The sequence below is a fragment of the Pinus tabuliformis genome, chromosome Q (assembly GCF_031772625.1).
Source record: "Pinus tabuliformis cultivar Carrire ecotype Pingquan chromosome Q, CPIR1, whole genome shotgun sequence".
Classification (NCBI taxonomy): domain Eukaryota; kingdom Viridiplantae; phylum Streptophyta; class Pinopsida; order Pinales; family Pinaceae; genus Pinus; species Pinus tabuliformis.
In genome coordinates this window covers 36,341,886-36,486,064 of record NC_142296.1, presented here as the reverse complement: position 1 = coordinate 36,486,064, position 144,179 = coordinate 36,341,886, and the positions used below count along the sequence as shown (strand labels likewise).

General features: G+C 38.8%; 2 protein-coding genes across 3 annotated transcripts; both read left to right on the top strand.

The window, feature by feature from the left end:
- Window positions 1-57,882: 57,882 nt before the first annotated feature.
- On the top strand, window positions 57,883-142,109 carry LOC149218157 (DNA repair metallo-beta-lactamase family protein). Of its 2 annotated transcripts, none has more exons than XM_089383830.1 (5): window positions 57,883-58,218; window positions 58,322-58,427; window positions 86,064-86,275; window positions 138,940-139,146; window positions 139,457-142,109. In XM_089383830.1, the coding sequence occupies exons 1-5, from the start codon at window positions 58,027-58,029 to the stop codon at window positions 140,651-140,653; spliced, it is 1,914 nt and encodes a 637-aa protein (XP_089239956.1). In that variant the 5' UTR covers window positions 57,883-58,026; the 3' UTR covers window positions 140,654-142,109. The 2 variants fall into 2 exon arrangements, with proteins under 2 accessions (XP_089239956.1, XP_089239957.1); XM_089383831.1 differs by having other exon boundaries at window positions 58,091-58,218; window positions 58,300-58,427.
- Window positions 81,104-83,733, top strand: LOC149218158 (uncharacterized). The gene is made up of 3 exons (XM_089383829.1): window positions 81,104-82,658; window positions 82,773-82,914; window positions 83,039-83,733. Exons 1-3 carry the CDS (start codon window positions 81,176-81,178, stop codon window positions 83,541-83,543), a joined length of 2,130 nt encoding a protein of 709 aa, XP_089239955.1. The 5' UTR covers window positions 81,104-81,175; the 3' UTR covers window positions 83,544-83,733.
- Window positions 142,110-144,179: the final 2,070 nt, after the last annotated feature.

The following is a 144,179-nucleotide window of genomic DNA, read 5'->3' as shown; positions in this document are numbered from 1 at the left end:
TGTGGATGTGTACTCGGAAAACATCATCAAGGTAGTTTTGAAAAATGTGCCTCTTAGCACACCTCAGCCCCTTTACAGCTTGTGCATAGTGATTTATGTGGTCCACTTCCAGTTGTTTCATTCTCTGGCTACAAGTATTTCTTAACTTCCATTGATGATTTCTCCAAACGCACTTGGGTATACTTCTTAAAGCTCAAGAGTGAAGTATTTAACATGTTCTTGGCCTTTAAGGCCTTTGTTGAGAAACAATCTGGACATCAAATTCTTTAACTAAGATCTGATAATGACAGAGAATATGCTAACAACAAATTCATCAACTTTTGCACTGAGCATGGAATTCAAATGCAACATATTGTTCCATATACTCCACAACAAAATGGTGTAGCTGAAAGGAAGAATCGCACCTTAAAGGAAATGGCTAATTGTATGCTTCAATATAAAGGACTTAGTCTTAATTTTTGGGCAGAAGCAATTAACTGTGCAAATTACATAGTAAATCGCACTCCTACTAAGGTTTTAAATAATATGACTCCAGAAGAAGTGTGGAGCTCAATTAAACTAGATGCAAGTCACTTTCGCATTTTTGGAAGTGAAGCATGGGCCCATATTCCAGATGAGAAACATAAAGCTTTAGAACCTAAGAATGAAAAATGTATTTTTGTTGGATATTCTGAAGATGTCAAAGGATATAGACTTATTCCACTTAAGTCCAAAAATGTTATCATTAGAAGAGATGTAAAGTTTGCTGAAAATATAATGGCCTACGAGCCTAGTTCGGTGGATGTGCCACCTCTCCCTATCCCTTCTACTTCTGAAAATATTTCTTCTTCAGATGATGACAATCCTCCCCCACCTTCTCAGGATCCTCCTTCAGCTCCTCAGCTTCCAAAATGGGTCTGTGCTACTCAGGATGCAGCGGGTGCTCTTGTAGGTGATCCTACATATCAGCGACATACACATTCTCAGTTGGATAGAGCCTCTTCTTTACTGTCTCAAGCCTCAGTGAATTATGATCCTAACACCTTTGCAGAAGCTTCAGGCCATCCACATTGGGACGCAGCTATGAATGAAGAATATCATTCATTATTGGAAAATGATACATGGGATCTTGTTCATCTTAAAAAGGGAAGAAAACTTGTTAGATGTAAATGGGTTTACATAACCAAGTTTGGACCAGATGGAAAAGTTAATAAACATAAAGATCGTCTTGTTGCTAAGGACTTTTCACAAATTGAAGGCGTTGACTATACTAAAACCTTCTCCCCTGTTGCAAAAATGAACTCTATCCACCTTGTTCTTTCCCTTGTTACCTCTTTCAAATGGGAAGTCCATCAGATTGATGTTAAATCTGCCTTCTAGCATGGGGAATTGCATGAAGAAATCTATATGGAACAACCTACTGGATTTATACAAACAGACTCCATCCTTGTATGTCAGCTTAAGAAATCCCTTTATGGTCTCAAGCAAGCCCCTCGGGCTTGGTATGCCAAAATGGATAGCTTTCTTTTAGATACTGGTTTTTCTAGGTGTCATTCTGACAATATTGTCTACACCAAAAAAGTGGGTGAGTCTCTTATCATTCTTGTTCTTTATGTTGATGATCTTATCCTTACTGGTAGTGATCTTAACCTTATAAACCATGTGAAGTCCAACCTTAAAAATAAGTTTGAAATGACAGACTTAGGACACTTGCATTATTTCTTAGTCTTCAAGTCTTGCAATCCAAGGAAGGTATTTCTCTTTCCCAGTCCAAGTATGCCTGTGATCTTCTACGCCACTTTCACATGGAAGATTGTAAGCCAGCCCCTTCTCCCTTTCAGTCTAGAGTCAAACTTCCAGTCACCTGTACTTCCCCTGAAGTTGATGCTACCTTATGTCATCAACTTGTAGGAAAAATTTTGTATCTAACCCATACCCATCCTGACCTTTCCTTTTTTGTTGGCCTTATTGCTTGGTTTATGCAAAACCCACATGAAAGTCATTGGAAAGCAGCTAAAAGAATACTTCGTTATGTTCGAGGTACAGTTCAGTTTGGGATTCATCACATTGCAGAAGCATCTCCTCTATTGGTTGGTTTCACTGATTCCGATTGGGCTGGTGACCCTGATGATCGGAGGTCTACTGCAGGTTATGTCTTCACTCTTGGTTTTGGACCTATTACATGGGCTTGCAAGAAACAAAGTGCCATTTCTCTTTCTTCAACAGAAGAAGAGTATCGTGGTGTCGTAGAAGCTAGTAAGGAAGCCCTATGGCTTTGTCAGATCCTGTCAGAGTTTGGCTTTCAGCAGCAACATCTGACTACACTTTGGTGTGATAATCAAAGTTCCATTCAACTATGAAAAGATCCAGACCAACATCAGCGCATAAAACACATTGAACTACACATGCACTTCATCAGAAATCTCATTCGTGACCATGTTCTTGAAGTGCAATATTGTTCAACCGATGATCAAGTTGCAGACATCTTTACAAAGTCACTCACAGAGGCGAAGTTTACAAAACTTAGATTTATGGTTGGAATTCAGGAAGTTGTCACTAAGGGGGGATAGGCTCTAATGCCTCATTCCTTCTCCTATTGTGTCATATTTGTACATCCTTCAATCCTATTCCAAGTTTTTCTTAAGGGGGAGATGTTAGGAAATAGTTAAGTATAACCTGGTCTAGTGTAGAGTTAGGTAAAGTGTGTTTCTTTACTATGTACATTTGTAACTTACAATCCGACGGTCACAATATGTTCTAGACATGAAGTGATATGACGATTCATTCTCTCCTCAGTATTACTGACACTTGATCCATGGCTTAACACCCAATTGGTCCATGATCTCTATTTAAAGAGCATGGAGGGTCATTTGTAGGGTGATCATTCATGAGAGAAGCTTATGTAAATTTTCTTTCTTTTATTAATAAATTGCCTGAAGTGGCCGCGTTGGCTTAGGCCGTGGACTGTTTCCCTCTTTGAGGGTTTTAACCACGTCAAGAATACTAGTGTATTGATCTGTGATATGTTTGTGAGCGGTGTCCTTTGGTGTTCTATCTGAGGAACTTACCCTGTAAAATCCTACAGATATTAGAGATGGACAGTTATTGAAGGTTGCCAGAAGGATCGCAATGATGCAAAATTTCTTTAAGAAGATAATGCTGAAAATATTATAGAGGATGGAGTGAGACAACATAATCCCATGAGTAATGAATTATATTTGAATCCTGTTGAAAAATACATGGGAGGTGTTAATGATTTTGTAGCAGCGCTAAGATTTTTAGAGGATTGGTTGAACAATCTAAAGTGAGATGGTGGAGCAAATGCAAGCGTGGTGAGTTCCAATATGATGAATTGCAAGAGTTCGAAAGAAGATGAATATTAGAGTAAATATATTGAAGGTATAAATCAATTTTCCATGAAATAAATAAAATAGCTAGTGGACAACAAGTTTCAACAAGGATGTGCAGCCCAAGATGATGTCTTTGAAAACAATGAAAGGACGCAAGAGATGGTCAGAAAAACTTAAAACACTAGTGTACTAGCAAGGACAACAAACTATTATTATGCTAAAGGTGAAAATGGTGAGTTGTTAAATGTTTTAAATGAGGATGGACAGTAAGATCTAAAATTTAATTATTGTAATGAGGATTTGAATAGTGAGTCTTCCATGGAGGGAGGAGAAGGATGGAGAAGGAAATCGAGGGGAGATACCATATATCATCTAAAGAAAGAGATAGATCTTGCAATTGATGAAATGTGGGAGTTGATGATGAGGAAGTCTACCTTGGGAGACTCTTGGGAGAAAATCAGTCAAAATTTGTAGTTTACTAGAAGAAAGAAGTTGAGACAGCAGACAACATAAGAACAACAAAAAGATTGTAAATCATTTGGAAAACTACAAAACAAGGTTTACGATCCTGGAGGATTCAGAAATTAATGACACATGACCAGGAGGTCATGAATTTTTTCTACCTTGGGACTTTGATGCAGGAGCATTAGAGTTTACAAGTCATCAAGTTTTTTGGAGATAAAGCTCCAAACTAAGTTTCAATATGAAAAATTAATTCTAATTCCTTATTATAAATAATTTTAGTTTCTTTATTTCTAAAATAACTATGGATAGAGATAAAATTGAGTAGATAAGATTTGTAAGAATAAAATATTCCTTTTAAGGCATGAAATATTTAGGAAATAAATCATGAGAGATTATAGGAGAAAAAAAGCTTGACATAATCATAAGACTAATTAGTATGTTGAGGAAAAGCTTAGATATCTTAGGAATTATTGGAGTACTTTTAGGATGTAGGAAAATCTAATTTTTTATAATACTATTTGTTGTAAGCCTATGAGAAATTAGAACAAATGGCCAAATTGAATGTGGAATCAGGACATAGAGAGAATGAATGCTTCTGAGCACATGTATGTACAAAGTTAGTTTAATGACAGAGAGTTCATGCACTTCCTATATTATTCAATTCTCACTATATGTATATGTGAATAAAGAATTTCAGCATCAGCGTGTAGTCTGGAATTAAGCGTGGTTTCAGTCAATGCATGTGAATATGAAATTAAGGATAGACTTAGTCAAATATTCTCATTGTGAATTGTGTTTTATGAATTTTAAATTGACCTGAGAATTGCCATTGGACTTTATTCAAAATTATGATGCTCTTTTCGAGGTGAAAGGCGAGATAAACCATGCACATGCACATGAGTTTTGGATATGTATCTGGTATTTAATTTGGAGTTGTAAGTTGCTTTCATGTGGGTTGCAGGTCTAGATTATAGCTAGGCTTCAGCTTCTTCAGTCTTGAAATGGTGCTACGAAGCTGATAAATATTGCACTGGGCTGACGATGTAATAAATATCTCACGAGTGGTAGATAATTTGTGGGGTTAATTCATGATAGAAATGGATGAGCATGTCATTTGATAGGACCATAGTGTTGTAGCTGCTACAACCACCCTCCAAAATTTTGCCTATGCTTTAATTTTGGAGCCTTCCCTTATGTCTACACGAGCTTATCTTTTACTGTCGTTGTGTATTCATGATTTGATCAAGACTTATCCTTTTATTATTTGTGTCTGTTTTTTTGGTTTGATATTGATCTGATCTTTTGAGTCACAAGCTAACCTTCTGACTTGACCTTGTAGTAGTCCTCAGCTTGCCTCCACAATCTATGCAATCTTGGAAGGAAAACCATCCTTGATGATGGAAACTACGCAATCTAGAATGGCAGCTCAGCCTTGAGCTTGAGAATTGCACATTCATGGATGGCAGCCTAGCACTAATCTTAGAAACTACACAATCCATCCCTTGTGCTCAAAAATTGTGAAATGCACTAAGCCGGTAAGTTTCCCAGTTCCCTGGAATTGCGCAATCTTTCTTGGCAGTATGCATGGAAATTTTGCTGAAAAAGAAAAAGGAAAAATCAGAAAGCAAACAAAAAAAACCCTAGAAAATAGGGATTCATCATTAGTTTCCCAAATGTGGCACAGTGGCTATTTTTAGAAATTTATGCCTTGTCACTTTTTCCTTGATTTTAGGTATGCACATCATAAACCTTAATTCGCCCAACTCTATTTAATTGACACCTGTAAATCTCATTTGTACATTCATCTTGAAGCCCTAGCATTCTTAAGGAGATCAAGGAGCCTTCGATGGAGTTTGAGTTGCTTTTCTAAGTGAGTGAGTGTTCTTTTACTTGTTTATCTTCATGGTTGTTGGTGTTTTAACTCATATTAGCTTGTAGAAGTGTTGATTAAGTTTTTCATTCGCCTTTCACAACTGTCGCCTCATTTTTCTTGTTTTTGCACACAAGTGATCATCGTTTTGGTGACTATCCTCACATATTTGTTTCTCCTTTTGTTTGTTGATTTTTTTCACTTGATTCACATTGATATATCCATACTTGATCATATTTTCACTTTAACTTGCATTATCACTTAGATCTGCTTGTTTCCTCACTTTCACAGGGAAGATCTGCACTTCACTTGGTCATGCACTGCCTTGCCCCAGCTGGGCATTGTGCAAGTCCAAGGATAAAGCTGAGAGATTGGCCTCTAAGACTGCATAATGTGCAAGACAAGCTGGCCCAACTACGCATTATGCATTCCTAGGGCTCAATCCTTCCACCTTGGCCACTGAGACTGCGCAATGCGCAGTCTCTCCATGTCACTACCCAAGATGAGCTGCGCATTGCACAGTCTCAAGCCTCAGGTTGCATCACTGGTTACCGAGAGTCTAAAATGCACAATTCCCTCAACCAGTATCCCTCCCTTACTCATGAAAATTGTGCAATCTCTGTCAGTAGTTCACTCGTTTGCTACCTGATGTTGCTTTAAAAGTGGATTTTCAAAAGCTAATTTATTATTGCCATGAGTGAGTTTTTTGTATCACAAGTATCAAAGTCGTTGAGCACTTTTATCCAGAAGTCACTGTTATCATGGCACTCGAAAGAGTTGCTTCAAAAGATACCACAGAAATTAGTATCAGGGAAGCAGTTGAGAGCACATCAATAAACTTGCCAGTATATTTAGACACCCAACTATTTATGGAAAAGGAGTCAGATCTTACATGGAAGAAAGTGAACGAAGCTTTTTCAGCAAAGAGCTTCCATGCAAATCTAGAGGACCAATTGGTATACAATAATGTCCATAAAGTAGGGCTACATAGGGTTGCATGCATATGTCCAGCCTTCCCATGTGCAGATTTTATCAACTGGATTGCTTCACAGATGTGAATACTATGACTTTGAACAATGTCAATGGACAGAAGCTTGCTACTTTTCTAGCAGCATATTACCATCTTATGTACCATTTTCCTAAGCCATAAACACTCATGGATTCATATTTCTATGCCACCAATGGCTATGTGGCCACGAAAGACGTTTTTAAAGGCTAGGTGAAAAAGTCATCAAAGTTTCGACAGATACCCACCAAAACGTACAAGACAAAATCTCGTAGGAGGGCCTATCAGTTGTTGATCATCATAGCTTGCAGAATCTACGGTCAGCAAAGAATGGAGACCTTTCCTAAAGGGTGGAAAATCTTATTGAGCCAAGTTGTGAATGAGAAGTCGTTCAACCGGTCAGACTTGTTGGCTCGATAGCTAGGTATCCATGTAGCGAACGCCCAAAATCCTCCCAAGGAAGGGCAAGCAAGATTCTACATGTATGCATATGTATTGGATGAAATCTATGCACATAATGCATTCCCTGACATGAAATGGACTTGGAAACCTTGAGATCTTGCCACGCACATCCACTGCAGATTTCTCTCATATTGCAGCCATCCAGGAGTAATGTATAAGCTAACTGGTCACTTCCTCATTTCGCTATACAATATGATATTTGAGGAGAACCACCTTGCATGTCACGTGGGGAAATGGAAGCAGTATCAGAGGTCGCATATTGGTTTGCCTCACTGGATGGCACTTTCCTTAGAGTGTTCGACAATCAGAAGTCACTGCATATTTTCCCAAGGTGTGCCACTGACAAGCTTGTCATAAAATAAGTTTCATATCATCTCTCCACAGGGTTGTCAACATCTTTGCACAGGAACAAAAAAGCACCTTGGCCAACTCTTCATATGCAAATTGGGTTGTACGAGATCAAGAACCTCAAATTCACAGAGACCGAAGGAAAGGCAATAGAGAAGCTAGCATTTGGTACTCTAGACTTTAATCTGTATGATCCCCATGGTATTTTAAAAGACCATTCTGCAAGAATTCACTTCCAGTGGTTCATCAGGACATTTCACTAGTCGAAGGTGGATCCATGGAAGAATTGCTATAATGCCTCCAAGTCCCGCAAGTCGGCCAGTTTTGCATGAACTTCACAGATGACTCCACAGAAGGAAGCCACTCTAGAAGTAGTGTCAGTAGAAGGGAGAAAACCCCCGCAGGATAAGGGAAAGATAAAGGTTGCTTCTAGTCCACGAGGAGAACTAAGTCGCAAGATGAAAGACAATCCAACTATTATGAAAGAATATTTAGCAGCAAAGGCAAAGAGGAAACAGAGGATGCAGAGAGAAGAACGGAGGAAGAGGGAAGAGTAGAGGAGATTCGAGGAAGAAAAGAAGAAGCGAGAACAAGAAGAGAAGCAGAAGTAGGAAGAAGAAGAAAGGTGAAGTGAAATAGTAGAAGAAACAGTACGGAAACAAGTTGAAGAGAAAGAAACAAACCAGTAACCAGCAGAGGAGGAGAGAAAACAAGTGGAAAACAATGATTTTTCTCAACAGATTGAAGAGTTTATAGAGATCGATGACATGGAAGTGAAACTGAAGCCCCAAAACCAAGATGTCAACATGATGCCTACCTAGCACACAGCAGGTCACTATCCAATCTCCACCAACTTCAGCAGCATAGTCAGATCCGGGCGAGGAAGGGGAAGTTGTTCCTCTTGATGATGATCTGGTTATGGACACATACAATCTGTCGTACAATGAACTATAAAAGAAGATTGTACAAGTGCGTAAGAAGAATTTTCTAAATGACCTCACATATCCTACATTTATTAAAGAAAGGGTGATCATGGGGAACACCAGGAAGAATCCCAATGCCATTGTTGTAGGTAACTTGGCCTTCACCAGTGCAGCAAAGTCAAACACTAGGTATCTGATGGCCAAGAACAAGCAATTAGAAAAGAACTGGTAGGCTGCCAGGAAAGAGGTTGAATAGCTTCGAGCAGCAACTCAGAACACAGCTTCCACATAGGTCCATCAAGAGGAAATGAAGGCAGCGATACTTAGTGAAGTATCGACACTTGGAGAGACCAACTTACTATTTTTGGCAGTTTTTTGGGTCCTAAACTTCCGAGCCGTTTTTAGGGACTAAAAGACGTTTTTAGGGAAAACGGAGAGAACAAATAAGTCCTAAATTGATTGGTCATCTTGTTTTTGGCCTCCTCTTCAAAATCTTCGAAACGAGGTATTATGATAGTCAAAAGGAGATCGTATGCCAAAGTTACGACCCCGAGAAGTTGATGTAACAATTTACCCAAATGGGGTCCACAGTTTTGGTGCTTCATCTCCTAGGGTTAGGTGTTTGGATGTTTAGGGTTTTCCATTGTTTCTCAATAATAAATAGGCCTTTGAGCCTCATTGTAACACAGTTCAGAGGCATGTATCCGCCACATCTCTTCTCAGAGATAAGCTAACATCGCCTGAGCTAGTTTATTTTTATTTCTTTATGTAAGCATATTTCAGTTCTTTGATATTAATGAAATGAAGTTTTATTTTCGTTGCATCTCTGTGTATATGGGTATTTATGTATTTTGTTGCGTTCCTGCATAAGTCTAGATCAGTGGTATCAGAGTGGTCTACGCTTTCTCTAATTTTCTTTGCATGTCCCCAACGAGGTCAGGATATAAGGAGTTACGGCTCGATCTAGTTGAACCTTTGCAAGACTGGCCTCGCGAAACCCGACGGCCTCCCATGGCGTAAGAAAAGAAAGATAATGGGGCAAGAGATCCTTTCAAAATACTGCTCAAGGAAGCCCTTGAGTGACATCGGAATGGATGATGGAAAACTTTGCATAGATCCTTCGACGAATACCCACAGACGACGCATCTTCATCCAACAGCCACTATGGAGGCGCAACTCCTTTTAAGGTACAAGTAAAATTTGATATTCCCATATTTGAGGGTCAGATAGATGCAGATGCCGTAGATAAATGGTTAAATCTGTTGGAAGGATATTTTTCAGTTCATGACTTTTCCAATCGGGAAAATATTACTTTTACACTTCTCAAAGCCGCCCCACACGTCAAGGACTGGTGGGAAACCTATTGTGAACAAAAGAACGAGAGGGAATCCTCACTATTTTCAGTTGCACCCACTTGGAATTATTTCCGAGACGCCATCAAGGAACAATATTACCCTTTCGGGAGCTATGAAGATAAATACATAAAGTGGACCACGCTACGGCAAGGAAGGGACCAATTTTACAAATGTTTTCCATACCCTTTGCACGAAGCTAGGTATCAAGGATTCTAAGCGGCATTTGGTACTCAAGTACCGCGGTTGTCTACACAAGTACATCTAGGATGAGATGGAGTTCCTGGACATCTCCTCGCTCGGCACGACGTACCAATACGATGTCAAGATTGAGCATAAGTTTAAACAGAAGAAGCGAGACTTTGGATCTGCGAATCTAAAGAAAGGAAAAGGCACCCCCAAACCACAAAGAAAAAGACAAATCCAAGGGTGGGACGACCTAGGGCAACCCGTCGAAGTTGCAAGCAAAGAAAAACATCACAAGGACAAAGAAGGACACAGGAAAATGGTGTGAGTTCCATAAGAGCTCCACTGACAACATAAGTGAGTGTCAGGACAAGCAGTCACTAGTGCTCGAACTGAAGGCTTTCGAATCAGATGCATGTTCTGACTCTGAGTCAAAAATCGACAAGGGGAATGACAAAGGGAAGTAGATCATTCACGCAGAGCCCAGTGCCACCATGGCCACCACTAAGATCCAAAAGAATGAGCATGAAGATCCAGAGGAAGGGGAATGCCTCTTCTACTCACAAATGTGGGTGAAGGGTTCTCTGTTGCAGTTCATTGTTGACAGCAAGAGCCAAAAGAACCTCATTTCAGCAGAGGTCGTGAAGCGGCTGGGCCTATTGACTACAACACATCCGTAGTCGTACACTATTGGGTGGCTTCACCAAGGACAAGATATTTGCGTCAGTCAACAGTGTCGCCTTCCCTATAGCATCAAGCCCTTCACATATGAGGTATTATGTGATGTTTCTCCTCTTGAAGTTTGTGATGTATTATTAGGAAAACCATACTTGTGGAAGTGACATGTTGTATATGAGTCTAGACCTCGCTCTAAGATTATTACTTTGGCCGATAAGTTGTACAGGATACCGGAGGTAGCCTCGCCTATCGCCATCTCTTTTATCACTGCAAAGCAATGCAGTAAGATCATTTCCCAGACCAGGAAATTTGTTTTCATTATTATTCGCCTTCAGGGCAAGAAGAAGGTTATGGCCACGGCTTCCAAACATGGCTCCTCTATACAGCAACAACATATGGACAAGGTCGTGGAGGAATACAGGGACATTTTTGCCTCACCTACAGGGATACCTCTGCACTATCAGGTCAAGCACTCCATCGATCTGACCCCAGGCGTGTCGATACCCAATGGACCAATCTATCAACGCTTTGTTTTGGAGAACGATGAGATCAAGAGCCAGATTCAGGAGCTGTTGCAGAAAGGGAACATCAGGCCAAGATTGTCACCATGTGGGAGCCTGATTGTATTGGTACAGAAGGAGGATGGGACCTGGAGACTTTGCATTGACTATCGGGTGCTGAACAAGATCATTGTCCAGAATAGGTACCCAATCTCGTGGATTGATGACCTTCTGGACCAGCTCAAGGGGGGGAATATTTTAGAAAGATTGACATGAAGTCCGGTTATCACTAGGTTCCTATCGAACCCTCTGGTGTGTGGAAGACTGCCTTCAAATACAAGGAGGGCCTTTTCGAATGGTTGGTCATGCCTTTCAGGTTGATGAATGCCCCCGCAACCATGAGAATGATGGATGACATTTTGCGACCCTTCACCAATGCATTCGTAGTGGTGTATTTAGATGACATCTTGATCTTCAACCAAAGTTGGGAAGTGCACCTCTACCATATTCGACAAGTCCTTCAAACCCTATGACAACACAAGTTGTGTGCAAATTTGAAGAAATGCACTTTTGGCATGACCCAGGTTCAATATCTAGGGTACATCATTAATGAGAATGGTGTGCATGTGGACCCAGCCAAGATACAAGTCATTTGGGATTAGCCAGCCCCAACCACTCTAACAGAGCTTCGCAGCTTTCTGGTTCTTGCCAATTTCTGTCGCAGGTTCATGTTGGGGTTCTCTCATATCACTTGGCCTTTAAGTCAAGTCACTAAGGGCCGAGTGAAAGCAAAGTTCTTTTGGTTTGAATCCCAACATAAGGCATTTGCCGAGTTGAAGCAACGCCTCTACTCTGCACCAGTGCTCACATTACCAGACCTGCAACAACCATTTGAGAATGAGATAGATGCCTCCGACTATGCTATTGGTGCAGTTCTTACTCAGTAGGGGCATCAAGTGGCATATCATAGTGAGACACTTTAAGACACTGTCTGAAAGTATCCCACCTATGACAAAGAGATGTGTTCCATTGTGTAGGCCTGCCAACAATAGAAGCATTACATTCTGGGGAAGGAAACGATAATCCACACAAACCACCGACCCTTGAAGTTCATACAGACACAAGGGAAGTTGCAGAATGATCGCCATAAGGAATGGTCCACATACCTGCAACAATTCCATTTGAACACTAAGTACAAGAAGGGCAACACCAACAATGTTGCAGACTGCCTCAATCGACCACTGTCATGGCGTTGACTACTGTGCTCGACGCTTGTGGGCACGAGACTGCGGGTTGGCCACATCTTTACAAGAGCGATCTAGAATTCGACAACACATACCAGACACTTCTGGAAGGTGAGCAAGTTCCAAATTTTCACCTACATGATGCATTGTTATGCCACCTGGGACACATCTGTGTTCCTTCAAGCGAGTGTGCCAAGATTATTTGGAAGGTGCACTATAATCAGGTCGCTAGACATTTCGAGGTAGAGAACATAGTGGCAGTGTTGCAAAAGTATTTTTATTGGTCGAACCTTCAACAGGATGTTGGAAAGTACATCAGATCCTACAATTCCTGCACCATTTCCAAACCGACCATCAAGAAGCAAGGCCTATAGACTCCTCTTCCTACTCCTAGTTGACCTTAGGAATCCATCTCCATGGATTACATGTCGGGCCTTCCTTCTACTAAGCATGGCAACGATTGTGTTTTCGTGGTCGTCAAAAAATTCTTTAAGATGGCAATTATGGCGGTCTGCAAGAAGAGTATCACAATATAAGCCACTGCTAAGTTCTTCTTTGAACAAGTGTGGGTACATTTTTGGATCCCATAGTCCATTATCTCAGATTGGGATAGCAAGTTCCTAAGTACATTTTGGTCAAGCCTATGGTCGATGTTGGATACCAAGCTCACTAAGTCTACGACTTTCCACCCCCACACTGATGGCCAAACAGAGGTCGTCAACAAGATGATCATAGACATTCTGCGTATGTACAAGTCAAAGCATCCACGCACATGGGATGAAAGCCTCCCCTATGTCCAGCACAGCTACAATAGAGCTATCCATAGCTCAACTGGCCACAACCACTTTCACATGGGGTTGGGATTCCAGCCACTATGTCCCATTGATGTGGCCATACCATTTGCAACTGTTCAGGCAGATTCGGCTCATGTCCAGTCTGAAGCTGATAGGGCTAACAGCTTCATTGAGCGCATTCAACACATCCGCTAGCAAATCCATGACATATTGGACAGAGCTAATGCTAAGTACAAGCAGCGTCATGATCAACATCGAGTGCCACACAAGTTCCAAGTGGGAGATAAAGTTTGGTTACATTTGCAGAACGAGCGCCTCGTTGGGCCCCACCGCAAACTTCACCCACTTTGATATGTTCCTTACACCATCACTAAGGCTATAGGGGACAATTCTTTCGAGCTCAAAATTCCACCATTCCTTGGTTTGCATCCAATGTTAAATGTGTATTGCATTCGACCATACTTTCCACCATTACTGGACACATCGGACATTGCAGAACAGTTCACACCAACAGAGTTAAACCTAGACTGCATGAACATGCCACAACTAATCAGATCAGGGACACACGGATCAAGAACACTTGCCAGTAGAAGATCCAACTGTATTAGGTTGTTAAAGTTGGCCAACTCCTGCACCAAGGCAAGTGGCACACCAGGGACCAAGTTAAGCGGAAGTTTCCACATCTCATGGAGGCACTCAACGCAATGTGAACCATTGTTTCCTAAGGGGGGAGGACTGATCTAGGTGGATATTGGGGGCCACCCGCCTATTCCATTTGGACCCCCACCATTATTTCTTTTCAGTTTCCTTAATTGTAGCCCAAATTACTATTTTTAGCAGTTTTTTCGGGTCTTGAACTTCTGAAGTTGTTTTGAGGGACGAAAAGACGTGTTTAGGGAAAACGGAGAGACTTGAGATGTTTGAAACTAGTTTGCTAGTTTTTTTCGGCATTCTCTTCAAGATCTTTGAAACGAGGTATTATGATAGCCAAACAGATATCGTATGCCAAAGTTATGACCCCGGGAAGTTGATCTACCAATTTACCCAAACGAGGCCCACAATTTTAGCGCTTCATCTCCTAGGGTTAGGTTTTTGGATGTTTAGGGTTTTCCATTATTTCTCAATAATAAATAGGCCTTTGAACCTAATTATAACACAGTTCAAAGGCATGTAGCTGCCACATCGCTTCTCAGAGATAAGCTACCATTGTCCGAGCTAAATTATTTTTATTTCTGTATGTAAGCATATTTGAGTTCTTTGATATTAATGAAATGAAGTTTTATTTATGCTGCACCTCTATGAATATGGGTATTTATGTATTTTGTTGCATTCCTACATAAGTCTAGATCACATATTGTATTTATTTATGTATATCTCGATGATCTTACCATAACAGGAAGTGCTACCAGGTTAATTGACAATATCAAAAGTTTTTTTGTCATAGGAATTTAAAGGATCTTAGAGAATTTTTTTATTTCTTAAGCCTTGAATTTTGGAGAGAAAATGGTAGAACTTTGGTCACACAAAGTAAATAGACACAGGGATTAATCAGGAGATTCAACATCAATGAATGTAAAGCAATATCTACACCACTAGAACAGAATGTTAAACTCAGCATGATGATGAAACAAAAGAAGTAAATGGCACATTTTATAGACAGTTCATGGGGAGTTTGAATTAGTTAACTACAACCAAGCTAGATATTGCATATTCAGTGCACATACTTAGTCATTTCATGGCTAGGCTACATGAAAGTCACTGGAAAGCAACCAAGAGAGCCATTTGATATTTGAAGAAGACTAAAAAATTGGTATTGAGTATACTAATGATTTGAATGTTTTGTTGACAGGTTATTCAAATTATGATTGGGAAGGAGATCCAGATGACAGGAAATCCATGTATGGTTATGCATTCAGTATTGTATCCATTATTCTGTCATGGAGCAACAAGAAACAACCAATTGTTTATTTGTGTTCCACTGAAGCTAAGTATAAGGCCTTATGCAATGCAACTTGTGAATCAATTTGGCTAAGAAGAATTCTTGAAGACATGGGAGAAAAACAAGAAGGACAAAAAAACCATCAATTGTGACAATCAAAGCTCTATCAAATTGGAAAACAACCCAATCTATCATGTGAGATCAAAATACATAGAGACTCAACATCATTTTGTAAGAGAAAATTTGCAGTCAAAGGAAATTACTTAGATCTATTGTAATAGAAATGATAATGTGGCAGGCATCTTTACTAAGCCTTTAGGAAAAGATTGGTTTAAGTTATGTAAATATAAATTAGATGTAGTAGATGCTGACAGATCGATGAGAGCGCATGGGGCCAAAAGGAGAGCACAGGATGAGGCCAGGGTAGGCGTAGGCGTGGCCGCCCAGGCCAAGGGCGTATAACCTGGCAAGAGTCGGAAGGAATGATGTGGGAAGATGTCAGTACGAACAAAGACAACGTGGAATCCAGTGGAACGATCGACAGAAGGTAGGCGCGATTGTGAAAGGTGGGGTATTTTTTAATAGGGTTTCTCGGTGGGAAAAGGGTTTCCATCCAAAAGTGTCGATACCCATGTGTTGGCACCGGAACCGGAAGTCACGAACTGTTACGTTTAGCGAGGAACAAGCCACTGGCGATTTCTAGGGTTTGTCTGCAGGTCTTAATCATGGTTAAACAATGGGAGGCCCTCGACCTTGAACCAGCGCCAGAGGATATCCTATCTGTATGGGGGAAGGATCTTACAGCACAAAATGTGGAATGGTATTTCGGGGCCGTAGGCAGCCATGGGAGCGTGAAACCCTCTGTGGAAGGAACCGGTTTCAATATATGCTCCAAAGGTTCGCTGGAAGAAAGACTCGATCCGGCTATTCAAAGCAAACTCGACACAAAGGGTCCTCAGGAGGTGAGTTTAAAGAATGAACTCAGTCAATGCGCTTTTCCTCGGTTGATTCAAGGAAGGAAAGGGAAGGGATCGGTCTCGGGCCCAATACTTTCAGGGGGACTTGAGGATATCGTAAATTTTGGGTCGGTCCGAGGGATCCGAACCAGTGTGGATAACGAACGAGGTCCAGCAGTTATCAGATCCGTTAATGCCGAGAATCTAGTAAACCCTAGCCAGATTCCAGCTGTGGTTGTTTCTGAACCTGGAGGGTATGTGGAACCGAGGTCCAGTTTCATTAGCCCCGGCAATGAGAGGCATGAAGAGGTGTATGAATCTATAGGCGGGTTAGGGAAAGTTTCAGGAGGCGATGCAGTTCCAGAAAATAGCACCCAGAGGATTCCCTCAGACCAGCAAGAAGGGATACCCCAGAAGACCGCAAACACCCAGGCCAGGGAGGAGGGTTTGGTGGTAAATAAGTCAGGGGAAAAAAGGAAAAAATCGAAACCCATTAAGAAGAAGGATATTGAAGACAATTTAGTGCTGGGAATGGATGTACAGGTGGATGAGGCTATAGAAGTGGCCGAATGCACCCTAGTTGGAAGAGCGAGGGGGAAGAAGCATACAACACAATTCATTAAAAAATGGGGAGAGCAGGTATGGCAGATGGACCTAGTTAAAGATTTCAAGGTCGCGGCTTTGGCAAAAGGATGGTTCAGGGTGAGATTTGAGAATAAAGAAGCGGCGGACTGGGTAATGGCGAGAAACTGGGCATTTGGCAATTATCCAATATTATTCAAGAGATGGAGCCCAATGTTTGATGCTATGCATGAAAGGACAGATGTATTTCCAGTTTGGGTGCGAGCCCCAGGATTGCCCTCATTCCTCTGGGTGGAATCGGTATTTAGGTCTATTGGGAACAGGTTGGGCACCTTTCTGGAGGCGGACATGTCGTTTCTTCAAACCCAAAATATGGCGATGGCCCGGATACTGGTAAATCTAAATCCCAGGGGAGGCCTGGTGGAAAAGATAAACATCCAGTATAGAGAATACGTTTTCGAGCAGATTCTTGACTATGAGCATCTTCCTTTCAGATGCCATAGATGCCACGTCTATGGACATCTAGCAAGAGATTGTCCCATGGGGAAACGCAGAAGAAGGAACCAGAAACCGACGGAGGAAGAAGGCATGGACGCGGATCAGGAACAGCATGTACAGGAAATGGAAATAAAAAAGAATCCGGTGATGGAGTCAATGGAGGTGGACAATCAGCTGGGGGAGAAGGAATTAGAACAGATCCCTGTCAACTCTCCAGGCAGGGAAGGAAGGAACGGAACAGGGCTCGATAATGAAGGACCGCCTGGATCAGAGCCTGTCAATGAAAGCCCAATTCAGAAGCCTATCAAAGAATTACCAGCTTCCATGAGTACAACTCCTGCTGAAGACCTTTCGGGTATGAGACTAGACTCAAGTAACCCATCTTTAACTCTTTCTGAATCTAAAGATGATTGCTTGATTACTAGTTTGCAAACTAAAAAACGCTCGCTTGATGATCAATTTCATATTGAAAATTTTGTTGAAAATATCACGGCTGTTATTCCCTCTATTGATCTGAACTGTGAGGATGAACCTTCTGAGGAAGCTAAACCTGTTTCGGCCTCCCTTACTTGCCATTATAACTTACGATCCTTAGATAAAAAGCCTGAGCGACTAGGATCGTTTGGAGGAATAGGTCGAACCTCTCCTCAAATAAAGAAAGTGAGGGGTAGGAAATCGCTCTTATCTAATGCTAAGGTTAGAGCAAAGTTTGATGTGGCAGATGGGAAACAAATGACAATTCATGGGGCGCTTAGAGCTGTGAATCCCCAAGAGACAGTAATAAAATGATTCTGTTATCCTGGAACTGTAGAGGGTTAGCCAGTAAACCCAAAAAACTGGCCTTAAAGGAGCTGGTTCTGAGTTCGAAACCGGACTATATTCTTCTTCAAGAAACCTTAGGCAAAAGTACTGAAGTAGAAAAAGCTCTTACGGCTCTACTCCCGGGGTGGCGGTTCTCAGCTATGGATTCTATCGGCCACTCGGGAGGTTTGGCTATAGGATACAAAGAAGGAAGAGTGAGAATCTTAAATCAATGGGGTTTGGAACGTGCAATGGGAGCAGAGATTCAATCTACAGATTTTGATGTTCCTCTTACAATTGTAAATATATATGGGCCCTGTCAGGGAAGGATGGAGTTCTGGAACGATCTTCTGTCTAAAGACATAATGGGAAGAAGCAACATGGTTCTGGGTGGAGACATGAACTTCTCTTTAGGGAGGGCCGAGACCTGGGGACCGGCGGCAAGAGAAGATCTGCTATCAGAATTTTTTCAAAACTCCATAACCTCTCATAATCTAATAGACATAAATCTTATTAAAATGAAACCCACGTGGAGGAACCGAAGAGTGGGAGAAGCCAGAATTGCTAAGAGACTGGATCGATTCCTTTTGAGTGAAGATCTGACTGCCAGTATTCCTATGTTTCGGCAATGGGTGGGAGAGGGGGGAAACTCGGACCACTTCCCGATCTTTCTAGAGTTATCCAAGCTACCTAGGAAACCAGCAGCGCCTTTTAAATTCAATGCAACATGGTTGCAAGAGGAATCCTATGAAAAGTTGTTCAAGGAAACATGGACTCATCCAGATGGAAGCTCCCAGGAGGGGAAAGGTTTACAGTTCATGGAAAACTTAAAAAAGTTAAAAAAAGCAACTATTGAATGGGCAAAGTCAAGGAGGGAGAGACAGAAAGAGGATTTAATCCACATTAATGAAGAGCTCCAAAGGATGGAATGTACAGAGACAGATGGCTACAAATCACAGGAGTCAAAAGAGAAAATTTTACTGCTTGAAAAACAGAGGGATCAAATTCTGCTGGCAAAAGAAGAGGAATGGAGGCTAAAGAGTAGGGCAATATGGCTGAAGGCTGGGGATGAAAACACGAAGTTTTTTCACAACTATGCAAAAGGGCGAAAAAATGCAAATACAATATGGAAACTAAAAAACGAGGAGGGTGAAGAGGCTAACACTTTCGAGGAACTTTCTCTTCTGGGGAGGAATCACTTTCAGAACCTGTTTGCGGACCAAGGGGAAATCACATTAGCAGAAATTATCAGGACTGCCCAATGTTTCCCCAGATATGTAGAGGATGAGGAGGCAGAGAGTTTAATGAATGAAGTTTCAAAGGAGGAAGTTGAAAGTGTTATCAAATCAATGGCAAAAGATAAGAGCCCAGGCCCGGATGGGTGGACCATAGAGCTCTTCCAACATTTCTTTGAACAAATTGGGACAGAATTAACAGAGGTAGTGGAAGAGTCTAGGAAAAGAGGAGAGGTATACAGCCCCTTCAACGCAACCTTTATAGCACTTATTCCGAAGAAGGAGAATCCGGACACATTTGAAGACTACAGGCCTATATCTCTATGCAACTGTATTTACAAAATCATTGCCAAATTGATAGCAGTAAGGATAAAACCAATTCTTTCAAGATGCATCACAAATGAGCAGTTTGGTTTTTTGGATGGTCGCCAGATACACGAAGCTATAGGAGTGGCACAGGAAACTATTCACAGTGTCAAGCAGTTGAAAAGAAAGGGAGCAGTGATAAAAATTGACTTATCAAAAGCCTATGATAGAATAAACTGGGTTTATATAAGGATGCTTCTCACCCATTTAGGATTTAAATATGAATTCATCAGATGGATAATGGGATGCATCTCCAATGTAAGCTTTGCAATTCTAATAAATGGTGCAGCCTCACCTTTCTTTAAAAGCTTCAGGGGGTTAAGACAAGGCTGCCCCTTATCACCCCTACTATTCCTACTGGTGGCAGAAGGCCTGAGTCACCTGATCCGATCAGCCAAAAGAGAGGGAGCAGTAAAAGGATTGGAAGTAGCAGTCAACATGTTTATCACACACCTCTTGTTTGTGGACGACATCTTACTGTTCACTAATGGAAGCCTGAATGAAATTAAGGAATTAAAAAATATTCTGGATCTGTTCATGAAAGCGACTGGAATGCAAATAAATTACAGAAAGTCCCAGCTTATCACTGAAGGTTTAAACAGGAATGAGAAAAACCAGATCTCCGCTCTTCTTCCCTTTGAGGTGCTCAGCATGGAGAATCCTTTCAAATACTTAGGCTTTTGGCTGAAGCCTAACGCATATAGGAATCAAGACTGGAACTGGCTGGTGGCCAAAATTGAAGCCAGAATATCTCAATGGAGTTACAAATGGCTCTCCCGAGCAGGAAGACTGACTTTAATCAAATCAGTGCTCCTAGCCATGCCAGTCTATTGGGCTGCATTAACATGGGTTCCAAAGGGGATTCTAAGGAAAATAAATAGGATTTGCAGTAGGTTCCTCTGGGCAGGCTCAAAGGAGGAATCTGTTCTTCCATGGGTAGCCTGGGATAAAGTAGCAAGACCAAAAGAATGGGGTGGATGGGGGATAAAAAACCTCACAGATTTCAGTACATCTCTGGCAGCAAAATTAGGATGGAGAATAATCAAAATGGAGAATCTTTGGACAAAAGTGGTAAAAAGGAAATACATAGACCCCACTCCATTAGAAGAATGGATAAGGAAGCCAGTTAAGAAGGAGAAAAATGGTTCGGTGGTGTGGAAAGCCACTGTGGAGGCTTTCAAGGTGATAGAACAAGGGCTGGCATGGCAGATTGGGAATGGGGAAAACCTGAAGGTTGGGAAAGATCCTTGGGTTGGATGCAATGAAAAATATGCCCTCTCTCCAGGTCTAATCAGACATCTAGAATCAAAAGGTATCAGGCATCTAAGTCAAGTTGAGAAAATTGGTTTCTCAACGATATGGGGGCAAGCCTGGAAATCTGGTGAAGAGCTAGGCCTTCGCCCAGCCTGGTGGAACGAATGGAAGGTATACACTGAGGAATTAACTCGGTCTAATGTAAGGATAAGGGACAGACAGGATCAATTGGTCTGGGCTCACGCGGAAAATGGATCGTACTCCCCAAAATTCGGATATAAATATCTAATGAACAGAAAAGGATGGGGAGACCCAGAATGGTGGGACAAGCTGATATGGAAACTAAAATGCCCAGCAAAAGCTAGACTCTTCCTTTGGTGCATTCTAAAAAGAAAAATTCCTACTTGGGACTTTCTTCAAGCTAGGTACAAACAAGGGTCGGGGAGATGTTCTCTATGCAAGTCGGATTCTAAAAATATAAGCCATATATTCCTCGCATGCCCTTTTGTCAAAACAGTCTGGGCAGAGGTCGGGAAACTCATTGGAAAAAGGATTGAATGGGAGGGGGAAAATGTTCAGGAGGTATGGGATAAATGGTGGCGCAATTATCCCGATGGGAAAATGAGGAATCTTCCACCTATCATATGCTGGGGAATCTGGATTGCAAGAAATAGGAGTATTTTCATGGAGAAGGAAACCACAACTGAATCAATTGCAATTCAAAGTACTGCTATCCTTGAAAATATCCCTGATTCAGAGGAAGGAATTAATACCAGGCAGATAAGGGAGGAGCAGATCAGAGAAGGGATTCCATGGGCATATTTCGACGGGGCTTCTCAGAACAACTCAACAGGAGCAGGAATGATTATCCATTTAAGCAAAACCCAGTCTTTAAAAGCATCTGTAGGGCTAGGCACAGGGACAAACAATTATGCAGAACTATCAGCCTTAAAACTCCTCCTATGTTGGCTTATTCACAGGAACATTCTCACAGTTCAGATCTTTGGAGATTCTTTATCTGTTATTAATTGGGTCAATGGTCAAAGTAGATGTCACAGTTATATGCTCAGACCTTTGCTAGAAGAAACTTTGTCCTTGAAGATTTATTTTAATGTGTTTTCAATCTGCCACATCTACAGGGAGCGAAACGTTGCAGCGGACAACCTTTCTAAAGAAGGTATACAGCAAGTTATGGGCAGTTGGAAAGTAGTGGAAGAAGATCAGGGACAGATCCGTGTGTCAGATGAACCTCCATACTCTTAATATTTCCTATCTTTACAGTTATATAGGTTTCTTATGTTTTTGCATAAACAATTGGAACATACTATTTTTTGTTTGAACTACTTGTTGACAAACATCGCCACAGTTTTTTTGTTGAATGTCATTTCTATTTTCGTTTTGGGTTGTTTTCCTCTTAAGAGGAGGCCCAGGAAATAGTAAATGGACATAACCAGACGGATCACTTTCTTTTGGACTGTTCTTAGTTCTTAATGGGCTGAAAACGTAACTATATTTTTTCGTTCTTCAGCTGACCTTAAGCCAGATTTTGAGATACAAAAAGGACTGTTTCTTTTTGTAGCAGCTCTATGAGTTCTTCATACAGCAAACGGAATGCCTTTGGCATATACTTGTAACTTTTTATATTTAATGAAAAGTTCGCTTTTTTCCTTGGAAAAAATAAATTAGATGTAGTAAATAATTCATTTCTCTATTAAGGGGGAGATTTAGAGATAATAGAGAAATGAATATTATGGATTGTGCACGAGTTACGAGATAATGTTCTAGAATAAGTGTTTCCTTATGTCTATGAATTGTAGTTAAATCAAAATCTTTATCCTCAAAGTTGTTATGTCTATCAAGTCAATTGATTCCATCACTACATAATAAGACATGTTATCATGTATTTAAATGAGCAACCCCAAACCTAAATTAATATAATTCTCATTTATGAATTCTATGTAATCCTTATTTATTTATATCCCATGTTATTGATATGATTTCCCAATAACAAGTTAATAGCTATAAAAATGTCTTTTTAAAATAATATAATTTCAAAATTAACTTAAATAAACCATGTAAATACAAAATTCAAAAACTAATTATTTAAAAAAAAATGCAAAAAAAAATGTGAACTAAATAATATATGAGTTTGAGTAAAATTCATTCAAAAGTTATGTTAGAAGACGTGAACTAATACATTATGTTTACATATATCTATTAACGAAAGTTATTACTTGGAAGAATGTTTTGTTTAGAAAATGTGATAGAAGAATGTTTTGTTTAGAAAATGTGATGTAGTTAATCAACGACTTTGAAATTCGTTAGAGAACTCCAAGCTCTGAAATCATTTGGTTTGGAAGTTAATACAAGGAATGTTATTATGTTCTATTGGATATCTTACATAATGTTTCATGTATAGAGTAGAGTGATATGTTTTGATTATGATAATTTTATTTTTATTATAATTTATGTATACATTTTTATGTGTTTATTTGTGTTTTTATTTGTTAATTTGGATTTAGAAGTTCATGATGAGAAAATTTGGATTTAGAAGTTCATGATAAGAAAATTTGTGTATGTGTTTTTTAAGTTAGGTATTTTGTATTTTGTTAAATAAGAATTCATATGAATTAAAAAAAAAAATGGTTATTAGTGTGTTTGAAGGGAAACCAAATTATTAACATAAGTTTAGAGTCTTGAAGTTATTAAGATATTGTCTAACTAGAGCATTTAGTAAATGGAAACTTATAAAGACAAGGTGTTTGTGCCAAACCTTGACATCCATCGATATGAGAAGACAAAAAAGACTACTAACATTGTGAGCAAAAAGTTAGTGAGTCATAACAACTATTGGGCAGAATCTCTAGGCATTCACATTGGTTGGCCACTACCCTCATCTAAGGAGAAGGAGATGTTGGTTGATCCTCTAGTTAGAATGGTCAACTTGCGATCTATACTAGCAATTTTTCCCTCCAGCTCTGTCATTCTGATAGAATTCTCCTATTGATTCCTCCTGTACCTCTCTATGCTACCTACAAGGTTGGAAAGACTGAGAAGGGGGTGAATCAGTATTTCCCTCTCTTTTTACAATTAGTTAGATTAATTCATTTATTCAAAGCATTAAACATGAACATAAGCAAGACATAGTATGTCACAAAATCAGTACACCAAAGATTTGTTTCTCAACAAGTGCTTTGGTTATGTATGATGTACATACGAAATTTACCAGTTGAACTAGAAGGCAGTATGAGACTCCCCAAGGGGTTTTACTAGCAATGTTGGAAGGAAGCAAATGCTCCCTAAATGGTTGGGCTCCTATACCAGGGATAATGGCCCAAGTACAATCAGTGTCTATTCTTGTCCTCTGCTACTACTATTGTCCACCATTATTATTGATATCAACACTGCCACCATCTACCACTATTGTTGTTGCTCAAATCCTCTTCACTAGCATTACTTCCTTTGTCCATGTTGTTGTTATCGCCACATAAGTTCCCACTCTTGCCTCATTGAATGTTGTCAATGCTACTACTATTGTACCAATTGTCTTCTCCTTCCAATGTTGTTACTACTGCGCCAAATGTCTATGGTCATTGTCATATATATATATATAATTGTCAATCATGCGAGTGTCATTGTCAAAACTTCTATCATCATAAGATCATTGTCAATCATGTCAATAGGAGTTTTTCATACATAATTACGGTTGTAACAAGATCACTTAGGATTTCTATCACATATGTTACTTCCTGAGTGTATAACCTACTACCATAGCGCATATATCAGGTTAATGTCATGTCATTGTGAGTGTTATCCAGCGGGGTGACTATGTCAAGTCATCTCATTATCATTGTCATACAGCCATAGAGGGGTTCTTCGATCATGTCTAGGGAACCTCATTGATATATAGTTCTTTGCTATAAAACCAGGATTCTTGTCATATTATAAGACTGCCATATCATAACATCATGCCATACAACACAATCATTTTCACGAAGGGTCACAACCTTACAAGCTTTCCGCCATGTCAAGGGATATTGTCATCTCAAACATTGTTACATACCAAGGATTCAAACATTTTTATGTACCAACGATACAATCTAAGGTATTGTCATCAGAATTGTTGTAACTGCTATACAATAGGTTCACTTATTGTCTAACTGTCTAGCTTCTGCTCGGCACTTCATATCAACAAGTTGATGCCTCTACCCTTTATTTTTTTTCTTGCTCAGCTCAGTCATAGTCATCATAATTTTGTACTCAAGTGTCTCTACAGGTTATACAGTCACAAGGGTTTTGAGAGATTGAAGATACCATTGTTTCATATATGCCAAGCATCTTGATCTTGTCATCACCATACGTCTTATTGACTCATAGATCACTGTTATCATGCAACAAGTTTACCGCCATCAGGGTCGTTGTCTTGTTACAGTCCCGTTGTCGATAGGATCTATTGTGACATGGTTACTATCATTCATCAAGGTTTTTCATAATTATGAATATTCCCATGTCAAGTTTATTGTCCCTGTCAATCTACAACTTATGTGCCAGGTTTGTCACTTGAGTCTGGTCATGTTATACTATGGTCTTCAAATGGCGTGATGCTTCCAATAAACATATATAAATGGATCAACGTGAGATTTAGGGCATGAATTTCCAGGACTGTTTTTTTAAGCTTAAGGAAGTCAAGAGATGTCTAGTTGAGAATACGTTGTTGCAGACCGAAAAACACCATAACCAGGGCTCGGATCCTCAGTAGTCTCAAGAGTTTGCAAACATCACAAAGTCAGACCTTCCTCAGATTAGGGTTCGAATTTGACATTATATTGTGGGTCCGAATGGAGGGAGTTCACCATATTGACCTTCCAAAAGATTGCATTATTCCTTAGTTCAATTTGCCGACCTTCTTTGTTGTCCAGAACCCAACAGATCTACAGTCAACTTGGCCGCAGGGAATGTGTTTATTATGTCGTAGAGAATTAGAGACACGTTGTTAGAGAGATATAACCAGTCGAAATTCAATTAGAGAAAAGGTTCGCTGCTTAAGGTTAAATATGATTGCTTCAAAGGTTGATGTTCCACTTCAAATATAGTGAAACCCGTGACAAAGAAAACACCAGACAGGCTCTTATCCCAAGAATTGTTACTCCACAAAAAATTGATGCCTTTTATTCGTATCAATCAAAACACCTTGTTGGATAATCTAGCTAACAGAGAATATATCGCATCACATATTAGCAATGGCGAAGCCCCATTTGGCAACGGGACCCTAGAAATGTGTTATTTTTGGGCCTACAGAACTGTTCCAAAAATGTTCGCAATGTTGTCATTCCTTAATTCCGCTAGACCTAAAAGGCCCTTCAGATCTTCTTAAGAACAAAAGGATTGTGATGGTTGCATAAAACTCAGAGGACGTTGAAGGTTGCATTTCCTTCTCTCTTGATAAAAGAGCTTCTCGACTCATTTCCTAACAACCACGGGGTGGCATACTTAAATCATGTCAGAGATATGTGTTTGCTTCATACCCTCAGACACTGCCAGAATAAAACTTTTCATTCACCTGTAAAAGCACAGAAAGACAGTGAATCCCTTTGGCAAAGAAGAACGATCCACACCCTTTATCCCAAAACGAAAATAGAAACTCAACTTTACTTCACCATTGAACTCCTTAATAGAGCGAATTTACCTTTAAACACCGAGATTGAAACCCCATAATTCACAACTTCGTCTCAGACTTCCTTTCATAGATCTGAACTATTTTAGAGCAATGCATCCAATACACTATGTTGAGAAGGATAAGAGAACATTATGTAGATTTGAATGGTGCCATTTGAGAGAGAGTCGCCTTGCAACATGAAGGGAGTTTAAATTTAAATTTAAACAAAAAATAAGCTCACACCCAACTTTCTTCGGCACATTTAAATCAAAAACTTGCTTGTTAATCATAGGCTATTTTTAACATTTATTTTCAACCAATCATTTGATTTAATAAAAGGATCCTTTAACTTTATACTCTTTGCCAACAATTAATAATTTCCGAGTCATCCATTGATGGCCCTTCTTCATGATTGTGAAGTCATATCATCACACCATTGATATTGCCACATTATCACGCGTCAATTGATTATCAGCACATTAGCAACTTTGTGGGGTTTTGGACCAATGATTGGGTTATTGATTTTGACTAAACATATTTCTCAAAAACCGTGAAGGCACACAAGACACTCCACACATCAACAAAATCGACATGAGGAAGAGAATTCACTAACAAGGGTCTCCACAACGAATTGAGGAGGAGAATTCACTAACAAGGGTCTCCACAACGAATTGAGGAGGAGAATTCACTAACAAGGGTCTCCACAACGAATAGATGATTTGTTGCTTCAAAAACCTTCAATAAGTGAGGAGTATATCCATCATCGAGCAAATCCAAACATTAGTGCCAGGATTAGCTAGGGTTTCATCACTACATTCTCAATTTGGACATCATCAGATCAATAGCTTCCAAATTCAAACATCAATGATGATATTTGCACTTACTCTACATCCTACACCTATTGCACGTGACATCAATAACAACATACTCAACATATAATATTCAAATAATATTCAATCTTGTGTCAGTTTCATACCAGGATTGATAAAATGACAAAAACCCATACAATATGCCAAATATAATAGAAACCATAACTCTATTCATGTGACCTGAAATCATATCAAAACAGAGAAAACACACTCTCCTTAAAAATCGCATAAAAAATAAATAAAAACAAAATAAATATTAATTATATATATATATAATAAATTACACGACGGGAAAATGTTCCATCAAAAGCTGGTTATTTTTTATTTTTTCAATTGTGGCTTTAGCTATAATATTATTTCTCTTCAGGCTGGCACCATTGTTTGATCAACAAGATTAATATATATTAGAACTTATTCATTTTTTCTAACATAGTATGGATGTGATGATTCCCCTTGCATTTTGGAGTTGTATTTCAATTTCAAGAGCTTATTTGTACACAGAGTTGTAATGTTTTAAATATATATATTTATTTAATATTTAAGATGGTCAGAAATTATTATTTATATTACTTTGAAAATGATTGAAATTTTTAATGTTATATTTTAAGTTTTGAAAATATATTTATGCTTATTTTTTTTACATTTAGCATTTTAAATATTTATGTTGTAATACTGATTTTAGTGGAGAATGTTTTATTTTGGGTATTTATAAGTGCTTCACAATTCATTAAAAAAAAATTAAATGGTCATTCTATTATTTCTTAATTTTTTTAAAATTTTTTTCTTTTTTTTTTTTATTGATTGCGCAAGCTCTGATGGAACATAGAGCGTTTTATTTTAGATATTTGTCAGTGGATCATTCTAGTAGTGAGTACACACTGACATTATTATGCTACTGCTCAATGATGCTAGAACTAACATGATTACAAGTATTTTATGTAAGCAATAAATAAAAATAAAATAGTTGAACAAATCTCTAATTAATATTATTATATTTCATTATACAAAGCTATGAAAAAACTTCTTCCCCGCATTAAAAACTGCAACAATCACACATTTTAAAAACTCACATGTCATGTCAGGAATTCATTTCTACCGGGCTAAGAATCTAATTGCGTTTTTAAATTAAAAGTGATTTCTATTTTTTTTTTCAAGAAGAAAAAACGTAACGTGATTATATCATATGAGAAATATAAAAAGTCATACATATATTCAGATTCTGAAGTTCATACCTGTTATTGCTCCATTTTTTTCACGTTGCAACTGTTCGCTTCTCCGGTCAAACTTATTTTTAATTCTTCACTCAACCCCGTTGTAACGGGAGATAAATGAGTAATTTTTTAAATGGCAGGACAATGGATGAGAGTCAACGGAATATATACCTTTATTTCCTTTTTATAAATATGTTTGCGTTCGTCTTGGTAAAGGACACCCATGATTCTAACACACAACGCATGAGCCAGCACACGCGACTTTCACATAACGAGGGGCCAGGCCACCGCTGAATATAAACAATCAGACATCGTAACTTTAATTAATTCTCTGCCCAAAGGTCAGGGTATGGAAGGATTGACTTACCCACCAACGAGAGGCTCTTAATTCATATAAAGAATCGATTAAAACTAAAATGAATGGGCCTGTCAAGTGTCCGTTGACATTGAAGAAGGTGGGAGTATTTTCCAATTTAAAGCGAAACAGTCTACATACAACTTTATTGCTTTAGGTTTTTGGCGAGAGGCTCATAATGTAGGTGCTGGAAAATTATCAAATTTTTAATAAATAATAATAATTTATATTTTTTAATAAATAATAATAATGGATTTAAGAGATGTGTAGATGTAATATAAGAAAGTTGGTTAACATTTTTATGTATTGACTCAATTAAATAATAATAAAAAATTAAAATTAATATAAAGAAAAAATTAAAATTAATATAAAGAAAAATGTTATAGTATTTTTAAAAACTTAAAAATAATAAAATGTAATTTGTGATATTGTAATTTGTTTTCATTAATAAAATTACAAAAAAAAATCATAATGTACATATCACATTAAAATATATAAGTAGTAGTTATAAGTTAAATCCATTTTACCTTATAAATTAAAATAATGAATTTGTAATCATATTTAAATTTAATTAATAAGCACATAAAAATTTTAATACGTACAATAAATTTACAATATAACAATATTTTTAGTTATGGATATTCATGTCCACTCAACCATAGGTATTATTAACTTGTAAATAAGACTTGTTACAATATCATGTGTCAATATCATGATTCATCAATACCACATGCCCAAAAACCATATCTTATTTTGCAATCAAAATGTTTTATAAATACTTTATTTGAATTTAATTTTATAGCATTTTTTAATTAAACTTAAAAACAAAAAGATTATAGTTACTTTTTAGATATATCTAGATTGTCTATCACATTAAAATATATAAGATATAAATAATATCTATAAATTAATCCCGGATGCGGGTGCTTAAGGTGAGCGACGGACAGATGGGGAGTCACATGGGCAGGGGTCAGCCCATGTGTGACACGCAGTACCTCGCGGGATGTAAGAGAGGTTTGCATGCTGGAATATCAACGAGGGCATTAATGTTGGTCTTGTCTTCCATAATTTGTCTCCTGGCTAACTGTGCGATGGCGATTAATAAACCAGGAGCTCCTGCTACACTTGCGCATTCTTCTGCAATCGTCTGGCATTCCGCTGCAACACTGGCGCATTACTCAGTGGAGCGGGGGAATGAGCAAGGGCATTCATGCTCTGTGGCCAATTCAGGGACTGTCACAAGCTTGAGAGCAATTCCCAGGCGTTGTGAGCCAAATTCGGCGGCCCCCGTCCTAATTAATCCCTCCTCTCCGGGTTTCTGCAAGCGGGTTCTTCTTTATCCAGCAATGCGGGGTGAGAGACTGAGAATGTGCAGTAGACGCGGAGGCTCTCGCAGACGGGCTACCACTCAGAGGCCTGCCCCCATTTCTCCTTCCTCCTTCGTCGAAGTTACGTCTGAGCAGCAGCACCTCCATGGTAACAGAGCCGGACGAGGCAGAGGGCAGGGGAGCGAACGCATAATTGATTGTGGACATGAGGCGCATCCTACGGTCAGGTATCGGATACCCTGCACACTCGCCAATTCTACTTTTATTGTCTCTGTAACTGTTGAGCATTGTGATATTTTCAGAGATCAGGCAGATGCAACTCTGGAAAACCCACCTCAAGTTCAAGGGACAGTGCCTATAATTGACCTGCAACGCCCTGTTAGGGAAAGCTCCCCCTTAGCTACTCCAGCAGCTCTTGCGGGTCCAAGCGAGCCTGTTCAAGGTCTCCCTTCCAGCGCGGTGGTCCCTCTCTCCGATTCTGACGACTCTCTGCAATTTGGGTGCCGAGTTGAGGAAGCGCCCTACAACACGGACGATGAATGATCAAGTCAAGCAGTTCGCTCTCGGCAGCCTAGGCCGCACGAGCATCACTCTGTCTTTGAATCTTGTGTTTATGTATCAGTTCGGCAGTATGGATCTGTATGTCTATGTGTCGGCAGTATGGGTCTATATGTCAGTCAGTCCATGTTCAAGCGATGCTCATCATCGCCATGTTTGTCTATCTCAGCATGTCCCTGTTACGTACTGTTTAGAGTCACTGTTTCGAGTCTTAGGAGAAGACACAACAGAAGATAGTAATCCAAATTTTGACTGTGTTCAATTTTGGAAGGTGTAAATCTGGGCAAACTGTCAATTTCTGGGCAGGATTTACAAGGCCATGGCCTTGTTGTAACTCTGATGTAATTTTTGACCTTTTTGTACTATAATAGAATTAGCCTTATTCAGAAAAATATCTATAAATTAAGATTTATTTCACCATAGAAATAAAATAATATTTTTGTAACTATTTTGAAATTTCATTGATAGGCACATAAACACTTAATACTTACAATATAACAAGATTTTCAACCACGACACTCTCATTTTACCATGAATACCATTAAGTAAATATACTTTGTTACAATACCATGACTCATAAATACCACATGTCAAAAAATCATCTCTCATTCATAATCAAAATATCATATAAATAATCTTTTTAATTCATTTTTGTGATGAGAGACACTCTCTAGCCCAATAAAGAAAAAAAAAAAAATTAATTATAATTATTAATTAAAACATTTAACTCATTAAGATTGCATAAAAAATATTAAATTAATATATATATATATATATAGATATATATATGATTTTTTTATAGTGTAATTTTGTTTTTATTAATAAAACTATGAATAACCTTTTAGATAAAAGAAATTTATAATATACATTTTACATTTATATATATATATAAGTAGTAGAAGTAGAGATTCATTTTACCTTTACAAGTTAAAATAATGATTTTGTAACTATATTTAAATTTAATTAATAAGCTTATAAAAACTTTAATAGTTACAAAAAAAATTATAATATAACAATATTTTTGACTATGATATTCACAACCACTTTACCATAGGTATTATTAATTTGTAAATAGACTTTGCTACAATACCATGGGTCAATACATAGCTCACATGCCCGAAAAGCATATCTCATTTCACAATCAAAATATTTTATCAATATTTTATTTCAATTTAACTTTATAACATTTTTTTTTATTAAATCCAAAGACAAAAATATTATAATTAAATTTAATTAATAACCATATAAAGACTTTAATGCTTACAATATAACAAGATTTTAATCATGGATATTCACCCTCACTTTACTATGAACATTATTAACTTGTAAATATGATTTGTTACAATATCAATGGGCCAATACCATGGCTCATCAATACCACATGCCCAAAAATCATCTCTCATTTCACAATCAAAATATTTTATAAAAAAATATTTTTGAATTTAATTTTATTACATTTTTTAGAGACACTCTCCGGCCCATTATAGAAGAGATGTTGTAAGGTCCTATTATGTTGTCTAGGTCAACTTACATAAAAATAAAAATAAAAATAATATAATAAAATAATAAATTTGATAATTATAAATTAATAATAATTAAACCAACCTGGACCAATCTCAACTCCGGATCTATCAAGCTCTGAGAGGGATCAAATCTCTTGAGGTGCAAACATTTCCTCAAGTTTTACACTCAAAAAAGAGGTTTGTACCTAGAGAGATTTGATCTCTCTCGACAATTGATAGATCTGGAATTAAGATGGATCTAAGTTGGTTTTAGATCATTGCTTGATAAACAATAATAATAATTTAATTTTAAAATAGTGTTATGTAGAAATTCATTGTGCGGAAGTCCATTATGTAAAAGTTCTCCTCACAATTAACCTCATAATAAATTATTATTAAGTTCTCCTCACAATTAACTTCATAATAAATAATAATAATAATTTAATTTTAAATTAGTGTTATGCGAAAGTTCATTGCATAGAGGATCTCCACAAAATAAACGTAAGAATTCACATTGAAAATGAGATAATGACATAGTCCGTTCCTTCAAAACCTTCTTAGTTACTTACCAAACAAGACCTAATGATGCCAAACAAGAATCTTGCGTAATGTGACGTGCAGTGTGAGAAAAGGTTTTTTGTCGCTGGTTGTGGGAACAACACAGCCTTGGAGGCAGCGTGTGTGTGTGAACACGCAGATCGGAGCGATTTCTGCATGCTACTATGGGGAAAGTGATTTGTGCGCGTTGCTAGCATGTGTGTGCTCATCGGTTGCTGCTGTCTGCGTGGTAAGTGATCGCAACATTTTTTTGTTTGGCAGTAGGCAGGCTCCTTGTTTCTCTGCACACGTATGCTTGGCGGTTGGTTTCATTGTTTTGTAGTCCGATGGAAGCAAGCCTCTTCCCACAAATGGCTATAGTTTTCGCGGTTTAAACGAGTTCCTCGACATACGATCCGACCCTGATCGGAAAGGAGACTCTCTGCGCTTTGGTTTGCTTGTGGGAATCGATATTTTGTGTGAGCGACTGCCCAGTCAATTGAGAAGTGCCCAATTTCACACCGGCCTTCAGAACAGAGGCTGCCATTGCTGCTACCTAAACTTTCGAACAGAAAATCTCCAAGACTTTAATCAATTGAGACTCAGATTCTACGTTCACATTCCTTTGTCGAATCAAGGAATAGCGGCATTTGGGCTCAGTTTTTGGGGTCCCGTTGCCAACTGGGGCTTTGTCGTTGCTGGCCTCTTTCATCTTGATGCTCAAAAGTGCTAGAAAGTCACAGTGATTGAAAGGCGATATTGGAATTTTTCAAATTAAGTTTTTTAATTAAAGTTTTTTTTAGTTCTTTAATTAAAAAAAAGAGGGGTTTTCTATTTAATAAAGGGGTTGATAAGTTTATCAATTATTTATTTGTAAATAGGCTTTGTTACAATATCAATGGGTCAATATCGTGACTCATCAATACTACATGCCCAAAAACCATCTCTCATTTCACAATCAAAATATTTTATAAATATTTATTTTTAAATTTAATTTTATTACCTTTTTTAAAGGCGCTTTCCAGCCTAGTATGGAAGAAATGTTGTAACGTCTTATTATGTTATCTAGATCAACTTACATAAAAATAAAAATAAAAATAATATAATAAAATAATAAATTATATAATTATAATTATTAATTATTAATAATTAAACCAGTCTGGATGAATCTCAACTCCGGATCTATCAAGCTCTGAGAGGGATCAAATCTCTTGAGGTGCAAACATTTCCTCAAGTTTTGCACTCAAAAAAGAGATTTGTACCTAGAGAGATTTGATCCCTCTCGACACTTGATAGATTTGGAGTTAAGATGGATCTAAGTTGAATTTAGATTATTGCTTGATAAACAATAATAATAACTTAATTTTAAAATAGTATTGTGCAGAAATTCATTTTGCGAAAGTCCATTATAGAAAAGTCCTCCACACAATTAACTTCATAATAAACAATAATAATAATTTAATTTTAAATTAATATCATTGTGTAGAAGACCTCCACACAATAAATTTCAAAATTCACATTTACTACTTTTTCCTAAATTGCTTACGGGGGGCTAAATCCCGCGATGTTTCACTTTCGTTGGGGCTAGTTTCGGGCCAGTTAATAAGTCGTAGTTCACCCTCGTTGTCGGGAAATCTATTGATTTCATAAGTAATCTTATAGTAATAAAGAGACGATCTCCCTCCTCCTAATTGAACAAGATTGGAGTACTTTGTTTATTTTCGATATAGAATAGGCATGCTACATGAACAATGGAACAAGTCCCCTTTTTAATGTTACCTAAAAATCATTGTTGCCACATCATACAATTCCCAGAGTTAGTATGGGAACCCATTTCTGAAAGTTTTTGCTAAGAATGGATGGGACTCTCGATGGGACACAATTGGTTTTTTGGATTGTTACATATTTAATTTACATTCACTGGATTGCAGACAGGGTTCCTCTTGCTTTTGCGCATGTTTTTTTTGGATAAGGGTCGTGGTACTTGTGTTAATTTGATATGATGAAAGTTTTACATAAAGTGGTGGAAGCATTAGGTCGTGAATGAGGACGCCAAACAAGAATCTTGTGTAATGTGTTTGGTATGGAGAATTGTCAAGATGTAACTAGAAGATGAATTGCATGGTTGTTAGCGGTTTTCAAGCACTTCCCATGGTATTGTTGCTTCCACTAACTCTACAAAGATTTTTATTAGAAAATTAGATGAAAAAGTAGAGAGTCATTACACTTGATATTTTTATTGATCATTATTGGTACAAATATATAAGACACAAATCACTGACTTCAACACAAACAAATCACAAACAAATCACGATTACAACTCACACATTGGAAACAAGACTGACTCATCATAACTCCTAATGACAACTACACATGACATGGAACTATTACTTCCAACACCCTCCCTTAATGCTTACATGGAAAACATATTACAACAATAAATATATACATATATGTCTGACTGGTCTTCATTAGCACCCACATCCACTCTAGAATCTCGCAAACACTGCTCTTTCACCACCACATCTTCCAGTTGTCACTTGACCTCCATTTAAAACGTAACCGCCTCTGAACATCGTTGATGAATTTTGCAGAATCAACAATATTGACAACTCAGCTCGTCGGGGCTTCCGCAATAAGAGTCATCCTATGGACCAACCACCATCTGTCGGATATTTCACTTTCAGCTATCTGTCAATTGATAGGATGGAAGCGTGGATACTAAATGTGTTCAAAAGTTGATCAAATAATTTGACCTTACAAGAATTGATGTTGTTTCGGACAATAGGGCTTCCATTTTAAGAACCACCAACCCTTTTTATAACTAATAAAAAAACACATAAGAACTGATGTTTGAGACATCGGAGCTTCCAGTTTAAAAACCCCAACCCCTTTTTTAAAACACAAAACACAGAAAACCAGAAGAATCTCCAGACTTCTTTCTTTTTTTAACAAATAGGCCACGAAGATTACCCTTTACATAGATAGTCATACTAGCACACTATTAGACTGCTAATTACCCTTTACATACACAGCTACACACTGTTAAACAATGTTGTCAGATCCCACCATTAAAAAACAAATTGTTTCGAACCCCTGACATAAAGTTGATTTGATGCTCCAACAATGTTCTTTTAAGAGAGACGACAATGAACTCTGCAACCTGTGACCAAAGCTAGATTCTACAGCCTTAAAGCTCATCTACCATTGAAGCAATACATCAATGGCCTTCTCTCACACGGATGGTGTCGCTCTGAAGCATAGATCTACTCGGTAGACAACTTCATGCACATGGATCTCTCACTCGACGGATTAGGAAGCAATTTGTCCTTCAAGAATGAACGATCTTCTCTAATCATAAAGTTTGCCATCATATCTGCATCCCTTTCGGTCTTGATCTCCAAAATTATGCTTGAATCAACCAACTTCCATATTTCTTTTCCATAGAAACTTTTTGTCCTTGGAAATCATCTTATGTGTTGCATAGGCTCTACGACTTGAATTTTCTCTGGATCAAACCCATGGGTCTACACCATACAATTATGACACCGCTTTCTTTCTACCGTGGATCGGAGGGAGTAACTCAGGTTCTGCTCTAGTCAGATTTGATCACAAAAAAAACAATGTTGAACCAGCACGCTTCCTTATTAAAAAAACCAGCTGAGAAACTTTGATTCCATGCATGGCTCATAACCATCCATAAACAACCAATTTCTGGTGATTCCTTATTCAAAAACCCCGCTGAGAAACTTTGATTCCACCCATGACTCATATCCATCCATAAACAACCAATTTTTGATGACCTTGAAGAGGACGTGCGTCAAATCGGTAGATAGTTAACGCACTATAGTACCATTGCTTCCGTCAATTTGCTTGTAGCATAAAATTGATCTGAATTTTTTCTATTGTATCGACTACATGCATCACTCTTTGCATACAGATCCAAATAATAGGACAAGTCGCCATTCTTATTTTGCATGATCTGGGAATTCGAAAACAATTTCAAACAAGCTTCGTCTTATTTATTTTTGTCTCCTTTACACACGTTAAATGGACTCTAAAGCTACATACAGGAACTTTCACTTGAATAATACGAAAAAAAACAAATGCAGTGTAAGATATTGTTAAACTAATCTAATTATAGAGCAATAGACTTCAATGTTTTCTCATTTTCTTGGCCCTTCCTCGAGGGAGTCAAGCCAGTAACTTTCATTTGAATAATACGAAAAAAACAAATGCAGTGTAAGATATTGTTAAACTAATCTAATTATAGAGCAATAGACTTCAATGTTTTCTCATTTTCCTAGCCCTTCTTCGAGGGAGTCAAGCCAGTACTGGCCTCTGATACCATATTATAAAAATAGCCCTTCTTCGAGGGAGTCAAGCCAGTACTGGCCTCTGATACCATATTATAAAAATAGATGAGAAAGTAGAGAGCCATTACACTCAATACAAATTTTGTTTGATATTTTTATTGATCAGATACAAATATATAAGACACAAATTACTGAATTCAACACAAAAAATCACCATTATAACTCACACATTAGAAACAAGACTAACTCATCGTAACTCCTAATAAAAACTACACATGACATAGAAGCATTATTTCCAACAAAATTGATCGAAGAGCCCCTTATAGTAGGACACGATAAAGCGTTTTCAATTCTTGAAAAGTTGGTGATAGATGTAGCAGAGGCAAAGAACATTGACGTTGTTGGCAAAGGTTGATGCAGAAAAACTTTCAACACATCAGTGCCTTGGGAATAACCCTACACATCAAAGGGAAGATAAAGAATAGTGTGAGATTCAAACAGAGGATGTCTCGAGGCCAAAGCATGACCTAGAATGTTAAATATTTCAACATTAAAAAAGGCTGACCATTGTGAGGTTTATAGACAAGCAATGAAATAGAAAATCTTTGAACTCTAGATCCAATGCTACACCGAAATTCGAACTATCCACTGTAAAGCAAACTTACCCCAGCGCATGGCCACCGCCATTATAGACTGCCTACGACACGAGGCCCATGAGACCCACACTTCCTCCGCCATAAACCAGGTCCGTGTTTCACGAAACCTGGCGAATCACAAAATAAACAAATGAGGTTGAGCTATGATGAACTCGGCTATGAGGATGTTAATTTGCAATTGTGTTTTTCCTGTGTAGCCGCAAACATATACATAATCATTCATTCCCAGTTTGTGATTCATGTTACTTTCTAAGAAGATGTTGTTCGAAGACAAAGCCTTGGCCTTGTGCTATCGTGATTCAAAAATCATCTCCATCTCCATACACAATCGTTCATTGTACCTTTGCAATTCCATCTTCATTTGCTCGATTCTCAAGAAATCATAGCCTAGGTTTCGAATAACAACGGCCAACTCGGAGGACAACTAGGGTTAGGGTTGTTATGATTGAAGTTCGGTCTTGACGTTCAATCTGGATGAGGTGGCAAATTTTCCATCCATGTTGTCATTCTTTAGAGACAGGATGGGGCAGTTATGGCTTCATCTAACGACAAACCACCTTGGTAATGAAAATACCAATGGATGTGAGTAGCATACCTGTGGGCGGAAGGAATATCTATGATAAGCATATCTGACATGATACCCATATCCGGCATATCCGTGATAAGCATACCTAAAGTGATACCCATACCCAAAGAATGCATTGTATAATTATACAAATGCACATTTTTCATTTAGAATTTATTATAAGGATTGACCTGCTTTACCCTTCTTAGGGAAAAGGGCTTACCTGAATCTCGAGGTGAAAACCCTGAACCCTTAGCTGCACTCCATTCCCCTGAGCATATAATCAAAAGCAAAGGCTAGTGCCTCCAATATGGTGATATTATCTATGTATAGATAGTGAGTGCCTTCGGAGGTGCAATATTAGTGGATTCTCTACGTTGATTTGATGATGAAAGGCCCTAATTGAGTGGGCCTAAAACACTATAGCGAACGATCATGGAGAAAAGTGAAGGCACGATGTTGAACAACAAAAGAAAATAGCATGGGAACTTTGAATCTCATCTTTTATGGCTCCATTGAATCTATAATGTGGTGTTGCAGTCTTGTGTTTCTAGGAACAGAGGTATTGCTAATTGCGAGGGTGGGCGACTATTGTAAGTGTAATAGCTTGGTAAATATAACAAAACATAGTCATTAGTTGTAGAAGCTCTATTTCACTACAAATAGTTCAAATACCAAGAAGATCAATTAAACATTAGAAGACTTCATAGTTATCTCACTAAGAAAGAAATCAGAATTAACGATTGTTCATTATGCAGGAGTGCAGAGCTCCGCACAATGAGCTAAGTTCATTGTGCAGAGCTCTGCACTCCCGCACAATGAGCTAAGTTCGTTGTGCGAAGCTATGCACTCCCGCACAATGAGTCAAAGTACATGCATATGAATATCAATTATTATTACCAATTAACCTATTAGCCTATTCTATCGAGACAAACATGTTATTAACCGATGAGTACGTGTGTCAATTAAACTATTGTTGAAGCTTCTGCAGAGAGATTTTTGCTTTCATTATGCGGATTTTTTTCCGCACTCCACACAACCTTTAATCAGTTAATTAGGGCTAATGGTAGAGGCAAGGACTATGCTGCATTGTAGTTATTACCCTTATTTATATTACATTGTTTACTCTATTAAAAAGTTTCAAATTTCTGAGAATTACAAAAGTTTTATTATTGGTTACTCTATTACTTTTAGTGGTTATTACTTAAAACTAATTAACACAACTACTGATCTCTATATTCCCTCATTTTCTTTTCACCTTGATTTAAATTAAAACTTTTTTGGAATCTAAGTAGAGTGCTACAATTGTGATTATGTAATACTTTGTATAATAATGTTGTCATTTACTTTTCACCTTGATTTAATTAAAACTTTTTTGGAATCCGAGTGTTACAATTGTGAGTATGTAATACTTTGTATAATAATGTTGTATATTGTTATATTAGTTTCAAATTTTATTTATTACGATCGATTAATAATTATTTTAATTTTTAGGCATAGTTTAATGAGATGATTTTGTGGTCTTTTTTATTGGAGTACAACAATATAATTTTTGGCGAGATCATAATGTTTCATTATTTAAATTGTACTTTTCAATGCAAAAATTGATTTAGTACCCTAGAAAACATTTGAGGCACTTGGATTGTTCATACCTAACAACTTAAAACTATGGTTTTCTCAATTTCTAATTGAATTTTGGCAAAATCAATAAGGAAATATGTCTTGAAAAGGCCAAAAAGTTGCCTCGTTGGACTATTGTTATTTTTTTGCTTTTTGTATTATTGGAGAAATGTTTTTGTTGTCTCTAAACATCCATAACCACTCTTGATTCTTTTGCTTACCATGTTGTTATATGTTCAATGATCCTTTTCAATAAAATTTGATGTTTCAAGGTCATTTTCTCCTGTATATTACAAACTTATTGTTGGGTTTGTAAGTTAAGGTTGATCATTGTGTAGGTGCAAAGTAGTGTTGGCTCATATACATGCATGATCTTAGGGATACTAGAATGCCATTAATGGTAGACATTTTTTAGTAGTCAATTTGTTTGTAGCCTCCTCGTGGGATGATCGAGTGGTTAGTACAATGGGATGTTATCCCCTCCACCCTATTTCAAATCCTGCAGGGGAGCATCTTTGGCCCATTGTGATAAGGCTCAGGGAGTAGGCTCCCCCACCCATGTGGAGTCTCAATTCTTGATAAGTCATAAATTTTTGGTATATATAGCTTACAGGTTGTTGGATATACTCTTGGTGTTATAGTGGAAACCCTTAGGTTTGATCTTCGGTCTCACCTAGATTACTCCAACAAGTTATTGATTCACGATGGTAAAAATAATTAATTAATTTGTAAGATAAAATAATTAATTCATACATGGTCTATCATACAACTTGTCGGTAATATATAATATTTAATTTGTACATGTTGATTGATGATAAATGGAGATAAGATAAGATAAATGTATTAATGGCCACAAAATTAGGTTAATGAGACCGTGTCAGGTAGAATTATGTGATACAAAGTGGGAGCATTAAAATGGCTCTTATATAAGACAAAGCTAAAAATTGAAAGAGCATTCTAATCTAATATTCTAGAAGGCTAACTCCAAAGAATGAAGAGGCAATCCAAGAAAATATGTACAAGATGAGTGGCTCATTAACCTATGGTACTAGTTATAAGAGGTGATCTTGGACCACTATAACTATCTCCTAATATTGAAGATTGAATGGAGTAAACTCATCATAGATGTTTGGCTTGGCTTGAAGAATAGTAGGGGGAGGAGGTCGAATGAACATTATGTGGATGTTTGGAAGAAAGGGCCCATCACTGAGGTTTGGAAGATCTCTACTGGAGATTATAGTACTATCTGGAACAAGGTCTGGTCTATTGGTGCTATTGGGGTCTCATAGAGACGATAAAATAGCCTCATGTTCTCAATGATTTGGAATCATCTACCTCCATCTACTGTTAGTGCCTTGATTCGAGAGCACTGTAAATAAGGAAGTAATATCTCAAGTAAAAACTAATCTCAAGAGTGGATGTGGCTAAAGGATTGAAGCATGAAGATGAAGAACCTCCGACATGTATAAGGCCAAGCCTCTATGGTTGGGATAATTAAAGAATTAGCCAAGTGTCTATGTCTTGCAAAAAAGATAGTGAAATTATCCTCATATCTCATAATAAACTAGGTAATGGAAGATGACGTGCTCTTCAGTCTCTATCTCGTGGAGATGGCAAAACTAGAGAATGTGGGATGATTCTATATGGTTAAGTATTTGCACATTTTGTATAGTAGAGAAATTGAACTTGTATATTGGACATTGTGTTTTTTATGACAACCTTATTGATAATGTACATTGGCACATTATAAGGCACCTTCCTAATAGTTGCTGGGCCAATCAATTTATAGGCTAATTTTGAATCAGTTTTAGGAATATTTTGTTAATTTTAGTAAAAAAAAAATTACAATGATCTATGGGGTAAGATAATGTGGAAATTATAATGCAGATTTGCAACTGCTCATGAAGTTTTAATCAAAATCACAAGACATAAACCTACTCTATTGCTTCGCTGACATTAATTAACAATTTAGAACAAAAATATCAGACATGCAATAAGAAATCACACACATGCAAATAGTACTTTTCCCGGGGAAAGAAAACTGCTAAAAACCCCAATGTCTGCTTACATTAATCTGATGAATAAAGATGTATCACAATTTCTTTGCTCAACTGAGCACAACCTACAAGTGCATAACCTATCTCTTTGCTCACTGAGAATCTCTGACCTAGACTTAGTCAATTTCTGCCTCTACTTGATCCCCTTATTTCCTTGCATTGTTCCTTAAGAAATTAGGCCCTTATTATTTCGGAAATTACTCAAATTGATTGTCCAATTCCTTTTGGTTGATCATCTGATTGCATGCAACACCTGTACACTAAAGACTAGTCTACAACTGATGTTACACTACCTTGGAATCTCCACCAAGCCTGGGGAACTCGAATTTTTTGCATGCACTAGGTATTTTAGGTTGATTGATCAGTTAGTTGGATGATGATTGAGTTTGACTAAAGTCCCACTGCTTAACTGACCTTCCACTAGTTCCTCCAAAAGTTGGAACTACTTTAACTAAAAACAACCTGAGATAACTAACCTTGATTGCTACAAATTAGCAAGCACACATGTTGACCTAAACTCTAACTCCTCCAACTCGAATTTACTAAGTAAAATGGGTGACACAATCCATGCCACACAAGTTAACACCATCCAAGTTATCTACTGATGTGGAAATTCAAATTTTCTCAATTTAATCAAGGCAAAATCAAATTGAGAATTTCTTGTTGCATTTTTCCACAAATAATAAGTGCACAAACTCACCCTTGTTTTAATGAAAAATCTCCCCTAGTTTTGATAAAAGTTTCGCCAAAAATCATAGTTCCACTTTGTCAATGAGAACTTGGACTGTGAAACTTTGTACAATGTGTTTTGGTACATTTTAAAATAACCCATATTATTGGAATTTGATGAATAGATCAACGTAAAACTTTACTTTGTTAAAAAATAAACTTATTAGAAAGGTTGAATTTGTCCACTTATTAACTTACTCCATCAATTTATTAGGGAATAAAGTAATATTGTAGCAAAATGACCCTCTTTGTGGCTATATATCTAATAAAAAGTTGACATAAATTTTAGGTACAAGGAGAGTTCTACAATGATATAAGTTTTGCGCACTGTGGGATAATATCCCTAGGATTTTACTCAATTATAATTTGATCTAAATCATATATATAATCTTGGCAGGACTACATCTTCATCATGTCCAATATATCACCCCGATTGGGGGCGAGGAATTGAACCGATGACTTCACATCAAGAAGTGCCTTAACAGTGCACCTGATCACCGTCTATCCAAGACCTCGTGGACTAAATCATCAAAAATATTAATCACTGACTAGTCCTGGTTTTTTTTTTCTAAATTAGTTTGTTTCTATTAACTTGGAGAAAACATTACATGGCTATCATATTTTTTGCGCTACTCTACCACTAGGTAAACTAAACTGGCACTAGAAGAAAAGAGTTTTTGTCCAAAATTTTAGAGAATGAGAGCATTTATTTATCCAATTGTCTCTCAATTTGATAGCATGATCCAGGTGGACATTGGTAGCTACCCACCAATTCCACTAGGACCCCCACCATTGTTTCTTTTAGTTTTTTAGTTTCCTTAATTGTAGCACAGTTTGCTATTTTTAGCAGTTTTTCGGGTCCTGAACTTTCAGAGCCGTTTTGAGGCCCTAAACAACGTTTTTTGGGAAAGCCAGGAGTAGCACAGGTTGTAGTCCTCGGATAGATCTCTCTAACGAGGTATTGTGCGTGTCAAACGGAGATCGTATGCCAAAGTTACGACCCTGAGAAGTTGATGTACCAATTTACCCAAAACGGGGCCCATAGTTTCGCGCTTCATCTCCTAGGGTTAGGTTTTTGGATGTTTAGGGTTTTCCATTGTTTCTCAACAATAAATAGGCCTCCGAGCCTCATTGTAAGTCAGTTCAGATGCATGTAGCCGCCACATCTCTCCTCAGAGATAAGCTACCATCGTCGGAGCTAGTTTATTTCCATTTCTCTTTGTAAGCCTATTTCGGTATTTTACATTAATGAAATGAAGTATTATTTCTATTGCATCTATGTATTTATGGTTATTTCTGTAATTTGTTGCATTCCTGTTTAAATCTGGATCAGTGGTATCAGAGGGGTCTTCTCTTTCTAAGTTTTTCTTTGCATGTCCCCAATGAGGTCGGGATATAAGGAGTTAGGGCTTGAAATCGTTGAACCTTTGCAAGACCAACCTCGCAAATCCCGACGGCCTCCCATGGCGGATGAAAAGAAAGACGAGGGGGAAGAGGTCCTATCAAAATCTTGCTCGAAGACGCCCTCGAGCGACAAAGGAACGCGATGATGTACAACTTTACCCAAATCCTTAAGTGGCTGCCTAAGGGCGACACATCTACTTCCAGCAGCTACTCTGGAAGCGCCACACCCTTTAAGGTACAAGTTAACTTTGTCATTCCCATATTTGAGGGTCAGATAGATGAAAACGTTGTAGATAAATGGTTAAATCTGCTAGAAGGGTATTTTTCTGTTCATGATTTTTCCGGCTAGGAAAAGATTACTTTCGCTCTTCTCAAATCCGCCCTACGCGTCAAGCACTGGTGGGAAACCTACTGCGAGCAGAAGGATGAAAGTACGACCTCACTAATTTCAGTTGCACCCACTTGGAATTCATTCCGGAATGCCATCAAGGAGTAGTACTACCCTGTCAGAAGCTATCAGGATAAATACATAAAGTGGACCGCGCTACGGCAAGGAAGGGACCAAGACATGCAGGAGTTTACCAATATTTTTCATACCCTTCGCACAAAGTTAGGTATCAAGGATTCTGAGCTGCATTTGGTACTCAAATACCGTGATTGCCTACACAGGTACATCGAGGAAGAGATGGAGTTCCTGGACATCTCCTTGCTTGGCACGGTGTACCGATACGCTATTAAGATCGAGCATAAGTTTAAACAGAAGAAGTGAGACTTTGGATCTACAAATCTAAAGCAAGGGAAAGGCGCCCCAAACCGCTGAACAAAGGACAAAGCCAAGGCGAGGTGGCCCAGGACAACCCACCAAAACCGTAAGCAAAGAACAATGTCGCGAAGCCGAAGAAGGACACGGGAAAGTGGTGTGAGTTCCATAAGAGATCCACTCACAACACAAGTGAGTGTCGGGCCAAGAAGTCACTGGTCGTCGAGCTAAAGTCTTCAGAATCAGATGCATGTTCCGACTTTGAGTCAGAACCCAATAAGGGGAATGACAAAGGTAAGCAGATTATCGATGTGGAGCCCAACGCCACCATTGCCACCACAGAGATCCAGAAGGAGGAACTCAAAGATCCAGAGGAGGAGGAGCGTCTCTTCCACTCCCACATGTGGGTAAAGGGCTCCCTGCTACAGTTCATTATCGACAGCGGGAGCTACAGTTCATTGTCAACAGCAAAAGCCAAAAGAACCTCATTTTGGCAGAGGTCATGAAGCGGCTAGGCTTACTAACCACAACACATCCACAACCGTACACCATTGGGTGGGTTCACCAAGGACGGGATCTTGGCGTGAGCCAGCGTTGTTGCCTTCATACAACATCAAGCCCTTCACAGATGAGGTATTGTGTGACATTGCTCCCCTTGATGTTTTTGATGTATTATTAGGCCAACCATACTTGTGGAAGCAACATGCTGTGTATGAGTCAAGGCCTTGTGTTGTTATTGTTACTTTGGGAAATAAGTTGTACAGGATACCGAAGGTAGCACTGCCTACTGCCATCGCTTTGGTTACTACAAAACAATGCAGTAAGCTCATTTCCAAAACCAGGAAATTTGTTTCCCTGATGATACGCCCTCAAGGAAAGAAGAAGACGGTGGCCACGACCTACAGATAGGCTCCCTCCACACGAAAACTACAGATGAACAAGGCCGTGGAGGAGTACGAGGACATCTTCACCTCCCCCGCAGGGGTTCCTCTACATTATCAGGTTAAGCACTCCATCGATCTGACCCCAGGTGCGTTGCTGCCCAATGGACCAATCTATCGGCGCTCTGTTCTGGAGAACGATGAAATCAAGAGGCAGATTCAAGAGCTGCTGCAGAAAGGTCACATCTGACCAAGTTCATCACCCTGTGGGAGCCCGGTCGTATTGGTACAGAAGAAGGATGGGACTTGGAGACTCTGTATTGACTATCGGGCGTTGAACAAGATCATTGTCCGGAGTAGGTACCCGATCCCATGAATTGATGACCTTCTGGACCAATTGAAGGGGGCAAAATAATTCAGCAGGATCGATTTGAAGTCAGGATATCACCAGGTACCAATTGAACCCTCCGATGTGTGGAAGACTACCTTCAAAGCCAAGGGGAGCCTTTTCAAATGGTTGTTTATGCCTTTCGGGTTGACGAATGCTCCTACAACCTTCATGAGGCTAATGGATGACATCTTGTGGCTATTCACCAACTCATTTGTAGTGGTATACTTGGATGACAATCCTGATCTTCAGCCAGAGTTGGGAAGAGCACCCCCACCACATCCAACAGGTTCTCCAAACACTGCGACAACACAATTTATGTGCCAATTTGGAGAAATGCACTTTTGGCATGACCCAAGTTCAGTATCTGGGATACATTATTGATGAACAGGGGGTGCATGTGGATCCAGCAAAGATACAAGTCATTTGGGATTGGCCATCTCCAACCACTCTAACAGAGTTCCGCAGCTTTCTGGGTCTTGCCAACTTCTACCACAAGTTCGTCTTGGGATTTTCTCATATCACTTGGGCCTTGAGTCAAGTCACTAAGGGAGGAGCGAAAGCAAAATTCTTTTGGTTTGAATCTCAACAGAAGGCATTCACAAAGTTGAAACATCGCCTCTGCTCGGCACCAGTGCTCGCATTACCAGAATTACAACAACCATTTGAGATCGAGATAGATGCCTCTAACTATGCTATTGGGGCAATCCTTACTCGACACAGGCATCCAATGGCATATCACAGTGAGACACTTTCAAACATAGTCTGGAAGTATCCCACTTATGACAAAGAGATGTATTCCATTGTGCAGGCCTGCTGACAATGGAAGCATTACATTTTGGGGAAGAAAACGGTCATCCACACAAACCAACGGCCCCTGCAGTTCATACAAACCCAAGGGAAGTTGCAGAATGATCGCCATTAGAAGTGGTTCACATACCTGCAACAACTCCATTTGAATATCAAGTATAAGAAGGGCAGCACCAATAATGTTGCAGATTGCCTCAGTCGACCACTGATCATGGTGTTAACCACCGTGCTCAACTCTTGTGGGCAAGAGACTTCTGATTGACCACTTCTCTACAAAAGAGACCTTGAATTCGGCCACACATACCAGACACTCTTGGAGGGTCATCATGTTCTAGATTTTCACCTCCAAGATGCCCTATTATGCCACCTGGGTCACCTTTGTGTTCCTTCAAGCGAGCATGCCAAGATGATTTGGGAAGCACACTACAGTCGGGCTACTGGGCATTTCGAGGTCGAGAAAACAATGGCAGTATTGCATAAGTATTTCTATTGGCTGAAGCTTTGACAGGATTTTAGGAAGTACATCAAATCCTGCACTACCTACGCCATTGCCAAATTGACCATCAAGAAGCAAGGCCTTTATACCTCGCTGCCTACCCTAGTCGACCTTGGGAATCCATCTCCATGGATTACATGTCTGGCCTTCCTTCTACTAAGCATGGAAACGACTGTGTTTTTGTGGTCGTCAACAGGTTCTCGAAGATGGGCATTATGGCAGCCTGCAAGAAGAATATCACATCAGAAGCCACTACTAAACTCTTCTTTGAACGAGTGTGGGTACACTTTGGGATCCCATAGTCTATCATCTCAGATTGTGCAACAGGTTCCTCAGTACATTTTGGTCTAGTCTCTAGTCGATGCTAGACACCAAACTCACTATGTTCATAGCCTTCCATCCCCAAACTGATGGCCAAACAGAGGTTGTTAACAAGATGATCGTACACATTCTGCGCATGTACAACTCAAAGCATCCATGTACATGGGATGAGAGCCTCCCCTATGTTCAGCACAGTTATAACCGAGCTCTCCACAACTCGACTGGCCACAACCATTTTCAGGTGGGCTTGGGATTCCAGCCACTATGTCCCATTGATGTGGCCATGCCATTTGCAGCTACTCAGGCAGATTCGGCTCATGTCCAGGCCGAAACAAATAATGCAAACAACTTCATTGAGCACATCCAATATATCCGCCAGCAGGTCCACGACATTCTGGAGAAATCAAATGCCAAGTACAAGTAGCGACATGACCAACATCGGGTGCCACACAAGTTTCAAGTGGGCGACAAAGTTTGGTTGCATTTGCAAAAGGAATGCCTTATCGGAGCCTATCAAAAACTTAGACCACTCCGATATGGTCCTTACACCATTACCAAGGTTGTGGGAGACAATGCATTTGAGCTCAACATTCCCCCATTCCTTGGCCTGCACCTAGTGTTCAATGTGGACCGCCTTCGGCTATACTTTCCACCATTACTAGACACATCCGACATTGTAGAACAGCTCACACTAACAGAGTTAAATTCAGATTGCATGGAACAAGCTACAACTAATCGGATCATGGACACGTAGATCAAGCACACTCGCCAGCAGAAGATCCAACTATATCGATTTGCCAAAGTAGGCCAACTCCTTCACTAAGGCAAGTGGCTCACCAAGGACCAAGTTCAGTGGAAGTTTCCTCATCTCATGGAGGAACTCAACGCAATGGGGACCATTGCTTCCTAAGGGGGGAGGAATGATCCAGGTGGATATTGGTGGCCACCCGCCAATTCCACTTGGATCCCCACCATTGTTTCTTTCAGTTTTTCATTTTCCTTAATTGTAGCATAGTTTACTATTTTTAGCATTTTTTCGGGTTCTGAACTTTCAGAGCCGTTTTGAGGTCCTAAACGACGTTTTTGGGAAAACTGGGAGCAACATGGGTCCATGGACTGATGTTTCTCATCCCAAAGTTGCAGTCGTCGGATAGATCTTTCTAACGAGGTATTGTGCGCGTCAAACATAGATCGTATGCCAAAGTTACGACCCCGGAAGTTTATGTACCAATTTACCCAAAACGGGGCCCATAGTTTGGCACTTCATCTCCTAGGGTTAGGTTTTTGGATGTTTAAGGTTTTCCATTGTTTCTCAACAATAAATAGGCCTTCGAACCTCATTGTAATTCAGTTCAGAGGCATGTAGCCACCACATTTCTCCTCAGAGATAAGCTACCATCGCCAGAGCTAGTTTATTTCCATTTTTGTTTGTAAGCATATTTCAATATTTTACATTAATGAAATGAAGTATTATTTCTGTTGCATCTTTGTATTTATGGTTATCTCTATAATTTGTTGCGTTCCTGTTTAAATCCGGATCATAGCATCTAAGTAACTAAAATATATGGCCAGATAATTAGAAACAACATAAGCATAAACATATAACATTATGGAGATAAAATCATACAAAAGACCTGCAACACAAAAAGTCATGGAGGTGGTTCAGGGGGATGTGGAGATGTCTATAGATTTAACAGACGTCCCCCGCAAGGGTGGGCCTTTGCCTTTGAGCAAGAATGCCTCAATTTTGGCCAATATGGGTGACATCTTTATGCTTGAGAACCATATCCCAATGCTCCAACTGAATCTCATTACGTTGTATCATGATCTCCCTCTTGGCCTCATTGTGTTATAGGAGGACCTTATTCACCAGGGATTTGGTGTTCCATACAATTCAATGGTGCACAAATATTGGTTATGGCACCCATGGGTGTGGCTCGAGTTGGGAACTCATTCAACCACCGAAGCTAAGACTTTATCATCTATGGCCTTGTGTTTACAACTTAGACTTCAATTTTTTCATAGTTTATCTCTTGGTAGATGGGCTCAGGGATTTGAGAATGAAAGCGCCTAGTGACATTGTGGGCTCAAAGGTGAGCGCGAGCGCTCCCTTCGAGTGAAATAGAGGAGCCCCTGCAGCACCTAGCCCTTTCACGTGGCAAGGGAGAGAGTGTAAGAAGGACGAAAAAAGGTGGGGAGTGAGCGAGTGGGGGAGCAATGCCAAGGAACGACAAGGAAAGAATGCTAGTGAGGTGACAAGAAAGGGGCTAAGATGAGGGCATTATCTGAGGGTGCGTGACCAAACAAGGTAGGATAGCAGAGCCAAGAGAGAGGTTCCAAGATGCACCTAGAGAAATACTAAAATCAAAAGGAAATGCTAAACTGAATTCCAGTACTTGAGTGGAGAATTGCCACAAAACACAAATATTGCATGCAAGAGCCACAAGGAGGAGATGGTATACTTGAAGAGGCTCGTCAAACTGTGAGAGGGTTAGAAGTTGTGCATGGAGCATGTGTTGAGCGTCACCCAGGAGCACCAAAGGTTCAATTTTCTTACTCCCTAGCATGAAAGGATCATTGACCACCAAGAAAAGCCACCTTGTATATAGAAACTAGATGAACTGTAGAGATGTAGATTAAAACCACCACGGGGGAGGCTAGGTCTGGAGGACCTAGACTTGCGCCTAGAACGATAAAGAAACAACACCACTAAGAGGGAAAGGTTGCCGACTCAGAACAGAGATATTGGTGAACTCATAGGTTGGGAAGTTCACTTGAATGAGTGACTAAATGATATGTGTTATCGCCATAAACTCATACACAGATGAATCGAGAACCTTCATTGAATTGTCTCGTAGATCACACAACTTACATTCTATGTGATGATTAACCCACTGCCATTTCACTGAGTATGTGATCAATGGATTAGGCATCTGGAGGTTGGGACGACTATGCCTCCCCCCTCGATTGAGTGGGGTGACAATAAATGCTTCCTCACACCTCTCTTATCATTATTATTCACCCCATCTGGGAAGTTGCTAGTCCTACTTGACCCATAAAAGCTAAAGATATTATAAGTAGAATTTGAATCTCCATAAATTTTATCCACTTCTAAATTAATCTAGATCATCAATATTAATTTTATTTCTTTTAAGAAACTATTATATTATATTGATTCAGCTAGAGAACGAGCCAGAACCCTTACATCTAGAGATAATTCTTCTTCGGCCATAGACCAGAGATGCTCACTAAATATTCTATTTCTGCCTAGACTTTTCCATGCAAGGATTCTTACATTATTTATCTCATATATTCGCCAAAAAACTCTACATAATTTAGTAGAAGAACACAACATTCAACTAAACTATATTTCCTAGTCATTTGCTTCGTTTTCCATTTTTTCTCCAACTGCTTGCTCATCCTCCACCGCTTCTTCCTTTTGGTCAACAGGATCTCCCATAATCTGGTCCCGAAGGCCGCTAGTCTATTATCCTTCACTAATGTTTGGAGGGGGGGGGGGTTCGCAAAGACCATAGACTTCTTCAAAATTCCAACAGTCGCCAGCTCCACTTTGATCTCAATGTCATCCACCTTTAGCTTCAATGTGTCCACCTTCTTTGCCAACGTCATCACCATAAGCTGAAGACATTCCACTTCTTTTTGTAGATCTTCCAACTACCGATTAAGCAATGAGAAGTGTGAGCGAGCTTCCAAAAATTTGCTCCTTGAGCTTTGAAATTGAATTTGAAATTGCCTCCAATGCATTTGATAGATGATCCTTTCTGCCATTTCCACTACTTTTTTTGCTGGGAGAGGTCATAATACCTAACACAAATAATTTCACATATATCATTGCATAATTTAGGGGGTGTACTCCTCGTTTGTACTTCCCAATTCCTTCTCCTGTTTCTCCAATGAACATTGCTTCCAATTTAATGCTCTTGGCCAGAGACTGCATCGATAAATCACCGTATCTCTGCAATATATCCTTCACCCAACTCCTAACTTCAGACGTACTGAGATGAATTGATGTAAGAAGGGCACCAGGTTGTAATTCCAATGGAATCAAATTAATGAGGGTTGATCCTATTCTCTACCTGTCCTTTCGCATGATATTTAAACTACTACATCCCCATCTGTAAGCCTCTTCCCGATGCATTTTCTTGCTCGACGCACAATCCAGTTCTCTTATCATGGATCCAAGGATTAATACATTAATTAGTATTTTGATGCTCTGGGAAATCCACTTGCTCGATCTCTTAATTGCCTTTCGATCTCCGATTGACGCAATAGTGGTCATGGGACATTACTTGTTAAGGAAGTGCCTTCATCCAAGGAGAGAATCCCCTCATCAAAGTTTGTTCTTCTATTGGCATGTTCGTTATCAAATGCATTGCTTTTCCTTTTAACATGGAAGAAGATGATATGTTCAAATTATTTCATCTCCATTTATATTCTTTCCTCAAGTGGGGTCTAATCATGGGGTCACCAGATACTACAAGCCGTCAAATTCCATTCTCCGGGGCTATTCTCAATCCCTGTTAACGCTAGAGCCTCCACTTGGTTGTTTGTGGTCCATCTTAAGCCCCAAGCAATTTTTTTCACAACTTCTCCTTCGGGGTTAAATATGACCCCTCCCACTCCTGCCTCCCTTATACTTCCTTTTGAAGCTCTGTCAAAGAATAGGTAGAATTTCCTTAGAGAGAGTTTCCAATCCTTGAACTGTTCGTTTTCCATTTTGTTATAAATGGGAGAGATATAGTATGAGATTTGAAGTTGCCAGCGTGATGAGGCATTTTGTTGATCTTGAGCTAATTAGATTCTTCTGTTAAGAGATTCTCAATCTTGACAGGAGAAAATCCATTGGAGGATATGACTTCAACGAGGAGTTGAGAAGCTTTCAGTGCTGCTTGGACCAGATCAGGCTTCAAGTTCTTGAAAATGGCTTGATTGCGAGCTAGCCAGATTGCCCAATAGATATATTTTGGGAGAACAACCCAACATCTTATGGAAAACAAGTTTTCCTTCCTGTGGATCAGATATTGATGCTTCCAAGTTTCAAACACCTCAAACCAATCCCTTGGAACAGATTGAATATGCTTAATTGGGCTCAACGGTACTCTCTAAATCTCCAAGGAGAAGGGACATTGAAAGAAGACATGAAAAATGTCTTCTTCCGCTACTTCACATAGTACACATATTTATGGTCCTTGGATTTTACTCTTTTTTAATTTTGCAGCCATTAGGATCTTACCATGAACTAATTCCCAACAGAGAGTATTTACTTTGGGAAGGCCATCCTTGTGCCATATTTTTCCCCATATGCTTGATATTGGGGGATGCTACATTTGTGAAATTAGAGACTCGTAACCTTCTTTGACAGTGTAATTGGACTTTTTTCCTCCCTTCCAAATTCTATGATTTGTCCTACTGGTAGCTACAAGGGCATATCCTTTTAAAGATTTGACTAGAGCTTCCCATTGTTGGGCAAGATGGGACGAGAGATGTGGACAATGCCATCCTATCCCACAACCATTGTCATCCCATTACAATATATCTGCTAACTTAGTCATACCTTGTCCCTACATCTAATGAAAAAATTCAAGTTGTCCATGGTTGTCTGTTGTTAGTGTTGCAAAGGGGATCTGATCCTTCCAGAGGTAAATTCTTCTTCCTTTCCCAGGGTACCAATCCAATTGATCCAACATAATTGGGGTTGCAACTTTGCATAATGCCCGTATATTGGAGCCTTGAGCATCCCAAGACTCCTCCTATGGCCTGATAAGTTTATTCTTATGGAAATACTTCTTGAGAAATTCACACTTCCACCATTCCTTTGACTCAGTGATGAGCCTCCATACTAGCTTTGATCCCAACGCTAGATTTATATATTTTGGGTCTTTGATTTTTAGACCTCCTAATTTTTCGAGAGTCGCACTATCTTCCAATTTACTAAAAGAAATCACTGCTCATTCTTTTTTCCACCTTGCCATAGAATTTTCGAATCAAGCTGCTAATGCACTGTATTATTCCTTTAGGAGCTAACATGCCATATCCGATATATATCATAAGAGAAGAGAGAACATATTTAATGAGGATCATTTTCCTAGCCACGTTTAATCATTGCGCTCCCCAAAAGTTAATTCTCTTCTTAATCTTTTGTATCACCATTTCTCAGTTCTCTCTGCATGATGGCCCAAGATAAATTGGGATACCAAGGTAGGTGAATGACTTCCATTCTTTTGCCACTGAAAATCCTAAGATCCTCGAAATTTCTTGCAGATTAGACTCTTTTCAATTCCATAAAAAATGTTGGCTTTTCCACTTATTAACTATCCCTCCAGATAGATACAAATATAGATAAAGATTTCTTTTAAATCAGATGGCAATAGTTCTTGATGCTCCTCCCATTAGAAGGGCATCATCTGCAAATTGTGAGTGGTTTTTTTCTTTGACATTTTATGCAATACTCAAACCTGGTAATTTTTCTTCCATTTTGGCTACTTCTAAGTTTCTACTTAAGCTTTCTGCGATGACAATGTACATGATGGGGGAGATAAGGCACCCTTGTCTCCATCCTCTAGAGGCAGAGAAAAAGGGAGATGACCCTCCATTGACTAACGGTGCAATCCATGGAGACCTGGTGCATGCTTTAATCCATTAAATGAATTCCACACTAAATCCAAGTTTTTCTAGGGTTAAGAAAAGGAATGAGTGATTAACCCTATCAAAAACAATGGCCATGTCTAGCTTAATGACCATCCCCTCTTCTCCTACTTCCTTAGTGGAGTGAATCGCCTCTTGCACCAATATAATATTATCTAGGATATTTCTTTGTTGCATGAAGCCTCCTTGGTTCTTCGAGATGATTAATGGCAACATTTTTTTTTCAATCTATTGGCTATGATTTTTGTTAAACTTTTATAAGCCGCATTGCACAATGAGATAGGGTGAAAACGAGAAAAAAATGATGGATTCACTTCTTTTGGAATAAGAGCGAGAAAACATGAGTTAGTGTTACCTCCCAGCTTCTTTTTGACTCGAGAGTTGTTCAACATCGAGAGGAGATCCCATTTAATTAAAGACCAAAATGAGCGATAAAAGCTGATTGTGAAATCATCTGGCCTCAGTGCCTTGTCTGGATCGAGAGACCAAATTGTTTCGCAAACTTCTTCCTCATATATACTCCTGAGAAGCTCTTGGTTCGAACTAGGAGAGATCAATTTGGGGAGAGCTCAAAGAAAGTCCTGTGCTTGCTCCCCAGGAGTCTGTTTTGCTCTATACAATGCTTGGAAATGATTAAAGGCCTCTTGCTTAATACCCTTAAATGAGTTTATTTGCAACCCACCCTTCAGGGCAATTTTTTCACCCGATTTTTCGCCTCTCTTACCTTAGCCTACTTGTGAAAAAATGATGTAATTTTGTCCCATGCCTTTAGCCACAAACTTCTCTATTTTAAGCGCCATGTCCTGTTAGTTCCTTTTCTGTTTGCAGATGTGAATCTTCAATATTGGCAGATTCTAGTAGTTGATAGTGATCTTCTAGCTATTGTACTAGCTCTTTTCGTTTTTCTCCCAAAGGACATGAATAACTTTTCAATTAGGACCTGAGAGCAAGCTTGACGTTCCGGAGTTTGGATTCCCAAACATAGGGGGGATCAACGCATCAGAGAAGTCCACGCTTGTTTGATTGTTGTGGAGCACTCAAGCCCTTTCAAAAGCCAATTGTTGTGGATTACAAATCTATCCAATCGAGCGACAATATGATTTCTCCCAAAGTGTCGATTGGACCAAGTGTATTTTCCTATTTTGGAGTGATATTGACCAGATCCCATACAACTATCAACTCCTCCATTCTGTCTCAAAAGGGATCCTTGACAATGCTTCCACCCCTCTTCTCCTCAGTCTTTAATATTGTGTTAAAATCACCCCTGAAGATGTAATTTTGGAACTAACTTTTGGACTTTATCTCATTCAACGAGTCCCAAAATTCGACCTTCGCTCCATATTGAACTAGTGTGTAGACATTTATTATTGAAAATCACTCTACTGTCTCCTTGGATTCCAATACCACAACAATCTAGTGTTGCAATTTCATGCTTTCAATTAAAGAATATTGTTTCTCCTACCATAAGGTACTCAGTCCTCCTGAAGCTCCTCTTGATTGCTGAACTATTCCAGAGTTGTTAGACCAAAAGACTTTTGCTACTTTAAACACCTCATGCTCCTCCATCTTAGTTTCTTGAAGAAAAAGAACCTAAGGTGCTTCCTATTTTACTAAGTCTTTTACAGCTAGGGTTTTAACAAGGTTCCCTAAAACCCTGTTCCAGGATAAGTAATTTTGATTAATCACCCCTTCATTGCCTTCATGCCATTTAGTCCCTTTGCCTCTGAATACTTCTGTTATTACTGACTGGTTTCCTAACTTTTTTGTTTTGCTCTACTTCCTTCTCTCGAACTATCTTTTTTGGTGGCCGACTAGTCTTCTTCCTAGTACTCTTTGATTCATGACTAGTGCTCTCGTCAGCCCAAACTAGGTTTTGAGCCATATGGCGGGTGATGACTACCACGATTCAAAGGAGGAGTTCCCATCACCTCTTTTGATGCATCTGACCTTGAGGGTTTAAGAGCTTGAGGAGGGTGCTCTTCATTAATTTCACCTTCTTCCACTTCCTCGGGTTCCTCCTCATCTTCTTGTGCTACATTATTCTCTGATGCATTAGATTTGTCCACCTTTTCTTCTTATTGATTGCTCAAAACATTGAAGGGTTTGTTTGAGGTAGATGCACCATTGTTACTTGGGCAACTTGGGGTTTTTGAGCGGTGGCCTTCCCTTTTGATTTCCGCTGCGTCTGCCATTACCCCTCATATGACACATTTTGATCCGAGCCTGGATTTTTTGGGATTTTAGAACAATCACGAACAAAATGACCGTATTCATGGCAAAATCAATGTTTGAAAGGGATCTTCTCATAATTAAGAATTTGCTGATGTTTCCAATCCCCTAGGGTTAGATTTACTTCCGTCGGCAACCCTTTTTTCATATCCACTTCCATGCAAATTTTGGCACACACAAATTGCGATCCCTTTGCTTTTGCTTTATCTATATATTTCCCAACTCCATGACCGATTGCTCGAAGACAATCATCACTCCAGCAGGACAGGGGGAGTCGAGGTAATTTGACCCACGCTGGGCTTGCTGTTGGGATATCTTCATCGGGGTTAAAATCAAGTGTCCACTTGTTGAAATACATACCCCAAGACTCAATAAAGTACAAACCATTTATGAATACTACATCTCTATCTTCTTTGCATTCAAATAAAAATGCAAAAAATCTATTCCCTACTGCATGTAGGGCGATATTGCCCTTCATCATATGCCGCCATTGCTTGTCAATCCATGCTTCCATGGATTTCGGGGAGGGCCACATACTAGTAAACTTATCGATTAATGCTCTTTCTGAATAGGCAAGAGGAGTCCTTCGAGCTCCCAATGGTAACGCTATATCCTTAACCTCATCATTTCTCTTCACAAACTTCAATTGCTGCGCAGAGGTACACTGATGCTTCTATAGGGAGGAAACCAATGCCTGGAATGCAACAAACTCATTTGCCTGCGAGGGAGAGGAATAAGGGGAGTGAGAAGGAAGAGGGGGTGTTACCCCTTTGGGGAAGCCATCAAAGCGAATCTAAAGTTTCTGCAAACAAGATCGCAAAGCCGTAAAACTTTATACACAAGTTTGTAATGTCACAAGCTCTCATTAAATCATTAATAATATTAACATCTTATTAATTTTGTTTTTAAAACTATATTATAAATACAATTTGAATCTTTATTAAATATTCGAATAAAGAGAATAAGAGAGTATTTCTTTTGACCACCAAAATTAGAGAAAAATGACTTATCAATCAAGTTACTCTATCCGCTTGTAAAAGTTGCCCATCATTTTCCATCTCCACTCTTGATACCCTTTGCATTTCTCAATTTGGCCAAAAGGTGGTTCTCCACTTTCACACGATATTTATCCCTTGTGCCACGACGAGCCAAAATCTTGCTCGTACGATGAATCCGTTTGACCGCCCTCTTACGTCTTACGCGCGTAAAAGGTAAAATTTGGAGTGGCGGGTTTGGGGTTTTAAATTGAAAAAAGGCCAGCCCGATTTTGCTTCATTCATTCCTGCCTGTGCCCCTGTCCCTGTCCCTGCTCCCTGTCTCAAAAATGGCCATGGAAATGACGGAGAGACTTCCATTTTCGGTGGACACATGGACAGAATGCTCTTCGTCTAAGAAGAAATACCATTTCTTAACACACGCCCACAAAGATCATACCGGGGGCATGGCAGCGCATGCTTCGTACCCAGTCTACTGTACATCCCTCACCAAACAGATCGTCCGCCATCGCTACCCGACGGTGGGTACTAATTGCTTCCAAAGATTTATATTTTTAGCTGATATATACACAGGCTCATGGAATTTATATTGGCTCACACAGATCGTATTTCTTTGTTTCATAGCTGGACGAAGGAATATTTGTCGAATTGGAAATAGGAGAGTCGCTGCTAATTGACGCTCCGGAGGAGCCCTTCACCGTCACTGCATTTGACGCCAATCATTGTCCAGGTAAATCTCATGGGTTTAAATCCTAGTCATTTGACCTATAATAAGCATTTATCATTTCTTTGTCTATCACGCATGCTGGATTTGTTTGGAGGTTCTGCAGTTAGGGTTTGTTTATTCAATTATATGGATTACCCTGTGGGAAAGTTTGAATTCATTGTCCGCCGATTCAAGCCTGATGCGGAATATTTCCTTATAGATTGTGGATCATACTTCTCTAAGCTGGGGTTATCCGAATTTTATTTTATTTTGAGCTAGCGAAGCACATGGCCCAGAGATAACTTCATGCTTAGTTGGTAACCACGTTCTCACCGCAGATTCCGAGGTCTCTATTGGCCGCATGTGAATGTTTTGATCCTCGCAATCTATCCCTTTATTAGAAATCGGTAACCGGAAACTGCAGGAAACGAGTATCGCAAGGGTCCAAAATATTGGAAACATTGAGGTAGTCTCCGAAGTGGTGTCGTCTAAATGCTAGCTAAAACGCCCTGTTCTTGTCAGAATCTGTCAAATAAAAGAAATGCAATTTGAACAATTGGTTATTGAGATTATAATTTTGATATTCTGGGTTAACTTGGAGGTCCAAAAAATCTCTAGTCATCCCTCAGAAAGGATGGAATTGCAATATTGCTGTGGTGAAGTTGCAGGTTTGAATTCCAACAGAAAAATGATGGAAAAAAAACCCTGAAAAGTGCAAAAAACCATTGAATGTGGGGCGTTTTAGTTAGCCTGTAGACCATAGCACAACGTTATGAATTGAAATGAACATTAACAAGCTGTCCAGTGTCAAATCTGAAACCATATGACATAATACATATGTCAGTTTAGCATTGAAGGCTAACAGAAGGCCTTCTTGCCCCTCCCCTGGTTCAACCATTCAACAATTTGCTCTCACCACATCAGTTCCTCTGTTGAAAATAATGTCTTGGATGCCTCATCACCATGCTTTGTAGTCCATTTGGATGTCAGATCAACATCTTCCATCTTAATGGTTGTAAAATTGGTGCTTGTTAAAGTCGTGCCCTAGAAGAGGTAGGTTGATGATGCCATGCCTTAGCTTGTTATAAGATGCCCCAAGGCTCATTGTGAAAAATGATTAAAACCTATGTTGCACGGATTCGCGAACTTGGGGTGGGGTTCTCAAACCCGTCTCGAGTTCTCTTCCCCAAGTACTGGATTTGGGTACCAGTGCTTCTCAGAAGAACCCATAAGAACTGGGTTCTCTATTAAAAAAAATTTGGTTCTTTGTCTTGATGGGTATGAAGAACTCTGATGATGGGGTACTTGGAACCCCAAAATCGGGCTCTTTGGGGTTCGTTTTAGTTTTTATTTTTAAAATTTTAATTAATTTAATGGGCTTCCCTAATATTGCAAGTAGCTAGTTCTTCATCTTGCGAGAGGAATTGGAGTACTTATGCCTTTATCCATTTAATAAAGAGAAATAGGTTGGGCTCAAAGAAGGTAGAGAACTTAGTGTACATTCATAGCACACTTCGTCTCATATCTCAAAAAGACCCTGGGTACAAGGAGGGTCCTTTCAAGCGATGGGACCAATACACAAATGATGTTGTGTGTGTGGACGAGGAGATACAACCAGATGGCCTTATTGAGCTACCTCCAGTTGGTTTAGATGAGCAGGAGCCTCAAGATGAGAGTGATTCCTACCTGGAGAGCATGCTAACTGAAGACCTGAGTGATGCTGATAACATGGATGTTGATGACATGACTTGAGGAAGCCATTGTTCACTATTAGCTATTTGTATTTTAGTACTTATTGGAAACAAATGAATTTAGAATAATTTAAAGTAGTTAGAGATGGTTTTGTCTTTTACTTTTAGCATAGTTTTATGAGTATAGATAGTATTCTAATCCTTGATTACTTAGAATATGTCTTGTTTGGGTGAAATCATTGGAAACAAATGAATTTGATGACTTTGCACTTCACTTATTTAATTACAATGTAACACAATGCTTGTTCAGTGTTCTTATTTGAAAACATTATAGAGATTTTAGTGGCCAGTTGTCCCAAAGTAGCATCATGGTTATTTTCAAGATCACAGTCTTTTATACTCTTAGTAGTAGCCTATTCTTTGATTGATTTCATATTTGATGATTAGAATTCTTCCTTCAACTATTAAGATAAATAGTGTACAAATATACTATCATATTTGATGATCATAAAACTTCCTTAAGTTATTAAGATAAATATTGTACAAATATGGCATTTTATACCTATAGTGCACCCATAAGCTAGAAGGCTTTGGAGTCTAGACATTATTTTTCTATCCCAAAGTGTAAATTTGCTTAGGGGCTAAATGGCCAACTATGAACAAGAAATAGCCATTACACACGGTCCAAGAGTAGAAATCATAAACTAGTAGCTGTGGAGTTATGCTTGCATTGAGTTGTGGGTCATCTCTATCCTTGGTGTATGGTCCCATCCATTTCTCATAGTCTTTGGGTTTGTAATAGGGTTCCTACCCATAATTTTCTAGCTTAGGTTTTTGATGCTTTTGTGCCTCAAAATGGATAAGGTTGACCAAAAGTACTTGTCTTCTTATGGTGGAGCCAATCAAGGCTTATTGTGACTAATGTTATTAGAACCAAATTGGTGACTAAATCGATTGATCCCCCAAATCGAGAATCAGTAAGAATTGGTTTGGAACTAGAAAAAAATATGACCAAAAATATTGGTTGATCAAATGACACATAAAATATTCAAGTTTCAATGAAAAAAATATATATTCATGTGCATCTATATTAATCCAAACTATTTATAGACAAATATGCAAAAGTTTTCATTTGTATAGCAAGTAAGACTGGATATAACTAAAATAACACTTAGTGCAATACATCTCCGAACCAAAAATACATAAATAAAGAGGTTCTGGATGGCCTCTAGCATAAAAAAAATCATGTTACAATACATATCCACATATCATCAAAATCATTGCTGATATTGTGATCCTCATCATTAATATCATTACTCTCTAAGCATTAAAATAAGATGGAAAAAGCTTCACATGTCAAATCTAGATTTTATTTGAGTGGTAGGTACATTTTTACTAGGGTCATTATACATGAGTTCAACAATTGCCACTAACATCAACGTACATAGAGGGCTTGGTTCCCTTGATTAAATGCTAGTTCCATACCCTCACACGCAGCGAAATCCAATGCAAACCTTGCAATATCCCCAGTCTTGAAATCCTAAAAATTGTTAATTCTACTAGATTATGAGTGAGATCTAAAATTCTACTTTCTTCATATGAAAGCCAATGAGTTTGGAAACACTCTCAAAAATCCTAAAACAATTAATGGTAAGTTGTGATGTAAAAAGTTAAGTAAAAGTATAGAATTTAAGTTTTTAACATTAACATTAGTAGGGCCCTAGGGTTGAATATTAGGTTGCCTTGCTCAAATTTATTTATTTATTTAGATTTTTGTTTGGAGAGTCCTTAGTTGCATTGTATAGAATTGTTTTACAAATTAGAATGGTATGTGGATGGATTAATGAACTATGATTGATGTAATTCACGAATTGATTTAGTTCCATGGCAAATTGAGTAAAAATGCAATTTGCAAGCTAATTGCTTGATAAAATGTTTATGAGAAAGAAGAAATGTATGGAGTTGTAATTGAGAATTCTTGGTTTTAATACGCTAAAATGATATATTCTAATAGAGCACAAAGAGGGCATAAAGTAGAGTTTTAATATGCTAAAATGATATCTTCGAAACGTCGACCAAATCCTAATGATGTGATTTATCCGAAAGACATTTATCTACAATATGGATCACAAAATTCTTAGATCTAACAATATAGAGTTTGTAGATATTGGGTCAAGATTGTGAAATTGGTGAAAATACCTAATTTTAGAGGGCGGTAAGAGTTAAATTGGTTCTAAACTTGCTCATTCAATTGATGAGAATAACTTGGTCACTGTATCCCTATGCTACGTCTTTTGGCTTACTGTACCGGTGCCCTTGACCTTATCCCTGTGCATAGTGGTGTCGAATTTGGACAACAATGAGGCTCAATTTCCTTAGAGGAGTAAAATAATTCAATTGGGGGTCGAATTATAGAAGCCATGCATATAAGTTTCATGGTGGATACATGTTTGTTGAGTAGGAAAAAATAGTAATTTTAGAGAGCCATAACCTCTAAGTCCAAATCTGGTATGGGTGTAGTCATTGGCAAGTTAATTTAGAGGGGAATAATTTTGATTGCTTAGATTTTGAGAAGTGCTTCAAAATCTTCAAAACTTGAGAATAAAGAGGGCATTAACCATGATTTGATAAAATTGATGAAGTGCATATTTACTAGCATTTGAAATATAATGTTGTACACTTGGAATTGAGATGTATCTCATAGTTTAATTGGTATGCACGCTTCTTGTAGAGTCCGTGCTACAACAAGGACAATTAAAGAACACAATTGAAGAGGAGACATGGGAAATGGATAAAAGACCTTATATGAAGAAGTTAGAAGCTTGAATATCAACATAGAAGAGATAGAGTCTAGTGGGCATACAGAGAGAATAGAGCCATCGGAGTTGGTAAACTACAAGAAGCTTGAAGATGGAGTTGTAGAATTGGTAATGAGTGGATGTTGAAATCCCAAGAAACTACTATTGAGCAAGTTACTATTTCTTGATATTTTATACTTGTATCTAGTCAATTGGATTGCAGATCTACTGATTTTCAATGCTGCACCTCACTGGATCTGCAAGTTTCAACCACTTACATTTCAACCACTTACGTTTCAACCGCTTACAACAAGTTCTACAAACTTATAGGTAATTCATTTCATTATAGAACTTGTTTTAGAACTCCAAATTTAATCCAAAGTCATTATTTTGCTATTTAGAGTTGTTTCTTTTTACTCTCTAGTTGGTTTTCACTATAAACTCTAAATTTGGAATTTTTCGGGCATATGAACACAATTAATATTAACCTTGAAATCTGAAATTCAATTTCCAGCCATTTGGAAATTGAAATTTCAGACATATCTTGGTAGAGAGGAGGCCCCCAAGGCCTTACATTAAACCTCTATCTATCCACCCCCTAGACTAACCTTCTAGGAGTGCTTAGGCACTTATAGTGTGGCTGTAATAATCAATGCAGATTGTTGTTCCGGCGATTTACGCAGGTTTTACAGTCCATTATATAGGACAAGAAGTTGTTTTGAGCCATATATTTCTAACCAGGAACCTAAATTGAATAATAACAATATATTTGGTTAGGATTTTTCAAGTAGACCAAAATCTATAGGTTATATGTTATATCTTATCTGAATTTTGGCAACTAGTATCTGCTGTGTAGAATTCTGGTGTTGTAGTGACGAATTTACAGCTATGCAACAGGTACAACAAAAACACCTCCACCCAATTGACACCATGTAAGGCATTAGTCTTGCATCGGAGTTGTTTGGGGATACTTAGGGACTCCTCCCTTGTCTGTTTAGAAGCCGTTGGGCCTAAATAACAGGGGATTGGGTCAAGATGACAATGGGTCTCTGCCTTGTATGTGCATATCTAACAGGTTGTCGGGACCTTTAGCAACATCGCTGATTTGTTCAATAACATTTTTTGGTGTCGTTGCTAGGGATAAGGTCAAATAATTTGACATTTCAACAACATTTCAAAGATATATTTCAAGATGGGAATTTTTCCCATCCAGGACTAACAATTTTTGGCATCATTGCTGTTGAAAACGCAACAAGAAAATCTTAATTTAATTTTGTCTTTGAATTAAATTGGGAATAAAATTGTAATTCCACATCTCATGACAACTTGTATTAGTTAACTAAGTTAATTTGACTTAGTTGGCTCAATTAATTTGAGTTGAGGGTCTAACTAGAGTCATGTAGAGTGTCTCCTACATTATAAGAGCCTTGGTTGAGTTTATTTTGAGTTGTAATTAATTAATTCAGTCTAACTGAGTTAAAGTCAGTTAAACTAGTTCCAATTGTTGGAGGAACTAGTGGGAGGTCTGGTAGTGTGGTTTTGCCTGCAGTGATCAACCAGTAAATTGAAGATTCACTCATAATGAACTCATGCATGTCAGATCAGAGAAAGACCCAGTTGAGATTGGAGTTCATGGACAATGTACTATTAGTTGTATAATCATTCGAATTGTACAAGTGGTGCATACAGTTAGAGGAAAGCCTATGAGGATTGCGCAATTCATATTGAGGAATTTCCCTAACTAATAGGGGGCTAATTCCTTGAGGAATAACACAAGGAAATAGGGACTTGGGCAAGCAAAAAATTGTTTAAGTATTGGCCTGGGCTTGTCTAGGAAGCAATGAGATAGATAGAGATAGTGCAGAGGTTGCTTGGGCTTGAGCAAAGCATTGTAATCTTCTCATATTTTTTGACTAATGCAATATATAGGTAATTGGGTTTTTAGTTGTGGCTTTCCCCAAGCTATCATTGTGTAATGTGTTGATTGAATTCTTTCTCTTGTATAGAAGAGGAGACTACGAGTTTGTCTTTTGCAGGTGAAATTGAGTTTGCAGTATCATACTTCAGAGTTAGTAGGATGTTGTTCTACGGATTGAGGCTTGAATATGACCTTGAGGGTAGTTTGAACTATATTGCTTGGAAGGACAGGATGGAGGTAGTGTTGGAAGACAACGAGCTTAAGGAATTCATAGACAAAGATATTTCTAAGCCTCCAACGGTTGATGCTCAAGATCTGGCAGAGGGGAGAAAATGTGTTGCAAAGGCGAGAAGGATTATCCTAGGAGTTTGAGATCATATTTTCTTGAACCTCCACGGTAAGGAGACTCCATATGCGATGTGGAAGGCCTTGACATACTTGTTTCAAAATAACAGTGACCACAGGAAGCTGGCACTGAAGGACAAGTTTAGAAAAATCAAGATGGAGAAGGGCGACAAAATACCAAAGTACTTGACCAAGTTCACCCAATGTCAGGATGAGCTTGGAAGTGTCGGTGTCACAATTGTTGAAGACGATTTGGTTGACCTCGCACTTCTAGGCCTTCCCAAGAGTTGGCACAATTACCAAGACTCAATAAATGGGAGGGAGAAGCTACCAGAGTGGGAGCGGTTGTGGTTTGACTTGGTGCAAGAAGAGATTCAACAGAACACTAGAGATGGTTCCTCATCCAAGCATGATGATGAGGAGAACCGTGCCTTAGTTGGAAAGGCGGAAAAAGGGAAAGGGAAGTCACCCCATTCCAAATCAGATTCCAGTTAGGGCGGCAAGAAGGACTTGTCGAAGATTAAATGTTTTCACTATCATGAGCTGGGACACTATGCCACAAAGTGTCTACACAAGAAGGCCGACAAGAAGCCCTCAGTAGGAGCAGCATGTGAAGCTCTTGCTTCATAATTCGAGCTGGATTTCACCCTCATCACTTGCATGGTGACATCGGTGATGGGTAGTGTGTGGTATTTGGATAGTGGAGCCTTATTCCATATGATCGACAACAAAGAGTTCTTCACTGACTTGGAGAAGGACCTTCAGATGCACATCGAAATGGGAGATGATGGGAGGTATAGCGTGACCGACATTGATACTGTTACCTTTTAGAGGGAGTCTAGTTGTCCTCTCACATTAAAAGATGTCATGTATGTTGTAGATTTTAAGAAGAATTTGGTTTCAGTTGCCATGTTGGAGGATCGTGGCTACGATGTGATATTTAGCAAAGGAAAGGCTTTCCTTCGTCACATAGGCTCAGGACAAGTGAAGCAAATTGGGGTTCGAGTGAAGAACCTCTACAAATTGGATGTAGAAGACTATGCTGCTTTGAGCACAAAAGCAGAGAAGGTGCAAAGTTGAGACATCGGTGAGTTGTGGCATAGAAGATTGGGTCACTTGCACCACAGAGCTTTGAAGATCATGTAACAAATTTCTACATGACTTCCCAAGGGTACACTAGAGCAGAGAGACACATGCAAAGGGTGTACATTGGGGAAGTACACCAAAGCTACCTTTCATGATAAAGACAGTTGAGCACAAGCAATCCTTGAAAGAGTTCACTCAGATGTGTGTGGACCATTCTCGACAGCCTCCACGGCCAAGCACATGTATTATGTAATATTTGTAGATGATTTTTCTCGTAAGTGCTGGATTTTCTTCATGCAAAAGAAAGATCAGGCGTTTGCTAAATTTTGTGAATTTAAAGCACTTGTTGAGAAAGATACTGGCTAGAAAGTTAAAGCTCTCAGAAGTGATAACGGTGAAGAATGTGTGTCGAATGAATTCAAGAACTTTTGTGCATTATAAGGCATTCGACGAGAGTTAATAACACCCCATAACCCACAATAGAATGGGGTGGTTGAAAGGAAGAACAAAAGTATTGTGGGAGTTGCACGAGTAATGTTACATGATCAGGGCCCTATCATTGCACTTGTCGGCTGAAGAATGGAACACAACTGTAGCAGAACATGAGTCCTCATCGGATTCTCGAGATGAGTACACTAGAAGAAGCTTTTTCAGGTAAGAAACCAGATGTGGCACACTTCAGGATCTTTGGTTCATCAGTTTACTGTCATGTTACCAAGGATGCAAGGAAAAAGCTAGAACCAACAACTGAGTTGGGCATATTTGTGGGGTACATTGATACACCTCATTATTATCGGGTGTACCTGCCATCTCACAGGATCGTAGTGGTTTGTAGAGATGTGAAGTTCTATGAAGAAAAGGCCATGAGATGTTCCCTTGAGAGGGAGCTTCAGTTGCATGGAGAAGAGGAGCCTTTAGCTCCCAAGGAAGAACCTCAATAGGGGGCCAATTCCTTGAGGAACAACGCAAGGAAATAGGGACTTGGGCAAACAAAAAATTGGTTAATTATTGGCTTGGGCTTGTCTAGGAAGCAATGGGATAGATAGAGATATTGTAGAGGTTGATCGGGCTTGAGCAAAGCATTGTAATCTTCTCATATTTTTTGACTAATGCAATATATAGACAACATGGATTTTTAGTTATGGTTTTCCCCAGGAAATCATTATGTAATGTGTTGATTGAATTCTTTCTCTTATATGCTTCATGATTTAACGATCGCTTAATTATTTTCGCTGATGAGTAGAGTAGATTCAAGTCTATTGTTTTAGCATATTACAATTAGCAGTTTGAATCTACAAGGAATTTCTACAATTGCTACGGAGGTGGTCTTTCAACTTGGTCATATACAACACTGCTCCATTTTGGTAAGCTTTGAATTCTTGTTTTGTACTTTGATGAGATTATTTCTTTGATGGACTAACCTACAGGTATCTCATATGGCAACTCCAATTGAGGGGACTTCAACATGATTCAATCAAAACAAAAGGTACACAACAAGGTCTTTTAACCAAGTTGAGTTAATTTTTGTTCCTCAACTTGATTTATTTTATCAATCGAGGAAATCAAAGGCTAGGAATAGGGAACAAAATTTGATTGCATCTCAATTTGCGTTGCTTGGAATTAAAGAATTCTTTGAACATCACGAGTCTTTAATTCCTAGTAATACATCTAAAAATAAGCACACAATGGCCTTGCCTTGGTTGACCAATTTGTACAAACCTCTTGATTTTTCTCAAATAAGTGGTCAACCTCATGGTCTCCCTGATAATTTAGACAAATTACCTACCTTTAAGGGAGATCATTGAGAAACTACTCATGAATTTTTAGAAGCATTTGCTAGAGCCTTGTTTGATATGAAGGTAGCCTGTCTAGATGTTGTAATGAAATGTGTTGTGCTTGCATTGAGTGGTGATGCATCTAGGTGGTTTTTTGGCTTGCTTGATAATAGCATTAGTGACTTTAATGCATTAAAAGACAAATTTATTGAAAAATGGTCTGAAAATAAAGATGTATGTTTTCTTTTAAATGCTTTGACTAAAATTAAGAAGGACAAGGAAATTGTAGATGAATTTAATGCTAGATTTGATAAAGTAGTTCGAGTTGCCCCCCAAGACCATAGGCCACCTAAAAAGGCTATCTTAATTTACTATTTGAAAGCCTCTCAAGGAAATTATACATTCTTCCTTCATGATTCACAACCAAATACCATTGAATAAGCTAAAACTAATGCTAAAAGTATAGATGATAGTATGACATTGTCTAACAATCCAGATTCAATAACCCCACAAGTCAAGAAGTAGATATTAGACTAAAACATTTGAAACCAAAGATATCTTCAACTTCTAGTTTAGATGACTTGATCTCACAAATCACTAATCAACTTAGAAATTCAAATAACCATGAAGGACATGGCACAAAGCCAACAATCCTTACAAAATAATGGTGATCCAATTGTAAAGAAATCAACAAATGTATACTTTTAGAAATAATACCCTCTTAAATCTATTATGAAACCTCCTTATCAAGGTCATAAGCCTCCAAACCCTTTGGAATCCAACAATGCGTTAGAACAATTCAATCAATATTTTTGTAGAGTTTGTGATGCTTTGCATTCTGAGCTCACTTGTATTGCCATTGCAAAGGCATACAATACAAACAAGCAAAATAGTCCTAGTTTTCTTGATACTTGTACCTTATCCTCCTTTTCTAGCACTGGTGACTTGTTTGGAGAGTTGGAGCTTGAGAAGGCTACTAGGTTGTTTAGGAGAAAACCTTTCTTAGATGAAGTCAAGCAAATGTACATTGAGCACTTTAAAGGAAAAACTTATCAACGAAAGGCTAAGGAAGCGCCTTCCCCAAACCAAACATTTGATCAAGCAACGTCTTCATCTAAGAGGGTAGTTGATCAATGACATGCCTTGGACTTTGAGGAACTAGAGGTAGACATTTCTGGTTGGGCCAATAATGCTAAAGTATTTATTCCTTTGATTAGGGTTGTCAAGTTCCCCACTTTTAGAAGTCAGATTAGGAAGGTTTTAGGTTTCAAGCAACCAAAAGTCTAGGAGGTAGTTAGAAGCAAACCTTTCAATGTAGAACCAAATGAGGACCCCCTTGTATTTCTCACATTTGTGATTTTCAATTGGCCTAGCAATAAACCATTAAATGAACCATACTTGGTCTCATTAATTGTAATTGATTGGATCCTTTGTATCCACAAGATGGATTCAGGGGTCATAGTTAATGTTATGAGCCAAATAAGTGGAAGATCAGATGGGACTTAACACTTCATGTCCATACAAAATTATATGTGCTTTCAATTCTCGTGAAATTCCAACTGTTAATTTGATTAAAGACTAGCAAGTCCACCTTGCGACACATCTAGATGTATTCTTGAGTATGGATATAGTAGTGTTGGATGTCCCTTTGCCTTGGGGGATGTTGCTGTCGTGAAAATGGATGGCGGAGGTAGGTGATGCCATTTAGATGGATCTATCATACATTACATTGCCTACCCTCGAGGGTGAATGTGTTAAATTATATAGGGAGTCTTATAGGATGAACCATGTAGAGGATCCTAGAAACAAGGATAACAAAGTCATATTTATTGAAGAGAATATGGGATCTCACATGGTCATGACCATGTCAATGAAGAAGCAAAAGCATCAAGAACTTTCTAGGAATTTAATTCACCCAAAGCTCTTATTAAAAAGACATGATTGTTGCATGCTCGAATCCCTTATTGGAGCTGAATTGAAGTGATATTCCAACAACATAAGCCAATATAATATGAAAAGATGGCAACTGCACATAAGAAACTCTTAACTTTCCATTGCTTTGATTAGATATTCGTTGAAGTTGCAGAGAGGGCTTTTCTTGCAAATTTGACCATGAGTTCAAATGGAGAGAGCTACTCTTAAAATACAGCGAGCTCCATCTCATTACAATAAACAATGATTTGTTTTCCAAGATCCACTAATTTATTCAGGGAAAACAATACAATAATGCTCTCACATAACCATCTTCATGAGACAAGTCAAACAAATGATAAAATAATATTAGTGGTTATGCCATTTGTCTTCTCTAAGGTGGTTGACCATGTCAGCGAGCTCAACGTATCCTCAATCCTGTCCTAGAGAGGTTGCTCCACTGATATTCTTCAGTGCGTGAGCGATGAGCGACAATTTTCAAAAGCTTCTGGGTCGGGAGCGATTTCGGGAGTGCTTTTTTATATAATATATATTTTTATAGATTTTGATGCATATATGTCAACAAAAGCATGTAGAATGATAACCTAGCTATAAAAAGAATAAAAACCTGGATTAAAACATATAACATCAATAATCTAGTAGTTATAATCTTCATCAACCACAAGTCCACAAGTCACAACATCTTGATTCTCATCAATCTTAAAGTTTCAAAGTTTCAAATTCAATATATAACATTTGTCATCACTAAAGTTGTACTTGTAACCATTACCAAACTATAACAAAGAATATCAAACATGAAATGAAACATTTCAACTTTCATGAAGCATCATATTCATAATTCATTACTAATGAGTTATAATTTCCAACTTCAAACTTCAAACTTAAATTGTTATATATTGTTTACAAACATTACCATAATAAATATGAAAGAGTCAATAGTTATAAAAATACTAGAAAAGTCATAAATCTAATATATACTAAAATTTCTGCTTGCCACGAGAAAATTCTAATTTCATTTCTCGTGGTGTATGAACAACGCTAGTCTCCTCCCACATAGTCAGACAACCACATCTAGAACTAGAAGGCACATGACCATGCAATGCTATAGATGGAGGTGGTGATAAAGCTGGTGCAACTTGATAATTGTTAGTGGATGATGGGGGTGGCATGACTGTTGATGTTGTTGCTATCGCTTCATCCTCATTGTTTAAAAGTTTTGCTTCTAGTTGTTCTAAATGTAAGGCTCTATCCTTCAAATTGTCCTCCTCTGGGTTATTGTCCCAAGTGTTGGATGCTCTATCAAATTGAGCCTGCTCACAATAATGTGTCAACAACCTCAAGTTGTAGTGTACATAAACCAAGCTTTTTGGCCGATTTTCATTGTGTAGAAATTTTTCATTTCCCACCCTGGTTTTCAGTTTCTCCTTATTTCTCCCATATAGTTAAATGCCCTTTCCCATAACCATACATTTAACAAGCTGGAAAAAATAAATTTGCTGAAAACACAAATTCTAGAAATTTTACAGAATGCTGGAAATTGCAGAAATAAAAATCAGCAGTAATAAACAGCCATTAAAACACATTTAAACATTGAGATTTTTGGTCAATGTGACCCTGGAAAAACCCCCTACAACTCTTGGGGAAAACCAGTTTGAGAGCTCTTCTTTATTTTTGGAAAATGGCTTTTTACAGTAAGAGAAATATTCAGCAAAAATCAGCAAGCAAACTTTTACAACTTATCTCAGACTTGCTGAAACTCAGTCTTGCTGAAACTCCGCCTTGCTGAAACTCCGCCCTGCTGAAACTCCGCTGTACAGACTTGTTGAAACTCAGCCCTGCTGAAACTCCGCAGCTGAAACTTCGCAGCTGATACTCCGCTGCTGAAACTCCGTTGCTGATACTTCGCTGCTGACACTCCGTAGTTCATTGTCCAGAAATCTCCCTTGCTCTCTTGCTCTCCTTCTCTTAATTTGCTCATGAAAGAATTAATGACCTTTTCCTCCTTTAATCTAACCCCAAGTGACTTTTGGGTGATCCCTAAATCCAATGGCTGAAATAGATTGAGATCTAAGGCTGAGATTAAATGCTCATTTAAATCTCACTTTTTATTTTTTAATTCACCCCACTTTAATAAAGACCCACTTAGTCATTTATTTCCAAAGTCACTTTTCGTTTCTAATTTTTCATTGACTTTATAAAAGTCATTTTAAAACTAGACTTAGTAATTTTATCACTTAAAGTCACTTTTAAATTAAATTTAACTTTATAAAATTATAAAGTCACTTTAGGAGAAAAATTAAATTCTTTTGGACACTTTTCCCTAGGCCAAAGATCAAAGCCTAAGGGAACCACCCATCCTTCGGTACCAAATTTCAACACTCCCTCTTACCGAGGAAGGTGTTCCTCACCACACCCATCTTGTCTCTGAAGTAGACATGCTTGCCCCGTGGTAAGGCTTTGGTAAGAATATCTGCAACCTGTTCATCAGTGGAAATATACTCAAGCTTCACAACTCCCTTCTGAACATAGTCTCTGATGAAATGATATCTGATCCCGATATGCTTTGACTTGTCATGAAATATTGGATTCTCCATGAGTTTGATGCAACTTTGATTATCACAGTAAATCACTGAAGGTCTCAACGGCTGACCAAATAAGCCAAACAACATCTTGCGAAGCCAGATAGCCTCACAACTAGTTAGACTGGCTGTCATATACTCTGCTTCCGCTGAAATCAGTGCTACTGACTGCTGCTTCCGGCTGAACCATGACTACTGCTGAACCCAACCCAAAACAGCACCCTGAAGTGCTCTTCCTATCAGAAGCACAACCTGCCCAATCAGAATCAATGTATCCTGCCAATCTCACTCCATCTCCCTGCCTGTAGTCCAGACCATAATCCACTATCCCCTGCAAGTACCGCAAAATGTGTTTTGCAGCCATCCAGTGAACCTTCCTAGGCTCACACATAAACTGACTCATCGTGTTGACTGCAAAACAGATATCTGGTCTAGTGTTGACCAAATACATCAAGGAACCAATCATCTGCTTGTACAATGTGGGATCCATCAACTCGGAATCCGAAGCATGAAGCTTCTTCTAGTTGGTGATCATCGATGTCGACATGGGTCTACAATCCTCCATGTGGAATCTGTTAAGGATGTCCACAATATACTTCCCCTGCCCCAGGAAGAAATGCCCCTCCTCCTGCCACACCTCCAAGCCCAAAAAGTAATGCATCAAGCCGATGTCTTTCATCTCAAACTCCGTCGCAAGATCTCTCTTGCAGTGCTCTATGAGTCTCTCTGCACCTGTAATGACCAAGTCATCCACATACAGCACCAGAATGAGAGGCTCCTCACCAGTCACAATAAAGTAAAGGTTCGGATCTGCCTCACTCTTTGTGAAACCCATCCCCTGCAAATATGTATCTATCCTGGAGTACCAAGCTCTGGGAGCTTGCTTCAGGCCATAAAGGGCCTTCTTTAGTCTGCACACATGGGACTCCTTCCCATGCACCTCAAAGCCCTGTGGCTGCTCAATGTACACCTCCTCCTGTATGAAGCCATTGAGAAATGCAGTGTTCACATCCATCTGGTGGATCTTCCAACCCATCTCTGCTGCTATCGATATAATGGAGCGGATCGAAGTATATTGAGCCACGGGAGCGAAGGTATCCTCATAATCAACTCCCTCTACCTGGGAGAACCCTCTAGCCACAAACCTTGCTTTGAATTTCTCAATGCTGCCATCTGCAGCATGCTTTACCTTGTAAAGCCATCTGGAAGTAACCACAGATTTGCCCTCAGGCCTCGGCACCACCTCCCAACATCATTCTTCATGATAGAAGAATACTCCTCCTACATGGTCTCTCTCCAGACCTGCTGGCTAGCTGCCTCCTCATAGCTAGAAGGCTCAGAGTCAAGGATGCTGGTAACCATCGCCATATAGCTAAAAAACCTCTCAGGTGGTCTACTCTCTTTGACTGGCCTCTTCGGCTCAGCAACAGATGAGGCATCTCTCAAGGTGTCCTGAAGCCACTTGGGCTTCCTCTTCCCTGAGCGCACTTCTCCCACCGGAGAATGAAACTCCTCCTCATCATCATCAGGAGCTTGAACTCTTGACTGTCTGTCTGTTGTCCTCCTGCCTGCACCTGAACTTGTAGAAGCTGAGGTACCGTGTGAACTGTCCATTAGTGGACTCCCTAGTGAACTGCTTTGCATGTTGCTCGGAGCACCACCCCTCTGGCTCGGTGAGCCATTGCTCACTGACGGACCTGACATCCTCATAGATGTACCTCCTGATCCCTGCCCACTGGATCCCTGCGACTGACTCAACTGCTGTTGAGGGTCTGGCTGATCTAGATACTCTAACTCCCGTGACCTCCTAAAGGCCCTGTTCTCCTCAAACTTCACATCCCGTCTGACAACAACTCTCCTCTGTGCAGGAATGTAAATCCGAAAGGCCTTTGAGGTCTCACTGTAGCCCACAAAGATACCCTTCTCTGCAGTGGGCTCTAGTTTGGTCCTCTTTTCCTTGGGTATATAGGAGTATGTAATGCATCCAAAGATATGAAGATGACCAATATCAGGCTTCTTCCCAAAGAAAACCTCCTCCGGAGTCATGTGCCCCAAGGCACGATGCGGACTCCTGTTCTGCAAGTAAACAGCTGTGTTGCAGGCCTCTGCCCACAAGAACAATGGCAACCCCTGATCATGTAACATGGCTTTGGCAGCCCCTATGATGGATTTGTTCTTCCTCTCTGCAATCCCGTTCTGCTGGGGGTTGTAAGGAATAGTGAACTCCCTCCTAATGCCTGCCTCCGCACAATAGTCAACAAACTCTCCAAGGGTGTACTTTCCTCCATTGTCCGACCTCAGGGACTTGATCTTTCGACCTGTCTATGTCTCCACAAGAGCTCTGAACTCCTGAAACCGCTTGAAGACCTCACTCTTGGTCTTCAAAAAATAAATCCAGGTCCTCCTGGAGTGATCATCAATGAATAAAACATAGTACTCATATCCACTCAAGGAAACATGAGACATCCGACCGCTCACATCGGAATGAATCAAATCAAGTATCCCAGTCGCTCTGCTGTCACTGCTGGGAAAAGGGGATTTGGAAAACTTGCCCATCGCACAACCTCTGCAAGTATCAAAGTGATCAGTACTGAAATCTGGCACACCTGTAGTGATCTCCTGCAATGTCCTCAAGGCTCCATGATACATATGTCCCATCCTGCGGTGCCAAATCTCACACAGCTCAGAACTGCTAGCTTTGCTGTCGGTACTACTGCTCAATGCCAAAAGGGGCTGGAATGCAAACTTGTACACCTTTGCATGGCGTACACCTATCACTCTAGCTGAATGAGCTGGAGTGCCCCTGAGACACATCAACACCTGTCCTCCCCTGAACAGTACCTCATATCCTCTGTCCTCCAACGCTGAGACGGATATGAGGTTCTTCCTCATCCCTGGCACATAAAGAACATCTGACACTTTCAAGGGAGGTTTGGACTCCCTCTGAAATGTCAGTGTCCCCACCCCGACTGCTCTAACAACTCTGTCATCACCGAGTACTACCTCAATATCAGTGCCACTCTCTGAAAGCTCTGAGAAGTACTCACGGACTCCTGTCATGTGACGTGAAGCCCCACTGTCCACATACCAGATACCTGAAGATGCTCTGCTAATCAAGGGAAAAGCATGCTCCCTCTGAACCTGTGTGGCAGGTGATCCCGCACTAGAGGACTCACACGTAGTGAACGCAAACTCCTGGTCAAAACGACCTGCAAAGTCCTCAATCTCTGTTGAAGCTGCCACGTCCTGGTTCTTCCCCCCCTTCTTCTTCTTCTCCGGACACACAACTGCATAGTGTCCTATCTTTTGACAATTCCAACACTTCACCTTGGAATAGTCCTTCTGTGTGTTCCCCTGTTTACCTTTACCTTTGCCTTTGCCCCCACCACCGCTTATGGAAGCCTGCTTCTTCCCTTTGCCTTTCTTGCCTCTTGCCACCAGTGCTACATCCTCATCTTGCTCAACTGGCTTGGCTGCCCCAAGCTGACCTTTCCTGATCTCTGTCTGAATGCAATCATCCCAAAACCTCTCCCATGTGGGAAGGGTCTCACGTGCACAAACCCCATCAGCGAAGTTCAACCATGAACGGGGGAGGCCATTCACTGCAATCCGCACCAACTCAGTGGGTGGAATGGCCTCTCCAATCGCTGCCAACTCATCTCTCACATTAGTAATCTTTGTGAGATATCCAGCTGCACTATCATTACCCATCTTAATGTTCTTCAACTTCTCTTTTAGGACCATCTTCCGGTTCTCATTGGTACTTTAGTAGAGATTGGACAATGCTGTCCACATCTCATGGGCATTGCTCTTTCTTCTCACATGAGGAATGCAATGGTCTTTGATTCCGTCTAGAATTAGCCTCTTACCCTTGTTGTTCTGTTTATTATAAGCTGTCAACTGAGTAGCATTAGTAGGCACAACAACAAGGTTCTGTGTGGTATGCACCATGATATCCCAGACTTCTGCTTCCTCAAAGATACTCTGCATTCTCTCTTTCCAAACGCTGTAATTTGTATGCCCATCCAGCCTATCCTCCACCCTCAATCCCAATGACATCCTGCTGTTCTAAAACTGAAAAATAGCACTGCTGTAGTAAAGATAAAACCACTGTTTATGAAAAAATCAGCTTGCTGGAATTTTCTGAGTGAAAAATCAGCAACTGTAATTTTTCCTTCTGCTGTCCCAAACTGTCCTTCAGCACTCAAGCTCTGATACCATGTAGAAATTTCTCATTTCCCACCCCGGTTTTTAGTTTCTCCTTATTTCTCCCATATAGTTAAATGCCCTTTCCCATAACCATACTTTTAACAAGCTGGAAAAAATAAATTTGCTGAAAACACAAATTCTGGAAATTTTACAGAATGCTGGAAATTGCAGAAATAAAAATCAGCAGTAATAAACAGCCATTAAAACACATTTAAACAATGAGATTTTTGGTCAATGTGACCCTGGAAAAACCCCCTACAACTCTTGGGGAAAACCAGTTTGAGAGCTCTTCTTTATTTATGGAAAATGCCTTTTTACAGTAAGAGAAATATTCAGCAAAAATCAGCAAGCAAACTTTTACAACTTATCTCAGCCTTGCTGAAACTCCGCCTTGTTGAAACTCTGCCTTGCTGAAACTTCGCTGTACAGACTTGCTGAAACTCAGCCCTGCTGAAACTCCGCTGCTGAAACCCTGCTGCTGATACTCCGCTGCTGAAACTCCGCTGCTGATACTCCGCTGTTGAAACTCTGCTGCTGATACTCTGCAGCTCACTGTTCAGAAATCTCCTTTGCTCTCTTGCTCTCCTTCTCTCAATTTGCTCATGAAAGAATTAATGACCTTTTCCTCCTTTAATCTAACCCCAAGTGACTTTTAGGTGATCCCTAAATCCAATGGCTGAAATAGATTGAGATCTAAGGCTGAGATTAAATGCTCATTTAAATCTCACTTTTTATTTTTTAATTCACCCCACTTTAATAAAGACCCACTTAGTCATTTATTTCCAAAGTCACTTTTCGTTTCTAATTTTTCATTGACTTTATAAAAGTCACTTTAAAATTAGACTTAGTAACTTTATCACTTAAAGTCACTTTTAAATTAGATTTAACTTTATAAAATTATAAAGTCACTTTAGGAGAAAAATTAAATTCTTTTGGACACTTTTCCCTAGGCCAAAGATCAAAGCCTAAGGGAACCACCTGTCCTCCAGTACCAAATTTCAACACATTGAGGCAAATTTCTTTTGACATTGTGGATAAAGCTATAGGTGATCCAACAACTCTTTGCAGAAGAAGTATTAACCACCTATGAAGGCACTTTAATTGCCAATTTTACCAAAGGTCCTCTAGAGCCATACATGTTTCACCATTCAATAGGATCCATTTTATCTCTATCATCAATGGCATGCAAATAACCAAACACTCTAGTTTGACTGAAGTATTTGCTTAATTCTCCACGCAATCTAGTACACTCCTCCTTGTTAGGAACCAACTTGTCTAATGCTAACATGTACCCATTTTGTACCTCTGGATTTGTATGGGGTTTTCTCCTAACCCCACTCCCAGGTGCAGGTTTTGCAACTAACATGGAGAGTAATATTTTGGTGTAAGGACATACGCCAAGGCATGTAGTGGAACATTAATATTATCCCACCTTTTGACCACATGTTTGTGAATATAATCATACAAGATGGAATCTTTCGGCTGAACAATATCTTTGATTTGTTTTGATGCAAAACAAATCATGTTATAAATGGGCGTGGCGAACTGCAAAACATTCTTCACATTTGCCCAAAACTCACCATCAAGAACAATGTCCTCCACCTCTTGAAAATCTTCCCTGTTAGATGTGGTCGCAACATTGTCCTTTAATATCTGCCATGATTCACTTGATATGATACTAGCCAATGCCTCTCTTACCTTCAAAAGGCACTTGAAGGTGAGGTAATAGCTAGCAAATCTAGTCTTTGCAATCTTCAATAGCTCCAACCTTGAGTGACTATGGAAAAGGCCACAGGTATTGCTATGATTGGTAATAAATCTTATTGTTTTCTTGCCTTTCTTGTACAATGAACCAATCCATTTGTATTGAGGTTCCTTTATCTTAATAATGTCATGCATCAAAAGGTTCATTGTGTGAACCAAACACCCAGACCAAAATATGTCAGGGTATCTATCCTCATTGATTACTATCGTTGCCTTATAATTAGAGTCATTATTAGTAATGACTTGGATGACATTGTATGGCCCAATACTTTCAATTGTTTGAATTAATGGTTTTGCAATGTTGATGCTGGTCTTGAACTTATCTGAGTAGTCATGAGATGAAAGGAAGACTGCACTAATAGTAGACACACCAAGAACACTTATCAATGGCTTGCCTTTTACATTTGTCCAACCATCAGATACAATGGATACCCCATATTCATTCCAAGCATTTGTGAATTTACCCAAAGCATTTTTTATTTTGGCTTTTTCTCGATCAAGTCCCACGGTTCTAGCTTTGTCATACCCAGGGCTCTTGTATCCTTTAGGGGCATCATTGATGGTGGCAACCATTTCATGCCAATAAGGTGAGCAAAGAACATTGAATGGTATGCCACATGCAAAGAGAAACGAGAATTTTTTTGCATCCACGTCGTCCCTACAACCTTGATCAAGGAGTTATGATATTGTTCTACGCCTTAAATGGATGTCTGTGCCTATGGCTGTGAATCCACTACCATGGGTGGATGCTGATGGAGTTCTTGCTCTATGTGTGCTAGTGGTTTCATGTTCACCCTTTGATCCTTTTGATTGGTATTGTGCTTCCTCCTCTTCCCTTATATCTTTGGCTCTTTGTTGTGTTGGCATATTTGCATAACTTTTGATTCTTATTTGCTTATTTCCATCCCATGGTATTTCCCACATAGATGCTTTATGGCATGGGTATATGAACTTGTGTAAGTAGATTTGCAATGGGGGCATACAAATTTAGTGGTTCCACCCCGTTTCCCTCCTCCAAGCCTTGTAATATATTTTCACAAGGATGTTTGGTCTACCTTGGTTTTCTTTCCATCATCTTCACTTCCATTACTCTCCTCCTCTTCCTCTTGGTACTCCTCTTCTCTAGGGTATCCTCCACCACTACCCACTCCTTCTGTTTCCCAACACCATCATCATCGCAAATAATGGAACCAACAAGATAAGGCTAAGCCATATACCCATCATGTTTGTTAAAGCTTGAGATTATTGCTTGCAATAAAATGAGGGAGGAATGGAAAAGAGTAGGTGAAGAGAAGAAGAACATCCAGATTCTAGATTTATTCAACATATAAAAAACACAAATGTTACATATGAAAAAAAAGAATGGGATTAGACCTTACCTCTTTGGCTCTCCAATGGTGGTGGTAGCCTTCAATCCCCCTTGCAAGTTCCCACAATCTCCCACAAGCTCCTCAATCTCAAACCCTCTCAATCTCTCTATTACACATGAAATGATGTTATGTGGGATTGGAGGAGGCCTTTCATTCTTTTTGGCCCCTCCCATTTCCCTGCAAACCCCCCTCTCTCTTTGGTCGTACGCATGCTTCTTGGGCATGGGAGTGATTGCTCTTGTATGGCTCTTCGCCATTACAAATGGCTCTAGGAGCAATGGGGAGGTATCACTCCTCGATCATTCCCACTATCGCTCTAGGAAAACTAGGGAGTGGATTTTTTTTTGTGGGAGCGCGCTCCTTGAGCGCTTCTGATCAGATCTTGCCTTGTGTGCAACAACCATCTAAAAATCAGTGTTGCACACATCGCGATTTAATCGCGATAAAATCGGAAAATCGCGATTTTTTCAAAATGCCGATTCAAATCGCGATTTTTATCCAAAAAATCGGCGGAATTTTTTTTTAACGATTTTTATCGAAAAAATCGCGATTTTTAAGGAAAAAATCGCGGGAGGCGCGGGCAGCGGGGGTTTTATATGTAAAATCGATTTTTTGTTTATTCATTCAGCAGTCCGCCGCGGAGGAGAAGGAGGAGAAGGAGAAGAAGGGAGGGAGAGGGTTGCCGTCGCTTGTGGGAGCCGATTTTAGGAGGAATCCAAGCCAAGATCGCGAATTTGTCCATAAACCAGGTATGTAGATTAATTTTTTTTTGTTTTGGTTCTCTAAAAACTTTGTTTTTCATTGTTTTTAAAGAATTTTTAGAAATTTTTCATTGATTTGGGATGGGTTATTTGTTATGACTATGAGAACCAATTTTTGATTTTTATTTTCTCATTTTCTTTAAACATTGTTTATTTTTTTTGATTTTTCATTGTTTTTTGGGTTTAGAAATTCAAATTGGGATTTTGGAAATAATTAGCTTGTAATTTTGCAAATGCTAAATTGTAATTTGTATTTACTATTTACTATTATCATTTATGTAATCCTAAATTCCTATTTCCTAATCCTTATTTTTCCATAGGTTTGCAAATTCAAAATTCAAAAACAAACATGCCAAGGAAATTGGATCCTTTCTGGGAATATGGTGACCCTAAAACTCCGAATGATAGACAAAACTTGATTTGCAAGTTGTGTGGAAAGGAAATATTCGGGGGGGTGTACAGGTTGAAGTTCCACCTTGCACAAATCCCTGGACGTGATGTGGGGCCCTGTCTAAAGACAAATGCTGAAATTATCCAAAAAGCCATGAGAGCATTGGGAGAATTAGAGCACACTAGAGACGCCAAAGAAGAACTCAAAAGGCAACTAAGAAGGTCAGTTGAAGGAAGTGGGCCAAGTGGCACAGGTTCTACTGCAGCGTCAGTCAATCCGTTTGCTGCATCATCATATTTTGTTCCTCGAACCACACCTGGTTCACAACCAACTATCGGTTCAATGATGAAAAGAACTGAAAAAGAAAAAGCTGACAAGTTGATGACAAAATTTCTCCTCTGGAGTGATATTCCTTTCAGCATTATAAGGAATAATCCATTTTTCCAACCTACTCTTGATGCTGTTGCCAGTGTTGGCCCGGGGTACAAACTCCCTTCTCTTCATGATTTCAGAGGCCGGCTTCTTCAAGATGAAAAGCGTGACTGCACCCAAAGATTGGAGGATTTTAGGGCATCATGGGCACAAACAGGATGCACTGTTATGTCAGATGGTTGGACTGACCAAAAGGGGAGAACCCTTATAAACTTCTTGGTTAGTTGTCCCTTGGGGACTATGTTTATCAAATCTGTTGATGCAACTCATCAAATCAAAGATGCAAAAAATTTATGTGATTTGCTGGATGTGTTTATTTTGGAGGTGGGTGCAGAAAATGTTGTCCAAGTCATAACGGACAACGTTGCAAATTATGTTGCTGCTGGTAGATTGCTTATGGACAGGCATCCTACTTTATTTTGGACACCTTGTGCTGCCCATTGTATTGATTTGATGTTAGAGGACATAGGGAAAATTCCCTTTGTCAAAGAGGCTGTTGACTCATCAAAAACCATCACAAAATTTATTTACAATCACACATCTGTGCTTAGCTTGATGAGAAAATGCACCAACAACAAAGAGTTGGTGCGCCCCGCCATTACACGGTTTGCGACGAGTTTCATATCTCTTCAATCCCTCTTGAATTCTATGTGGGATTTGAAGAGAATGTTTGTTTCAGAGGAGTGGCGTTCTTCGCCAATGAGCCGCAAACCAGAAGGAGAGGCCGTCTGCAGACTTGTTTCATACCAAGAAGACTTCTGGGCGGGAGTGCAGGAGGTGTGCGCTGTCACAGAACCTTTGGTAAAGGTTCTTCGGTTGGTAGATGGTGAGAAGCCCGCAATGGGCTATTTGTATGAAGCCATGGATAGGGCCAAAGAAGCCATTCGGTCCTACTATGATGACAAGGGAGATGATGGGTTCCAGAGACAACTCCTTCTATGGAAGGTCATTGATGAGCGATGGAACAACACACTCCATCGTCCCATTCATGCTGCTGGCCTTTTCCTGAACCCTGCATTTTCTTATGCATGTGGGTTTAATTTTGATGTTGAGGTCGTGGAAGGATTATTAACCTGTGTCCAGAAGATGGTGAAAACTCCAGAAGAACGTATGGAGGTCTCTAGACAAATTGAGCAATATAAGTTGTCAGGTGGCACATTTGGCTTTGAGATGGCTATCAATGATAGGACGGTTAAAATCCCAGGTATTTTTTAGTTTGTAGTATGTACTTTGTAACTTTGTTTCAAATTTCATTGTTTCTTCAAATTCCATTTTTTTCTTATGTTTATTTAAAATTTTCTTTGTAATTTTGTTGTAGACGCATGGTGGAAGATGTATGGTGGCAGAGTACCCCTTTTGCAAAATCTTGCCGTGCGCATCCTCAGCCAAACATGCAGCTCCTCGGGATGTGAGCGCAATTGGAGTGTATTTGAAAAAATACACAACAAGAAGCGCAATAGGTTAACACTTAAACATTTAAAATATTGCAAATTTCCAAATAAATTTTTGAATTCATTAAAGTTTTAAACAATATTTTTTTTATAATATTAATTATTAATTTATTATTTCATGAACTTTGTACAGGTTGGAGTCCCATAGACTTAATGACATGGTCTATGTCTACTACAATCTTCGATTGTGGGTGAAACAACTAGAGAAGACACCTGATACGGAAGCCATCTCATTGGATGGGATTGACACCACTGCTGAATGGAGGGTTGAGACCGAGAGGCCTCTCATGGATCCCACTGAGGATTGGTTAGTGCAGGATGAGGGGGAGGAGGAGGGGGAGGAGGAGGAGGAGGAGGAGGAGCAGGAGCAGGAGCAGGAGCAGGAGGAGGAGGAGTTGGAGGAGCAGGAGGAGGAGGTGACACCGCCTACCCGGGCTACCCGGGCTACCACTACCACCAGTAGAGGACGTGGTCTCCGTCCACCTCAGCCTCTTGTAGCTGCTACTACTAGTTCTTCAGCTTCTAGAGCACGTCAGACTCCACTGCCATTTCCACCACCACAGGCACCAGCTTCTACATCTAGAGGGAAAGAGAAAGCTGTGCCATATTCTCGCAAGAGGGGCAGAGGAAATCAATAGGATTAGACTTTCATTTTATTGTATATGACATTATGACATGATGAGATACATTATCATATTTTTTGTTGATATTTTGAGGCTGAGTTGGACTTGGGACTCAGGACTTACTATTCAGGACATGATTCAATGTTATGTGTGATTTTAGCGCTAGAAATGATATTGAACATCTTATATATTAGTTTTTTTATCATATTTATGTGTCAATGTATTTATTTTATGTTGTAGATGGTTTAGATATTAAAAAAATTGAAAAAAAATGAAAAAAAATGAATATTTTTGTGCCAAACGATTTTTTCCGATTTTTTCCCGATTTTAACGATTTTTCCGATTTTTTCCCGGCGCCGATTAAATCCCGATCGCGATGTGTGCAACATTGCTAAAAATAGTATGTGTGACCCCTCAATAAGGTAGGCCAAGTTAAATCTCCTAGAAATTGCATGTGACCTCCTAAATCTCCTCTGAAGTGGATGTACCATTGATAATCAAGTTGAAAAAGGTATGCCATAAAAGCTCCTCCTGGAAATTGCATGTGACCTCCTAAATCTTCTTTGAAGTTGATGTACCATCGATAATAAAGCTGAAAAACGTATGCCATAAAAGCTCCATGAGTAGATGGCCCATCGTCATGGGTGAAAAAGTGTGCAAAAGGCTAGATCCAAGGATTACAGAGTCAATAAACTAACTCATGACATCAATCCCCATGCAGAGGTGGTTAAATGTCCTCAATAGATGTACCAAACTAACTCCATGAGACTTGAGACATGCATCCTAGTACAATTAGTCAAGGTAGTTAGGTCTCCTTAATAAATGATCATGAACTTTGGTGGTTCATAATCATTGTTTCTTCTTTAGAAAGAGTCCATTGATGGCTCCATCACACCTATGTTTAACAAACACAACATGTGCATTTCAGTTTGTCTTTATCTCATCGAAGAGACTATCAAGAATCCACATTTCTGTAAAGAATGGTATAGAAACAGTCTCCCCAAAAATGCAAGGCCGCAAGCCACAAACCCCCACTGCATTCATCACCAATGCATTATGAGTCGATTTAACTTCAATTCCCATCTTCCTAGCCCAGACTACTAAATTAGAATGTGTAGTTGTCTCAATATTTCTCCTCAACAAGAAAATCTACATAAGATGTGGAAGTTCCTTCCAATATTTGTTAGGGTGTTAAGGATTCACAACTTCAGTTTGGAAACGGGTGTAACCTGCTTAGAATTGTTCCTGGCATAGTTCTGGCTTCCCACAGAAATTGAACAGAACTTGCCTCCTCTGTCTTCACATCAACTCAACATCTATACAAACCTTTTTCATGTCTGTAGGTTATGAGTGCTGCTAACTATCTCCCTCAAGGCCCAAATATAACTGCTATTTATAAGTCTGCAAATCAGTTCAACAATAATTCAGCTCGAACAGTTCTCGCCATCTAAACATTATGCTCGTTAACACCCTGATTTGGCACCTTTTGACTGCTGTAATTGCACTCTTAATCATATCAGATTGCTTTGAATGTATGTGTCATACTACCTGAAGCCTTGGATTTATCCTGCCCAAAAAATGATATTTTGTCCAATGTATTTCTTGGCCAATCCCACTGCCATGCAGCTGGCTACTGAGATGCATTACATATATTTTTGGCCCTTTGGGAAGGTGTGTATTAATGCCCTTTTGACCAATATTAAACTGCCAGCAATAGGCCTGAAAAGGTCTAAAAAATGAGCAGATGGCAGGTTATAGGTTTACTTTAAAATAACTCCTGAAAAAGATACAATAGTGCACATCCTCATCATCAAACTAATGAAATAAAACCCAAAATGCCTTGATAACAGCCTTCTTAGCTAGCAAACTTTCACTGAAAGTTTAATGTTGTCTTTGGACTTGTTGGTTTGCCCTGAGCTTTTTCTTGGGATTTATTGAACAAAGAAAAACTGCCATTCTTGGTTCTTTATTGCTATTGCATATAGTCATCATAGGCTTCCTTGTTTTTTAGGGTATGTTCTGTATGTTTCCTGGGTCTTTTGCAGGTTATCAAAATCTTTATAAGGCATTCCTGAGTAATTTATCTCAATTATTCTATTTGAATTGTCTGAGTTGCAGATATAGGATTTGCCACTACTGTTTGTAAATTTATTTTGCAATTCATGCCATTATCTCTAGAATCTCTTGGATATATGGTATATTGAAATTTTTCTAGTTAATGAAATTACTGGCATGTCAATATTTTGCTTTTGCCATTAATTAACTTTGAAGAAAGGTCTTTCCTTGAAACTGTGTAACTCAATCTGTTTCAAGGTCATTTTGTTTAAAGTTGGTTTACCTTTTTTAATATCAAATCTCACTTTTTCCTTCAAAGAGGCTTATTTTATTTATTTCTTAGGGTCCTCTTGGATTCCTCAAGTATGGTGTTATATGAGGGACTGATGTAGTGGTAATTAGTGCGTTGCATAACACATACATGATATGCTCCTTGAGTGGAACCCTACTGGTTTTCTGATTAGTATTCATCTATTTCAGGTGCCATCATGCTTTTGTTTGAAGGTGATTTCGGTAATGTCCTGCATACAGGAGATTGCAGGCTAAGTACTGACTGTCTATCCAAACTTCCTCGCAAGTTTACAGTTAGAAGAACCAACACATGCAGGGATTGTTTAGATTGTTTATATCTGGACTGCACTTTTGGCAGGGAATCCTTTAAGATGCCAAGCAAGTATTCTGCTATAAGGCAGGTGAAATATTCGAACTTCTTTTGTTCTTTTTGAGGTTCGTTGGAGTTTATAGCTGAAGTAGTATACTTTTAGGTAGTTTTCCAGTTTTATGCTTTATGCATAACCGTTGATGTTTTAACTTTTCACTAGAGAACAATCTTTTTGTACACACTTTCTTTGCAATTGCAAAATTGTACTTGGCATGGGCTTATTATCATTCTCTTAGATGTTTGAAGTACCACGATCTTTTGCATGTTCTTATTCTTAATTGTTTAATAACTTTCTTTTGTGTCATGCAACTTTTAGCTCAGGGTAGTAATTCGATCTGCATGGATCCTTGATGAATTGAAATGGCTAAGGGGCTTTTTCTTTGGTTTATTTTGTGCTTTATAACATTTGAATTTTCGTACTTAAAACATGTTTTTAGTGTTTCGAAGTATTGATGCCTTGGAGATATCCATAGGAGTCTTCAAAAAATGACCAAAGCAAAAAATATGTGGAGCTTTAGGCTCCTTGGAGGCATGGACAAAAGAAGGGGAGCTTGATGCTTCACATATTATGCACTAGATAAGTACTAGGTGACAAGCCTTTAAAAGAAAAAGATAGACATGCAGAGTTTTGGTCATGCAAAGGAAATGAGGGAGTTAAGGGGGAGCTCGTTGCTATATGCCCCACACTCTTTAGAGGTTGAAGGCATGTACATCTAGTAGTGTGGGGAGCTTGTTGCTCTATGTTGTTGCTCTATGCCCCACACTCTTTAGAGGTTGAAGGCATGTAAAGCTAGTAGTGTGGGGAGCTTTGAGAATGTGGAGGCTAGAAAGAGTTGAAGATGCCTCTGTGCTTTGCATTTGCAAACACTAAAGAGCATGCACAAAGGACTTGTTGACCTCTACATAGCTAAGCGAGTGTCTTGGTTGGCAAATTGAATAAAGGAAGTGACCTTACAACAAAGAAGACAACAACCTACTTGGAAGATGATATGGTCACACAAGGTTTCAACATGTGTACACTTTTACTAATCATATTGTGCCATGTGGTAGCAGGAGAACCAAAATGGCTTGAATTCTATGGAATTTGAATTGACCCGTAAACACATTGGGGTATTGTAATTGCTTCATTAGAAAACAATTGGGAGAGTCTTGGCATTCTTGCTAGTAAGGATAAAAGCCAAGTTTGTGAAGAACAAAGGGTTTGAACAAGGTTAGAATGGAGGTGACAAGAAGGGTCATGAGTAGGTTGGATTGGTGGTTCTCTTGTTCTGGACAATGACAAAAGACATAGAAGATCAACCACATGTTGGGTTGATGCTAGATTTGCATTGCTTATAGGGACTAGAGAGATTGATTTAGATAGTAGCCAATTGTTTGGTTGTGGAATAACTTTGATTATAATGAGTTTAACAATTATCACTATAGATTGTATTTGTAGTGTTTGACATCTAGAGAGCCTTGTAACTGTAAAGGCATCATTAATAACAACTAGAGCAAGATAGTTATTTTGTAGTTGGAGTTTTCACAAATTAGGTTTCTCTAGGGTATCTCGTCTGATATGTGAATGTGTGATTTGTTAAATCTATTAGCATATATTTGTTAAAGAAAACATAGTCAATGACAATGCACATTAGGTTATTGTAGCCAAGGCTTCACAACTTTTATTATTATGCATACTACGATTTGTCTTGGTGATTGTTTTGGCCATATGCCTTTGGTTATAGGTCATATAAGTGTAAGTCTTAAGACTATGGCTCTTGATCTTAGCGGAGGAGTTACTAGTGAATGCTAACTAGACTAAGAAAGCTGCAACATAGAGGGTTGGTTCTGCTAAACCTTGAAATTGGTACTAGATGAAGAAATCCAAATCAAAGCCTGACCATGGGTGATGAAACAAGAATAATGAGACCCAATATAGGATAACCCCTTTGGAGAACTAGATGCTCAAATGGTCATGGTTGTCTCAAATGGCATAGGGAATAATTGATATGAAGTTTGAACCTTGTTGTCATTGACTTGGTTGTCACGCTAGTATTGTTACCCACCAAAAAGTGGGTAACCCATAGGAGAAAATTTTTCTCCTCCTTGCACAAACAACCAGTCAACAAGCCTATATGGTCAGCATATATTGGGGAGGCTTTGATTGAAGTAGTGTGTCCACGATATCCCATACTTACCACTTTCCATCTTTTCCATTATTCCATCTCCATTCTTTGTATTGGTGGTCATTGGTCATGGGGATTGACACCCTCTCATCCTCATCCTTGAATTTGGCTTGAAAAACTTTGCCTTGGAGGTTAATGTAGCTAAAAGAAAGGCAAATGCATAAGAAAGCCACAATGAAAGAAGATAAAACGCAAAACATGGCTAGGACATTTGATAAGTGTGTGGGAAAAAGCCTAGCATGAGCTCTACTCCCATCATTAGCCATCACACGGTTCCTCGAGCACATGATGCTCCATCTATAAAAAAGGAACCCTTATATTGTCCCAACCCCGATGAGTGATAAACTGACTCATCATTAAGGAGAATTAAATGCTAAACCTCATAAAGCAAGCTTGGGCTCTTGAGCTATGCATATAGATCAAAGCATATCATAAAGAAGTAAAAGGCGGACCAAAGAGGTAGAAAAACTAGGCCGAGGAAAGGGTTGACTCATTCTTCCACAATTGCTCCCTCCTTACATCTATACACCCAGGATGTTGAACCACCATTATCTAGTCACTTGGCTATGGCACCCTGCTTTGAAGTCATTCCCACTCCATTGCTCGTTTTCACACACACTTATGGATTAATGGGCTAACTTGGATCCTGTCACTTCCCCTTAGGGGTTGGAAATACTTAATAGGGTTATCCAACTAACCATCTCTAACATAAGGAGGTACCTTGTTTACTAGACTCGGTCGAGTTAGATATTTGAAGGTGATTTTTCTGTGAAGTATTATTGTGCCCCTAACATTAAGTATGGTCCACTATGATGCATCTGTGGTCATTGTACCTAATGATTGTTGATTTTCACTTGATCTTGACACGATTTTTTCAGGTGGTTCTCATCATCGCAACAAAGGCCTCTTGAGATGATTGCCCTACTTTCTCAACAACATAGCAAAGGTTGTTTTACCCATTGCAAAGACAGTATGAGAATTTTGATGCAATATTGCCTATCCAGAGCAGAGCATTAGGCTCTTGATGCCCCCACATGATGCTTGACACTCTGAGGTACCCTTAGATCTTGAAATGCTAAGCCCATGAAGCTTGGAATTGGAGATATTAATGATATGGCAAGTGGAGTTAAGATGCCCCCAGGCTGGCCTTGACACTGTTTGATGGGAATCACTTGTTCTAGAACCCAAATGATGTTGGTCATCCTTGTGATGACAAGGGAGGGCTTTCACATCACTTTGGAGCCCCAATGCTTGAGTGAGAGAGTGCCACGACATTGGGCACTATGGGTATGACATGTTGGCATAGAAGCACTTTGGAGATTTACCCATGATCGAAGAGCTACATCTTGAAGTATGGAGTACTCATTGGGCCACATGATTCCTTTTGTGGCATTTAGAGCTCATTTGGAGGATGATGTCATGCTTGAGGAGGACTTTCTCCCACATATGTGGGCATTTATTGTATTTTTGTTATGTTTTTGGGCTATGAGATTGGCTTGTAACCTCTATCTTGTGGAAGATTTAAAGTAAACTTGTAAATTGGGCTTTTTTAGTTGATTTATTGTAATGATGAGGGAGTTAGGTCTCATATAAATAGAGAGTCTTCCACTCATTTTCATTTCATGATCACATATTGGATTCTTTTCCTCTCCAAGTAAGTGAAAGCTAGTCTTTTTCACTACTATAGGCAAGATGTGATATTATTGGTGCGACTTTCTTGTTGATGTGATTTTTGCATGGAGACCTTGTTTTGGGATTGAACGAAGAATAATTTTGTAAGTTTATTGACTTATTATTGATCTTTTGCATGCTTAAGTTTTAAAGCAGGGTTTCTATTATGCCATGACTAAATGCTTAATTATCGTTGAAATTTTGCTTCCATATTCCATGTAAAATTTTTCTCTCTAAGGCCTATAGGGAAACTATTAATGTGCATACCCTATATTTAACTACTCCCCTCACAAGATCAATAACTAGGGTTTTAAAAGTGGATGCCCTAGGCATCTCCCCTTACTCCATCAATTTCCTTTCCTTGAATTTTTTCCCTAATGACTCCATTAAACCCTAGGAGGATAAGGCATTGATCTTGAGTGTGTTGATCATCCATAAAACCTAATAAAATTAATCTCCTTTTCTTCTCTCCTAGACAGCTAGGGGAATTGCTAGAGTTTCTATGTCATGTTTGTGGCTCATAATCTAGGGATTGCATCTATAAATTGTCTAAAAGAAAATCTAGCATAGAGCATGGTCCAAACCACTTAAATAGGGTTGACATCGCTCTCTCTCTTGTTGTTTATGTATACCTAATAGCCACAGAATTACTTTCCTTGGTCTAATGCTAATCCCAATTGGAAGATCTTGGTCCTTTGTTGTTGAATATCATTCTAAGATCTTTTATTCAACTGTTATATGCCATTGAATGCCTCATTATTGTATATCATCAAATCTGTAACTTATGACAACGTGTTCTTGGTCAATGCATGGAGTATTCAAACCCTAGTATAGAATACATAGGCCAATTTCGGCCTTGCCGGTACTTTATCTAATGATAGACCTTTTACTCATCACCGTGAGCAATAGTATTAGAGCATCTTTCTAGGTGATTTAGAGAAGCCTCCCTTGTGGCTTAAATCCACTAAAGAGTAGGAGAAAGGTCACTGAGGTGACAATGGCAACCCTTTCACTTGTTGCCATAAGGTTTGGCACTGCCTAGTGAGACTTCGCACCAAGCTTGCTAGATTTTGCAACAAGTACAAGAGAAGAAGAAAACGAAGCTTTAAATGTCAAGCTCTAGTTCAAACAAAGTAGTTGGAGGTGAGAAAGTAACTAGGATATAGAAAGCTTAGAAGTAGATAGGGGAATGTAGCAAGACTCAAGCACCATTCATAGTAGAGTCAAATATTGAAATCAAAGTTGTCAGACTAGGACTTGACAAAGAATCAGTGACTTGGGAATGACTTGTCAAATGCAATAGAACTCATTCTGTAGAAATAAGGTAGAATTAAAGGAACAATCCTTGTGCCATACATTTTATAAGAATCTATAGCATTCTAGAATCTGAACACTAAAACATTTGGTTTCCAATGTCAATCTATAGGTTGTTGGCAACATCTGTAGGAGGTAGTATCCCTCATTTGTTAGGCATTTTCAATTTAAACCTTAGTTTTGAATGCTTTCCAATGAACTATAGGTTTAAAGTCATTGGGAAAGTTTCAAATACTTAATTCTTGAAGATCGATCTTGTCCTTTGAATCCTTAATTTACCACCTATAGGCAGACATGCATCTATGGGAATTCCTCTAGATGAATGTCCAAAAAAGATATATAGGGGTAAAATGTGAGCCAACAAACAATGATTTGGAATCAAAATTTTCATGTTTGCCTATGTAAAATATGGTAATATATAGAACATTTATTTAGACATTTATTGGAAAGTTAAGCAACTACTGAGATGCTTGACCTTGCTCTCTAAAATTGAGAATAAACAGAGGCAAAGGGAAGATAAATGAGATTGCAAAGGTTAAGTTTGGCAAGTAATTTATTGTTTGTGGGGGTTGTTGAGTTGGTGAGTCTTGTTGTGTGGGTTGAGTCTTGATGAGTTTGGTGGAGTTGTGAGTCCAAGGTTGAGTGTGAGAAAGTACTCTATTTAGCTCAGACTCTAGAAGACTAATGCGCCTTCCATGAGTCAAACTTTAGTGTTCAACATCAAGTCATATCTAGGTGAGATAGATGCCTTGAAGTTGAATCAGTGATTGTGACAAGTAGAAGTTTATTTTAGTGTGCATGAGATGAGTTAGAAGGTCATGCTTTGACATGGTGGGTAAGTGATGCCATTTCTAGAAACTAGGTAGTGAACCATTGGTGATAGGGAAGTGTTTAAGGACATGATTAAGTCACAGTTCTATCCTATTGGTTATGAGGAGGAACAAAGACAAGCTTACCCTACCTCAAACAAAGACCAATGACCAACAATGCAAGAATTCACCACTAAGTTTAGAAAGAGAACAAGCTAGTGAGGGATATCTCTTAAGAGTCATGAAGTGTTTATCAGTACAAGGGATGCTTTTTAAACTTAAGATCATTGATGAGGTTTTTGTGTGGGCATTGTTGCCCCAAAATTTAGTAGGCCTTGTGAGGGAAGCTCACAAGACAAAAGCTAGACCAAGTGCCAACACTATCAGGTGTGGCCCACTGTCACCACAACCACTACCTCTTGCTCCTTAGTGGATTTGCACCACAAGGGAGGCTTCCCAATGTTAGGTCACGTAAAGGATATATCAAGTCCAATAATCAATGGTGACAATGGTAGGCCAAGGAGAGACTCTCTGCTCAAGAACCGATCTCAACTAGCACAAATAAGGCAATTAGTTCCCTCCACAAGGCCTAATTAGGGCACAAAATGACTTAGGGTAGTAAGCAAGGTCAATAATCTTACCTAGGATCACAAGGCCAAGAAAAGGCTTGAAATACATAAGTATGACCAATTTGTGGCTCAACATGCCTTCAACAAACCCCAAGTTGAAGCCTAGGGCAAGACTAGGGTTTAGCTAGGGAAAAAATTACCTAGGGCAAAGGACATCAACACTAAAATGGAGAAATTAGCCACAAGAAGAGGTTGATTTTGAGAAAATGACCTCACAACCAAGTGTTGAATCCCTCCACAATGCAACATAGTTAACCCTAGTTGAATGTAAACCCTAACACTAGCCTAATGTCTTTCCTTAAGAGGCAAAAAATCAGATTTGGCGAAGAAGAATATGTTTTGAAGTTGGATTTAGGCGTGATCAACAATGCGAATAAGGCCAATGCCATGACCTTGGGTGATGGAGTCTAAGGGAGGTCTACTTAGGAGAAAATACTACATCCTAGCAAGGAGTAAGGGAATAAGAAACCCTAGCTATCATTTTATGAGGGACTAAAGTCAATGAGGAGAGCTTATCATGAAGATTCTCTATGGGATTGTCACACAAATCCTACAAGAATAATGCATACAATACCATTGCTAAGATTCCATAGATTTTTTTTCAATAATAACTAGCACATAGAAACCCTAGACAATAACCATTCCATGCAATAGCCATAAAATAAATTCCAATATAAAGAGAACTTACGAGATAGATGCACGAACTAATCTTTTATTGCTCCAAAATGACATCTCCAAAACCAAAGAATAGGTCCATAAACAAAAACTTCACAATAGATCTACTCCACAAGATACAAGACAAATTTTAGCTAGGTCGAAATCTCCAAGATCGCTGAATTAATCCACAAGTGATATTCCAAATGAAATGAGAGTAACTTCCACTTATATGAGGTTTACCTCAAGTATCTTAGCCTAATGAAATCCCTAATAAGAATTGTCATGAAATACACATGGGTTACAAGTAAACCCACAAGCAATGACAAAATAGACCATAATTGCCCACACATGGGAGCAGTAGCCTCTCTAAATGCTAATGTCATGCTCAATTAGGGCTCCAAATGTCATGTAGGGCGTGTTGAGGTGTCCAAATGTGTGAAAGTGCTTGGATGATTCAAAACTTGAGGGATTGTCCTCAAATCCACCTCCAATCCTCCTCTAGGGTCCCAATTGCAATTTGGGTGTCATTAAGTGGTCTCCATGGGTCTCCAACTGCTAAATAAAGTCTCCTTCTCTCTAGTGTTAGGGCTTCCCTTGGTGAAACAAGCCCTCCCTAGTCTCTCAATGGGAGACCATCCTCATTTGGGATTTGATTCAACTCCTACCCATCAGGTTGTGTCAAGGCCAGCCTGGGGGCATACAAGGTCCAATGGTATTGTCACGAAGAATCCTCAAAGCTAGGTCAAAGTTGACCAATGTCTTTGGTCTTAAAGGTACTCTGGATCATGTAACATCTGCTCATATTGCTAAGAGGCTCCAGTCTCTCAATGCTGCATTTGCTAAGGCCATGTGTTTCTCTGAAAGACTTGGGTATTGTAAATGTGTTATAAAACCTACACAGATGAATCTAGCTAGTAAAGGTTGAACACACAACTTTGCAGAGCAAAAACACTAAAAGAATCGAAAGAACAAAAAGAATGATTGATACAAAAAATAGGTTACAATGCTCATGATATAGCATTACTGGGTGAAGATCCCAAGGTAATGCGCCATAGTGGTGATCAATGAGAGGACTCAACACCTACAACAAGTTTCAGAGAGAATTAGCTAGTTGCAGAGTGAAAGGAGGAGCAAATCAGGGAGTAAATCATGCAGAAGAACTAGCCAGTTGCAGAGTGAAAGGAGGAGCAAATCAGGGAGTAAATCATGTAGAAGAACTAGCCAGTTGCGGAGTGAAAGGAGGAGCAAATCAGGGAGTAAATCATGCAGAAAGGATCTTGCATGTAGTCCCATGCTCTAATTAAGTGTTCGCATGTGCCAGTAATGAAGGTCCTAGGTGTGTAGTATCTCCAACACCCCCCCTGAACACCACTATGGGGAAAAATAGAAAATGGGCCTTGGCAACTAAGGCCAAAAGTCACCCAAAATATAGTGCAACTTGTACTAAAATTGAGGAAAGAGGGAAAACCTCGTGGGAAACCCCCCATCAAAATAAAATGTAATCAAAAGAAAAGAGGAAGAAAACACAGTCTCCAAGACGATCACGCAGAGAGTGAAACTTCTGCTTAGTGAATGTCTTGGTGAAGATGTCTGCAATTTGTTTTGCTGAAGGACAAAACTGCAAATCAATGACCTGATCATGTACTAAGTCTCTGATGTAGTGCATATGGATCTCTATGTGCTTCGTCTGTTGTCGCTGTATTGGATCCCTGCAAAATTTGAGAGTGCTCTAGTTGTCACAGCAGATGACAATGGGCTGGTGGAACTAGACGCCCAACTCAGTGAGGAAGTGTTGTAGCCACAGAGCCTAAATGGTGATGTTGACTACTCCTCTGTACTTGGCCTCAGCTGAACAGAGAGCAATAACAACTTGCTTCTTGCTCGACCAACAGATAGGGCCAGACCCTAGACTGAGTGAATATCCGGAGGTGGACTTGCGATCAATGTTGTTGCTCGCCCAATCAGAATCTGTGAAGCCAAGGAGATTCAATGCAGTGCCTGTTGCATAGTGAATCCCGAAGGTGATGGTGCCCTGCGCATATCGGAGGATGCGCTTGGCAGCATTCCAGTGTAGCTCATGCGGCTCCTGCATGTATTTGGAAACTGCCCCTACTGCATATGAGAGATCTGGTCTGGAGTGGGTGAGGTACAATAAGCTCCCCACTAGCTGTCACTAGAGAGTACTGTCAACTAATGGAGTGTCACCTCCATCCTCAAGGTGGACCCCAGACAGAAAAGGAGTTGGTGCTGGCTTGCAGTTAGTCATGTGAAATCTCTCGAAGAGATCCCGCGCATACTTAGCCTGAGAAAGTTTGATGCTTGTGGCATCCTGGCTGATCTCAAAACCAAGAAAGAAGTGTAATGGACCCATGTCCGTCATCAAGAACCTATCATGAAAGGCCCTCTTGACGGAAGCAATGGCTGAAGCCGAGCTACCAGTGATCAGGAGATCATCCACATACAAAACTAAGATAAGAAGAGAATCATGTGTCCTGAGCATGTAAACATTCGGATCAAAGTTACATCTTTCGAAGTTTTGTGATAAAAGAAAAGAATCCATCTTTGCATACCAAGCTCTCGGGGCCTGCTTAAGGCCATAGAGAGATTTCTTCAGTCTGCAGACCAAAGATGAATCCTGAATGAAACCATGTGGCTGCTCCATGTAGATCTCCTCAGATAGGTCTCTGTGAAGAAAGGCATTCTTCACATCCATCTGATGTACTTCCCACCCCTGGGCACCCGCAATGGCAAGTGCAAAGCGTATGGAATCCACCTTTGCTACTGGAGCAAAGGTCTTGTCATAATCAATGCCATGCACTTGCTGGAAGCCTTTGGCTACTAGCCTGGCTTTCTGTCTGGTGATTTGCCCATCTGCAGCACTCTTGGTCTTGTAGACCCATTTGCATCGGACAAGTTTCCTTCCTGAAGAAGTCTTGAATTCTGTCATAGTTCTGTGGATCCAATGAGAGTAGCTCCACTTCGATCAGATGTCCTTTCATCTTATCCTGTTTCCTGTAGAGTTCTTCAACCTTTTTCCAAATCTCATTAGGAGTATTGCAGGCAGATAGATGAAACTACAACTCTGGGGAGATGCACATGCATATGGATCCGTGGGCCTCATCCATGTGGTTGAGGTACTTGGATTTCTCTATGGCTGAAGTGGGTTCTACTTCTGCAGCCATGGTAATCCTGTACAACCCTTTCTGACAAAGGTATCGAGCCATTTGGTCCTTCCATTCGTGATAGTTGTATGGTGTTAGGATCGCTGCTTTGGGAAACTCCATTTTTCTGTCGATCTTCGATCTCCAAGCTGTAATACTTGCAAAATAAAGTACTGGTGTGCCTTTTATCTAGCAACCTGTGGGCTTTGATACCATGTAAATGTGTTAGAAAACTTGCACAGATGAATCTAGTTAGTAAGGTTGAACACACAACTTTGTAGAGCAAAAACACTAAAATAATTGAAAGAACAAAAAGAATGATTGATACATAAAATAGGTTACAATGCTCATGATATAGCATTACTGGGTGAAGATCCCAAGGTAATGTGCCATAGTGGTGATCAATGAGAGGACTCAACACCTACAACAAGTTCCGGAGAGAACTAGCTAGTTGCGGAGTGAAAGGAGGAGCAAATCAGGGAGTAAATCATGCAGAAGAACTAGCCAGTTGCGGAGTGAAAGGAGGAGAAAATCAGGGAGTAAATCATGCAGAAGAACTAGCCAGTTGCGGAGTGAAAGGAGGAGCAAATCAGGGAGTAAATCATGCAGAAAGGATCTTGCATGTAGTCCCATGCTCTAACTAAGTGTCCGCATGTGCCAGTAATGAAGGTCCTAGGTGTGTAGTATCTCCAACAGGTACCTGTGGAGTGGGTGCCCTTTAGGCCTGGGCTACTGTGGACCATCTGACAAAAACAACATGGACTCAAGTGAAAGCAACCATCCATTAGAGACTAAGATCATACATGCATCTATAAGTGGGGACCAAACTTGAATGTTAAGAGCATGTTAAAACTTCAAACAAGGATCACTTTCCTATATCTAACTAGATTAAGTCCTATAAAGATGTTCCCTACCTTGGTAGAGGTGGCTAATAGCCAACCCTATTAGGTGCTTCCAACCCTCAAGGGGAAGTGAAAGTTCCAAGGCCAACCTCTCAATCAATAGATGTTGGTGTAAATAATGTGGTAATTAAAGGGAAAAGGCTTCATGGCCAAGGGGACCAATTGATTGGGGTGTCCGCATCTTGAGTGTATAAATGTAAAAGGAGGAACATTTGTGGAGGCATGAGTTACTCGCTCGACCTAATTTTTCCACCCTTCTTGTGTGCCTTTTACTTCTTGATTATTCCTTGTATTACCACATATAGCTCAAGGGTTAAAGCTTTCTCTTTATGATGTAGCAGTTTTATTACCCCTTAAGATGAGTTTGTTCATCACTCATCAGGGTTGGGATAGTTGCCGCAAAATAAAACAGGCATTGGACAGGGAAACTCTACAAGGTATAAGCTAAACAATGGGACAATAATGGGGTAGAGGCCCAATGTCACCTTAGCCAAAACCCCTTGCTCTTTATGGATATTCATCGATGGGAGGAGTCTCGGTAAGAGAGATAAAGATCAATTCTAAGATACATAAGCTATAGATAAGGTACAAGATGATCTCATTAGGGCTCATTCAAGAGAGAGACACAATAAAAGTTCAAAGGCTTATCTAAGGAAGCAATTTTCTCTTAATGAAGAGACCTAGAAAATGGAGGTACAAGGCCTGGGGTTTGATGTATTTGACGATAATGGGAGTTCCAAAGGTCAAGACCAAAGAGAAAAGGTTTCTTTCTAATGAAATGAGCTAAGCCAAGGCTCATGAAACCTTCAAATAAGTCCTTAAGTTGAGAGAAGGAAGACTAGGGTTTCCCTCTTAGGGGAAACACCTAGGGCAAAAGAATTTATGGATGAAACTTGAGTGGATGCCCACCAAATTGATAGGTTTTGTGGAAAACCAAGTCAACTTGATGTTTAGGTTCTCAAATCATTAAAAACCCTTCTCCCCAAAATTTCGCTCCAAATCCTTAATTGCTCCTCTAGTGTTGAAAGAATCGAAATTTCAAGAGAAGAAAAGATGGATGAAAAATGTGATTGATCACCAATGACTTGGACTAGCACCTTGTCACTTGGGTATATGGAGTCAAAGATGGCAAAGATAGGCCTATTTTGTTCTTAAGGGGTCTAAAATTTGATGCCCTAGCACAAATTTCAAGCATTTACCCACTTCAAGGAATAATGGAGTTTTATGGAAGAGCTTCCAAGAGTTTCACCACTAGGATAATTCTTACAATGTCATGTATGAGTAATGCATGTAAAATTCATCTAGATAACCAATTAACAAGTTTTCAACAAATTAGGGCACAATTTTATCTTCATGTAGAATTAATATTTCCATACATTAGACATAGAAAATAGACCATTCAACAATTAGAAGTGCTAACAAGAAAATTATGCAAGAAATCCATCCATTATGCCAAGAAATAACTCCAAAAGATATCCAAAAATCAGCTCCAAATGTCAAATGCATCCAATGATCCAATAATCCAAGAGAACAAGAAGTGTGAGTCTCTCTAAGGAGGCCGAAAATCCCAAGTTGAGTGATGATGAGAGATGAAATGACATCTCTCCAACATATATGAGTCCTAACATGTGCTATTATGCCTACAAGTCCCTAAAATCATAAAGTGATGGGCAAGAAACACCTCTAGGTCACAGGCTGACCTAGTAACCAATGTGAATGAATGATAAATCTCCATCATGCATGCGTAGGCCTCCAGAGGGAAGGTGTTGAGGCCAAATGGTGTCATGTGTGATGTAGAGGGCCTCTAAAATTATGGAGGGGTTGGCTCCTTTGCCTCAGTGCAAATCATCTCGTGGACCCCCAAGTATGGTTTGAGGCACAAACTAGGTCTCATGGGTCTCCATGTGGCTAAATCTCTGACTTTGCTCCAACGCCAAGGGCATTGAAGATGGTGCAAGCCCCCCATGTCTCCAAAGGTGAGACAAGCCTCATTTGGGTATTGGATCAACTGCTAAACCATGTGATCAATACTATGCTGGTTGGAGCATGCTGGTCCAGGTGCATCACCCCATGAATAATATAGGGCAAAGTGTAGAAGCTTTGGGGTGTTGAAGTTTCCCATGAATGCAAATGATGCTCTATCACTGTCTGAGGACGCATGGCTTTGAATGCAACACCTGTGGGTGTCAAAATGATCCTCTGGTGGGCTTGGGCCCCAGATAAGTTGCCCAACCCATAATGAAACCACCTGCCAATCACACACAAAATCTAATGTTACGACTTATATCATCAAGTACATTTAATTGTTTTTGCATCTAAGTGAGCCAAGCTTGAAAGTAACCAATGTGAATGAATGATAAATCTCCTAAAGGAGGATAAAAATGTTGACATCATGCATGCGTAGGCCTCCAGAGGGAAGGTGTTGAGGCCAAATGGTGCCATGTGTGATGTAGAGGGCCTCTAAAATCATGATGGAGCGTTTGGCTCCTTTTCCTTAGTGCAAATCATCTCGTGGACCCCTAAGTATGGTTTGAGGCACAAACTAGGTCTCATGGGTCTCCATGTGGCTAAATCTCTGACTCTGCTCCAATGCCGAGGGTACTGAAGATGGTGCAAGCCCCCCCATGTCTCCAAAGGTGAGACAAACCTCATTCAGGCACTGGATCAACTGCCAAACCATGTGATCACTACTATGCTGGTTGGAGCATGTTGGTCTAGGTGCATCACCCCATGAATAATATAGGGCAAAGTGTAGAAGCTCTGGGGTGTTGAAGCTGCCCATGAATGCAAATGATGCTCTATGACTGTCTGAGGACGCATGGCTCTGCATGGAAGACCTATGGGTGTCAATATGATCCTCTGGTGGACTTGGGCCTAGTTAAGTTGCCCAACCCATAATGAAACCACCTGCCAATCACACACAATATCCAATGTTGTGACTTATATCATCAAGTACATTTAATTGTTTTTGCATCTAAGTGAGCCAAGCTTGCAAGTAATGGGCAATGTGACACTTCATACAAGGTTCCTCTTCCAAAATTGAGGCTTTAGTCACGTAATGGTGTTACCCCCCTTAGGTAGGAGTGGCTAATAGTTGAACCTATTAGGTGTTTCCAACCCCCAAATGGAAGTGACATGCCCTTAGTCCTCCCTTCAAGCGATAGGTGTCATGTGAATAATGATAGAACAAAGGGGAAAAGGGGGCTTAGGGCCAAATTCCATGGTCAAAGGGGTAGCAATGATGAAGAATTCCACATTTTGGGTGTACATATGTAAGGAAGGAGCAATCATGGATGCGTGAGTTACCTCGACCTTTGTTTTTCAACCCCTCTTATTGCCTTTCGCTTTTTCTTAATTTTTCTTTATATTATTTCTCGAAGCTCTAGGAAATGAGAGCATGCTTTGAATGATGTGTAGCAGTGGTTACCATCCTTAGTGATGGGGCAGATCATCGCGTACCAGTGGTTGGGACATGCAAGGGTTCCTTTCGATGATGCGATAGGTCAACATTGGCCCCAAGAATCGGGTGATGGCCATAATGATAAGGGGTAGAGCTCATGCATGGCTTTTGCCCGCATGCTAATGTTAATGTCTTGACCATCTTTTGCATTTTAGAAATGTTTTTTTTTTGTTTTGTTTGTTTCTTGCTTGTGGCCATGATATGCTTTTTCCTTTTCTTTTAGCTGCATCAATCTCTCGGGGCAAATTTTCTAGGCTTGACCTAGATATGTTGAAAAGGGGGGGGGGGGTGTGCTAAATCCCAGTGGACCCATGGTCAAGTGGACTTGGAGAAAGGAGGTAGAATAGGGGTTCGTAACGTACAGAGGGGAGTGATAAGTATGGAAAAGGGATTGATGGAACACACTATCTCAATCATGGATTCCCAAGTAGTGCCGCTTCTTAAAGCGATAAACCATTATAGGTGGTCTCGTTGGACTAGGGTAGAAAATTAACCCCCCATTTAAGGTGAGGGAACAAGACTACGACCAAGACCCTTCTTTCTTCCAAGTCACCCCATAATTCATGCCAAATGGCCAAAATACAAACAAGCATAAGCACCCAAATGCAAAATGAATAAAGTACCTTTTGACTAGAAGCCCACCTTCCAACTCGTGATTTTGACAAATGGGCAAGGGGACATATAATTGATGCAGGTGGCATGGATATGAATGGCACATCATATCGGCTACAAGGTGGCTCTCAGGGGCTATTGGTTGCTGGTTGGAAGATGTAAATAGGAGAAAAGTTTCTACTAGGGGTCACCCACTCTTGGTGGGTAATAGAGACATGCAAGGGTTCCTTTTTGATGTAATGGAGCATCATGTGCTTAAGATCCAAGTGATGGCCATATGTGGAAGGTAGAGGTCATGCTAGGCTTTTGCCCACATGCTAATCTTTATGCCCTAGCCATCTTTTGCATTTTGATTTTCTTTCTTTTGTTTTGTTGTGGCCATGATATGCTTTTTATTTGTATTTTTTGCTGCATCAACCTCCAGGCCAAAGTTTTCCAACCCTACTCAAGGAATGTGAACATATTAGTTCCAAATCCCAATGAACCAATGACAAGTTAGACCCAAAGATTGGAGGTGAGATATGGGGCTTGTAATGTGTCATGGAAAGTGTTAAGTATGGTATAAAGGAAAATGAAACACACTATCTCAATCATGGTTTTCCAAGTAGTGTCCCTCCTATAACCTTAAGGGGCCTTAAGGGAGGTCCCACTAAACTAAGGCTAAAAGTTAACCCCCAACAAAACAAACAAGTATAAGCACCTAATTTCAAAATGACCCAAGTGCCTTTTGAATAGTAGCCCACCTTCATCCAAGTGTAAATGCTGGATGGTGAGAGGCACATGGTTGATGCAAATGACAGAGGCACATGACATGTCATCATCAAATCGTGGTTGTTAGGGGCTACTAGCTAGCTAACTGTTCGACTGGATGCCAAATGTAGGAGAAAAAAATTCTCTTATGGGATTACCGATTTTGGTGGGAAACATGAACAATGCCTTGAAGGAGATAAGAAGCAATAGTTCAGTGGGCTAAAATAGACAATTGCTAGAACACCTAGACGACGGAAAGAGCCCTAAATTACCATAATGATGATGGCCACACATATGAGAGTTGGAAACTAAATCTTGAGCTTAGACTCACTTGGTCCATGTTACCACAAAATCTAGTAGGCTTAGTGCGAAGCCTCACTAGGCAACCTAGGTCTTATGGCAACAAAAAGATTAGCCACCGCTGTCACCTCAGTGGCCTCTGTCTTGTTGTTCTATGTTTGGATATTATCCTCACACGGAGGCTTCCATAATAAGACTTAGCGGTTAGATGACTGAGGTTCCAAGCCAAATGACTCTATAAGGATTTTGTCGATAAATCACCTAGAAAGTCTTTAATAAAGGAGTGCTCAAGGGTGATTGGAGTCTAATGGTTATGGGAGAAGTTACTGGAAATTCTTTGGAGGCCAAGGTAATAGTTACAAATATTCAAGTACACTTTCTACCAACCCCAATAAACTAGAGGAAGGCTGTTATAACTAGGGATTTTATGATATGCAGATTTACAACGCGCAATAGCATATATATACAAAGAAATAACCTATAAATGATAACCTCAACAAAGGACTAAGGGCTATCAAAGAGGTAAGCAAGGGATAGGTCAACTTTAAGTTTTTAATAGTTGAAATGCATGTAACAACAATAAATATCTAGATGCCAACCCTACTTTTAGGGGTAAAACATGCATTTAATGCTATATTTTGCCTTTTTAAATTTATCAAATGCAATTCCTACCTATAGGACAATAACATATAGATGCAAAATTGCTATAAGATGCAGATTTAGAGGAAACACTAACCCTAGTTACCAAGAAATAAGAAAAGAGAAATTTTACAAGGTGATCTCACAACTAGACTAGTTTCTATATTTATTTGGGCTATGGAGTCAAAGAGGGTGAGGTCAATGATAGAAAGACTTGGATGAAGAGGGTGGAAGACTAAATATCTTCTCTTGGAAACCCTAGTGACTTCTTGTAGTAGGAGATTTAAGGTCAAAGGATGCATGCAACAAGTTCCTTTGATGGATTCTTGAATGACAAATTCTGCGTAACATGTAGAAACACAATTTCATGAAAGATTTTACACTTTTTAATATGACATAATAGAAATCCTAATTTCAGAAAATAAGCAACATGGAGGAAAAATGACAATAAATTTACTCCATTCAATCAAGAATCACTTCATCAATCCAAAGATAGTGTCTTCATGCAAAAATATCCCTCCCAAGACAATTTCTCCATCGTTCATCCATAATGACCAAGAGAAAAAGACAAGAATGCTAGTGCACACTTAAGAGAGAAGAGGTGAGTGTGTGTGATGATGAACAAGTGACTTCCCTCTATTTATATAGGGGCAACCGACTCATTTTTCACTAATTTACAATATAAGGCCCTAAAAGTTTGCATGAAGCATTCAAGTAAGCCTAATGGTCACAATTCGACCTTTTACAAAATGATAAAACATAGGAAATATGTCATAATTCCTCCACACATGTGGGAGGAGGGGCTCTCCAACATGACATCACCCTCCAAAAATAGGCATATCCATTAAGCACGTGACAAAAGGGGTCCAAGAGTGCTCCTCACTCCAAGGAACATGATCAAAATGCATGAGTACATCTCTAAGTAACATCTCCACTAAGACGTCATTGTCAAGAAGGCTCATGTCACTCTTCTAAGGCATGCATGGGTGGCGTGGGAGACCTAGGATCAAGTGTTGGCATTGTTAGCACACAATCTAGTAGGCCTTAAGGAGGGAAAATCTATAGGACAAGAAGCTAGACTAAATGATATCAATGGGACAATGGACCATTGTCACCACAACCATTGTCCCCTGCTCTTTACATATTTTCATTGATGGGAATAGATATGCTAGGTATGGGCATGAAGTGATCAAGCTAGAGCTCATTTGAAAGAGAGACTCAATAAAAGGTACAAGGCTTTAAAGAAGCAAATCACTCTCTAAGAAAAGCCCTAGAAAAGAAGGTGCAAGACCTAGGGTTTTGAGGTTTTTTGATGGTAATAGGTATTCACGAGGTTAGGGCCCGAGATAAAAGGCTTCTTGTGTTTTACTTCAACAAGTACTAAGCTCATACAACCTTCAAGGAAGTCCTCAAGTTGAAGGAGAAGAACCTAGGGTTTCCCTCTTGGAGTAGCACCTAGGGCAAGAGATTTTATGGATTAAACTTGAGTGGATGCCCACCAAACTTGGAGCATAGGTAGACTAGACCCTAAGCTTGATGTTTAGGCTCTCGAATTCCAAAAAAATATCCTCCCTAAAATTTCACTGCAAGCCCTAGATTTTTGCCCTAGCCTTAAAGGACCGAGTTTTAAGAGGAAAAATTATGGAGAAAGAGGAAGTTTGACCACCAAGGACTTGGACTAGTGCCTTGTCCTTTGGGCATATGGAGTCTTAGGATGTTCAAGATGAGATAAAACGTCCCTAAGGAGGCTCAAAATTGATTTCCTAGATGCCAATTTTGAACATATACCTACTTCAAGAAATAATGGAGTTTCATGGAGAACTCAGAATTCAAAGATATTCATCCACTAGGAACATATTTCAAATTCGTATTCAATAATGAAAGCATAAATACATTGATCCATACGTAATTGAATTAAATAATGAAATACATTGATCCATATATTCATCATTCATTATTTACCATTCTAGAATCTACATTGATTTAAAAAATAAATTCATCATTCATCATTCTAGATTCTAAATTGATTTAAAGTTAAAATTCATCACTCATCATTGTATAATCTAATTAGTACTAACCAAAAAAGACTATAGTAGATCTTGAATTCTGAAGACTGGAATACTGAAAAACTATTACGTTTGTTGGATTTTGAGTGAGATATAAAATTTTACTTTCTTTATATGAAATCCAATGAGGTCAAAATCACTCTCAAACATCTTGAGTTATTTCATGGTAATGTTAAAAAATTAAGTAAAAGGATAAAAATTAAAGATAAAGTATAATGTCACATTTACTTTAAGATTTTAACATTACCATTAATTGCTGAGCATTAGTAGGCCTTAGGGTTGAATATTAAGCTTCCTCACTCATAAGTCATCATTTTCAAGCAAAATTAAGGGGGGATGCCTACCCCTTTCTGAGGTGGGCGCCCACAAGCACCCATTTTGGGGAAACACGTCCCCCACACTAAGGAAATGTTTGCCCCTATGTCTCCCCACGTCTCCCCATTTCCCCAAGCGTCCCCTCATCCCAGGTGTGTGGGAAGCGTGCACCCCACCCTGGGGAACACGACCTCGTGGAACACTGTATGGATATATGTTGCTGGAACCTTACCACAAGAGGTTGCCTCTGCCAACCCTAACAAGTAGTTTATCATCTTGATCAAGTGATGTTGGTGAAGGAGGGGCAAACCCAACCATGGTTCCGTTGTGGAACTTTGTCCAGTGCACCATCGCTCATTGTTGGGAAGTGTTAGAGTTGGATACCCCTTGTGAAGATAGGAGGTCGATGAAGAGTAGGAGGGTTGCATTGAACCGATGTTGTTAGGGTCCTATAATTCATAGGGTCAAATGATGATTGGCTATTATCTTTTAGTTGATAAAAATTGTAAATAATATTGTATTCTGCAAATGATTTAAAAAAAAATGATGATGAAAAAATGAATAAAAAATGTATATGAAAAAAGAAGAATAGAATAAAAAAGAAGAATAGAATAAAAAAGAAAAAAGGAAAAGAATGAAAAAACCCCAAAAAGAAAAATATGTATGCAAGTCTAAATGCCACTAAAAAACAAAAAATGCATCAAAGTTACTTTAGGATTTTTTCAAACATAGTGTGTAGCTTGTTTAAATGCCACATACAAATAGATTTCCTAAGTTTGATCATATTGTTTAATCATGGTTGAACTGAGTTAAATAAGGTTGGTTAGGTTAGTGAATAAATCAACCATCCAGTTTAATCTTGGTTGAAATTAATTAGGTAGATTAGAGAAAGATTAACCAAAGTGTTTAAGCTTGGTTAAATTTGATAAATAAGCATTAGAATAGAAGTTGCACAACCTTAGGAAAAAATAAAAATGGGCTTGCTAGATTAAATGTGCCCTTAGGGTAAATTAAGTGTGTTTTAGAATAATTAATCCTACTTGTAATAAATTAATCGTGTCATTTAAACACGATTAACAATTTGTAAATGAGTTACTGGCGCTAAAGTTTTAATTTATGATAAATTCTAAGGGGACAAATTTAATTTGTCGGCTTGTGGTATAGCGGGCGCATAATCCAACTGCCACGATCTACCCCCCTCGGATCAATGGTGGGGGATTGATTTCAGACCCCCAGTCCATTCTATCGTTTGTCGACAGGGGGGTTCGAAAAGCGGATTCACTTTCCCTGGCCCCATGCTATGTGGCGGGCGCTCAACGTTTCGCACCCCCTGCTCAAAACCTCTTATCACCTACCCCCCCTCCCAAAACCACTCCATCTCCCGCCAACGTCTATAAGCGCTCGTCACCTCGGTGCCACCTGCCACGTCTTTGCTCTCCCTCCACTCCTATCATGCCATGCGTCCTCCCTACTCTCGCATATCATTGCCTTCCCTTCTACCACATGTCTTTTCCTGTTTTGACACCTATTTTTCTCGTTACACCCTATCCGTTATGCGATGACTGTTTTCTCTCCAACGTGCACCAGATTGCAACGGACTCGCTCCATAACGGTCAAACACAATGGGGATTGCTAATTGCCTATAAAAACCGCCCAGTTGTTCAATGTGGCCCCTTTCTGCTTCCCATTTACTTCAGAGAACATGTACAATGGTTTAAAACCCCCATTTACTCCACCGAATTGCTTTGTCACCTCTTTTCCTAATAATTTTAACAAATGGCACCTAAGGGAAAGTCAAAACCAACTAGTGAAAACCCAATGACCCCTCCTGCCATTGACCTAGACCATTTACCCCTGGTTGACCAACAATATAAAATCACAGAGACCAATTGTGAGTTCGACTTGTTTGAATTGCACAATTGGCTCAAGCAAACCTTTTTGGACCAGAGTGATGAAATCAACCTCTGGGAATCCCTCTTTCCACAATTCATGTTTCCCCAGACTCACCCTTTCCTAGATTTTGTTTTATGGTGTCAGGCCAGGTATATCCCTAGCCAAAGAGCCATTGTGGCCCAGAATGGAGACATTCTGTTTACTATAACCTCAGAGTCAATTAACCAGATGCTTCAAGTCCCCCAGAATGATTCTTTGAGCCCTTTCTCTATAGATTCCTTCATGGAACTCTACCAAAAGCTAACCTTCTCTGGAAGAGCCATAATATTTGAAATTTTCTTGCTAGAAGATGTCCAACTTCCAAAGAATAATTCACCATATCCAACCTCCATGTTTCCTGAAAAGACCAAGCAAATTGTCTCATTAGTGTCTTGTCTCCTAGGGTATCAATCAGATCAATAGGTGGATGAACCCATCCTAGGTTTTCTGTCCATCTTTTCCACACAAGAAAAACCTTTTGTAATGTTTAATTTCAATCAATTCCTTGCAGACAACATCCATGAGCAGTTTCTCAAGATTACCACAAAAGGAATGTTTAAACATGCATCAATGCTAGTTTATATGTTTCTATTTTACCAGGCAGAAAGATTCCCAATTGCTTTGCAAAAACTAGATGAACAAGGCAATGCACAATCAATCATCTAGTGGACCTCTTTGGTGCGGAAGAGTTCGAATAATTTCAGTTTCAGTGACTTCATAGACCAATTCATTTATACAGTTGCATGCCTTCTTAACAGTAATGTGGAACCTAGAATAGGTTCTGAGATACAAAGAACCTTACACCTCAGTGAACAAGTTAAAACAAGAGACTGGTACTTGTACCAGAACTATATAGAAAGTAGAGTGTATGGCTGTGAACTGCCACCATACAAACTGCTAAAATATGTTCCTATGAGAATTTTCTCATTGGAATATATAAGGCAAATGATCAATATGGATGACATACACTTTGTTTAAGCTAAAAAGAAGGCACAATTCAAGATCAAGACACAGGTGGGACCATTCATATGCAACAACAGAGCATCAAGTAAAGAGGTAGATGCACTTCTCAAACAAATGAACTTCAAATTTCCAATTAAGATTTACTTGGTCATATGACCCCTTTAGCATCATTTATAGTTTAAGAGTGGAATAGAAGACCACTCCTTACACTCACACTCCCAGGCCAGAGATTGAAAAATTCATGAACCAAGATCAGTGGGAGGAGAACACTCTGCAAGAAGTTGAAGAACAAGTTCTGTCTACAACCACTTCACAGACTCCAGTACCTCAGGAGAAGCATGACAAAAGGCCAAGAGAAGAAAAGTCTCCTGCAGTAACAGAAATTGGAGCCAAGGAATTCCTAATATATACAAAGAAGTAGAAAACTAATCCAAAACTAGTTTTCATGCAGGATGATGAAGAACATGCTACTATAGTTTCAATAGGTCCACATGTTTCTACAAGACTAGAAAATATTTTTGCAGGTACAAGACAAGAAGATATTTTTGTAGGCTCTCCATCTTCCTCAACCTCACAAGATCCTCCAAATTCAACACAAACAACAAACTTGGCTCAAGGCCAAACAAAACCAAATATTTTTGCTAAGTACAAAGCAATCAAGCAGAAAAATGAAATGCTAAAGGCCAGCACATATACTCAATTATGGAAGCAAACTGCTTCTTCCCAACACAGGCTTTTGTCAGCCTTTGATACTGAACAAGGAAGAATGCAAATGGCTTTTCTACAGGCATAGGTTCCATTCCCAAAATCACCAACAGACTACAAGAAGACAATTTTCTCCTTTGACACTAATCAAATCCATTCGATTGATCAAATGGATACCCACAAACAGATTGGAGAGATTTTATACTCCACTTTGACTAATACTACCATGACAACTTCAAAACTACAGGCCTCCATCAACAATATACAGTCACAGTTGAAGCTGGAGAAGATCTCATCTTTGGCAAAGGATACTAGAATCAAATCACTAGAGGACTTAGTCATTAAGCTAGGTTATGACCCCAGTGATGTAAAGGCAGTAGAGGAGATTGTGAGAAAAAAGAATGTAGATATAGCAGCTCTGAGGAAGCAGCTCAAGCTGCCATCTACAGAGGATCCACAAACCAAGGAAATGGGAGAACTAGAAAAGCAAAAGGAAGACATGTTCAAGATAATAATTGAACAGAATGTCTAGATCAGAGAAATGGAGGTGGAACTAGAAAAATTGCTCAAGGAGAAAGAGCAGTCCTCATAGTTGGCTTTAGTTCCACTAACTGCAGTGCCTATTTCAGTTGTAGGAACAACAAAGGCTTCTACATCGACAACAACACCAACACCAACCACAAATTCTTCCACCGAATTGATTAAAGCCGTGTAGGGGATGTCCCTTCAGCTTGAGAAGTTAAAAAATTAGCTCAAGAATTTACAGGAACATAAATTGAAGATAGACCAACTCCTATGTAGCAAAATACAAAAATCTCACAGGCTTGCTTTGATAATAGATTTTTTAGAGAGTGAGTCAGTAATGGCTCAAACTTTAGCACAAGCCAAAGAAAACATATGGGTGGATATAAATGAGGCCATAACATAAATTTGGCCATCAATTCAGATCATCTTTGAATAGGAAGAATTGATGCAGAGATAAAAAATAGTGATAGAGGAGGTAAGAGAAACGTTGGGAGACAAGCCGAGTGAAGCAACAACCTTAATCAAAGTTTTGAATTCTAAAACTAAGGAAGAATTGGAGGAGCTTTAGATTGCAGATAGAACAGAAACCATTTTGGAGATAAAGAAAGTTTTACAGAAGAGGAACCTTATGATACAACTAGAGAATAAGTGTTAGACTCTGGAAATTGTTGTTCAGAGGTTTCATACCAAGTTCAATTTACTAAATCAGAGAGGGCTACCAGGGTTGGTAGCAATGAATGACAGATTGATCAGTTTGAGTGACTACAACCACAAACTGTTTACTATTGCCCAAGATAAGTCTAAGTTTGCAGGGGTAAAAGGAAGTATTACAGGAAAAGCTTTCCTAGAGGCTTTAGAGTTTGATTTGATCATTAAACATGAGATCAAACACATTTTCATCAACAAGCCTACATTTGAGAAATATATTGAAGTTGATGAAACATATAGAAAGCTAATAAAACTTTCTATCCCTAGTGAAGATCGATGGGATCACTTGTGTGAATTACTTGAGTGAAACATGTTTCATCTCAGACAGCAAGGCAACACCTTTTTGGGACCAATCATCAACAACCATCCTCGACAATAGTGCCAGTAGCTCTAGCAGTTCAAAATTCCTAAATTTTTGTACTATTTGTGTAATCAATTTTAGATATTTTAGGATTCTGTCTTGATCTTTTGAAATCAAGATATTTTGTAATTTTTTCTATAAGTACTTCATAATTTGAAGTAGTAGGGGTTGATGTTTATGTAAAAGAAAAGGACCATTGATGTAAAGTTGTTCCACAAAGTTCCAGTGGACACATTTTAGTAATACAGAAGCTCTTACAGGATTCCTGTGTCAGATTTTTGGTGAAGTGATATTCTCCTTTGTTACTGTGTTTTCCTTTCTTTGTAATTTCACATGTGTTTTCTAATCTATTTTGTTCAAAGAAAATTATGAACCTGAATTTGTTTAAGTACACTCAGTTATGTCTTTTGAACAATTTCAATGTTTTCTACTGAAGTTAAGCAATAGAATTCTTAATTGCTCTTTGTTTAATGGACACTTAATCATTTCTTCTTTTTCCATCTCATCAAGCATATAAGATCCAATAAATATGCCTACCTTGCCCTGTTAGATCTGTCTGTCAATGCTGAAATAAATCCATTTGAAGTATATTGACTCCATTGCCCAATGGTATCCTGTTACATTATCAACCAAACAATCAAACCAAATCAAACACCAAACTATTAAACCTTCATATCTAGCCTAATATCTCAATATAAACAAATCTAAATTTGAAAGAGAGATCCCTCTCTGAAGCTGGCAGGGCTAGATCCCAGCTTCCAAAGTGGTTTTGTGGTTACCTTTGCAATTTCTTTCACAACCTTAAGAAATTACCGAGTACTGACAGATGTGACATGGTCCTGTGGACCCACTTGGATCGAAACTTGGCCCAAAACATTTATAATGAAGAAGACTATAAAACACGAAGAGGGAAGGTCCAATGGGGCCTGTGCCTAAGTTGATGTGGCAGTGCCACGAGCGCCCACATGGAGGCTATGTGGTGATAGAATGATGGTGCGGCCTTCTTTTGTGATGACGTGGTGATGCCTCATGGAAGCCACATGACATTGGTAAGATCGCTGTGGAATCTCGCCATTGCCTACCACTCATCCCCATAATATATACATTTATTAAATGTAACAAGGAATGGGTGGAGTGGCGGGGACAATTGTTATGAAAAAGTCCGTTTGCTAGAGTTCTCTATTGATGGGACCATCCGTCACCTGCCTACGTTGTCACTCTGTGGTGTTTCAAAATCGAGCGATGGCAGTGGAACAACAATGGCAACTGCGGCAAAACTTTTCGTTTATTGGGGCTGTCAATTGACGAGACCACCCACTGCTCATTGGATCACCCTCTGAACAATGCATGGCCAGATCAATGACCCTCATTCACGCTGAGGGTTCTGCATTAAAAAGGGCACCACATTGTGTAACAATTGGATTGTAGTAGAGGCTCAATCAACGACCTACGTTCACTTCGGGGCCCCTTGTTTGTCGTGAGTTAACAAGGGGGGTCTGAAACATGACACTAATTGTGTGAACCCACAAGAACTCGAAATATGCGTAACGAGAAAACCCTACAAAACACGATGGGGAAAGGCTAGGTGGGCCAATGCCTTGTGTTGACGTCGCCGGGCCATGTGAGTTTGACAGACTCCAGATGGAGGCCTCGTAGAAACCTAATAAGGATTTGGACTCAGGTTATGCTGGTGTGCAACACCATGTGGATGCCATGTGGCCGCACATTGATGATGTGGACCCATGTCATGTTGACATAGCAGTGCCACATGGATGCCACATGGAAGTAAAATATTGATGTGGCCTAGTATGATTGGTTAAACTTTAAGGGGGTGTAACTTTCAATCCAGGAATCAGATTGAGATAAAATTTATATTGCTGGAAAGCCCTCGACAAGTTGAACATGATGGTAATTTTTGTTTTGAGTTTCATTGAAGTTGGAAAAAAAGGAATTTTGTAACCCCATCTTCATAATAGACATTGGAGGTCGGGTTAGAGTAATAATTAACACCTCCTATAGCCTGAGGTAGTTTAAGGGGGTGGGAGGGAGTGTTACATAGACAACGTCTAAGACATTGAATATAAGGTGATGGGAACGAAGGATGATTGAACTCTTTGACATCAATATTCAACTAAAGCAAACTGAGTTAGATTGCTTGTTAGACCTTGAATAGGTGTCAAATTTGATTTCAACCCAATTAGTTGAGAAGTTTGAATTGGATGTGCATGATCATCCTCATCTGTACCCATTGGCATGGGCGAGCCAAGATATGGAATGGAGAGTCTTAAATCATTGCAATTGTAGATTTTCTATTAGTGCAAACTTCATTGATAAGGTAGAAGTAGATGTAATCCCATTGGATGTTTGTGGAGTAATTATGAGGAGTCCTTATCTCTATATTAGGGATGATACCCTTAATATAAGGGCTAACCAATCAATAGGTGACCTACCTTACCAATGTGGCATAGGCAAGAGGTTTCATTAGAGTAGCTCAATATCTATGGAATTTTATTTTAGCATTTTTTGTAGTAGTTGTACTGTTGCATGCATAAACAATAGAAGGGAAGAGTCTTATAAATTTATGTGTGCATCTATATGAGTTTGGTGTGATTATTTTGCTTCCACTATTATATTTTGATTACATGCTAAAATCTCAATGATGCTTTTTATTCAATAGATGTGCAGTAATAATTACTTTACAACAAGGAATTTGCTAACTTAATAATTAGTCAGTAGTTGGGATTAGAGAAATTAATAGTGAAATGCCTGACAGTCATATGGAAACATCCAAGTGCCTCTACTGTGTATCTTGCATGTGATATTCTAGGGTAAGAGGAAATTCTTATGGAGATTTTAAAGGCTTTTGGATCCAAGATTTATGTGGATAAATCAAGTTTATACCATGCAATTCTTTCTATTGTGGCTCCATAGCTGCTATTTGAAGATCCCTCATGCCGTTTCCATGTATGAAGTGGGTATGCCATGGGGGTAGTCCATATGCAAGGAGGAGATTAGTTTGCTACCTTTTGGAAGCATTCCATGGAGTAGTCTTGAAATACCCTATATATGACAAGGATCACTTTGCCCTAGTTTAGGTAGTTTTAGAGATGTTGTTTAGCAATTGATAAAGAAATAGTTGTTGATCTAGAAGGAAATACATATCATCTACAAAATTGGTTACTTTATAAGAGGAAAAGGAATTTGGTGCATATTTCAACATACTTCTCAAATTGTTGGATATTTTAATGTTGGGAAGATCATTAGAAATCTATAGAGTTATGTTCACTAGTCCAAGATGCGAGAACAATTTACCAAGTTAATCAGAGGTAATCCAAATAATAGGAAACTTGGGTTGTGCATGCCATTACGGTTGGGTATTTTAATTGGCTCTTAATTACTTTCATTAAAATGTCAATTTAGGTTCGTATACTTGTGAAGTACACTTGCACAATATATGCGAGGAAATTAACTTTCAATCTCAAGTCTAAAAGAGCTTCTATACAATCAAATGATGCAAAGTTTATCTCAAAAGATGCAATGAAGATGGATTTTAAAGCAATGAAAATGAAGTGCTTATGAAATGAATTTTAAAGCAAGGCACACACACACATGAGAGAATTAACTATTCATGAAAGTTAAGACTCTTATTCTATGAAAGCAAATACTTTGGAAACAACTCAATTTATTCTATAGAAAGCAATGGACTAAAGCATAAATTTTAAGAAAGCTTACTTGGAAGCGCAAGGTTACTTGGAAGTGGGAGCGGGGAGTGACATTTTCAAAAGCTCCCGGGTTGGGAGCGAATTTTTATATATTTTGTTGCATATATGTCAACACAAGCATGTAGAATGATGAATTAGATATAAAAAACATCAAAACATGGATTAAACCATATAACATCAATCATCGAGAAGTTATAATCCTCATCAACTACCTCCACAAGTTACAAGTTCTCATTTATATAGCATGTAAGGGTGCACATAACCAAAATAGCATCGAGTGTAATCCATCTCTGAATTGAAAATACATCAACAAATAGGCTCTAGATGGCCTCTAGCATCCAAAAAAATCATGCTACAACAAATAGCTACATATCATCAAAATCATTACCTATCTTCGGATCTTTGTCATTAATATCACACTAAGCAATTAACATAAGATAGAAAAAATGTAGCATGTCAAGTCAAGATTTTGTTTGAGTGATGGGTGCATTTTTAGTAGGGTCATGATAGAGGTGTTCGACGACCGATGTCACTAACATGAAGGTACATAGTTGGTGCTCTTGATTAAATATGAGTCCCATACCCTAGTACATGACAAAATCCAATGGAAACATTGCAATCCCCCTAATCCTAAAATCTTGAAAAATTGACAAGTCTGTTGGATTTTGAGTGAGATTTAAAATTCTACTTTTCTCCATATGAAATCCAATGAGGTGGGAACCACTCTCAAACATCCTGAGTCATTTCATGATAATGTTAAAAATTTAAGTAAAGGGATGAATATCAATACTAGGGCCATAAGCTTGAATATTAGGTTGCCCTACTCAAAAAATCTTGTTTGAAAAAAAATTGCGTTTGGAACATCTTTGTGACAATTTTTTTTGTAAAAAAACCAAGGAGCGATTTATTTTTTTTTTTTTTTTTTGCAAGAGCACGATGGGAGCGCGCTCCAGGTGCAATTCAAAAGGGGGGGGGGATCAGCTCCCCCGCAACCCTGATCCAACGCACAATTGTGAAGGATTAAAGAACTTTTCTAGCAGCAAAAGGAAAACCATTATATCTACATCTTTCTTCGAATTTTTGAGCATCTTCACAACTCTGGTATGCCCATTATAATCTTTATTGAACAATGAATATATCAAAGTTTTGTGAAGGGACCGCTCTAGTGTTGCAAGGCATTCAAGGCCTTCCAATTTGGCCACCATATCAACCCTAGAAGGAAGGAAAATCTTCAGTTATGGTCCAAAATCCTATGGCATTGTTTTATACATATGATAACCCGTAAAGTACAGTCTTCAAAAGAATTGAAATTCTGAGTCTACTCCTGTGTAAATATTTATTCCAAAATTGACTTTGTTGGGAGGATATTTTGAGCATGAATCTGTACATAATCTTCTATATATTCCTAAGCGTGAGGCTTGAGCTACTTGTCAAAATTCTGACTAGAAAAGAAGAAGCCTAGCTCTCTCGTTCGGAGCTCATTTCATCTCAAATAAGCTTAACTTGAGCCTTTGTCATAAAGGAAGAGGAGCCGAGACTCCTATTACATTTTTCTATGCATGAAGAAGACCTAGATCGATGGATTATTAGGCTTATCATCTCATAAGTGTTTTTAAGAAGGATCATTGCCTTGCTCTCAGTCTTGGACCACAACGTAAAAAGATTAAAGCATCTATACATCTCACAGTGACAAGAATGTATGTTGACGTATGGAGGTAGTATAAATACTTGGGATATGAGATCCATGACGTGTTCCTTCAACAATATTGTGATCAACACATATATAGATACAAAGTTTGAGCTTCTTATATCAGTTAAGCCGACCTATGGAATTTTATCTATTTACAGTAACAATATTGTTGTTGAATAAAATAATCTATACTAAAACCCTACGATATAGACATTTAGTAAATATTTGGCTACATTGGAAAGGAAGAAATATACAGGCATCAAGCAGTATTGATCCTCATTATGTTTTCAGAAGAATCAGTCATTCACCTTGAAGCCCTATAGTAGCATCATTAAAAGAAGTAGTCTTGAAGGTGTATAAATCTGTTTTTTCATGATCAGACCTCCTTTATGACATAAATCACTGCGCTTGCTCTCCACACATTATATTGTTGATAATCTTAAGAAGTTAGTTTTGATCCTCCATTGGCCTGTGTAATAAGTCAAGTCGTATTGAACTATGTCACCGATCCTAGGCTACATCAAGTGTTCATAGTCTTTCATCTCCATCATTCAATGGAAAGCATCAGAACCTGGAGGGAAGAAGTCAGTTCTTCTTCAACAGTTTAAAGTGCATTGACTATTTGCCACATTCTTTTGCAATAATACTGAATCTTGGAAGAAATTCAGTACATCAGATAATATATTTGTGGCTGAGAAGTAACTTGGCATAATTTGGTCTATGACATCCAGTGCTTTTATTTTCTTTAGTCTACCTAGAGTATGGCAGAAGATGTTAAGATGAGTGCTAATAAGGGCTAGGACTCTGGATCTGTGGCATAATCAGACTTGGAAATCATTCCAAGGCTAAATTCAGAGTAAGTCCCTTGGTATCTTTATACAGTCAGTCATACTTGTAATATCAATAATAAGGTTCTATTGATATACTGCTGTTGAGGTCTGTCAGTTGAACATGCAGAGCATGTGAGAGAGTTTACCTGTGTATTGTTGAGGTTTCGCATGATAATGTCTCATCTTAAAGATGAGGAGCAGATTGATAAAAGGCTGGATGTCCAACTGAAGCAAGAATTCAGAGGGAGCTATATGGATGACTTTGGCACATGGACCAAAGGAATAATGACAGGAAAAGTAGCAGGTTGCAGATAGCTCTATGATTATGATTTGTGTCAAGTAACTTTCCTGATATTTAGAGGGAGCCATGATCGAAGATGCAGATGATGTCCCTCTCATTTATAGACTTTTAAAGTCAAGATGGAAAACCTAGCCTTGATACACTATTTCCTGCACTTAAAGGTCTGATGAGATGGATATATATATCTTGTGGGATCCTTGGTGTTCTTGATAAACACCTATCATATGCCTTGCTATAAAGACTCTGAGTCAGTCCATGGATGAGCCTCATATATTGATAGTTGCTTGTTGACTATTATCTATGGTTGGAAATACACTGCCAAAATCTAAGATTTCGTGGATGTTGGCTCGGTTGGCCGTGTGATGGATGAAAAGAGCACATCTAGTGCTATATTTCTTGATTCTGTTGCTCTAGGAGCACCATTGAGGTTGAATGTATAAAGCAGCATGCATGGCTTATTATTATGAAGCTAGTTGGTTGAGGAAGCTCTTTAGTGCCATTTGAACATGTCTTGGTAACCTCCGTTGTATATTGAGATTCATTTTTTAGAGAATCCATGATCCAAGACAACTCCAAATATTAAGTACCTCTCTATTTGGATATGGTACTGAGGACTTTATCATTCTTGGTTGGATGTACAAATTACTGTCATTCTTGGTTGGATGTACAAATTACTGTCAACCTCTTGGTAAGGTCAAGATTATCTTCCTTTAGAGAGGCTGGGAGGATCCTAGTTGAACGTTGAGCTTTGGGAGCTCCTGATGGCTTGGGGTACCTTTTGGAGCTATATGTGACCATAGGATGTGGTTCACTCCTTTCCCTATGGGTTCACTCTGTACAATATGTGGTTCATCCTTTTCCTATACGTGTTTACCCCAGTGAGAGATGCATATAGGCATTTGTCGGTTGTCACATGTGGACATGTCGATGGGACGTGGTTTATCCTTTCTCCACATGTAGGATGCTCATTCCCTACATTTGGTGGTTGACATGTCGGTGGGATGCGGTTCATCCTTTCCCCACGTGTAGGATCCTTCCTATGATTGTTGGTTGACATGCATGTAGGACGTGGTTCATCCTTTCCCTACTATCGATGGTTTGCATGCGTGTAGGGTGAGTGGTTCACCTTCCCCTACAATTGATGAGATATGCATAAGATGTGTGGCTCACCTTCTCTTGCGAATGCCCCAGCATACAGACTCATGGGAAGTACCTCATTTGGCCAATGAGTTGGGAAAAGTGGATAGGGACCATAGCACTACCGATGGATGCATTGTGTATTGCCTTACTCCCTTATGTCTAGGATGCATGATGTTCAATGACTTGATCACTTGGGATCAAGTATTGAGTGGGGTTCTCCCCTTGGTTTTGTGGAACTGAATTTTGTGAGTAGAAAGTGGTAAGGTCTTGTGACTCACTCTCGATCAATTCTTCTTCATTATCTATATAAGTGTTCAATAGAATTGAAACGTAATGCAAAGATGGTTCATGATGATAGGCTGTCATGATGATCAATGGTCAAATATTGACAGGTGGAATTCTCCCTAGTTGAGAGGGAGTGTTAAAATTGGAAACTACGGCAAAATTCCACTTTGGGCAGCTCCTTTGAAGAAGATAATTGTGGCATTGAATTCCTCTTTTTGAGAGGACCAAAATCGACCTAAAGATCACTAAATTTGGATAAGGAAAAGTATATTTTTGAAAGCAAGCCCACATGTGTAATTTGTTAAGGTCGGCTTGGGGTAAATTAAACAAAGTGAAACCCTCTCCATCTCCTATAAATAGAAGTGACCTCCATCCTCATTAGACACATCCACAACACATATTTTCTCTCTGAAGTTGGCCGCAGCCCTAGGAGACCAAGCAAGGAGGACGAAGAAGCATGTTTTGGGTTATTTTGTTTCTTATGCAAGTCTGGGCCATTGCAGGAGAAGGCCGCATCCTTAAGGAGGATTTTTGGGCTAATTCAAAAGTGTATTTGTGATTGTTTTATGTGGCATACCTTCCCTACAGTAGGCCGCACTTGTGGAGGGTACTTTTAGCTAGGCCGTAGGCCTTATTCCTCTTGTTTGATGGGCAAGAACTTACAACAGGGAGCCGCAGGTCTGAGGAGCTTAAACAGAGAAAGACATGGGGCAGTTTATAGGCCCTAGAAGGAGGCTAGACAACAACAGATTGAAGCAGCTTGCCTAGGAAGGAGGGCCGCAACTATTGAGACCAAATCTGGGCAAATTTGGGCTCTATGACTACAAGCCCTAATTGCATACATTTGACTGCAAAATTCCTTATCTCATCGACTTGGTTTGATTGCTTATTCTTAGATTGCTTTGGACGTGTTACCCATCATTTTGTGGGTGATATCCTTAGGGGAATTTTTTGTCTCCATGATGGTCCTCAGCTGGCAGCCAACAACCCCTTGCAGCCACCAACTAGCTCGTTGTGTCGTTTCTTCGCCACTTGAGCCAACCATGTGGTCCCTCACCCATTTGTCTTGAGCGTATGTTTGAATGTGGGCCTCCCGAACCTAAAGGTATGTCTTGTCATTTGGTAATTGAGTATTGAGATTAATTATCATGGACGCTTTTGGGCATGAACTAATGGGGGGATTCGACGAAAAGAGTGGGCTAAGTTTGTGCTTCTGTCCCCTAGACCTCTTTTGGATGTTACCCTTGGATCTTAGTCTCGTGGGATCTCCTTTACTAACCATTTGGTTTTAGGGTGGTATTACATGGGAAACCTCGATTTTGGGTGCGTGGTCTCGCTCCCTCATCCAAATATATCACTCCCCTTCCATTTATTATAACCCCATTCATCATCTTTCCTACCGGGGTCCACATTTCCTCACTGGGTCCACAGGGTTAGACTCTCCTTTCCCTTGCCCCAACTTGGAACGATGCCCTGGAGGTTGAAGCAACTGAAAAGAAAAAGTAAAAGCATAAATTGCCACATTCAATAGGAAAATGTACCACAAGATGCAAAAGATGGTCGGGGCAAATATATTTAGCACGTGGGCCAAAGGCAATACATGAGCTCTACCCCATATCCATGGCCATCACCCTGGTTCCATAGGCCCTAAATGAGCCTCTTTTATCTTTCAGGAACCCATGATTGTCCCAACCCCTGGTGGGCAATGAACCGCCCTACCTTAAAAGGTGTATTCACTGCTATATCTTACACATCATGCTCCTATCCTTTCAGCCCTGAGCAGTTAATCAAAGAAAAATCATAAAAGGAAAAAGGCATATAAAAAAGGGTGGAAAAATCAAGGCAGGGGCACCTCATGTACCACGATTCCTAGACATTATATACCCAGTTGCGGGCTTCCCTTTTTAATGCTACCCTTGTACCCCGATATGTGGCCCAAGATTGCCTGTCTTCATTCCCTATTCCATTCACATCTTTGTCACATGTTGCCACCATTTGAAGGGTGTACCTTGGACCTACTATCCCCTTTAAAGGTAGAAACCATCTAATAAGGTACTTGGTTAACCCCCTTTGGATCTTAGAGACATTGGCACATGCCAAAGCCCACTATGGAAGGGCATGCCATTATGAAGTATCCACTTGTTGTCCATGGTTTGTAAGATCTTTTACCTGATTAATTTAATGACTTGTTGTGCTAGAAGGCTAGGGGACACATTGCATCTTATGCAGGATTGCGGATGGTTTCCATTCTGAGTTTGGTCTCCCTATATGGGCTCCTAACTCTCCAGAGGGCTACATTGGCACATGTAGGGTGTGTAGAGAGCCATGGGCCTCCACAACATTAGACAACACTCTATGGATTCCTAGAGATGATAAGAGATTGCTCGAGATTCACCTATTGGTTCATCTATAAGGGCTTAGATGGTTCATCATGCTTAGCCGGCCCCATAGTTGTACCATGCACTTGGCAGATGACCCAAGACTTGTATGTTGATGTGGCATCGCTTATATTACCATCTAAGCCCTTATAGATGGTCTGCAAGCATCTTCAATCTACTTGGAGACCCATGAGGTTATTTGGGTGCCCCCACACCCATTGGGAGCACCAAAGGTTTATTGTTTGGAGAACAAGCCCCCCCTTGTCCATCACTTTTGAGGGTCCTATTCATCAGTATGGCACTTGTGGACTTCATCAGGCCTCTTGGAGGGCCCAACAACTTGTATTCTTCATCATTTGACCTCTTTAGAGGCTTATTATTTTGTTTTTGAGCTAGTTTGGTGGGTTTGTCGCCGAAAGTTAGTTATGTTGCACTTTATTTCATTTTAGGGGCTAATGTAGGCCTAATTAGGTAATTCAAACTCCTAAGAAGTGTGTAAATAGGAGTGATGTGATTTCATTTTGAATCATCACTTGGATTGGATCATATCTTCTTGTGAGATTTTCACTATCTTTTGAGGATGAGACTTTTTGGATGAATGGATGAATTTCGATGTTTGGTTATTCTTCTTTGTCTTGGAGCTTCTATGATTGGCATATCTTGGTGATTGGATATATTCTTCTTACATGTAAGTACTATGTTAATGCTATTTTGATTCTTTATTTTGCTGCATTCATGATATTGGGATTTTCGCTATTCTAGGGTTAATTTGTTGCTTTTCTTGGAACGAAATTGTGGAAATTAAATCTCTAAATAGTGTTGTATCATGATTGGGCCTTGTTTGAATGAATAAATGTTCCTAGAGACATCCCTGTCTTGAAAAGTCACCAAATATTGTTGAACGAAGTATAAATGACCTTGAGGCTCCTTCCATTAAGCTCTAATGCCCAACGAAGTTGTCTTTTAGGCCTCCTTAACAAGTGGAAATCAATCCAAACTCTAAATCTTCCATGACTCCATCTCTCCCAAAGGAAAAAGCACTAGTCCTCCTCTGGTGATCACTTTAAAGCTTATTTCTTTCACCTTCCCCTCTTTTTCTAGGCCTAGCCTACATAGGTCACCTAGGGCATCAATTATCTCACAATCTAGCCATCCAAATACTTCAATTTTTGGTCCACAACTATGCTGGTGTGTCCTCAAGAAGCCCTCCAAATTTCATGAGATTTCGATGGTGGGATCTTTGAGATATTGCAAGCTCTAGCTCGAAGACCAATTCTTGCCCTTGGTTTCCCTTAGGCTAGAAACCTCACTGGGATCCTTGCATTGCCTTTCATTGAAAATTCATTTCTTAATCCCTTTCCCCTCCCTAATTAGGTCAAGTATATCATTGGTTGCTAAATCCTATCCTCTTGACCTAACCTCGGGTCCACTTGGTCTTGTGTGGTCCCATGCACTATCAAGGTTAATTCTTCAAAGATCACTTGGAACCCAAGTTTCCACAAGAATTCTAGGGCTTAGGGATTTCCCTTATAAGACTCATACTGAAAACCTAACCCTTGAAATTCTCCCCAAGCCCTTCCTAAAGAGCCTTCCATCTTGTCTTCCAAGACAAGCAAGCCACAATCCTGAGCCTCTCTTGTGAATAGGCTTCTAGGATCACCCTTCATCCTATTTTTTTATCTATTCATCTTTGTGATCCTTATCATACTGGGTCTCCTCTCATCGATGAAAATCCGTAAAGAGTAGGGAGCTTTAGCTAAGGCGACTATGGGCTATTGCTCCATTATTGCCCTTGACCTAGCAATTGTCCCTTTAGGATTCGCTCCTAGGACCCCTGCTAGTTTGAGTGGTAACATGACTCATTATATTCAGCAAAGGAGGCTCAATTATTTGATCCAGGACCGAGCTCCTTTAGGAGATTATTTTGTAGCCGCTTTGACTACTGCTGACCACTGGCTAGGGCAAAATTTGTCTGCTACTGTTTGAAGGCAGAATTGCATACTTGACTGGGCAGTCTCTTTGGCATTTGGACAGTGGTACGAGTCATCATTTTTGGCAAGTCAGTTTTGACTTTGATTGTACTCTCTCTCTCTTTCTGTGTTGAACACTTGATATTAATAATAAGAAGAATTGTTCAAGGGTTTTCCCCATCTTGGGGTTTTTCCTTGGCTTGAGCCAATTTTTGTGTTCTCTTGTCTTGGCTTGTCCTCTGCATATGTTATTTATGTTCTTTCTTCAGTTACTATCAATGTGATAATGGTTTATGTGATTGCTAATGAAAAGAAATGGAAATGAAAATTGGGCTAATGTGGAACATTGAAGTAATTGACCTAAGCAAAGAACATGTTAACTAAAATTAACACAACGGATGAAAGAATGACACAAATGGTTAAAGGGATGACTGTAAATAATGGTTAAATGATGAAAAATCAATGACCCAACAATTACTAGTACCAAATAGACATTGGGAAAGTATCTTTATGAATTTTATTGGAGGTTTTCATATGTTAAGGAGAGTCCATGACTGCTTGTTTGTTGTTGTGAACCAGTTCAACAAGATGTGTATTCTTATTCCTTGTAAGATTATTATAGGGCATGAAGTAGGTGAATTGTTCTTTGCAAATGTTTGGATACATCCACCTTGTCTCTACTGCTAATATTGAAAAAATCTTCTATTTTTCTACTCCTACTTCCAACCCCTACATGCGAGCTCACGCTAGCATCTGGGGAACTAGATGTGGCAAATTTGAAATTGGTAAACATTCTCGATGTGGCATTGGGTTGTTCCTTTTGTTTTTACCATGCTTTCTTTTTGTTACTTCCTCTTTTCCTTGATGTATTTTTCTCTTCTTCTTTTGATACACTGGGGCAAAGTTGTGCTTGTCACTTGGCAATGTCCCACAAAGATGCCTCCTCACATAGCTTTATGAACCAATGTAAAGTTTTCCCTCATGACAATCATGTTTGCACATACATTTTGTGGTTTCACCCCTTTTTCCACCATTAGGTTTTGTCACATACTTCCATAACAATGTTGAACCATGTTTGCTTGTATGTTTAGCCTCACTTTCACTGTCATTTCCTTCATCCTACAAACTTTTTCCATCTTTAGAGAATGGGTCATTATGAACATTCATCGTCTTCTTGGATGACAAACCTTCAATAGAATGAGGGAAAGAAGGAACGAGAAAGAGTAAAAAGACAACGCATGCACAAAGCAAGTAGCATAGAAAATACCACTTTGCAAAGAATGGGGCTTGAGCTTACCTCCCTGATTGTTAACAATAACATAATGTAAAAATGACAGTGTTTGATCTCCAAGTTCTCACCAAATGAGTAGGAGAATGCTCATATAAATAGAGCCTTCCCTCTCATTTGTATTTTCATCACCATACATTATATTATTTTCCTCTTTTAAAGAGTGCGAGCTAACCTTTTTAATTGCAATGAAAAATGTAGTCTTTTATGGTGTGACTTTCTCATGGATGTGATTTTTGCATGGTGATGTTGTTTTCAGATCGAAAGAAGTGCCTTTGTGGAAGATTGTTGTAAGTTTATTGTTTATCTTTGATATTTTGCATGTTTTAATGTTTAAATTGATAATATCAGCAATATTTTCGAGAAAATATCACGATATTTTCAAAATATCGACAAATATCGCGATATTTTGAAAATATCAGCAAAATATCGGCTATGTTTAAAAATTTGAAAAAATTATTTTTTATGCGTGCTGATATTTGCCGATATTTTCGCTGATATTGCTAATAAGATGTTTTCTGGACCCTCGTCGATATTTTGCCAATACTGATATTATCAACACTGGTTTAAAATAAGGTTTCAACTGTTCCATTTTACCAATGGAAAGTTGTTCCATTTGGTTTGAAGAACGCCTTTGCATTCTTCCAGCGAAGAATGGATTTCATTTTCTCTAAGTATGATTTCACTGTAACATATATTGATGACATTCTCATTCATAGTTCAGATGTAAAAACCCATCTAGAGCATTTAGAGATTTTTCTAAAAGAAGTTCAACAGCATGGTATAGTTTTATCAGAAAGAAAAATGAGCTTGTTTCAAGACAGTATAGATTTTCTAGGAAGACATGTAGTCAATGGTGCAATTCAGATGCAACCACATGTGTTGACTAAGTTAACTCAATTTCCAGATGAGTTGAAAGATACAAAAACCATTCAAAGGTTTTTAGGAGTCTTGAACTACATTCACAAGTATATCCTAAGGTTGACATGAAAAACAACGCCAATCAGAAAACATCTCAAAGAAGGATGGTCACGAGAAGCTACAACAACAGTAAAACAGTTGAAAGCAGAATGTCAGCAATTGTCGAAACTTCAACCACCAGGTGACCATCTGCAATTGCTGACATTCTACTTTCAACTGTTTTACTGCTGTTGTAGTTTCTGGTGACCATCCTTCTTTGAGATGTTTTCTGATTGGTGTTGTTTTTTCTGTCAACCTTGGGATATACTTGTGAATGTAGTTCAAGACTCCTAAAAACCTTTGAATGGTTTTTGTATCTTTCAACTCATCTGGAAATTGAGTTAATTTAGTCAACACATGTGGTTGCATCTGAATTGCACCATTGACTACATGTATTCCCAGAAAATCTATACTGTCTTGAAACAAGCTCATTTTTCTTTCTGATAAAACTATACCATGCTGTTGAACTTCTTTTAGAAAAATCTCTAAATGCTTTAGATGGGTTTTTACATCTGGACTATGAATGAGAATGTCATCAATGTATGTTACAATGAAATCATACTTAGAGAAAATGAAATCCATTCTTTGTTGGAAGAATGCAGGGGCATTTTTCAAACCAAATGGAACAACTTTCCATTGGTAAAATCCGGCTGGACAAGTAAAAGCAGTTTTATGCCGGTCTTCTTTTTGTATCTGAATCTGATAGTATCCAGATTTCATATCAAATTTGCTGAATACTTTACTGTGCTGTATTTTTTGCATTATGGTTTCTGGTCTTGGCAGTGGATAATTGAAACTTTGAGTTATTGCATTTAGAGGTTTGTAATTTATAACCATTCTAGGTTTACCTTTGACTATCTTAGAATGATTTCTTACCAGAAACGCTGAACAAGAATAATGAGACTCACTTGGCTCGATGAGCTGCATATCTAACAATTCTTTAATTTGTCTCTTTATTTCTTGCTCGTTTGAGGGAGTGCAAGGAATCAGTTTTCCTTTGACTCCATTATCATGCAAGGTCACAATTTCTTGCATTGGACTTTCTACTACCCAAAACTGTTGTGGATTTTCTGAACAACTTTTAAGAAGTCTGTCATGGATAGCAGTTTGTTCTGTAGACCAGTTGGGATCTATACATGCCTTTTGTTTTGATTTAGATTTTGCTTTGGATTCATATATTTGCAGAACTTTCTGCCAATCATCAGAATCTTTTAATGGTCTTCTGGCTCCATTTCTTTTTCGACTATTTTCATGTCTTGCTTCTGAATTTGCAATGAATAATCTAGGCACAACAATAGGCTTTTTCTTGCAATTTATAATCAGCTTATCTTGGCTAATTGTTACTGGAAGCACAAAATTTAAAAATGGCATTCCCAACATTAGACTAGCTGAGGGGTCAAAATGTTGTCTTGCAGAAATCATGACTATACTCCCTCCAACTTTTAAAGAAATGTTGTCTATATAATGAGTTAAACTCACAAATCCTCCTATGGTTTTAGACACCAATATATTTTGTAATGGTTTCCACAGAGATTTAAACAGAGATGGTCTAGCCAAATTATTTGATCCACCGTATTTGTGAATTGAAAAGAGGTTTGGATTAACACTGATAGATATTCACTGTCTTGAACCATTTCCAAGCCTTGTACTCCTATCAAAGCTTTCCAACAATCTTTTAAATGAACATTAGACAAACTAATGGCATAATCTGGATAGATAGTGCCATATTGATATCCTGAAGATAGATTTCCAAGTATTGTACCTATACGGGCATGATCATATATGTTATGTCTGGTATCAAAATTTTTTGCTATGCACGGAGTGTTAAGACCATGACGGAATAACGAGGCTAATCCAATTCTTATTCCCCCAAAGTGCAAATAGGAGAACTTCTTTTCTGCAACATACTTTCAGAATTTTTTAATTTCATCTTTAGAAAACAAATTGAGACCAACAATTTGTACAGATGGACCTAATATTTTTATTTTTAGTTCAAATTCTTCTAGCCAAACCTTTTTGGATAGACTAAACAAAGATGGAACAGGATAAACTTCCTTAGAGCTCAAAACTAGCGGTTCCAACTTTCTGGATCTTCAACCTTTTCATGTTCCATACTGTCAGATTCGAGGGATCTACAGTCTACTTCAGATACAGATCGTCTATCAATATTTGAGAAGGATCTTAAGAAATTGGCCATGTTGAACAGACTATTTCAGAGATTGACTGAAGCAGCTTTTATCTACCGAGTACAAATACTTTCAAAGGCTTCCTGGCTAACTTCAGACTCTGTCTATAGAATGTATGATTAACAGGAACGAACTTATGGCTCTGATACCAAATTGGTGACCAAACACTGAGCAAAGCAAGCACAACACAAGAATACAACTGTAAAGAGCCTTGGTATTAAGAACTTACTTTTGATCAATTTTCAAAGACTATCAAACAACACATCTGAGTAGGTAACTTCTCCTCAACTGAACATGTGCGCGTAACTACGAGCTCTCTCCACGGGTCTTCAACACCTTCGCCTTACAGTTCCAAGTTCTTTTGGATGACAGAACTGTCCTCAGACAGGCGGCCCAGTAGGCTTCAATATTAATAAAAACAAGCAAAATACATAAGGCTTATCACAACATGATATCCACTAAATGCTTTATCATTGCTGGAATTTTGCTTCCATATTTTATGTAGAATTGTTTTCTCTAAGGCTAATAGGGAAACTCTATATGTGCAGACTTTACATTTAATTTCTCCCCTCACAAGAGCAATAGCTAGAGTTTTAGAAGTGGATGCCCTAGGCATCCCTCCTTACTCCATCTATATACTTCCATTGAATTTGTGCAACAAGGATTGCATTGAACCCTAGTAGGATAAGGTGTTGATCTAGAGTGTGTTGATCAACTATAGAACTTCTAAAATCCTTTTTCTTTTTCTCTCTTCTAGATAGCTAGGGCAACCACTAGGGCTTAGGAGCTGATTTATGTGTGAAAGCTTTTGTTTTATTGCTGAAGGGTGGCCTTAATTTGTAGCTCAGCTACTCTAAATCAGATACAAGCAAAATCTAGTATGGTGAATAGCCTTACATGCCCTAGAAGGGCTGATGTCACCTTTTGTTTTTGTTGTTTATGCATATCTAACAACCCTAAAGCTTGTTTGTAAGGTTTTGTGGTTATTAGACTTTGAAGAATTTGTTTTTGGATTTTATCCACAATGATCATTTTTAATCGACGTTTAAGTCTAGACCAGGACCCATCATTAGGAGTAATGGATGAGATAAAGAGGAGAGCATAAAAGGTATAAATAATTAACAAGGAAAAAGAAGAAAATAAGTTGACAGGAGGTGAAAGCCTAAAACCTAATATCCAAAGGGAATCAGATTAATATATTGGAATTAATTAATTTAATATGATATATTGGTGTAAGGAAATTAATTAATTAATATATCGAGGTTAATTAATTAGAAAATTAGAAACAATTAATTAATATAATAACATTAATTAATTAAATTAGTTTTGGTTAATTAATAAATAACCTAATATATTAGAATAATGGAAATAAATTAAAATATTAACGTAAATTATATTAAAGGTAATAATATATAAATGTATAAAAGGAATTAATGTAATATAGTACTTCATTCATTAGTGAGTATTATAATAGAATATCTTATACCATACTTCTTATTAATTAATTAGTAAATTAATTAATTAAATTAAATTATTTTAATTAATATAAAGAATTAATGCCTAAGTTAATAAAATTAACAGTATATTAATGTAAATTATATGTATAGATCTAAAAACTATAGAATTATGAAGAAAGAAGGATAAATATTAATATTGATAGAGTAATACTATTAACATTAATACTTTGATGAGGGATAATGTTAATAATGACTATTAATTTAATATTGAAAGGGAGGGAACAAACCTTAAGCTTAGAGAGCACAAGGAGCCAACTCTTACTAACTTCGAGACCACCATCCCTATTGAGGTTGTTTGGATGTCTTAATATTTCCAGGGCCTCTTTGAATTTTCTCCTAAAGTAGTGATCTTCCTTTGCAATGATAGTAATGTCTTCAAGGCAAATGTGATGTTTAGTGTGGAGGGAATGCTTTGTAATAGAAGAGGACCTAGAGCGTTGATTTTGAATGTCAGCGCATTGTTCTTTTATTCTTGTTTTGAATGACCTTCTGGTTTCACCAATGTAGATTTTACCACAAGAGTAGTTGATTTTATAGATTCCTTTTAGTTGATGTTGATCAATTTTATCCTTAACAGATTTCATATTTTTCCTTATAGCTATTTCGGTTACACCACGTATGTATGGAAGGTGAGCTTTTATGTTGGAAGGTTGAAGATTAATAGATTTTTGTGGCGGGTTTTCTTTTTATTTTTCTCTTCCAATGGCCTTGGTAATGTCTTTATCCTTTGAATCAATTTCTTTGAATACTTTACTAAGATGATTCAATTCTTGATCCAAGTGATCTTTATCAGATATTCTAATAGCTCTTAAGGTCAATGTATTAAGGATTCCAATTTTTTGCGCTGGGTAATGGTGGGAGTCAACATGCAAGTAACTGTTAGTATGAATCTTTTTTCTGAATACTGGATGCCCTAAGGTTCCATCTTTATTTAATTATTATCCTCTAGTTCCATAATGAATTTTATGTCATCAAGTATTCCATTAAGATGTTCTAGAAATTTGCTGAGCTCTCTTTTACCATGTTGCCATTTTACATTAGTATCATCAACATACCTTTTCCATCTTCTAGGTTTCAATGGATAAGAGTCTAATGTTTTTTGTTCAAATTTTTCCATGTATAGATTAACCACAATAGGAGAAAGGGGGTAACCCATAGCAACGCCAGTGACTTGCTCATAGTATTCTCCTTGGAAGCTAAAGAATGTTGAGTGAAGACAAACTTCCGCAAGTTTAGTAGTTTCAAGGTCAATAGCCTCGTAGAGAATTTAGATAGCATCTTCTAATGGAATTTAGTGAATAATGAAACTACGTCAAAACTAGTGATTAGGTCATCATTGTCCATTTTATCATCCTTGATAAGATTAACAAAGTCATATGGATCTTTAATGAAAAAGTTAGTGTGGCCAGCAAGGGAGCTTAATTTGCCAGCCACATACTTGGCTAATCCATAAGTGGGGGAACCAATGGTATTAACAATAGGTCTTAATGGAACTCTATTTTATGAATTTTTGGGAGACCATATATTCTAGGTGTTATCTCAGCGATTGGGAGGAGTTTCTTTTTTATTCTTTCATCAAGGTTGGATTTTTTGATTGCTTTCTTAACTTCATTAAAGATTTTTGAGATGGGGTTTTTGTCGAACTCTCTGTAGCTACCACAACTAAGGTGGTCCATCATTTTTTCAATGTAGCTTTCCTTATTGAGGATTACGGTGGCACCTCCCTTATCTACTTTGAGAATTACAATGCTATCATTATTTTTTAGTTTCTTTAATGTTGACAATTCATTTTTGGACATGTTAACTTTTGGTGGCTTGGCCCTTCTAAGTATTAATTTAAAATCTTGTCTTATTGCTCCTTTCTCTTCATCACTTTCAAGCTGTTGTATGTTATCTTCAATACAACATATGATGTTTTCTGTTGGGATGCGTTTTAGGAGCAATGGCGAAGTTGAGCCTTTTACTGAGGATACTAATTTCATATTTGTTTAGATGATGACTAGACAAATTGATTACTTTCTTGTTGAGAGGGAAATTGTTATCACTACTCCTATTCATATTCTCATTGTCCTTAATATCATCTACATAATTCTTATTTAAAGTCTCATTGGAAGCATTATTAATTAATATTCTTATCCAGATTACGATTCCCATTGATATAGTTCTTATCTACCTTGTATGTCCTCATGTTTGAAGTGTCATTAATGTTGTAATAGCTTTATCTTGGTTTTCTTGGTTAGTTTTACTTTCTTCTCATACAAAATATTCAACTTTCGAACCAACAAAATTTATGCCAATTTCATGAAAATATTAAAAATATGAATGCCCTTAGGAAGCATCTTACCTTGATATGTTTATGCCGTGGAAACTATAATGCAAATGTAAGAGATGAGTGTTGGAATATGTAACTAGGTTTGGTCTTCATCATGTCTTATGTAATCTTGTTTTTATATATTTGATGTAAAAAAGAAAAGAAAATTATTGTTAGATTTTAAACTTTTGTGGTTTTCTTTTTGAGAGAGATAGTTTGGATTTTCCATAGTAGTATGTGAATTTTGTCGACGTTTCGAATCCCAAAGAGGATCCATCATCAAGACAATGAATGAATGATAGAAGAGCTAAAGCGGAGGACGAATAAATAGATAATAAATGAACAAATTCAAACCTAAAAGGTTGACTAAAATAATAAAACCTAAACTAAATCTAAATTAATATTATTAAAATAATTAATAAATAATCTAATAGATGAAATAATTGTTATAAATAAATTATTATTATTAATAATTATTTATTTATAATAATTACTAATAATAATTATTTATTTATATATAATAATTTAATATTATTAGAATAATTAATAAATAATGTAATAGATGAAATAATTGTTATAAATAAATAAATAGATAATTATTATAAATAAATAATTAATAATAATAATTTTGATTATTTATTAATTAGTTTAATAATATTGATTTAGGTTTAGTTTAGGTTTTATTATTTTAGCCGACCTTTAGGTTTGAATTTGTTAATTTACTATCTATTTATTCATCCTCCGCTTTGGCTTTTCTATCATTCATTCATCGTCATGATGGTGGATCCTCTTTGGGATTCAAAACGTCGACAAAATTCACATACTACTGTGGAAAATCTGAACTATCTCTCTATAAAAAAATTATTATTATCATTTTTATAGCATGGGTTTCATGCTCTAGGTTAATTTGTTTTAGGTCAAGCACCCATTGTGTGCTTCTTGGAAGTTATCATAGAGTCAAAGAAGTTGAAGAGTCATTGTCATATGTAAGAGACCCTATTGGGCATTTTTTGTATCAAGTCAAAATAGTTTATGAAAGTCTAATTTGTGTCATAAAGTCCCTCCAAGACCAAGTTGGCTTGCAAGAAGACAAGTCGACCTAAGAGTGATGAAGTCAACCTCATTAGGGCTCCCTAGAAGCCTATATATAAAGAGCACTCGACCTCATTTGAAGAAGCATCCAAGACATTCGATCAAGAGAGAAAAGCAAGTTCAATTCAAGGAGAAACACAAGCAAAGGAGGACAAAAGAAGAAAATCGAATTTGAAGCCTGAATTTTTGGGTCAAATCCTCTCACACATGCGAAAGAATTAGGGCATACATTGTTGCAGCCATACCGCAAATTGTGGTCCATTAAAAAGACTGAAATCTGAAGCTATAGAATCAAGTTTGCAAGCTGAGTTACCAAGGAAAGAAGATCAAGCCAAGTGAAGGAGAAAAGGACCATAATTCTGCCCTAAACCACTCACATGTGCTAAATTGTAGAGATTGCATGAAAGCCGAAAATTGCAGACTTGAAGTAGTAGCTGAAATTTTGAAGTGGAGGCCGAAATTTGAAGTTTTGAAGTAGTTTGACATTGTGAAGGACAAGCTCATTAAAGGAGAAGTTGACTTGGTCTTGGTGGGGTCTTTGTCTTGGGTCTTAGGTCTTGGAATTTGTCATTTGAAAATTCTATAAGAAGAGAAGAATTCTTGTGGGTTTTCCTCTCAAAGGGAGAGGTTTTAACCCCAGCTAGTAGCCTATATCTTGTGTCCTCTTGTTTCATTGATCTTCATAGTTTGGTAGTTGTTTGATGATAAGAACACTAAAATAATCAAGTAAAGAAGAGGCTAACTACAAGTACATCAAATTGAAGTAAAGAACATCACAAGTGGTTATCAAAGTAAAGAGAAATCACCCTAATCTAGCTGCCCTAGATTTCTCAACAACGAGAAGATTACCCAAGTAAAAATTAATGTTAATGTAATGACACAATTATTTTTGTGGAAGCTTGGAAGGACATTTAGGTAACATTGTTACTTAAAGCCATAAATGTTGTACCGAGTTCCAACCTCTTAACATTGATGGATTATGATGAGTGGCATGTGAAATGAACAAGGCTCAATCTATAATACTTTCCAAAGAAATGTATTTGGAAGCTGAAAGATTGACAAAACAATATACAATTCACTAATTATACGCAAACTAAAGACATTTAATGAGTGAAACAAAAAACCATGAGAGCCTTTGGCTTTGATTGTCAAACACCAACTTGGTTACAAAAGAGGGCAAGTGTTATTATTTAATGCCGCCTTTGCACGTTGTTGATGCTTGCTTTAACCTTAATATATCATGTTTCACATATCTAGACATATGACATGTCCCAATGCATTTTATTTAATATTTTTCCATGTAACCAAGCACCCCACCCTCTAGCTTGTAGGTAAGGGCAAGATATTCTTTAGGGCTCAAGTCTGTTCAACAACAAGGCTAGAAGCCATTAAAACAATATACTTGATATGAACTCAACATGTCACTTCTGGGAATTTAACTTGGGTCAGGAGGATAACAATCATTCCTCCAAACCACCCAAGATAAACTCAATTGACTATCTTCAGTTTAATATAATTCACATTAGATTGGATTGCAACGATGTAGTCTAATTAAAAGGGTTTTCGAAATTTGATATAATAACTCAACCTTTGGTTTCAACTTTCAATTTAATCAACCCAAACTCTATGGATTAGGTGTTCCAAAATCTAGGGAATGGACTTGTAACATTATTTTTTCAAAAATTATCTTAGGAACTTGGGTGTTGCTAGTTAAAAAAATTCCAAGGATAATAGCTCAACGTTTGGTTGCAAGTGGATTGATCCGAACCTAAGAGTCAATGGGCGAGCAATTTATTGAAGCTGCTCTAGTAATTGCACAGATACAAAAGGTATATTTGAGAGATCAGACTAGCAAGGTTTAAGATAGAGCACCAACTACTTTTAAGTTCCATACTATCCCTCTAATTGAAGCTAGATTAGTGTTATATTCATGATTGATTTCCAGGTCTGTCTCGAGTTCTCACAATTGATTTCAATCTTTGGTTTGATTTAAAAGATAAAGATATGGACGATTCTGTCTTTTAGCAAAACCATTTTCGGACTTTGCAACATGACCAAACGTCTTATATATGGACGGGGAGAAGATGTCAACCATATCTATTGTCTTTTTATCTGGTTTCAATGGCTATTAAGGCCCTTTTTGGAGAATTTTGATTTTGAGTCACGGAGTGAGGAAATTAACAACTGAATGTTTGCTACGGGAGACCTTTGGTGTACAAATCAAAGGGAAGACATTTTAGGGCCGAGGAAGTTTACAACTGAATGTTTGCTTTGGGAGACCTTTGGTGTGCATAAGATTATTGGAATTTATTCAAATGAAATGATATTAATAACTTATTAAGATTGTTTTGTATTTTGTATGGTGAGCCCATAATACTGTGTATTTTTGAAAGCAGGTTATGTCTGGTTCCAGATAGTGTGGGATAAGGTAAGATGTAAAGTCCTGAATTGATTCAAAAGAAGTGAATGTTGGTGATAGAAGCATCAGACTGTTAGATTTCCTGCGAACCTAGCACCTGGGATTTAATTCCTAGCATAAAATTTATTGAATAAACACATGGCTAGGTTCCTAACAAAATATTCAGTGGAAGCACAATTACACGACCAATTTCAATCACATATGACACATTTCTGCCCAATCATAGTTCTTCATTAATAAATTAATTTGAACCTACTTGGGCTCTTGTTTGGGATAAAGGCCCAACTGAGTAATTACATATACAACAATAAACCTGGAGTTATCCACCTCATCAAGCCCTAGATCTGTCCTTCGATCTTCCTCTGTTGATCTGGATATGTTTCCCATGCTGCTCCTTGCACCTTCCTTACACACTGGTGTATCACACTCCTCCTGATGAGGCTGTTGCAGTTATATGGTGTCTTTCTCCTCTTAGCCTTCCTTTTATAACTTTATATTGAACTAAATTCCTAACCCTAACCCTAATCTCAAAGTGATTGAATGTCGAGATTAGATCTCACCTCACTTGACAATGGTTGAGATTAAAACAAAGTCATTAAAATAATTACTTTACTTTTCTTAAGTTTCTATTAGCTCAATAAACCAACATATTAATATGCATTTTTTCCTAAGTTAGACTTGGGCTATGTTACATTAGCAACTTGCTCACACTAGAGCAAGTGTTTTGAGGAGAAAGTGGGTGACTTCTGCACACCTAGACACAAGGCATGTGCAGAAGTACTTGCCCGAGCTACAAAAATCAACACGGACATGTTCTTCCACATAGGTCTAGGTGTTTAGATGTGTGGAAGTCGTCCAAAAGGGCTGTTAACCTTAGCACTTACTTTAATTAGTGGAATTATTAAAGTAATTTGACTTTTATAACAAAAATTGAGTTAATATAATATAGGTTATTTCCATTAGTGAATTAGATTAGGGCTGTGGATTCAATCAATAACTCAAACTGAAAAGGAAGTCTAGGCTAAGGGAGAAGACACATCTTTTGAGCACAAGACATGGTGTGCTAGTGGGATCTGAATGATTGGGTGGAGAAGGACTTCCAGTCAAGTGTGTAGAGCTCGAGGAAGAGTGCAATAAGGGAGAAGGATCCAGACCAACCAGCAAGATCAAAGGAGTTAGGACAGATGTGCAGAGGGTTGGATTAGCTTGAATATCTCTTGGTTTAGTTGTATTTGTATTTTTCCTCAGAGGGCCATTATCCTAGTAAAGGAGCCCTTGTATGCTGAAGATTATTATTGATGAATCAATAGATTTGAACGGCAAAAATCTATGTGTGTGTATGAGATTGGTGTGTTTATTAAATATTTTGCTTCTACTATTATATTTTATTTACATGTTAAAATCTCAGCAATGCTTTTATACAGTAGATCTGCAGTAATAATTATTTTACAAGAAGGAATTTGCTAGCTTAATAATTATTAATTAGTCAGTAGCTGGGGATTGAGAAATTAACTGGGTATTGAAGGTTCGTCTCTAAGAGGCCAAATCTCTAAGTATTACCCACAAGGCTAGAATTCTACAAATTGTGCAGGAGCAGTCCAAAAGCAGGATGCGTAGTGGTAGTGCATGTGTGGGTTAAGTCTGTGGCAACAAAAAAGGCTGATATGCGTATGGAGAGATTGTAACTAAAGCGAGATGGAGCCATAGATAAAAAGAAAATAAATTTTTGTCTGATCTTTTGAAGGATAACAGACTAGGAGGTTTGGAGGAAAGCCATGGTGGAAGAGGATGCTTGGGACATTGTGCCAAGATTGAAGGGGAAGCCAGTTCCAGGTGTAGAAATTTCTCATTTCCCACCCCGGTTTTCAGTTTCTCCTTATTTCTCCCATATAGTTAAATGCCCTTTCCCATAACCATACATTTAACAAGCTGGAAAAAATAAATTTGCTGAAAACACAAATTCTGGAAATTTTACAGAATGCTGGAAATTGTAGAAATAAAAATCAGCAGTAATAAACAGCCATTAAGACACATTTAAACACTGAGATTTTTGGTCAATGTGACCCTGGAAAAACCCCCTACAACTCTTGGGGAAAACCAGTTCGAGAGCTCTTCTTTATTTCTGAAAATGCCTTTTTCACAGTGAGAAATATTCAGCAAAAAAATCAGCAAGTAAATTTACAACTTATCTCTTTTCCCATGCCTCACAGCAAACTGGAAATTACAGCAAACATGACAGCGATAAATGTTGTACGGCCTCCTCGATTTTTGTGCCCATTTTCATCATTAAATGCTGCTGTACGGCCAGCATTAAATGCGCTGTACGGACTGCAATAAATGTGCTGCACGGCCCTCGTTTTGCATGCAGGAAAATCAGCAAACTGCTCTTCGATTTTTGTGCAAACCACTTTTCGAAAATCATGCCAAAATCTGCCTTTCACTGTGTGTTGAACCAGTTGTACAAATCTGTTCAACTGTTGCCTTGGAATGTGTGCCACGCTGCTGTCTCTTTCTCCTCCCTGCTCAGAAATCTCTCTTGCTCTCTTGCTCTCCTTCTCCCAATCTGTTCATGAAAGAATGAATGACCTTTTCCTCCTTTAATCTAACCCCAAATGACTTTTGGGTGATCCCTAAATCCAATGGCTGAAATAGATTGAGATTTAAGGCTGAGATTAAATGCTCATTTAAATCTCACTTTTATTTTTTAATTCACACCACTTTAATAAAGACCCACTTAGTCATTTATTTCCAAAGTCGCTTTTCCTTTCTAATTTTTCATTGACTTTATAAAAGTCACTTTAAAATTAGACTTAGTAACTTTATCACTTAAAGTCACTTTTAAATTAGATTTAACTTTATAAAAATTATAAAGTTACTTTAGGAGAAAAATTAAATTCTTTTGGACACTTTTTCTTAGGCCAAAGATCAAAGCCTAAGGGAACCACCTGTCCTCCGGTACCAAATTTCAACACCAGGTTGTTCTTCCAGAAGTGGCATCCTCACTAAGAGGGAGTGTTGTTGATAGTAGCATAAGGCAGGTACTTCCACACAGGTGTAAGTGTCTAGATGTGTGGAAGTCATCCAAAACGATCCTTGACTTTAACAATTACTTTAATTAATGGAATGATTAAAGTGATTGCCTTTTATAAAACAAATTGAGTTAATCTAATGAATGCAAAGGCTATTTGCATTAGTGAAGTAGATGAATTTCAGCCATTGATCTCAAGTGATATTAAGATCTAATCCCAACCATTCATCACTTTATATTAGGGTTGTGGGTACATTCAATAACTCAAGTTTATAAAATAAAGCCTAGGCTACGGGAGAAGACACATCTTTTTAGCATAAGACACAACTTGATAGTGATATCTCATTGATTGGGTGGAGAAGGACTTTCATCCAAGTGTGCAGAGTGCGAGGAAGAGTGCAAGGGGCAGCAAGAGAGAAGGATCTAGATCTCTGTTGTATTTGTAATTTTTTTGAGGGCCATTTTCCCAGTAAGGGAGCCCTTGTATGCTGAAGATTATTATTAATGAATGAGCAGATTTGAAAGGAAGAAATTTATGTGTACATCTATATGAGATTGGTGTGATTATTTTGCTTCTGCAGTTATATTTTGATTGCATGCTAAAATCTCAGCAGTGATTTTTATTCAGTAGATGTGCAGTAATAATTACTTTACAGCAAGGAATTTGCTAAGTTAATAATTAGCCAGTAGCTGGGATTAGAGAAATTAACAGTGAAATGCCTGAAAATGTTCTTATGTATTATTTGTATTATAAAAGTCTATGAACTGGTTCCTTGTTTCATCAATGAAATGACTGGAAGTTTGTTAGACGGTGTTATATCCTGAACTGAATAATGATGTTTTGCTAAAGTGAAAATCAAAAGAAAGCAGACAACCGGCTCTCTCTCAGAGTTTAACGAGGAACTTAACACGTGGCTCTTTTCTATTTTTGTAGGTTCTTGATTGCATATGGAAGCATCCAAGTGCCTCTACTGTGTATCTTGCATGTGATATTCTGGGGCAAGAGGAGATTCTTATGGAGATATCAAAGACTTTTGGATCCAAGATTTATGTGGATAAATCAAGTCTATCAGACTACCATGCAATTCTTTCTATTGTGGCTCCAGAGCTGCTATCTGAAGATCCCTCATGCCGTTTCCATGTATGTATAAAACTACCACGGTCAATAGCTATTGTACTGTGATTTTCTCATTAAAACTGATAAGGTTGGTTCTTCATGATTGGCTAAACTTCTTTCAGTAATTATTGTTGAATATAGTTAATGCAATTTCTGTACTACATAGTACATACATGGAGAACATTCTCAATGCCATGAATGATACATTTTAACTATTTGCAATATTTTGGATCGAACTAGCAATATGATCTTTGGACATTAGCGATTCTATATTTTTGTTGATTTATAACTGAAACCTAATCAATATAGATAAATATGACAAACTTATTTGCAGGTATCTGAAGGCTTTCCCAGATTATTTGAGAAAGCCAAAGCAAAGTTTGATGAGGCCAAGAGAAATAATAAGCCAGAACCACTTTTTATCCGTCCCTCTGCACAGTGGTATACATGTGAAGAGCGGGAAGGTGTAGGATCTGGATTTATTTCTCTGACAGTTCTTCCCAGAAGGCATAAACAATCAGCTCCAAAAGAAGCAGAAAGAGATCAGTTTGGTGTTTGGCATGTCTGTTATTCTATGCATTCATCCCAAGAGGAACTGGAGGAGGCCTTAGCAGTTTTGAATCCCAAGGAAGTCATCTCAACTACTCCCAGCTGCAGAGCAACTGAGCTATGTTACGTTAGAGATAAAATTAGCAGTGCTGGAATGCATAGTGAAAATGATTTGGGTTTTCAATTCAGGGCTAGGAAAGCTGGGTCCCGAGCTGGTTCAGCGTCCGGGATCAGTTGTGATATGGTCATTCAGTCAACCATGTCTCGCAGTGCAGAAAAAAAGTGTCGTCCTACTAAACAACAGGAGCAATCGGCAGATGTATGTATATTGTTGGAAGAGCAGCATTCTGAAACAAACCTGCAATTTTCTACTCCAAATAAACCTGTTCCTCTGTTTGGGAGAGCAAGACACAGTCTTCCACCTTCGCCTCCAATGTCCTTTAGTGATGAAGAAGATACTTCTAGGTCCCCAGAATGCAACATTTCACTAAATAATGTTGATCCAGAGCCTTTAGATGACATCAAACCTTTAATTCCTGGTGGAAAGAACACATATCAATTTACAGGTTTATCAGGGGCTACAGTTTTTCAGGATGAATGCATAAGCTACTCAGCTTCTAGAAAAGAAAGTGAAGACGGTTCTCAGCACTCTGTGCGGAGAGTTTTGCATATGGAGGAGGAATTTAAGAATACATCTCCATTAATAGATCAGTCAAGAAAGAGCAAGTGTCAGGCTGAAAATACTAGTAGTCCAAACACAATGAAAGATGGTGAGGACCAGAATAGTAAAGTTGGCTATATTCAGAGTTTCCAAGTTGAAGAGAGCAGTGTGAGTTTTGGAAACAGTATTCCCAGGACTCTCCATCAAAGTGTTAGAAACATGTACAGATCTCTGCATGTGCCAGTTCCTAAGGCCCTTCCATCTTTGATGGACCTTGCATATCTTACTAAAAGGCCCAAGCTCCGATCCTCTCAGAACTAAACATTTCTCAATTCTTTCATCTAGCATTTCTGAATGCTAGATTTTAACTAGATTAAGGTAATCAGATTGATTCGTGTCCATTATTTTGTAGAAATGGAATTCAGCATTTTATGTTGCATAAAATGTTTATTCACATTTATTCTTTGGATTATTCTGATGTTAAGTTATTTCAATCTAACAAAACCTGCAGTTCACTGTCTAAAGTGACTGGAATTGATTGTCTCATATGTTCAATAACGTTTCATGAATCTTACTATGATCACCTGAAATCAAATTGTTGTGTTCAAGAATCTGATATTTTTGGTTTTTATAGCCTTCACAGCAGTTGGTTGCTGGATTTTAAAGTCCATGCAAGCAGTAGGTGAAGTTTGACAAATATAACTTGAATAAATTTTCACTACACTTCTTACCATTGAATTCTTCGTAAGAATTTTGAAAAATGAAAATCAAGCTTTAATGTATGAATGCAGCCAGCTTGCCTGACATTGGTGAGACATGGAAAGATCTTGCATAATCTATAAGTGAGCGAGCTAGAAAAGCTAGGATGCATGAAGGTGAGAGACTAGGAGCAGTTGGCAAGCTTCTTGAGAAAGCCACAGGAATTGAAAAGAACAACAGATATAACTAGACAGCTCAATGGTCTGATTAAATATCTCAACCGTCAATTGTAATTCATACTAATATATAAAATTGAAATCCAGTCTTACAATCTTTGACAATTTGGGCACCTACATTAATAAAGATAAATCGGAGTTGATTGCTAGACAAGTGGAGGATCCAGAGATCAAAAGAATTGCTGATCTGTTTGGAATTAATGTTAAATCCCTGGAATTAATGTTAAACCCCTTGCAGAAGGGTTCAAATACTTGGGTTTTTTTCCTGAAGCCCTGCAAATACAGGAGAGAGGACTGGAATTGGATCTTGGATAAATTTGAAAGAAAATTATCCCGGTGGGAAAACAAGTGGCTCTCCTTGGGTGGGAGAATGATCATGACTAAGGCAGTCCTTCAGGGTATATCTGTCTATTGGATGCATTTATTCTTTCTCCCCATGGCTATCATCCACAGAATCAACTCATTCATAGCTGACTTCATTTGGTCTGGCATTGGAGACAAGAAGAAATTTCATCTGTCCACATTGCCTATATTTGTAAACTGCATGAATATGGTGGCTGGGGCATCAAGGACACATATGCCTTCAATTGTGCTCTGCTCACAACAAACCTATGGAGGGCCTTGGTGGGTAGAGGCATCTGGAAAAACATAATCCGTGAAGAATATTTGAATAATGCACTCCTGGAGGATTGGGTAAGAGCTGGTGCCCCTAGGAAGAGTTCAGCCTCCTATATTTGGTGCAGCATGATGAAAGTCTGCCCTTGGCTTTGCAGCAACCTCAGATGGGCAGTTAGAATGGGAAACAAAATTTTGATTGGCTTAGACAACATGATCGCTAAAGATGGAAGTCATTCCCTCTCCTTTCCTATCATCCGGCATCTGCACAGCAGAAATATTCTAACTCTCACACATTGGGGTTACGCATAACGAGTTTTCCCTCTCTACTTGTTGGAGTCAAGCAGCAGAGTTGGATTTTACTGCCGGAATTTCATGACGAATGGGATTCCTTCCGCTCCAACTTTATACAAGCGGGCATTGTCCTTGCTGACAAAGAGGACCAGATCACTTGGGGCGGTACAGCTCAGAGTAGGGAAGTTTCGGCCAAGGAAGCTTACTATTATATCATTTACAAGCCTGTGCTTGATCCCTGCACCTTTTGGCTGGCACGGATGTGGAAATCGGAGATTCTGGTGAAGCTGAAATGTTTCACCTGGCTTGTTGCCCACAATCGTATTCTTACGTGGGACAACCTTACCAAAAGAGGTTTCGTGGGCCCTGGAGTCTGGGCACTTTGTAGATCTGCGGAGGAGAATGTTGTACATCTTTTCTTGGTATGTCCCTGGGCCCTTGGTGTTTTGGAGGAGATCACTTCTTTGCTCAATATTAATAACGCTGTGGACAGAACGTCCATCCTTTCATGTTTGCAATCTTGGGCCACACACAACAGATTATACAGGCCCATACCTCTGTATTTCTTTTGGGCTATCTGGTGAAGTTGGAATGCATGCATCTTTGACAATGCTGTCCCGAATCTGAGGCAAACTTCCCTCAGAACGGTTGAATATTTCTTGGAGATTGGACCCCTCCCTCCCAGCAGAAAAATGAGTGACAGGACTTTCAAAGATATGGGACATAGTTTTCCAAGAGGTTTCTTTGATGGTGCCTCTGAGGGGGGTGTGGAGCTGTCATCTCCCTATCTCCTACTCATCATTATCACTTCTGCTGGTCTGGTGGTTCCGGTACTAACTCGCAGGCTGAGGTGCTTGCCCTTTGGGGAGTCCTAAGATGTGCTTTATGGTTAGTGGTGGATGAGATAATCATTTTTGGGGATTACAAAGTGACTATCGATTGGGCTCAGGGTGGCTGCTCTCTTGACATTCCATCTTTGAGCCATTGGATGGAGAAAATCTCCACTGTGCGGATTCTCTCTTTCTGCCATATTTTCCTAGAGCAGAACACCTTACTCTCCAAGCGTTGGTCATTGGTTCATCCTGGGCCTATACATTTTGATTGTCTTATGCAGGGTTCTGTGTCTAGTTCTGGACACTTCATTTTTGCTTGATGCTCAGACTTTTCCCTGTTCTGCTGTTGCATGGATGCTCAGACTTTCCCCTGTTCTGCTGTTGTATGGGGCCTCTGTCTCTTCCAGTTTTTTTTGCTGTCATATACATTCATTTTCTGTATCAATGGGGCTCTTATCTGCTGGGTGGGGTCTTCTTTCCGGTTCTATCTGATGTACATGCTTTCTGGACTAGTTGGTCCGTCTAGATGCTATTGCAGGTTTTGCAGGGTCTGTACCTTGGATGAATGTAACAGTTTTACTTTTCTTAATGCAAAGACTGTTGTTTTTTCTCCGTGGAAAAAAGCAAATGATTACAAGAAAATGCTATCGCATGTTTAATGGTAGATTTTGCGGAACCCGTCTTTCGTGCACCTTTCTTAAATACCTACGAGGACAAACCATTTCTTGGGTTACTATTTAAGGCTTAAGCTATTTTCACTCTCCTTTGGCTAATAAGGAGTGATGTACTTCTCATTGATTGCAAAGAATTCTCAGATCTAAAGAATTATTGCACATGCTTTGTACACTATCTGCTAATTGATCAGGTCTTCTGCTGAGTTAAACATTTGTGAAGGTTCAATTCAGGTTTCAATGGTACACGGACACCAATGTGATTTTTTTTTATAAATTTTGTATATGAACTTTAATGACAGAGAGCCGCAGGGGGGCAGAACCAGACAAGGGCACAGGGTCCCATAGCTGTACAGAGCAGCACAGGGGAGGAGCCACACATGGGTGTATCCGGGGGTCCCTTAGACGTATGACTGTATAGTCGCTTGTGAGCATGGCTGTTTGCCATGGTTGTTCTAATATCAGAGGGTGGATCGGATTCTTTTGCAGCTAGAGGGAG

What these genes read in the sequence shown, in the direction of transcription:
- LOC149218157 (XM_089383830.1), top strand. Translation starts at nt 58,027, where the DNA reads ATGGCCATGGAAATGACGGAGAGACTTCCATTTTCGGTGGACACATGG. An exon ending in TCCGCCATCGCTACCCGACG is followed by an intron (nt 58,219 to 58,321) that starts GTGGGTACTAAT and finishes TTTGTTTCATAG; the next exon opens with CTGGACGAAGGAATATTTGT. An exon ending in ATCCCTCATGCCGTTTCCAT is followed by an intron (nt 139,147 to 139,456) that starts GTATGTATAAAA and finishes ACTTATTTGCAG; the next exon opens with GTATCTGAAGGCTTTCCCAG.
- LOC149218158 (XM_089383829.1), top strand. Translation starts at nt 81,176, where the DNA reads ATGAGAGCATTGGGAGAATTAGAGCACACTAGAGACGCCAAAGAAGAA. An exon ending in TAGGACGGTTAAAATCCCAG is followed by an intron (nt 82,659 to 82,772) that starts GTATTTTTTAGT and finishes ATTTTGTTGTAG; the next exon opens with ACGCATGGTGGAAGATGTAT. An exon ending in CACAACAAGAAGCGCAATAG is followed by an intron (nt 82,915 to 83,038) that starts GTTAACACTTAA and finishes AACTTTGTACAG; the next exon opens with GTTGGAGTCCCATAGACTTA.